Here is a 132215-nt window from a genome sequence, read left to right as displayed (position 1 = left end):
GAGAATCGCTTGAACCGGGAGGCGGAGGTTGCAGTGAGCCGAGATCATGCCACTGTACTCCAGCCTGGCGACAGAGTAAGACTCCGTCTCAAAAAAAAAAAAAAAAAAAAAAATCTTCTTGCCTCACCCTCCCAAATTGTTGGGATTACGGGCTGAGCCACCATGCCCGGCCCTCACTGTTTCCAATAGTTGATTCTAGCTGCTGCATGGTTTACCTCTCCTGGGGTGAACCCCTGGGTGGCCTCTGTGTCTCCACCCTCCCAAACAATGCTATAGTGGACATGCTGATGTTTCTTTTTCTAACCTTTTTTTATTTGTAATTTTTATTTATCTATTTATTTATTATTATTATTATTTTAAGACAGAGTCTTGCTCTGTTGCCCAGGCTGGAATGCAGTGGCACAATCTCGGCTCACTGCGACCTCCGCCTCCCAGGTTCTCCTGCTTCAGCCTCCCGAGTAGCTGGGATTACAAGCGCCTGCCATCACACCTGGCTAATTTTTGTATTTTTAGTAGGGATGAGGCTTCACCATGTTGGCCAGGCTGGTCTTGAACTCCTGACCTCAGGTGAAATGCCCACCTCAGCCTCCCAAAGTGCTGGGATTGCAGGCGTGAGCCACCACGCCCAGCTTTTTTTTTTTTGAAATGGCATCTGGCTCTGTTGCCCAGGCTGGAGTGCAGTGGTGCAATCTCGGCTCACTGCAACCTCTGCCTCCCGGGTTCAAACGATTCTCCTGCCCCAGCCTCCTGAGTAGCTGGGGCTACAGGCGCACGCCACCACACCCAGCTAAGTTTTGTATTTTTAGTAGAGATGGGGTTTCACTATGTTGGCCAGGCTGGTCTTTAACTCCTGACCTCATGATCCACGTGCCTCGGCCTCCCAAAGTGCTGGGATTACAGGCATGAGCCACTGTACCTGGCCTTATTTGTAATTTTTAAAGTGTGTCAGAGAACACATAGAAACAAGATTTCATGGTTCAGAAAATCAGCTTTGGAGAGTAAGGAGTTCACCTCTTCATGAGCTTTAGTTTATTCCTGTAGGGAGAGTGACAGCAACTTCTCAGTGGTTTTAAGGATTAAAACAGGCTGGGTGCGGTGCCTCATGCCTGTAATCTGCATTTTGGGAGGCTGAAATTGGAGGCTCACTTGAGCCCCGGAGTTTGAGACCTGCCTGGGCAACATAGTGAGATCTCATCTCTACAAAAAAATTTAAAAATCAGCCTGCGTGCTGGTGCACACCTGGTGTGGAGGCTAAGGCAGGAGGGTCACTTGAGCCCAGGAGGTCAATACCAACCTGAGTAATATAGTAAGCCCTCATCTCTACAAAAAATTTCTTTAAATTAGCTGGGTGTGGTGGCAGGCACCTGTAATCCTGGCTACTTGGGAGGCTAAGGTGGGAGGATTGTTTGAGCTGGCAAGTTTGAGAGCGAAGAAAGAAAGAAAGAGAGGGAGGGAGGGAGGGAAGAAGGAAGGAAGGAAGGAAGGAAGGAAAGAAAGAAAGAAAGAAAGAAAGAAAGAAAGAAAGAAAGAAAGAAAGAAAGAAAGAAAAAGAAAGAGGGCCAGGTGCCATAGCTCACACCTGTAATCCCAGCACTTTGGGAGGCTAAGTGGGGCTGGATCACTTGAGGTCAGGAGTTTGAGACCAGCCTGGGCAACATGGTGAAACCCCATCTCTACTAAAAATATAAAACTTATCCAGAAGTGGTGGCACGTGCCTATAGTCCCAGTTACTCAGGAGGCTGAGGCAGGGGAATCACTTGAACTTGCACCACTGCACTCTTGCCTGGGAGACAGAGTGAGATCTATCTCAAAAAAAAAAAAAAAAGAAGGAAGGAAGGAAGGGAGGGAGGAAGGGAGGGAGGGAGGGAAGGAGGGAGGGAGGGAGAAAAGAGAGAAAGACCCAGGCTCTGGAAAGGCTGAGGTTTAAACCTCAGGTCTGCCCTGAGTTCACTGTGTGACTTTTGACAAGTGACTTCCCTGCTCTGTGCCTCAGTTTCCCCATCTAGAAAATGGGGGATAATAACAGTTGGTACATTAGAGAGTGGTAAATATTAAATGAGTTAAATTTTTGGTGGGTGTCTGAAATAGCTCCCTGAGGGCCTAAGACTATGCCCCAAGTCAAGCAGGAGACAATCCTCTGACGGGGGAGGAGGAAACCAGGCTGCTGCCTCCAGCTCTTCCCTTCTCCAGGAGGCAGCATTCTCCCCACCACGTGGAAGTTTGCAGCTTCCAGCCCAACCTGCCTCCAGGTGGGATTCCATGAGCAAGCCCAGGCCTATGTCACCTGTATCGACCCTGTTGGATATAATAAAGCTTTCAGCCCCACCTGTTCCTCTTTCTTCCATTTCCCAACTTCTTTGAACCCAGCCAGACTCCCTGGAGTCACCAGCAGCTCACATTCAGCCAGATGAATCTGCATAAGACTGTGAGTTAGAAACGGTTCTTATTTCCATGTTACAAGCATGTCCACTCCCGAAGTGTTTGCTGAACATCTATCTTGTTTCAGACACTGTGCTAGGGGCCGAGGAAGCATGAAGGCAAAATCCCTGACCTCGAGGCACTTACTTGCAAGTCAGGGGCAAGAGACAATAATTAAAACCAAAGTCAGAATCCCAGCACTTTGGAAGGCTGAGGTGGGAGGATCGCTTGAGTCCAGGAGTCTGAGACCAGCCTGGGCAACATAGGAAGACCTTGACTCTACAAATAGTAAAGAATTATCCCGGCATGGTGGTGGGTGCCTGTGGTACTAGGTACTTGGAAGGCTGAAGCAGGAGGATTGCTTGAGCTGGGGAGGTGGAGGCTGCAGTGAGCCATGATCGTGCCACTGCATTCCAGCCTGGGCAACACAGCAAGACCCTGTCTCAGCAAAACAAAAGTCAGTACGTAACAAGTAAGGGAAAATAAGGCTGAGGAAGAGGAAAAGAAGTTGCCAATGTATAGCTGGGAAAACCATGTTGAGAAAGTGACATTAGAGCAAATACTTGAAGGAAACATGGGAGCAGGTAAAGGGCTGGAGGTGGGAAGGTGCCCTCGTGTTCAAAGAGTAGCAGGGAGGGCTGAGCACGGTGGCTCACACCTGTAATCCCAGCACTTTGGGAGGCCGATGTGGGCAGATCACTTGAGGTCAGGAGTTCGAGACCAGCCTGGCCAACACGGTTAAACCCTGTCTCTACTAAAAGTACAAATATTAGCTGGGCATGGTGGCGGGCGCCTGTAATCCCAGCTACTCGGGAGGCTGAAGCAGGAGAATCACTTGAACCCAGGAGGCAGAGGTTGCAGTGAGCTGAGATCATGCCACTGCACTCCAGCCTGGGCAACAGAGCAAGACTCTGTCTCAAAAAACAGACAAACAAACAAACAAAAACTGAGGCCCAGAAAGGTTACATAACTTGCCCAAGGTCACACAGTAGGTGGTGAAGCCTGGATTCAAGCCCTGATTCTAGGCTCATAATCCCCTCAATAAATAGTACCTAACTGATATTGCTCATTTTTAGATTTCTAGCAACTTCTAAGCTTTTTCCCACTTCCCCTGCTGCCCCCTAGAGCCTCCAGGTCTCCTGCCTCAATGCTGAGCAGAACCAGCACCTCCGGGCCTCCCTCACCCGCTTGCATCGGGTGGCACAGGTAACCCCTCCTGCTGGAACCAGCACCTCCGGGCCTCCCTCAGCCGCCTGCATCGGGTGGCACAGGTAACCCCTCCTGCTGGAACCAGCACCTCCGGGCCTCCCTCAGCCGCCTGCATCGGGTGGCACAGGTAACCCCTCCTGCTGGGATCTGGCTCCACGGCCCCTGCTGGACGCCCGGGGCCCTGACCCGTTGTCTCTGTCGCCATCAGTATGCCCGGGCCCAGCACGTGCGCCTCCTGGTGGATGCGGAGTACACCTCACTGAACCCTGCGCTCTCGCTGCTGGTGGCTGCCCTCGCTGTGCGCTGGAACAGCCCGGGTGAAGGCGGGCCCTGGGTGTGGAACACCTACCAGGCCTGTCTAAAGGTGTGCAGTGTGTTCCAGGAGGTGCAGGCTGGGGTCCCCACACCCTGACCTACCAGAACCTGCCTGTGTGCCCTATAGGACACATTCGAGCGGCTGGGGAGGGACGCAGAGGCTGCGCACAGGGCCGGCCTGGCCTTCGGAGTGAAGCTGGTACGAGGTGCATATCTGGACAAGGAGAGAGCGGTGGCCCAGCTCCATGGGATGGAAGACCCCACTCAGCCTGACTATGAGGCCACCAGTCAGAGGTAGGCCTGCGCCAGCCGGCCTCTGCAGGAAATAGTAACACCTAGTGGTTGCGTGCAGTGGCTCATACCTGTAATCCCAGTGCTTCTAGAGATTCACTTGAGAGCAGGAGCTGGAGACCAGCCTGGGCAGCATAGGGAGACCCCGTCTCTAAAAAAATTTTAAAAGTAGTCAGGTGTGGTAGCACTTGCCTGTAGTTCCAGCCACTTAGGAGGCTGAGGTGGGAGGATCACTTGAGGCCAGGGGTTCAAGGCTGCAGTGAGCCATGACTGCACCACTGCACTTCAGCCTGGGCAGCAGAGCGAGAATCTGTCTCAAAACAAACAAACAAACAAACAAACAAAAAGAAATCCTTACAGTGGCCTCTAAGCCCCACATGCTCCCTGTCACTTCCCTAACTTTCCCTCCCTCTCTTCCTCTCCCTCACTCCACTACAGCCACACTGGCCTCCTCCATGCTACCCAGGGGCTTGGCACATCCTGTTTCCACTGCCTGGGACATTCCCACTGCAGACAGCGGCATGGCCCCATCCCTCACCTCCTTAGATCTTTACTTCTTGGAACCTTCTCTGGGGGCCACAGGGACTCAGCCAGGCCACAGAGCAGGTGGCCTAGCCACGCTTGGAATCTAGGCTCATGTCCAAGATCTGCAGGGGCTCCAGGGCACGTCTGTGTACCATCAGCTTAACTGGCACCAAGCCAGGCACAGTGGTGTGCACCTGTCATCCCAACTACTTGGGAAGCTGAGGCAGGAAGATTGCTTGAGTCCAGGGGTTTGAGCCCAATCTGCACAACATAGCAAGACCCCATCTGTAAAAACATTAAACATAAAAAATTATGGCCAGCCATGGTGGCTCACGCTTGTAATCCCGGCACTTTGGGAGGCTGAGGCAGGCAGATCACCTGAGGTCAGGAGTTTGAGACCAGCCTGACAAACATGGTGAAACCCTGTCTCTACTAAAAATACAAAAATTAGCTGGGTGTGGTGGCTTGCACTGGTAATCCCAGCTACTTGGGAGGCTGAGGAAGGAGAATCACTTGAACCCAGGAGGCGAAGGTTGTAGTGAGCCAAGATTGCGCCACTACACTCCAGCCTGGGCGACAGAGTGAGACTCCATCTCAAAATAATAATAATAATTTGCACTATTATTTTAAATATTGAAATATAATTCACATATCATAGAATTCGCAATTTTAACATGTACAATTCAGTGGAGTTTAGTATATTCCCAAAATTGTGCAACCATCACCACTCTTTGATTCCAGAATATTTTCATCACCCCAAAAAGTAACCTCATACCAATGAGCAGTCAGTTGCCTTCTGTTCCCTCCTCCCCTCAGCCCCTGGAAACCACTAACCTACTTTTTGTCTCTGTGGATTTGCCTATTCTAGACAATCATATAAATGGAATCATACAATATGTGACCTTGTATATTTGGCTTTTTTCATTTGTTTTTTAAGTTATTTTTGAGACAGGGTCTCACTCTGTCGCCCAGGCTGGAGTGCAGTGGTGCGATCTTGGCTCACTGCAGCCTTGACTCCCCAGGCCCAAGCCATCCTCCCACCTCAGTCTCCCCAGTAGCTAAGACCACCGGCGCACACCACCATGCCCAACACATTTGTTTATTTTTGTAGACATGGGGTCTCCCTGTGTTGCCCAGGCTAGTCTTGAACTCCTAGGCTCAAGCAGCCCTCCTGCCTTGGCCTCCCCAAGTGCTGGGATTATAGGCGTAAGCCAGCATGTCCAGCCTCAACTGTGCATTTTAAAGGCAGAATAGCCTACTGATAAGGAGCCTGGGCTCTGGAGCATCAGACAGCCTGAGTTCAAATCCCAGCCTGGCCACCTCTAGCTGTGTGACCTGGGGACAAGAGATAGAACCCCTCTCAGCTTCAGTCTCCCCACTCTGTAAAAAGGGAATAAGAACATCTGCCTCCCAGAGTTGATGTGAGAATTAGATGAGTGATTAGCTTTTTCCAAAGGAAACAGAATTCTGCACAAAGGGTTTTAACTAAAGGAAATGTGGTGAAGGGGCTGTTTATAGAAGTGTCAGGGGCCAGGTGCAGGGCCTCACACCTGTAATCCCAGTGCTTTGGGAGCCCAAGGTGGGAGGATCGCTTGAGCCCAGGAGTTGGAGGATTCAGTGAGCCGAGATCACGCCACTGCACTCCAACCTGGGCCACAGAGTGAGACCCAGTCTCTAAAAAACACAAAACGAAAAGGAAGTGTGGGCAAAGTCAGGGAAGCTATTAGGAAGCTATTTCGACCCCTATGCTGTGGTTGAAGGAGAGGGGCCACCTTAGGGAGCTGTGGCCACACAGAGAACACAGTCAGGGTGAGCAGGGAGGAGCCGAGGTGAGACACCCACACTTCTTCCTGCGCATGACTCCATGGGGGATGTGGGGCAAAAGTGTCAGCCTCCTGAGGGGCAGAGAAGGGTAGAAAACAGGTCTGGGGGGCGATAGGGAAGACCCACAGAGGACGTGAAGTACATAGTGTGGCCCGTGGCCTGCAGCATGCTTGCAAGGCATTTGCCAATCTATTTCCTCTTCCGTATCAGTACCCAGACAGTGTCTTCCTTCCTTTTCACAGTTGCGCGATAGAGCACTATCTTCTCTGTGCCACAATTTCCTCAGCCAGTTCCCCATTTATGGACATTTGGGCTGTTGCTAGTGATGTTCTGTTGGCAATGCAGCAGTGATAACCTTGGGGCAATGTCATCTTGTGCACGTGATGCGACCCTCTCCTGTGAGACCGCCGCCACTGTCCCAAAGACTTCATATCCCCCTTATCTCACTCCATCCTCACAACAGTGTTGCTCGGAAACTCACAGTGACAAGAGATTAACATGGGGCCGGGTGCGGTGGCTCACGCCTGTAATCCCAGCACTCTGGGAGGCTGAGGTGGGCAGATCACCTGAGGTCAGGAGTTCGAGTCCAGCCTGGGCAACATGGCGAAACTCTGTCTCTACTAAAAATACAAAAATTAGCTGGATGTGATGGCGCACGCCTGTAATCCCAGCTGCTTGGGAGGCTGAGGCAGGGGAATCACTTGAACCTGGGAGGTGGAGGTTGCAGTGAGCTGAGATCATGCCACTGCATTCCAGCCTGGGCAACAGAGTGAGACTCCATCTCAAAAACAAACAAACAAAACCCCCAAAAAAAACCCAGAAGATGAAAGTGGCTCAGAGAAGTGATGTCCCTTACAACTGGTGCAGATGGAACAGAGTACTGGTTCCAGAGACCCCTCGCTTAGGAGCACCCCACCCACCCCAGTCGCTGGGGCCTGACCCTCGCTCACCAGGTGAGCCGAACAGAGCATCTCCCTTCAGTTACAGCCGCTGCCTGGAACTGATGCTGACGCACGTGGCCCGCCATGGCCCCATGTGCCACCTCATGGTGGCTTCCCACAATGAGGAATCTGTTCGCCAGGCAACCAAGCGGTATGAGGTGGAGGGATGGGCGGGAAATAGGTGCCCACAAAAGGGCCCTCCCTTCCTCTCCCTTGCTCAAATGCCAGAGATGGACAGAGGTGTTCTGGGGAGAATTTTAAAAATATTTATAGCCAGGCATGGTTGGCACATGCCTATAATCCCAGCACTTTGGGAGGCGAAGGTGGAGGATTGTTTGAGACCAGCCTGGGCAACACAGCAAGACCCCATTTCTACAACAAATTAAAAAAAAAACAGCTGGGTGTGGTGGCGCACACCTGTAGTCCCAGCTATTCGGGAGGTGGAAGGATCACTTGAGCCCAAGAGGTTGAGACTGCAGTGAGCAGTGCTTGAGCCACTGCACTCCAGCCTGGGTAACAAAGCAAGTCCCTACCTCTTAAAACAAACAAACAAACACATTAACCCCTGCTATACCTGTAAGTCCTTATAGGTCCCAGATGGACAAGACGTTGCCCCTTATTTGCTGGGGCATGAGGAGGTCTGAGGGCTCCAGGGAACTGGGTGGGAGTCACTGGGGGACCTTCCAGGAATGCAAAGGACTGGTTATTATGTATCATTGAGTTTGGAAATACTTCAATATTTGAATTACTGGAGCCGCCATATGGGTGCATAGTGGCTGACTTTAAGCTGTAGATGCAGCCACGGTCTGGACTGATGATGTGGCCTTTTCTGTAGCATGTGGGAGCTGGGCATTCCTCTGGATGGGACTGTCTGTTTCGGACAACTTCTGGGCATGTGTGACCACGTCTCTCTAGCACTGGGTATGTGAATGGCTCCCCCACCCCCATCAAGCCCCAGGCCTCATTCCCTCCCAGCCAGAGCCCTTCTCCTATTCCCAACCAAAGCCCAGCCTCCAGATCCTTCCAGAGAGATCTGTCATTCCAGTGTCTGCGGGCCTTCCAAGGCTGTGTCTCTGTGTCTGCCGTCTGTCATTTCTGCTGGTTCTTGATCATGGTGTATTATTTCCTGTGTGTTTTGTTATCTTTACTGTGCTGCTCCTCAGGGCCTGACACCAGATAATTAATGTTTCCTTCTGCCAGGTGCTAAGCAGAACGAAATCACTTTATCCTAAATTCATAGCTTGAGGTTTCTTGAAACACCCCACTGGCACAAATTTGAGCTGCAAATACATAAGGGGGTTAACCCATAGCCCCAACTTCGCAGAGATGGATTTTTCTGTTTTCTTCCTTGATCTGTTTATGGCCAAGACCATTTCCTGGGACTGGGGGAAGGTTGCAGGGTTGACTTTTTATTAACTCTTACTCTGAGGGTGTAGATTTTTGGGTTCCAGCTTAACCTGGGGAAGTTCTCCCTTATAACTCTCACCTCAGGCTTGAAGACTGACTCAATGTCCCCCCGCAACTCTGTGAATTCATCAGATAGCACCTCGGTTTTGCTTTTGGGGCAGAAGTGGCTTACTGTGTGTCTCTTCTCTCTCTGGGTTCTCATTTTCTCTTTTATTTTATTTTATTTATTTATTTATTTTGAGACAGAGTCTTGCTCTGTTACCCAGGCAGGAGTCCAGTGGTGCCATCTTGGCTCACTGCAACCTTTGCCTCCCAGGTTCAAGCGATTCTCCTGCCTCAGCCTCCCAAGTAGGTGGGATTACAGGCGGCTGCCACCACGCCCAGCTAATTTTTGTATTTTTAGTAGAGATGGGGTCTTACCACGTTTGCCAGGCTGGTCTCAAACTCCTGACCTCAGGTGATCTGCCTGCCTTGGCCTCCCAGAGTGCTGGGATTACAGGCTTGAGCCACCACGCCCAGCTTATTTATTTTGTTTTTGAGACAGAGTCTGGCTCTGTCACCCAGACTGGAGTGCAGTGGCACGATCTCAGCTCACTTCAACCTCCGCCTCCTGGGTTCAAGTGATTCTCCTGCCTCCGCCTCCCCAGTAGCCGGGATTATAGGCGCGCACCACCATGCCCAGCCAATTTTTGTATTTTTAGTAGAGACGGGGTTTCACCATGTTGGCCAGGTTGGTCAGTGTGCTGAGATTGTGCCACTGCCCTCCAGCCAGGGTGACAGACCAAGACTCTGTCTCAAAATTAATTAATTAATTAATTAATTAATTAATCAATTGAGATAAAATAAAAACAGTTAGCTGGGCGTGGAGGTGCATGCCTGTGGTCCCAGCTATTCAGGAGGCTGAGGTGGGAGGATTGTTTGAGCCTGGGAGGTCAAAGCAGCAGTGAGTCGTGATCACACCACTGCACTCCAGCCTGGGCCACAGGGCAAGACCCTGTTTAAGAGAGAAAAAAAAAAGTTTTCTCCAGGACTTTTAGCTTTTTCAGTTAGAAATTTTATCCAACTCACTTAATCTGCCATGTTCTCAGAAACAGAAGTCTCTGTTCCAGGTGGGGACTGGGGAGTGTCCCCCCAGCCCAAGCCCATACCCTGTCAACACTCCAGGCTGGGCATGGTGGCTCACGCCTGTAATCCCAGCACTTTGGGAGGCCAAAGCAGGAGGATAACTTGAGGTCAGGAGTTCGAGACCAGCCTGGCCAACATGGTGAAACCCCACCTCTACTAAAAATACAAAAATGAGCCGGGCGTCGTGGCAAGCGCCTGTAATCCCAGCCATTCTGGAGGCTGAGGCCTGAGAATCGCTTGAACCTGGAGGCAGAGCTTGCAGTGAGCCAAGATTGCACCACTGCACTCCAGCCTGGGCAACAGAGCGAGACTCTGTCTCAGAAAAACACCAAAAATGAAAAAACAAAACCCACTTTCCCTGCAGGGCAGGCCGGCTATGTAGTGTATAAGTCCATCCCCTATGGCTCCTTGGAGGAGGTAATCCCCTACCTGATCCGGAGGGCCCAGGAAAACCGGAGCGTGCTTCAGGGTGCCCGCAGGGAACAGGAGCTGCTCAGCCAAGAACTATGGCGGCGGCTGCTGCCAGGATGCCGAAGGATACCCCACTAGCACCCCTGAGGGGGTCATGTGGTCAATAAAAGTCCTTAGGTGCTGCCTAAGCTGCTGTCCTGCACTGACGCCGCCTCCTTGGGGAAGGGCTCATCTTGACCTCAGCCAGCCCAAGCTAGGGGTTTTGCAGTTCAAGAGAGATCGTTAGGCTGGGAGTGGTGGCTCTCGCCTATACTCCCAGCGCTTTGGGAGGCTGAGGTGGGAGGCGTGCTTCAGTCTAGGAGTTCAAGACCAGCCTGGGCAACATAGCAATATTCTTTCTTTACAAAAAATTAAATCAGTAGGGCATGGTGGTGCGTGGCTGTGGTCCCAGCTCGGGAGGCTGAGGCAGGAGGATCACTTGAGCCCAGGGGTTTGAGGCTGCAGTGACCTATGACTGCACCACTGCTCTCCAGTCTGGGTGACAGAAAGAGACTGTGTTTCAAAAAAAAAGAAAAAAGAAAAGAAAAAGAGGCCGGGCACGGTGGCTCACGCCTGTAATCCCAGCAGTTTGGGAGGCCGAGGCGTGTGGATCACGAGGTCAGGAGATCGAGACCATCCTAGCTAACATGGTGAAACCCCGTCTCTGCTAAAAATACAAAAAATAGCCGGGCATGGTGGCGGGCGCCTGTAGTCCCAGCTACTCGGGAGGCTGAGGCAAGAGAATGGCATGAATCCAGGAGACAGAGCTTGCAGTGAGCTGAGATCACGCCACTGCACTCCAGCCTGGGCAACAGAGTGAGACTCAGTCTCAAAAAAAAAAAAGAAAAGAAAAAAAAAAAGAAAAAGATCGTTAGACACCCATTGAGCATAGCCAGGGCATTGACGGAGGACTAAGGAAGCCTCCCTCACCTCTGAGGCAGACCGTCCTGGGTTGGGTCTGGCCAGTGACTAATGCAGAACTTTCTTCATCCCAGGGGATGCCTAAAGGAAGGGCACACATGGAGAGCAGACACCAAGGCACTGAAGTCAAGGGGCTTGGCCCAGGCCACGTGGTGAGGGAGGGACAGAAGAAAGAGCCAAGCCATTCTCTCAGTTAATAAGCATTGAATGAAACTAGGCGCAGTGACTCATGCCTGTAATCCCAGCACTTTGGGAGACCAAGGCAGGTGGATTACTTGAGGTCAGGAGTTTGAGACCAGCCTGGGCAACATAGTGAAACCCCATTATCTCTCAAAAAAAAAAAAAGAAAAAAAAAAGAAAGAAATTAGCTAGCCAGGCGCTGTGGCTCACACCTGTAATCCCAGCACTTTGGGAGGCTGAGGCCAGCGGATCACGAGGTCAAGAGATCGAAACCATCCTGCCCAACATGGTGAAACCCTGTCTTTACTAAAAATACAAAAATTAGCCGGGCGTGGTGGCACTCGCCTGTAATCCCAGCTACTTGGGAGGCTGAGGCAGGAGAATCACTTGAACCTGGGAGATGGAGGTTGCAGTGAGCCAAGATCGTGCCACTGCCCTCCAGCCTGGCGACAGAGCAGGACTCCATCTTTAAAAAAAAAAAAAATTAGCTAGGTGCGGTGGGTGGCCTGTGCTTGTAGTCCCAGCTACTTGGGAGGCTGAGGCAGGAGGTTGGCTTGAGCCCTGGAGGTGGAGGCTGGAGTGAGCTATATGATCTCGCCACTGCACACCAGCCCGGGCAACAGAGTGAGATCCTGTCTGAGAAAAACTCCAGGTGCAGTGGCTCATGCCTGTAATCCCAGCACTTTGGGAGGCCGAGGCGGGCAGAAGTCAGGAGATTGAGACCAGCCTGGCCAACATGGTGAAACCCCGTGTCTACTAAAAATACAAAAATGAGCCGGGCATGGTGGTGTGCGCCTGTGATCCCAGCTACTCGGAAGGCTGAGGAAGGAGAATTGCTTGAACCTGGGAGATGCAGGTTGCAGTGAGCCGAGATCGCGCCACTGCACCCCAGCCTGGGCGACAGAGTGAGAATAAAAGCACTGAATGAGGCCTCTTTTGAGCTAGGTTCTGGGGTGAAAACGCTGTGAACACAACAGTGACAAGAACGACCCAAGGCCCTGCCTTACAGGGCTTAGTCCGGTGTGGGTAGACAGCCCCATCCTCAGACAGTGACAGCCCCGACTGGTCAGGGCTGTGGGGCCCAGGCTGAGTGGCTGGGGCTGTGTTGGGGAAGGGGATGCTACTGCGCAGGCGCTGCGGGAGGCCACTGGTGCTCAAGCACCTCGGATTCCCGCTCATACAGCCGGCCGGATCATGTGGCAGTCAGGTGGCGACCACTATCTAGCCCAACGGTGAGTGCAAAGCCACCTGGACTGGGGTGTGGGCCCAGAACTTTCCCAGAGCTTTCTGGGCCCTCAGATCACCCTCAGACCCTTCCCCCAGCCCTCAGGCCCCTCCCACCCTGTCCTTCTCTTCCGCGGCCCTCAGACCACACCCCTGCCCTCCCCTTTAGCAAACCCTGTCCCCATTCCACTGACCCCTTCCCCAGCCCCAGACACTGTTCTCAGAGCCCCCTTTCCCAGCCTGTAGCCCCCACCCCCAACACACAGACACTTCCCTAGTCCTTAGTCCACGCGTCCCACCCGCGGACCCTCGCACAGTCGGCAGATCCTGCCATCAGCGCCCTCTCCTCCTTCAGAGCGCGCCCGCTGCCCTCAGACCCCATCCACCCCACGGACCCCACAGACGCTGTCCCCAGAGCCTCCCCATGACCCCTCTCACCGCCTCTCAGATCCTAAACCACAGGCGCCTCATCCTCCCACCGCAGCCTTCAGAGCCTTCTCCTGAGCCCTCCGACTCCTTTCCCAAGCTCGGATCCTATCCTCGCAGCCCTTCTGCCACCCTGGCACGCCCGACCCCAGCCCTAAGCCCCCTCCCAGACTCCCGATTGCCTTAGATCCCCCTCAGCTCTCAGCCTCCCTGCGACCCCAGACCTTCTGGTGTGTCGCCCTCCCAGAGCCACCCCCATTTCTCATTCAGCCACCTCCCTTCCCATCAGACCCCTCCTAAATCCCCTTCCCGTCTAGACTGCGCCCCCAGGACCCCCAGCCAGCTCTGTCTTCATTGTTTTGTTGTGCCCAAAGTTCCAGTCCTTCACATCCCCCTTCCCTGATGAGACCCCCCTAGCGGATCCCTGCCCAGGAGCCGACTGAGCCGCAGCCCACAGATGCCCTCGCAGCCCTTTCGCTTCCCAGTGGAGCTGGGCTCCAAGAGGGATCTAGACACCCAGGTGGGCCGTCTGCACCACTTGGCTGTGGCTGGGGGCCCAGGATGGGGCCCGGCCAGGCTCCTGCGGAGAGGTGAGAGCCAGGCTGCAGGTACATCTGTGGCGGCAGGATCAAGAAGCTGTATGGAGGGTGTGGCTTCAGTTGGCCAGTTAGCAGTGGTACCGAACACCGACTGTGTCCCGAGCTCTGTGGTCCCTGATGGGGCTTTAAGGGTGAACATGACCCTTGGACCATTGGGAATGAAATGCAGTGGGATGAGGATGAGACCCTAGACAGTATGGCCTTTCAGGTGGAGGATGCTTGAGTCTTACAGTATAAGAGTCAGCCACGCAAAAAAGGTGAAATGAAGTGGGGAGAGATGGTGGGGTGCAATGGCTCATGCCTGTAATCCCAGCAGTTTGGGAGGCCGAGGCAGGCGGATCACTTGAGGTCAGGAGTTTGAGACCAGCCTAGCCATCATGGTGAAACCTCATCTCTAGTAAAAATACAAAAATCAGCCAGGCATGGTGGCATGTGCCTGTAATCCCAACTACTTGGGAGGCTGAGGCAGGAGAATCATTTGAACCCGGAAGGCAGAGGTTGCAGTGAGCTGAGATTGTGCCATTGCACTCCAGCCTGGGCAACAGAGCAAGACCCCATCTCAAAAGAAAAAAAAAAGAAGTGGGGAGTGATGGAAGAGGCTGTGCAAACGCTCTGAAGTCAAAATGAACTGCCCATGTATGAGTAGCAGCAGGACTTGGAGAGACGTGAGGCTGAAGTGGCCACAAGTCCACACAGTTAAGGGCCTCTAAAGGAGTGTGAGTTTTGTTGGATTTTGTGTGTGTGATAGGAAGCTGTTGGCATTGTAAGCAGGAAATTAACATAATTAACATTAAATTAGGCTGGGCAACCTGTTCCACATGGCTCACACCTATAATCCCAGCACTTTGGGAGGCCGAGACAGGAGGATTGCTTGAGTCCAGGAGTTTGAGACCAGCCTGGGCAACATAGCAAGACCCTATCTCTATTTTAAAAAAATTACCTGGGAGTGGTGGCATCATATGCCTGTAGTCCCAGCTACTTGGGAGGCTGAGCAGGGAGGATTGCTTGAGCCCAAGAGGTCGAGGCTGCACTGAGCCTTGATCAGGCCACTGCACTCCAGCCTGGGCAACAGAGTGAGACCCTGTCTCAAAACAAAAACCCATTAAATTAACAATGTACAATTTCAATTTTGATTTTTGTAAAGTTGATTGTGTTTCAGGCCACTTTCTGAACTTGCTTACTAGTTTTAATTGTTTTTTTGTTTTGAGACAGAGTTTCACTCTTATTACCCAGGCTGGAGTGCAATGGTGCAATCTCTGCTCACTGCAACCTCTACCTCCCGGATTCAAGCGATTCGCCTGTCCCAGCCTCCTGAGTAGCTGGGATTACAGGCGCATACCACTACACCTGGCTAGTTTTTTGAATTTTCAGTAGAGAAGGGGTTTCGAACTCTTGACCTCAGGTGATCCACCTGCCTCAGCCTCCCAAAGTGTTGGGATTACAGGCATGAGCCACCACACCCAGCTGATAGATTTTCTTATGTTGAATCATCCTTGCTTTATGGGGATAAATCTATTCTATTTTATTTAAAATTTTTGCATATATATGCAATTGATATATAATCTTACTTTCTGTTTCTGGAAACTTTCATCTAGTTTTGGAATTAAGGTCCTGCTAGCCTCATAAAATGAGACTTGCCTTCTTTTTCTATTTTTCTTTTCTTTGGAACAACTCATATAAGATTATCTAGTCCTTAAAAGTGATTTGTGTTTTAAGAAGAGACCTCGGGCCGGGTGCTGTGTAGTGTGCTGTAGTCCTAGCTGCTCAGGAGGCTGAGGTGGGAGGATCACTTCAGCCCAGGAGGTCGAGGCTGCAGTGAGCTGTGATCGCACCACTGTACTCCAGCCTGGGTGACACAGTGAGACTCCGTCTTTATTTCATTTTATTTATTTATTTATTTATTTTTTTGAGACAGAGTTTCACTCTTGTTGCCCACGCTGGAGTGCAACGGCATGATCTCTGCTCACCACAACCTCCGCCTCCTGGGTTCAAGTGATTCTCCTGCTTCAGCCTCCCAAGTAGCTGGGATTATAGGCATGTGCCACCAGACCCGGCTAGTTTTTGTAGTTTTAGTAGAGACAAGGTTTCTCCATGTTGATCAGACTCGTCTTGAACTCCCAACCTCAGGTGATCTGCCCACCTCGGCCTCCCAAAGTGCTGGGATTACAGACATGAGCCACCATGCCTGGCAACACTCTGTCTTTAAAATAAAAAAAAAAAAGGCTGGGCACAGTGGCTCATGCCTGTAATCCCAACACTTTGGGAGGCCGAGGTGGGCAGATCACTTGAGGTCAGGAGTTCAAGACCAGCCTGGCCAACATGGCAAAACCCCTACTCTACTAAAATAAAAAAAAAAATTAGCCTGGTATAGTGGCACATGCCTGTAATCCCAGCTACTTGGGAGGCTGAGGCAGGAGAATCACTTGAACCTGGGAGGTGGAGGTTGCAGCGAGCCGAGATTGCGCCATTGCACTCCAGCCTGGGCAACAGATTGAGACTCTGTCTCAAAAAAAAAAAAAAAAAGGCCTCTGTGGGGCAGGATGAGTGCAGAAAGGCAGTTAAGATGCTGTTGTAAAAGATAGTGAGCTAATGAGTCAAATGCAATGCCGCAAATCTGGTATTCAGAGATTCCTGAAGGTCCACATTTGGAGGGGTTTTGTGGCAGAGACCACGCTGGGTTGGGCCCAGTGCATGAATAATTAGCCGTGTCTGCCAAGGACACAGGAGTGCAAGGACAAGGATACCATGCATTTGCTCTACCTGGGGTAGGGGCTGGAGGAAGAGGAACTGGGGAATGACGGGTTTGGAGACCCAGGGCTTGGGGCAGGAGTGAGTGGTTGGGAGGGGGAGCTGAGCAGGAAGATGGTTGGGGAGGGGATTGGCGGAGGCCTGGAGGTAAGGACATGGAGGGGGTTGCCAACTGGATTGAGCCCTTAGATGCAGGCTTCAAAAATAAAATTGAGACCATGCATGGTGGCTCATGCCTGTAATCTCAGTACTTTGGGAAACCAAGGCAGGAGAACTGCTTGAGCCCAGGAGTCCAAGACCAGCCTGGGCAATATAATGAGACCCCATCTCTACAAAAAATTAAAAATTAAAATAAATAAAATTTGAGAGATCTGATAAAATCCAGAGTTTGCTTTACTTGAAGAGCTGAGTGCTGGCCTCATGGGACCTGTGTGTACCACACTGAGTCACAGCTGGGTGGAGTCTGCCTGTCCCGGCCGGTGCGCAAGGCTCCTGGAAGTCAAAGTCCCCTGAAGTCCACTTCCTCCTGGCCCATGGGGACCTTTGTGTGATTTTGATCCCCCTGGGTTGGGGGATAGATGTTTGCACGGCAGGCAGATGTCACCCCTTGTTTCAACTCTGTGGACTTAATGATTTGGGGAGCACTGTGTTGAGGTGGATTGCGAGGCATGGTCCTCAGCAGCTGGAGGGCAGGGGTTCCAGGACACAGAGATGGAACCTGGGGTCCATAGTCATCCAGTCATGGAGGGGCTGTGGAAGATGGGAATTGGCAAGGGTGTTTGCCTAGCGGCCCTCAGGCCTCCAACCCAGGAGTATGGGCCTGGGGCGTCCTAAGCCTGCCCGCCCCTTAGGTGTCCAGGTGGACGGGGAGAACTCTGAGGGGCAGACAGCGCTCTTCCTCTCGGCGCTGCTGAGCCACGGCTCTGCCATGCAGCTCCTGCTGGCCTTTGGTGCCAAGCCCAACCAGTGGCTGGCCAGCCAGTGATGCCCCCCATCCCCAGGGGCCCGAGTTTGAGCCCCAGAAAGCCTGAGAGCTAGGGCTGTCTTCCCCTGAGGCATCTCTCCCTCGCGATGCCTCTTCCATTCCCTGGTGACCCTCCTGTCCTCCCAGTAACCCTCCTTATTCTCTCAATTAACCCCTTCTCATTCCCCAGTGACTGTTTCCATTCTCCCAGTGCCTCCATGCTCGTAGTGATCCTCATTCCCTAAAGACCCCATCCTGCCCTCACGTGACCCCTCCCATCCTCATATTCACCTCCCATGACATGGTGACTCCTCCCATCCCCCAGGGCCCCCATCCTGCCCCTTTTTGTCCCTGTTCAGTCCCTTCCCTAATCGACTCCCACCGCGTTGTTCTGCTCTAGCCACTGCCTGGATGGCAGCACCCTCGTGCCTGCAGGCGCCTTCTCTGGTGATGGTGCCCCTGCTGCAGGCAGGGGGTGACTTGCAACTGCATGACCAGCGGGGTCGCACACCACAAGACTGGGCTGAGCAGGGTGGGGCCAAGCAGAACTGGGAGGTGAGCAGTGGCCCTGGTGGGAGTGAGGGATCAGGGCCGGCACCCATCAGGCCTCACCCTACGTGCCCTCCTCTAGTTGCTGGAGTTGTTGCAGCTCTGCCGGGCCCACATATCAGTGTTCGTGCATGATGGTGAGTTGCCACCCATGGCATCTCTGGACCGGTTGCAGGCCAGATTTGGGAACAGCCTGCCTGGCTCCCTGTCCTCCCTGAGGCTGATGCAGGCAGACAGGTAACCGTCCACATCCTGAAGCCCACCCGCCCAACCATTCCCAGCCACCCCAGACTTACCCTCGGCCTGCCCCCACCCCAGGATGCTGAGGCTAGCACAGATCAGGAGAGCCTCCCAAGTCCCGGCCTTGGGGTTTGGTCAGGTAAGCGGGAGTGGCTGTAGGAGTGGGAACCACCCCTGTCTTCTTCGTGCCTCATGATCCTGCCTGTCCCTAGCTGAGTAGCCTGTGGCCACCAGGGCTGGTAACGGGCATCCCCCTTGTGGACCCCAAGGAGCTGCTGGCAGCCCAGGGAGAGCCTGACTGCACCTATGAGAGCAGCTCTCCACCCTCTTGGCCAAGTGAGAGCCCCGCTGTGCCCTTGCCAGCTCTCCTGCTCCCCTCCCAGGGAAAGCCCCCTCGTCTCAGGCCTGTACTGCCCCGCCCCTATTCTCCAGCCTCCTGTGGATGGGTCACAAAATGACTGTGCAGCAGCCGAAGGCCCCTGGAAGCCAGACAGATGTGCTACTGGCTGACCTTCAGCACTGCAGGTACCTGTGCCAGCCCCCAGCCCGGCCTCCTGTTGGCCCTCCCACGGAAGACAAGGGTGTGTGGCCATAGTCATGGCCAGAATCTTCACTTCTGGGCCAGCACCCAGCATAGAGCCCTTCTGCTGGGGCGATCCCCCCACTGGAAAGTGGGTGGGTACCAGTTGTGTGTGCAATGCCCTGTAGGCCTGAGAGGAGGTGGGGGTGGGGAGGGCACCAGGATGAGGTAGGCGGTGGGTGCTGGCCCTCCCACTGCTGGGCTGCGTGACCTGGGATCAGTCTTTCCTCTGTCTGATGGCAGGTGCAGATTGCCTGCCCTGGCACGTGGTGGGCAGTCTGGGCCCAGGAGCATCTCCCACCCTGTGTGGCTGGGGCCTGCTCATGAGTGGCCTGCTGTCCTCCTGCCCAGCACGCTGCACCACCCTGGCCTGTTGCTGCTGATGGCACTGAGTCCCTCTGCAGATCTGTCGGGGCTGTGCCTTCTCTTTGAGCCTGTGTGGCTGGGCTCCCTGCAGGGGGTGCTGCACCCACCGAGACCAAGTGAGGAGGCACCTGGGACTGTGCTGGGCCTGCCACCCGGCCCCCTGCTGCAGCAGGTGCTAAAGGCCCTGCTGTTCCTGCAGGCCCACTGGCGAGCTCACAGTGGCTTCAGCTCTCACACTGTGTAGCTGGTGCAGCCAGGCCTGGCTGAAGTGGGCCACCTGGAACACAGGCGCCTCCTACGCCAGCGCTGGCTGCAGCCCAGGTGAGTGCCTGCCCTGCCTGCTGCCCCTTGACTCGGGCCTGCACGCTCCCCTCCTCCCTATTCTCCAGCCTCCGTGGCCATGGGCAGTGGTGTCTTGTAGGCCCCAGGGAGGAGGTGGGGGTGGAGAGGGGCACTGTGAGTCGCATAGGAGCTGGGTGCTGGCCCTACCACTGCTGGGCTGTGTGACCTGGGGTCTCAGATTTCCTGTCTAGTGGCGGGTGCAGGTCCCTGTCCAGCAGCCGTCGGCTCACCAGGCCCCTTGGGCTCCACAGGCAGCAGAAGGGCTACCCCTGGGGAGGCCCAGGCCCAGGGCTTCCCCCGCCCCCTGAACTATACCCATGGCTGCCACTTGAGCTGATCTGCGGTGACATGCCCACCACCACCTCAGACCTCTACAGCTTCTGCATCCTGACCCAGGAGGTCTTCACTGGTGAGTGAGTGGCTGCGCCCCACCCCATGAAGGCACCCTCCCGCTTGGGTCCCTAACTGTGCTTCCTGGCAGGAGAGCTGCCCTGGGCTGGGAGAGGGGGACCTGAGGTGAAGGCCAAGCTGGAGGCAGGGGAGAGTCCGGCCCTGGACCCCCGGGTGCCAGCACCCTACCAGGCCCTGATTCGAGCTGGGCTAGGCCTAGCACCTTCTGACCGCTGGGGCAGCCTGCAGAGTACCCAATACCTACTGCAGGAGGCCACGGCCCAGGTACAGGGCAGGTCAGCAGGGGGTGGGTGGTGGCCATGGGACCCCAGGCAAGCCTGTGTCCCCACACCCAGCCTCCGGTCCACAGGACGTGGCTCCTGAGGTGAGCTCCCCAATGGAGTGGACCACGCTATCCCCTGCACCCCAGGGTTCCCCACCAAGTTAGAGGGCAAGGAAGGGATGCTGGCACGTGCTGACCAACTGGTCTGTCCCCACAGAGAAACTGTACGTGAAGTGGCTCACAGAGCCAAGACCACACCCAGGCCTGTGGCCCCTGTGATGTCCCCAGGCACCATCCCATACCAGGTAGGAGCCAGGACGGGGCTGTGGGGGACCAAGGGAGCTGTGGGACACCTGAGCAACCCGTGCCAGCTCTCTGCCATCCTTCTCTGCAGGCCTGAGACTCCTGAGGTCAGAGGCCATAGCAGGATCCCAAGGGGTGCAGCCTGGAGCTTGGGCAGCAGCTTGACTCTAGGCAGCAGCTCTGGGCCCAGCCCAGGACCCAGCCCTGGGTCTGGCCACAGCCCCACAGCCAGGGTCAGCCTGCACTGCTGCCTGGAGCCCAGCTCAACAGTACAGACACCCCAGAGCCCTGCACAACTGTCCCATTGCTAACCTGTGACCCCCTCCACCCGCCCTCCAGGAGTCACCAACCCCAAGTTCCCTGGCTGCCTCTCCTTTGACCAGGGAACTTTAGGGTCGCCCAACTGTCCCCTCACTCACCTATGACCCTTAACCAACCCTGCTTCCCCCAGGGCCCTTCCCTGCACTCCGACTTCAGCCTCTAGGACTCAGCCTCCCTGCTGGAGACCCAGAGCTCTGCGGAACAGTTTGAGGAAGCTCTCAGCCAAGATTCCAGCCCTGCAGGGGCTGCAGCGGCACACACACAGGGTTATTCTGCTGGAGCCCCAGCTCTGTGAGCCCATCCCCAGCCTGCTGACCCACAGGGAGGCTTCCCACACACTGGGAGGCTGCTGGCAGGGAAGGCCACGAGGGCAGGCTAAGCAGAGGACCCCGAGCCCAGCCTGTGCCCCATCTGCCCTCCCAGGCCCGCTGGAGCGCCATGGCTACCAGGTGGCAGCTCCAGCCTTCTCTCCTGCAGGCACCCGGTACTGAGCTGACTAGAGGAGGTCTCTTCTCCAGCCTGCAGAAGTGAGACCCAAGGCCTTGGATGGGAGGACCCCAGGTAACCCTAGGTCTTTATCCCTGAGGTAACCCTAGGTCTACCTGTGCCTCACTGCTCCCCAGGATGGACCTGCTGGAGGAGATCATAGCAGAGCTACAAAAAGGATGTCAGCTTGGAGAAAAGCCCAGCCTGAGCCCCACTCCTGACCTAGACTCCCAGGGTGCCCATGGTTCCCTCTCTGCAGATACCACCTCTCAGAGGCTCCCAGGAGTAACTCCTGCCTTGGTGCCTCCCCAAAAGGAAATAGAATGATAAAGTGCCCCCTCTGTCTGTCTTCACTCACTGAGTTTGGCCCCAGCGCGACTTCAGCAGCCACATTTTCACCATTTTATTCATTAATGTTGTCAGATGGTTTAGTGGGGCATGTGGGGAAAGAAGGGTAGGAGTTGTCCCCCCATCCCCGTGCACAGGTCAGGACATGCTGGGGGCTCCTGGAGGGAGAGGAGGATAGGGTCAGCCTAGCCCCTCCCACCCCAGATTTGTGCGAGGGCCCCCAGGATGGAGGGTGGTGGGGGGATGGGCAGACCCTTCAGTCCAGGGTAGGGAAGCTGAGATTATAGGTTAGGGACCCACATCAGAAGCAAGTTACAAAGTTAGAAACCTGGGGTAGTGGTCGGGGTTCAAGAAAATACAAAACAAGGGATTTGGTTGGGCCAAGATCCAGTGAGGGTGAAGGGAAGGAAGGACGGCCCCTCCCAGCTGGTGCTCAGCAGTAGCTTCGGGTCTGGCCCTCAGAGTGGAGGGACCAGCTGGGAGTGGGGTAAGGGGGTGGGGGACCAGCCCCCTCCCCTCTTTGCCCTCCATTTCTGTACAAGGACCCTCGGTGGAGCTCGCCCCCCCTTCCGTAGGCTGGCGGGGCTGCCCTGTAGAGCAGGAGAGGCTCAGGAGGGCCCCAGGGACCCGGCACCCTATGAGGGGTACGGGGGCCCCAGGGTGCCCGTTGTTTCTGGGGAAGGCGGGGGACTGGGGGACCGGGATCTGAACGGCTTCGGGGGTGGGCAGGAGGGGAAGAGGAGGAGGAAGAGGCAGGTGAGGGACCCCTGGGCCCTAGGGCTAGGTTGACGTAGAGGGGCTCAGGTGGTGTGGGGCGCCGAGCAGGGTGCTGGGGGGCTGAATAGCCAAGGTGGTCAGGGGGAAAGCAGGAGGGGGCTGGCGGGTAGCTGAGCAGGAAGTCGGGGGACCTGTGGAGTGGGGGTGATTGGCCAAGCATGCCGTAGGAGGCATTGAGCCTGTCGGGGGGCATGGAGCGAAAGGGACTCCAGGAGCGGGTGGGGCCAGAATAGGGGGACCCCTCACTTGCCCCGATCTCATAGTACAGGTTCTCTCCCCTGTCGAGTGGTGCAGGGGGGCCCAGGGAGCTCCTCCAGACCGGGGCTGGGGAACTGGGCTGGAAGGATGGGGGGCCCAGGGGGTACAAGCCTGGCTTGGGGACCCCGAGGAAGGGTGGCAGGCACTCCCTGGGGGCTGGGGAGAAGAAGCCGGGGGTAGGAACCTGTGAGGGGACAGAACATGGGGACTGGGCTGCTGCCTCTGGCGCATCCCTGCCCCCCCCACCTGCCCTGAGCTGGGCACTGACCTGGGCAGGGCCTCGGAGTCCCCTCCTTGAGGTCCCCATGGGCCGCTGGCTCCTCAGCAGGCTCCCATCACTTTGTTGCCTTGGTAAGTAGGGTGGGGGTCCTGGGACCCAGGCACCCGGGTGGGCTAGGGAGTTGGGAGGTGGCCCACTCCCTGAGGTCCCCAGGGGCTCCCCGCCCACCTCCAGAGACAGCGAGCGGTGGAAGGGGGATTGGGGAGCAGGTGGGGTGCCCCCACACTCCTGCTGGCTCTGTTGCTCGGCCACCTGCTGAGCCCGCTCAGCCAGGGCCAGGGCCATGAGGCGTGCTGGGTTCTTAGGGGGCGGGGGTGGGGCACCCCCAGGGCGCAGGAGAGACAGGGGAGGGGGTGGCAGTGGTGACTCCATATCAGGACCTATATAAATGAATGGAGAGGGGTTCAGCTGGGGCCAGGCCCTCAGTCAGTGACAGCTGGCGGGGACAGGGGTGGGGTAGGCCGAGGACTCACCGAGTGGGCCCTGGGCTCCCCAGAGCTTGCTGCACATCTCCTGCTGGCAGGCGTCAGTCAGCGGGGCCTCGGCTCCACGCAGCAGCAGGGGTATGAGATGGGGGCGCAGGCTCCGGCCGGGGCTGAGAGCTGGTGTTGGGGTGGCTGAGGCAGGTGCTCCCCCAGCCCCCAGCAGTTCTAGGACAGCGGGTGGCACTGATACAGCCAGGGGCTCTGAGATGTCTAGGGCAGCAGGCGAGGCGGGGCTGGTGGGCCCTCGGGGCGAGATGGCCTGGGGGGTCACCCTGGGTGGGAAGGCAGAGGCAGGGGCGGGGGGTGCTGGGCTGGCGGGAGGTGCGGGATCCCCTGGGGTGGGGCTGCTGCAGCGGAAGGTTAAGGGATCAAAGTCCAGCCCCCGGAGTCCCTCCAGGCAGCGGGGTGGGCTGAAGTCCAGCTCATCACCATCATCTAGCCAGGCTGAGGTACGGTGTGAGGGAGACCCAGAGAGTGCCCCCAGCCCAGCTGCTGAGGACTCAGAGGATGAAGAGGAGGACTCAGAGGAGGAGGACTCGGAGGAGGAGGACGAGGACAGGCTCTCGCAGGAGCCAGCAGGTGCTGGGCCCACAGGGAAAGCGTCGCTGCTGGAGTGGGGTCGCCGCAGCCTGTGCAGCCTCTGGAGGCCTGGAGGGGTGGGGTCAGTGAGACCATCCCTGAGAAAAGGGCGCACAGCCCCACAGAAAGCTGGGGAAAGGACATGAAGAGGCGCCTCCTGGAGAGGGCCACAGTAGCTGTGAAGCCAGGAAGAGCTGTTCAGATTGACAGTGGACACCATGAAGAGGACACTTCCGGCCCAAAGCACGAAGGCCCTGTGGCTGCCCCACAGGCTGTGAGCACGAGACCAACAGATTCACATACAGCTGCTGAGCCAGCAGGACAGCACCTGGGCTCCTGGGTATGTGGGAGGGCAGTACCCCAGGAGTGTGAGGATGGCACGGTGGCTCAGAAGAGCCCCCAGAGGCACGGCTGGGTGGGGTGGATAAGCAGCCCCCTGCAGAGGTCGGAGAGCAGCACCCAGCAGCGCGGCGGGCTGTGAGGTAGCGATGGGGAAAAAGCCAAGCTCCCCATACAGTGCGGCATCCCTTTCTTACAACACCCTTTAAATCAAGTTTCCAAAATGGCTAGAACTGAGCAGTATGATCCTTACACACACACCTGTGTATGATCAAACCCGGAAAGCAAGGGCAGGGTAGTCTGCAAATTGAGAGGATGCCTCCAGTGGGGAGGAACTCAAAGGGGAGAAGGAATGGCGCTGCTCTAGTTCTGGCTGCTGGGTTCATGGGTGTCCATGATATTATTTTAAAATGTTCAACAGGAATAATAAAGACTTTTAAAGGGCCCATCATGGACCAATGAGTAAGTTAAGTTCAGTGTGTGATGAACCAAAGGTGATAACTGTATCCAACTCATTGTACATAAAGGCCAGGTTAAATTTTTCAAAAGCCCCAGGGCCCCCAGACGTGAAGTATAAAATTTGGAGGCCAAACCAGGGCCCCAATTCCTCCCGGCTCCACTTGGGCACAGGTAGCGGCCCCCACTTGCCCCCCTTGCTCACCAGCCCCGCTGGCCTGCGATGACAGAGACTCCTCGCTCTTGGCAGATCTCAGTGTGACGGTGTCGGGTCTGCTGCCTGCAGGAGAGGGAGAGGTAGGAGGGCACTCCAGCGACCATGGCTGCCCACCAGCCCATGGCCCAGCCTCTCACCTGAAGGCTGCGGTGGGGCACGGGTGCCCCCCAGCCAGGGCAGGGGCTTCTTTCGAGGGACACTGGGGCCCCGGCCCAGTGCAAAGAACGTCTTCCAGCTGCTGCCCCCTGGCTTCCGCTGCTTCTCCCCTCTCTCCCCTTTCCTCCTGCGGTTTGGGGGAGAAACAGGAGGCCGTCTGAGGAACCAGGCCTCCACCTGCCCCTCGCCGCCCCCAGCATCCCACTCACCTTTCCGCAGGTGAGGCCGGGGCCTTGGGAGTTGTGGGCTCCGTGGGCGTCCCCAGCCGGCCCTGGGTGCGTGCCTGGGCTTCCTCCAGCGTCAGCAGGCGGGTGGAGGGGCAGCTGCCCGCAAGGGACTTGGGCCTGGGGAGTAGGCAGCGGCCTGGGGAGTGTGGAAAGGGGGCAGCTGTCAGCTCTGGGGCCGCCCAAGGCCACAGGCAAAGCCAAGCGCCACAGCCCAAGCCCCGGCCCCGCAGCATGCCCACCCGGGCTGGCAAGGCAGGGGGCCGGGGCGGATCAGGCGGGAGCAGGCGGGCAGCAGGCAGGTGGGAGGAGGGCGGGGCGGGACGAGCTGATGAGGAGGCAGCTCCCGGCAGCCAGCGAGGGCAGCGGCTCTGGCTTCAGTTACCTCGGGCCAGAGGGCCCTCCGACGTGCTGAGTCCTGACTGGGCTGGGGTCCGGGGCAGGGCGGGGAGTCTGGGCGGGGCCGGGGCGGGGTCAAGTCTGGGGACCTCCCACCTCCTCCCAGGTGGACCCATGGCCCCAAGCGCCCCCAGGAGCTACAAGGGGTGAAGGAAGAGCGGCGTCCGGGCCAAGAGGTGGGAATCCTGAGCGGAGGAGCTGAAATGAGAAGGAGGGGGGCGCGGGGAGGGAGAGGCCGGGGCGGGGTCCTCAAGGAGCCGGAGGGAGGCCCAGCTTCAGTGGGGTGGGGATGGGACTGGGAGCCCACCTGCCCTCCCCCTGCAGCCCTGACCGTGGTGGGCAATAGCCAGGACCTCAGCGGGTGGGAGGGCATACCTGCAGGGTCGAGGCCGGCGGAGGTGAAGGTGTCGCTGAACAGGACGTCCACATGGGTGAGCAGAAACTCCACCACCACCGACTGCACCCGAACTTCCCGGAACGCCGCCGCGCCACCCATTCCCACTGACTCCAGCTCCATGGACCTGGTTGGGAGGAGCGGGAGGGAGGCCGGGTGCCTTGAGCCCAGCCAACAGGTTCTGGCAGGGCAATGAGGGGAGCCAGGGGAGGCAGTGACTGTCTATTCAACACCTCTGACCTCAAATTGATCACGCCTCGCTGGGCTCTCAACCTTCCCCCAGACCCGCCCCTCCTGCCTTCCCCATCTCAGTGTGGTTCTTCCTGTGGCTCAGGCCAAACACCTTGGGGTTGCCCTGGGCCCCCCTCTTTAACTCCCACAATCAATCTGTCACCCCCTCCACTGCCCCCCATCTGGCCCAGCCTCCATCTCCCCCAGCCTGGACATCCCAGAGCCTCCTTCCGGTCCCCACCCCAAAGTATGCTCCCACCTGCAGCCAGAGGGAGCCTGGGACCACCTGAGTTCCATCAGAGCCCGTCTGGCTCAGAGCCCTGCCCTGGCTGCACCTCGCTCCAGGCAAGAGCAAAGTCCTCACTGTGACCCATGACCTGTGAGTCAGCCCTCTGTCTGGTCCCTGTCACCTCTCTGACCTCATCATCTCTCCCTCAGCCCCTCACTCACTCAGCTCCAGCCACACCGGCTTCCCTGCGGCTCCTCCAACACACCAGGCACCGGCCCAGGCCCAGATGTCTGCACCTGCCGTTCCCTCAGCCTGTCACTCCCCACGTGCGCACCTGGGGCCCTCCCTCATCCTCTGCAGGTCTTGACTCAAATATTGCCTTCTTAGTGCAGTCTTCCTCACCCACGTTATTCAAAACTGTACACTCCCTTCTCTGTACCCCTGGCCTTTCTCGTTTATTTTTCTCCATACGTCTTACACCCGTCCTCTGACATACCACCTGTTTTACTTGTTTATGTATCTGTGCCCCCAGAAGAGTGTGAACTCCGGCAGGGGAGAGATCATGCCTGTCTTGTTCACCATCAAATCCTCCGGGCTTATTCTGCTGCTGGCCACAGAAGACCTGCCAAAGCCTCCCTTGCCACTCTCGCTAAAAACTTCACACTGCTCTGACCCTGCACACCGCCCTTCCCTCCTCCTCTCTCCTCCTCAGCACTCATCACCATCAGACTTTACTCTGTATTTTTCCTGTTGATGTTCATGGTCCATCTCCTCCATGAGAACATGAGTCCCAGGAGGACAGGGCCATGCTCAGTGCTGGGTCCCCAGTCCTGGGGACGGGGCCAGGTCCATGGGAGGTATTTGATAGACATGTATTCGATGAATAAACAAAAGAAAAGCTGGGCGGGTTCCTGGGGTGGTTTTGGGGAAAGACCTGAGGGGCAGGCAGGCGAGCAAGCAGCTCACCGTAGCAGGTTGGGTGCCCAGACAATGGCCAGGTTGCGGGCATGCATGCTGGTGTTGGCACTGTGTCTCGCCATGCGGGCCAGGTGCCTCAGCAGGTACTCCAGGGTCCTGGGGGTGGGAGCAGAGGGGGACACCTGAGCCTCAATGCCCTTGGAATCCCACCAAGTCCCGCCCTGCCCCTCCTGGTTTACCTGTAATGTGGCGGGGGCAGCTGCTGGATGACATCGTGCACCCGCACCAGACGCTCCTCCTCCCCAGGCACTGACATGGCCTCCTGAGATGGTGGGCAGGTGTGATGAGGTCTGGGCCAGAGGCGTCCCGGCCCCCTCCGTCCCACCAGCACCCTTACTCACACTGAACTTCCCATAGAGCTGGTAGGTGAGCAGAGGGTTCGGAAGCTCTCGGAAGTAGAGCTTGCAGAGGGAGGACACGCTGTGGATGTCCTGCAGGAAGGCAGGGCCAGACAGCTCCGGGATCCTCTCACTGTCAAACTCGTGCCTGAGACCACCGTGTCAAGGAGGAGGAAGATCCAGGTCAGAGGGGCTCGCTCACGTGGCCATGCTCCTCTTGCCCCTACCCCCAAGTGCCCGCAGGTGGATGGAACCCTCTTCCCCAGGTCCTACACTGGGCTCTTCAGAGGCAGAACCTTACTGAACTCCCCAGCAAGCCTGTGTGGCAAAGGGTGCGGCAAAGGGTGCCGCATTTACAGAGGAGGATGCTGAGGCTCAGACAGAGGTGCCTCTGCCTGCAGCTACCCAAGACTGTCTGACTCCAGAGCATGAGCAGCTCCTACCATGCAGCTGCCATTCTCCTGGCTGTAAAAGGGCACTGGAAAATGTGGACAAAATCCCAGCACCCTGCTACTCCCAATTCTCTGGTGGGGCCCCACTGCCTGTGGTAAAATCTCCCACCCATTGCCACCTCCTGCCTCCCTCTTGGCCACCCCCACGCAGGCTTCAAGCACTCCCCTCTCAGCCTCCTGCAGGCCGAGATCTTGCCTGGCTCCTCCCCGCCTCTAGACCCCGCCCTGGCTCAGAGCCCTCCTGCGGTTCCCCCTTCACTTATAGTAAAAGCCAAAACCCTAACATGAAGGCTTTGCCTGCGCTGGCACGGGGACTCCTTGGCCATGGCCTCCTGTTGCTGTTCCCTTTGCCCTGCTGCTCCCTCTGCATGGCCTGCCCCTCCCCTCCTCCAGGCCCTCGCATGAGGTGGCTCTGCCCTTGCCATCCAAAACCGCAGGCCTCCCTCCTGGCTCCTCGTCGCCATCCTCCTTACCCCAATCTGTTTTCCTCCATAGTACCTGTCATCTTCTGGTGAACTCTATCCCTCCCCTGTTTGTCTCTTCCTCTATCCCGTGGGCCCTATGAGGGCAGGGGTTTCTGGCTGTCTCACTCACTGCTGCGTCCCCAGTGCCTAGAACAGTGCCTGGCACGTGGCAGGTGCTCGGTGAAGACAGTCCTCGCTTAGGCTGCTAACTCTACTCTCAAGAGAACTGTCCCTGACCCCAGCCTTGATCCTGCCACTCCTGACTCCTGGTAACCGTGTCCCCAGCACGCAGCACGGGGCTGGAGTGGAGGTGCTGGGTGAGTGCCTGTGGAAGGACAGGGTTGGCTAAGGGCCCTCACCGAAGCCTCTGGATGTTGGAAGACACGCCTGAGAGCCGGTAGATCCCATCCACCACCCCGTGGGCCTCAATGAACTCGGAGCAGCAGCGCAGCACCTGGGGCACTGGGAGAAAGCAAGGTCAGGGCTGGGTGGGCCGCAGCCCTGGTGTGACGGGTGGGGTGGGTGGGCCCCGGCCTCACCATCCTGGCCTGAGTTGCTGAGGTGCTCGCCAAGATCGCAGCCAAACACCCTCTGTCGCAGGATTCCCCGCTGCCGCAGCCGCTGCCGAGAAGGGCGGGAGCGCATGAAGGTGCGGAGCAGGCCGGCCAGCTTCCCACGAGGCCGTGGCACAGCTGTGGGGGCAAGGGGCAAAGGGCAAAGGCAGGTCTTGTGGGGTCAGCATGGCCAGGGGCCTGGCGGGGTAGGGGCTGGGACCTGACCGCCTGTTTCTATTACCTGAGGTCAGAGACGAGATACCCTGGGGAGCCGGGATGCCACATGGGGGGCCATCGGCATCTGCTAGGCCAAAAATGGGGTGGAAGGGATGAGTGGGAGGCAAAAGACGCAGGAGGCCCCACCCCTTCCCACCCCTCCCCACACCTCCCATCCATCCATGGCACTTACCCGCCTTCAGGCCCAGACCTGGCCGCTCTGTGAAGAGTTCCACACACTCACTGGGGAAGAACCCGACCTGAGGAAGGTCAGGGTCAGTAGCTGGGCCACCCCAGTTGGCAGGTACCCCAGCCCCACCTGTCCGCGCCCAGCTGGACTCACCTGGAAGCCTCGCTTGCCCCGCCACCAGCTCCGATCCTCTGTGGGTGGCATGTCGATCACCGAGACAATGTCTCCCACCTGGGAGTGGGCGGGTGGGAGGAGAAGGGTCAGAAGGAGCAGGGGGTGTGGGGAGCCCAGCTGGAATCTGCTTCCCCACAGCCTCACCTCAAAGGACAGCTCATCTGGCGCCTGGGCTGTGTACCGTTTGATCACGTGGGCGGCCGCCACTGCAGGGATATTGAGCGACGCCTCCTCACTGAGGAGCAGTCGCCGGCCGTGATTGTCCAGCTGAAATAGAGGTGGAATGTGGCAAGGACAGGTCAGAAGACGGTGTTAGTACAGGCGTACCAAGCTCCTCCGCGCTGGGTGAGGCCACTGCCCGCCCCCGTCAAGAGCCCCTGTCACTCAGAGCTATTGGTCAAACACCTAGATTCCTGTTTGTAGGGATGCAGCCCTGGCACCCTCTGCAGGTGGGGAAACCTCTAAGACAAACCCCTTTATTTCCCCTCACATGTCCCAGGACTCTCCCACCCAAAGGCTTCCCCACCTGAAGGCTTCCCCATCCACCTCTGCACCTTCATCCTCCACAGCAGATGCCACATGGTTGCCATCTAAAATCTCTCTGTGCTGGGCGTGGTGGCACACGCCTGTAATCCCAGCACTTTGGGAGGGTGAGCCTGGAGAACTGCTTGACCCCAGGAGTTTAAGACCAGCCTGGTCAACATAGCAAAACTCTGTCTCTACAAAACATTTTTTTTTAATTAGCCAGAGGCCAGGCACAGTGGCTCATGCCTATAATCCCAACACTTTAGGAGGCTGAGGTGGGCGGATCACCTGAGGTCAGGAGTTTGAGACCAGTTTGACCAACATGGAGAAACCCGGTCTCTACTAAAAATATAAAATTAGCCGGGCATGGTGGCACATGCCTGTAATCCCAGCTACTCAGGAGGCTGAGGCAAAAGAATCACTTGAACCTGGGAGGCAGGGGTTGCGGTGGGCGAGATCGTGCCACTGCACTCCAGCCTGGGCAACAAGAGTGAAACTCCATCTCAAAAAAAGAAAAAAAACCCCTCTGGTTTAAGCCACTCATAGCCAGGTGTTCTGTGAGTTACAGCCCAACCCATTTCTAACTGATATACATTTAAACCCTTGTATCCTCAAAGCCGAACACCTGCTAACACACACACGTGCACACACACACATGCTCACATACATTCTCTCACAGGCATGCGCCCACACAGACACTAAAATATCAACGCCTCCTCCACTCTGGCTCCTTTCTTTTCTATGCCCACACACACACCGAGGCTGCTTCTCGCCCCTCAGACACCCCCTCACCCACTCTGAACCTCCAAGCCCCCTGCCCAGGCCCACCTCCATCCAGGTGAGCACAGGCCCGCAGTTGAGGTTACTGTCCACCAGTCCTGACAGTGTCTCCAGGTACTGCAGCAGCAGTGGCACCAGCATCTGGGGGCAAGTTGTCAGGGTGGGCCTCTGTGAGTGGACGTGAGAGAGCCCACTGCCCTCCCACACTGCCCTAGCTCGTCTCTGGGCTGAAGTTCATCCTGAACACACGGGTGCTGCTCAGCTGTTAGGTACTGAGATATGGGCATATGAATGAATAAACAGGCTGGGCCAAGCTCTTGAGTACCCTGGTTGGTATGACCATGGTGACCCTCTCATGGGACCCCCTGGAACTCCCCGTGATCCTAAAACTTAGCGAAGCTAAATGTAGCAGAAGCCTACTACGTTTCTATGGCTTCTCCATTCATTCAGATTGGTTGGGACTTGGGCCATACCAGTATTTAAATATTTCTCTATCCCGCTGCCTTGATGATTTCACACACTGTGGATGAGGACACACTCATGAGGCAGGGGCTGAGACAACAAGCAGGTTACCTGGGCAGCCCTGGCACCCTCGGGGGGCGGGGGAAGCTCCGGAAGGCAGGAGAACCTCCGGTCAAATATGCACCGGTGGAGGTGGGCATCCAGGGAACGAAAGTCATCGTAACTCCGGAGAACCGGCCAGGAACGGCCCTGTGGGAGCAGAGGGACAGAAGGGAGCAGGGGCCCCATGACACCGAGCTGAGGACTACAGTGGCCATTCTCTCAGGCTAGATGAGAGGCGGGATGGCCTCACCTGACAGGTCACCTGCACCCCGAACACCAGCTCATTCTCTCCAGAGAGGCTGGGCCCTTCACGGTCTGGAGACAGCAGGAGCTGCAAAGGGAAAGCAAGGCCCAGGTGGACTTTTGTCCCAGTCCTGACCTCCTGGGGATGGCACTATCTAGGGACGGGTTTGTGTCTCCCTTCTGGACCTCCCCGAGGACAGGGCCTGGTGATGTGCTGGTCCCTGACACAGAGCAGATACCTAACAAAAGCTGTTGTTGAATGAATAAAAGAACAAATGGATGAATGAATGAGCAGCTCTCCCCATCTGCTGTGGCTCCTGCAACTTTTGCTACTGACTGCTCAGACACGTGCAGCAGCCAGTCACCGGGATAGGTTTCAGAAGCAAAGCACCTGATATCGTTGCAAGGTTGGGTAGGATATTGTCTTCCCTCCTGGGTGCAAATGCAAAGCCCCCATACCTGAATGTGGCCAAAGTCGACGTTCTCGTAGTGGAAATGGGCGCAGTCAGCCAGCCGCGGGAAGGGGCCTCGAGGAGCTGAGAGCCTGGGAGACAGGGGATGCGTCACCAGCAGCTCCTTGAGTCTCCCCAGCTCCTAGCTGAGCCCTTTCCTCCCTCACCCTCACCTCTTCCCAGGCTTCCCCTTCACACTGGGCCCCCCAGCAGTGGGTAGAGGCTGCACGGAGCCCTCCCCTGGGCCATCCAAGCTGTCAGTGCTGCGTGCCTGTAGAGCAGAAAGAATCAGAGGCCCCCAGAGATGGGAGCAAAGAGACAACGAGAGCATTGTTATCTGGCAGCGTGGGCCCAGAGCCCCGGGCGCTCCACACACCGCCCTGAGCATGAAGCAGGAGGGCAGGTCGGGGGAGGTGAGGGCTGGGCTGAGAACAGGACTGCTTCTTCGTGTGTGGTCTGGGGTGGGGGACTGGAGAAGCAGGGGCCAGACGTGAGGCGGGGCAACAGGATGGAGAGCATGCTGTTCCCGTCTCTCCCTGCTGAAAACCATTCCGTAGCCCCTGCAGAGTACAGTGATCTCCTACCACTGTCTGGACAATCACAGCTCCCATCTCATCAGCCTTCCTGCTTCCAGCCTCTCCCCTCCTGCCAGCTTTTCCGCAATAGCCTGGATCGTTTTCAGAAAACACACATCTGGCTCTGTTTCTCCATAGATCCTGGGCCTTCAATGACTCCCTGTTGTCTTCAAGATGAAGTCTGAATTCTCTGGTCTGATAATCGAGACTTCCCTGAGCTGATTTCTGTTTACCTCTCCAGTCCCATCTCTTCCCATTGCCCCCACTCTCAGAGCTCTTGAACTTCTAAGAGTCCAAAAAAAGCACCCTCTTCTCATTTCCTTCTAGGCCTTTGCAAAGGCTGTTCCCTCAGCCTGGAACACTCGCCCCACCTTTCCCTGGGTACATTCGTCCTCACTCCCACCCCTCAGGTCCCAACTCACATGTGCCCTCCTCCAGGAAGTTCTCCCTGACCCTTCAGGCTGCGCCTGGCATCTCCTCTGGACTCTCTCCATCCCCTGAGATTCCCCCATCCCAGGTTCCATGCCTTGACCAGAGCTTCTCCCTTCACAGCTCTGATCACTCTGAGATGGCACTGGTGGTGACAAGTTCATCTCTCTCATTGGACTATGACCGGCCTGCCAGAAGGAGGGCCCCAGACTGAGCTCCCCAGCATAGAGCTGGGCATTGAGTTGGTGTTCAGATATGATTGTTCCTGATTCTTTTCTGGGTCCCCAGTGCCAGCCCAGTCGCGCAGCAGGGACTGGGTAAAATCTGATGAATAAATTAACCAGCTGCCAGACAGATTCACCAGACTGGGCTGTAGCGTCTCCCTGCTCCATGTCCCTGCAACCCCCAGTCACCCTCAGGGTCTCACCCTCAGGGTCTGTCCCCCTCCAGCCCATAAGGTTCCCCAAGGCAGGATGGGAGCTGACTCTCTCTGTGCCTGGAGCGTGGGGCCTGCACAGAGGCGGTCTCAGTGAATGTCTGCTAAGTGAGGGAATGAATGGATGAATGAGCGGGAGCAGCATGGTGGGAGAGGGAAATGGTGGGGGAGGGGGATGAGGACAAGGAGATGGAGCAGACCCGAGGATCAAGGGAGGTACAGTGCTGGCCTGTCGGGGTGGAGTAAGGAAGGAGTGGCTGGATAGACGAGGCAAAGGCTCAGACTGATTCGGGGCGGAGGGGATTGAGAGGAACTGGGATAGGGTGAAAATGAGGGAGAAGGAGAAGAAAAGGGTCAGGCTGGGGATGGAGCGGGTGGGGGGTGGGGCTCGGGAATGAGAAAGGGGCTGTGGGGAGGAGGAGGGGGCTCCGCCAGGGAGGGCTGAGGGCTGGCAGAAGGATGCCGAGGAAGGTGCTGGGATGGGGGCTGGGGAAAGACCCAGGAGCCTCAGGAGGCCCCTGCAGGGGCCACTTGGGTGGCGCGGGTCCCTTCCTGGACCAGCCCCGCCTCCTCCCAGCCCGGGCCCTAGGTCCCTGTCACCCCATCCAGGGCGTGGAAGACGGGGATGCGTGCTGAGGGGGCGGGGTCGAGGTACGGGCTGGGACCCGGGATGGGGCCGCAGGACGGGAGGGACCACGGCTGAAGCACAGGCCGCGGGATCGGGCGGGGCCGGGGGCGGGGCGCGCGGGGCGGGGCTGCGCACGGACAGACTGACATCCGAACGGACAGGCTGACTGCCGCGTGGGACCCTCACCACCATGGTCGCGTAGCCTCCTCAGGCCCCGGCCGCGCTCGACCCCTCGCTCGCCGTTCTCGTCGCCGCTGCCGCCGCCATGGCGACACAAAGGGGAGGGCGCGAGCCGCGCGCGGGCGGCTGCAGACCCCGCCCCTAACGGCTGCCCGTGGCTCCGGCGCGCGCCCCACGGGGGCGGGGGGCAGCGGGAACGCGGCGCTGCTTCTCATTGGCTCCGCCCTTGGCCTTAGGCCGATGCCCCGCCCACCCAGAGGCTTCTCATTGGCTTAACCTTGGGCTCCGCCCCGGCTCTGTGTCCTCGGTCCCGCCCCCCGAAGTTTGACAGCGCCACGCCCATGACTGCTTTTCATTGGCTGTCATCGCCCTCCTGAGACACGCCCCCAGGTTCTTTATGCTTTGCTTCCGACACTTCCAACACCAAGCAATGGACCCTCCCTTTCGTCCACTCCCAGTGTCCATTCTTCTGACTTTTTTATTTTTATCTTTTTAAGAGACAGGGTCTCACTCTGTCGCCCAGGCTGGAGCGCAGTCCTGCAATCGTGGCTTACTGCAGCCTCAACCTCCTAGGCTCAAGCGATACCTCCCAAGTAGCTGGGACTACAGACGTGCGCCACCACGCCTGGCTAATTTTTTTTAGACATGGGGGTCTCACTATGTTACCCAGGATGGTCTTGATCTCTGGGGCTCAAGAGATACTCCCTCCTCAGCCTCCTTTCAAAGCGCTGGGATGACAGGCGTGAGCCACCACGCCAGCCCCTGATAGTCTTAATTGGATTCTCCTACGGCCTCAGAGCAGTGCCCAGTTCCTTAAGCAGCTTTTCAAAGTCCCAGTCCCAAGTCTCACCTTTTCAGTCCTGATCCCAACCCCGCTCACATAATGCCGAGGACGCTCCGCCCATGGACGTTTCTCATTGCCTCATATACCTTGCCTAGGACATAACCCGAGGCTTTCTGCGATTTGGCCTCCCCTGCCCACTGGACATTTTCTTGTTTCCCCTTGTACTGCTTATTACGGGCCAATCACCAGCCTTGATTTTTTTTTTCTAGGACAATGTTTAGGGGGAAATGCCAGATCATGCTTATGCCCCCCATAAAGCCAATCCCAATGGAGCCTGCTAATACTGAGCATGCCCAGATAACACTGTAATAACGCCCTTCACAAGAGGGTCTCTCCTTAGTCATGCCCTCAACAAATTCTCACCTCAGAGGGTCTTGGTCTGTTCATTCATTCATTCATTCATTCATTCACTCAAACTCTGATCAATTTGTACATACATCAATAACCAAACCAGGAGAAAATATACCCTGCCCACATTGAAGCTCAAAAGCTACTGGGAGAAGACAATGAACAAAATTAACATTAAACAAAATATAGAATATTAGGCCAGGCATGGTGGCTCACGCCTGTAATCCCAGCACTTTGGGAGGCCGAGGCGGGCAGATCACTTGAGGTCAGGAGTTCGACACCAGCATGGCTAGCATGGAGAAACCCCGTCTCTACTAAAAATACAAAAATTAGCCAGGTGTGGCGGCGGGCGTGCCTGTAATCCCAGCTACCTGGGAGGCTGAGGCAAGAGAATGGGTTGAACCCAGGTGGCGGAGTTTGCTGTGAGCCGAGATCGCGCCACTGCACTCCAGCTTGGGTGTTGAAGTGAGACTCTGTCTCAAAAAAAAAAAAAAAGCTGGGGGCAGTGGCTCACGCCTGTAACCCCAGCACTTTGGGAGGCCGAGGCTGGAGGATCACAAGGTCAGGAGTTCGAGACCAGCCTGGCCAATATGGTGAAACCCCGTCTCTACTAAAAATACAAAAATTAAAATTAGCCAGGCATGGTGGCGTGTGCCTGTAATCCCAGCTACTCAGGAGCCTGAGACAGGAGAATTGCTTGAACCCAGGAGGTGGAGGTTGGAGTCAGCCGAGATTTTGCCACTGCACTTCAGCCTGGGAGACAGAGCAAGACTCTGTCTGAAAAAAAAAAAAAAAATTAGAAGGTGATTCATTCTATGGAGAATAAGCAAGGGCTGGTGAAAGGGAGTGCTGAGGGAGGGGTGAATGTGCAGTTACTTATGTACTAAATTTGCTGACCTCACTCTCATCACAGGGATTTCCCACACGATATCCCTTCTGTCTAGTGTTTCCCCATCAACCCCTGCAGTGATTTTTTTTTATTTTTTAATTTTTCTGGGTACATAACAGGTATATTTAGGTATATATATTGAGGGGGCCCATGAGATGTTTTGATACAGGCATGCAATGTGTAATAATCACATCATGGAGAATGGGGTCCTGCAGTGATTTTAAAACAGCTGCAAATTATCTGACACTCTTCTTATCAAGACGCGGAGTCTATGATTGCTTTCTATGAATCTGGGTGGGACTAGGATAGCTTCAACCAATAGAAAATGGTGGAAGTGACACGGTGATTTCTAAGGCTATGTGATGAAAGGCAATGCAGCTTCTTGACCAATGTTCTTGTCCACTGGAATGAGCTGTAGAACCATGGTGCATCATATGCAAAGTGTGACTATGCTGAAGCAGACATGCTTTGAGGAAGTCCAGGCCAATGGAGCTATGTATAGGCATTAGTCAATAGTCCCAGTCAGACTGGGAGAAGACCACGGAAGAAGTTCTGGAGGATTCCACTCCACAGCCATCAAGTCTATCAAGTCACCTTTGAGTCTTTCCAGGTGAATCCCCAGACATCATGGAGGAGATAAAAATTGTCCCCAACTGAGCCCTGTCCAAACCTCTGACTCTCAGAATCCATGAGCATAATAAAATAATTGTTTTATGCCACGAAGTTTTGGGAGCGGTTATCCAACTAGAGTAATTAGGACAGCCCTTTGTTAACTAGATAATTTCTACCTGTCTCAGCTTAAGTGTAACTTCCTCAGGAATGCTTCTAGACCCCACCCGTGACCCAGCTAGATCAAGTTCTGCTACTATAGCATCTTTTATTTCTCCTTATATCTAAACAGCTATTTTTCTTGTCAATTACATTTTTTTTTGTTAGTTTGTTTGTTTTTGAGATGGAGTCTCACTCTGTTGCCCAGGCTGAAGTGCAGTGGCACCATCTCAGCTCACTGCAGCCTCCGCCTCCCATGTTCAAGCAATTCTCCTGCCTCAGCCTCCTGAGCACCTGGGACTACAGGCACCCGCCACCACGCCCGGCTAATTTTTAGTAGAGACAAGAGTTTCACTATATTGCCCTAGCTGGTCTCTAACTCGTGACCTCAAGTGATCTGCTCGCCTTGGCCTCCCAAAGTGCTGAGATTACAGGCCTGTGCCACTGTGCCCACTCTGATTTCTTTGCTTAGAAAGGTTAGAAACAGGCCGGGTGCGGTGGCTCACACCTGTAATCCCAGCACTTTGGGAGGCCGAGGCAGGTGGATCATGAGGTCAGGAGTTCGAGACCAGCCAGACCAACACGGTGAAACCCTGTCTCTACTAAAAACACACACACATACACAAATTAGCCAGGTGAGGTGGCATGCACCTGTAATCTCAACTTCTTGGGAAGCTGAGGAAGGAGAATCACTTGAACCCGGGAGGCAGAGGTTACAGTGAGCCGAGGTTGCACCACTACACTCCAGCCTGGGTGACAGAGCAAGACTCCATCTCAAAAAAAAAAAAGAAAGAAAGAAAGAAAGAAAGGTTGGAAACAAATATTTACCATGTGACATACAGAAGTTACTAGAAATCCATCTTATCCCTCCATTTTGTAAATGCAGATATGAAAACAACCCCAATCATATATTCTCCATCATTTTATTATGAAAAGTTTCTTTTCTTTTCTTTTTTGAGACGGCATCTCGCTCTGTCACCCAGGCTGGAGTGCAGTGGTGCAATCTCGGCTCACTGCAAGCTCCTCCTCCCAGGTTCACGCCATTCTCCTGCCTCAGCCTTCCGAGTAGCTGGGGCTACAGGCGCCTGCCACCACGCCCGGCTAATTTTTTGTATTTTTAGTAGAGACGGGGTTTCACCGTGTTAGCCAGGATGGTCTCGATCTCCTGACCTCGTGATCCGCCCGCCTTGGCCTCCCAAAGTGCTGGGATTACAGGCATGAGTCACCGCGCCCGGCCATGAAAAGGTTCTAAATTACAGCAAAGTTGAAAAATTTTACAGTGGACACCCGCATATCCGCCACTTAGATCCTACCATGAACACTTTGCTGTATTTGCTTTATCTCACATCTACCTATTACCCTATTTATCCATCAACCCAACTCATTTCTGGATGCATTTCAAAATAAATTGTCGACATTGGTTTATTGTTCCCTAAATATTTCAGTGTACATACTTTTTTTTTTCTTTTCTTTTTTTTAAAGACAGGGTCTAGCTCTGTAGCCCAGGCTGGAGTGCAGTGGCATGATCTTAGTTCACTACAATACAGCCTTGAACTCCTGGGCTCAAGTAAACCTCCCGCCTCAGCGCACCTCCCCGCCCCTAGTAATGGGACTGCAAATCGTGTGCCACCACATCTGGCTATTTATTTACTTATTTATTTTTGTAGAGACAGGTCTTGCTGTGTTGTCCAGGGTAGTCTCAAACTCCTGGCCTCAAGTGATCCTCCCGCCTTGGCCTCCCAAATAAGTCAGATTGCAGGCATATCTTTAACTGGCGTTCAATATTTTCTTTTGAGGTAAACTTTACATACAATGAAATTCACACACTTCACTAAGTTTTATAAGTGCATACACCTGTGTAACCCAAACCCCTCCCCAGCATGGCAACTAGTTTTTTTTTTTAATGTAGCCTCTAAAGCAAGTGTCAGAGAGAGAGAGAGAGAGAGAAATTATCTTTTTTTTTTTTTCACTGCAACCTCTGCCTTCTGAGTTCAAGCAATTCTCCTGCCTCAGCCTCCTGAGAAGCTGGGATTACAGGCACCCACCACCAATGCCTGGCCAATTTTTGTATTTTTAGTAGAGACATTTCACCATGTTGGCCAGGCTGGTCTTGAACCCCTGACCTCAAGTAATCTGCCCACCTGAGTCTCCCAAAGTGCTGGGATTACAGGCGTGAGCCACCATGCCCAGCTGAGAAATCATCTTTTCTAACTGAACTTTAGAAGTTAAGCTGCATCACTTCCTCTGCATTTTATTTGTTGAGGGGCCCAATTTCAAGATGAAGGGACATAGACTCTACCTCTTGATGGCAAGTGTATCAAAGAATATCAGGTTTATAAAAACCATAAGTTTTCCAACAGTCCAGAGAGGAGGTGATGACAGCCTAGACTGAGGTGTGAGCAGTAGAAGGGGAGAAGCAGTTGAATTCTGGATAGATTTTAAAGGTGGAGGCCAGGTGCGGTGGCTCACATCTGTAATCCTAGCACTTTGGGAGGCTGAGGTGGGTGGGACACCTGAGGTTAGGAGTTTGAGACCAGCCTGGCCAACATGGTGAAACCTCGTCTCTACTAAAAATACAAAAAATTGCCAGGCATGATGGCTCATGCCTGTAATCCCAGCGCTTTGGGAGGCTGAGGCAGGAGGATCACGAGGTCATGAGTTTGAGACCAGCCTGGCCAATATGGTGAAACCCCGTGTCTCTACTAAAAATACAAAAATTAGCCAGGCGTGGTGGCACACGCCTGTAGTCCCAGCTACTAGGGAGGCTGAGGCAGAAGAATAGCTTGAACCTGCAAGGCAGAGGTTGCAGTGAGCCGAGATCGTGCCACTGCCCTCCAGCCTGGGGGACAGAGCAAGACTCTGTCTCAAAACAAACAAACAAACAAAGAAAATTAGCTGGGCGTGGTGGCAGGTGCCTGTAATCCCAGCTACTCAGAAGGCTGAGGCAGGAGAATCGCTTGAACCTGGGAGGTGGAGGTTGCCGTGAGCCGAGATCATGCCATTGCACTACAGCCTGGGCAACAAGAGTGAAACTCCATCTCAAAAAATAAAATAAAATAAAGGCGGAGATGGCAGGATTTCCTGGTTAACTGTGGGTGGAAGGGAAAGACAGAAGTCAAAGACAACTCTAAGGTTTTTGGTCTGAGCGGCAAAGGACAGAGCTGAAGAAAGTTGGGGAGGGGGTGCCCAGCAGGGTGGCTCACGCCTGCAATCCCAGCACTTTGGGAGGCCGAGGCGGGTGGATCACGAGGTCAGGAGACCAAGACCATCCTGGCTAACACCGTGAAACCCCGTCTCTACTAAAAATACAAAAAAAATTAGCCGACCGTGGTGGCGGGCACCTGTAGTCCCAGCTACTCGGGAGGCTGAGGCAGGAGAATGGCGTGAACCCGGGAGGCGAAGCTTGCAGTGAGCCGAGATCACACTATGGCACTCCAGCCTGGGTGACAGAACTAGACTCCATCCAAAAAAAAAAAAAAAAAAGCAAGCAAGCAAGCTGGGGAGAGGCACGCTTAGGGGGAAAGATTGGAAACTCCATTTAGGACCTATGGAATTTGAGATGTCTTTTAAATCCTTGGGTAGAAATGGTGATGAGGTAGGAGCCCAAGGTTTCGTGGCCAGGTCTAGGTTACAGACAGAAATTTGAGGATTTCAGAATAGAGACGGGGTTGAGAGTCATTAAGCTAGACAAGAGCACCTACGGGTGGGTGCAGATACAGATGTCAACGCCATGGCCCTGGGTCATGCCAAAGTTGACATGCTGGGCTAGTGACTAGGCCTGACCAGAGAGGTGCAGAGAGAAGGGCTGGAAGCAGGGAGAGAAAGTGCTTCAAGGAGGGAGGGGTCAGCTGCACCAGATGCTGCTGCTGCTCAAGCATGTGTGGGCTATGGCCTGACCATCATCCAACACTCTGATGACCCTAGTAGCTTCTTCCCTGGAGGGCAGTCCTTTGGTCCATTTGAGCCAGGGCTCCTGAGTGAAGCCAGATAAGGTGGGTCCCAGTCTTGCCAGAAGTCTTGTCTGAAACTCCCTCTGCCCCAAGGAAGATATAACCAGAAAGGAGATCTTGTTTCCGTGGTCAGGAAGGGGTAGGGGGCAGGGCAGAGCCACGGGGCAGCGGAGGATGGGGGGCATTTCCTTAAATTGGCATGACCTCTTGGCCTTTCCAAACAACCCCTTTCTCACAGATAACCAGTAACTGTATTAAAAAAAAAAAAGAGCCTCACTGGGTAAAATAGAATCTGTACAATTCAAAGTCTTCTGGCCTCCAGGGAATCTCCTTCCCTTCTTAGCAGCCTCCTTGGGGACCTAGGGGGCGACCCAGCTGGAGGGGACCAAGATCCCAGCTCTTCAGCCTGGTCCAACAGGAACGATAATCGGGCGTCCGCTTCCCTGGAGAAAGGCCGGGAGAGCAGAGGCTGGGGTATGTGCTCAGGCTTAGAATCTGGGGCTGTGGACGGACTGCTGGGACAGGGGATGAGGAGGGCTGGGTGCCTAACCGGGTCTCAGAGGTCTCGGGGGCCCAGTGTCATAGACTCTGGGGATGGAGGGTCGGTCACCTTTTCTGCCGACTCAGCTCTGCCCTATGGGCTCTTAGCACCTGCAGCACGGGATCGTCCTGGAACTCGCTGCCGTCGGAGTCTGGGCCGGGGAGGAAAGAATGAGCTCCAAGGGGCCGGCCTCTTAGGGGGCTGGCCTGCCTACAACATCCAGGAGGGCGGGGCATCACCTTCTGCAGCCTGCAGCAGCAGGGCGGCCTGGGCGAGCAGGGCCTCCGAGGGGGCGTGGTCAGCAGCGGACGGGGGCGGGGCCAGGGCCTCCGGAGACCCCACCTGGAAGGCTGGCGGCAAGGCCTTGACTGTGGATGCCTGCTCAGCTGGAGAGAGTGGGACCTCGGGCTGCAGGCAGGCTCCAGGGGAAGGAGTGGCTTCGCTCTTCCGTATCACTGACCCCGCTGCGGGCGGCAAGGCCTTGACTGTGGATGCCTGCTCAGCTGGAGAGAGTGGGACCTCGGGCTGCAGGCAGGCTCCAGGGGAAGGAGTGGCTTCGCTCTTCCGTATCACTGACCCCGCTGCGGGCGGCAAGGCCTTGGCTTTCAGAGACTCGGCCTTGGCCCGACACTGGGATTCAGATGGAGGGGGAGTGACCTTGGTTTGGGGTTGTGTGGCCTGGACTTTCAGAGATCCAGCCTTGGGTGGAGGGGGGCCCTTGAAGTGAGGAGGCATGTCCTCCAGGCTGTCAGGGAACAGCCGAGCTGCCACTACCTGGCCCAGGACACCCCTGAGCTGAGGGCCAGGTCCCTGGCCAGCTGCAGGGACTTGCTCGGCAGCCTCTGGGCGAGGGGCTCTGCTCCTCTGAGACTTGGGCCCCAGGCTCTTAGGCTGGGCACAGCTGCTTGGGTCAGGGATGGGCAGGCCCTGGGGGACAGCTGGGGATGCGAGGATGGAGGCTGGAGGTGCAGGGGTACAGGCCAGGGGAGCCGGGGTGGAAGCTGGGGGTGCAAGGGTGGAGGCCAGGGGAGCTGGGGTGGAGGCCGGGGGTTCGAGGGTGGAGGCCAGGGAAGCCGGGGAAGCGAGGGTAGAGCCCAGATGTGCTAGGGTGGAGGCCTGCTGTGTGGGAGGAACAGCCCCAAGGGATACCCAAGGCCCAGACTGTGGGGCCCAGAAGAACCCGTGGGAGCTGGGGGCCCAGAAGATGTGTGGAGAGGACACTGAGGGAAAAGGAGCCCTCTCCACATAGAAGGCCTCTGGTGGACTAGGCTGGGCCACACTGCTCCACAGTGGGACATGGTTAGGCTGGGTCCCCAGAGAACTGAGGGTCTCCACTGGAGCAGGAGAGGTCTGTAGACAGATAAGAGAGATCTGAGACAGAGAGAGAGGGTGGAGGGTCCTCAGTCCCCCTCAGACCCAGCCCCTCCTCCAGCTCCCCCCAGGCTCCTCCCTCCCTCAACTCACCAGAGTGCGGAGGGCAGGGGTCAGAGGCGGCACCCAAGCTCTGTCACCCTTGCTTCCCTGAGCCTGTTCAAGCTTCCGCCGCTGCCGCCACTGGTACAGAATGTCATCCTCTGGCCGAAGGGGTGCTTGGGAGGAGGCTGGGGCTGAAGCAGGGGTGGGGGTCTGGGCCCGGGCTGGTGCCGGGGATGCTGTAGGGGGAGGTAGAGAGGAGAGGGTGAGGCAGGGGCCAGGGAGATCAGCAACCCCAGGACAGCCTGCACACACGCCCTCCAAGTGTGCAGGGGGTTACTCAGACAGGCTCTCCAGATACTGTCCCAGCTCCTCTCTGGGGTGGGAAGAGGGGAAGGGGTCAAAGTCAGGGGAGCAAGCACTCCTGGTCTTCTCCATCTGTCATCATTCAAATCTTTGTTCATTTTATATATATATAGTCTTGTTCTGTCACCCAGGCTGGAGGGCAGTGGGGCGATCACTGCAGTCTCGACCTCCTGGGCTCAGGCGATCCTCCTGCCTTAACCTCCTGAGTAGCTGGGACAAAAGGCGTGCGCCACCACACGGGGGTAATTTTTATTTTTTTGTAGAGACGGGGTCTTGCTTTGTTGCCCAAGCTGGTCTCAAACTCCTGGGCTCAAGCCATCATCATCCCACCTGGGCCTCCCAAAGTGCTGGGATTATAGGCGTGAGTCACAGTGCCTGGTTTCATTCAACAAATATTTATTGAGCTGTTCTGGACATTGGAGTTACAGCAGTGACCAGAAGACATATTCCCCAGAATCCACCCACTCCCCCACCCGCTACAGCCCTCACCCTGCTCCAGCCCCACTCACCCAATCTGGACTCTTAAATAGCCTCCCTGGTCTCTCTACTCTCCTCCAAATCTGTTCCCTACTCTCAGCCAGAGGGAGCCTGTGAATACCTGAGTCAGACCAGGCCTCTCGTACTTAAGAACCCTCCCTTGGCTGCACCTCTCTCCCGGTAAAAGGCGAAGGCTTTGCCTTTTACACCTGTGGTTCCCTCTGCCTGGAATGCTCTTCCTTCATGTATCGCACGGTGCATTCTCTCACATCCATCAGATCTTGGTCACCTTCCCTGGCTTCCCTATTCAAAACTGCAACAGCCAGCTGGGCATAATGAATGGCTCATTCTTATAACCCTAGTGCTTTGGGAAGCGAAGGTGGTGGGGGGATCGCTTGAGCCCAGGAGTTTGAGATCAGCCTGAGCAACATAGTGAGACCCTCATCTCAACAAATAAAAAAATAAAAACAATTAGCTGGGCATAGTGGTGCATGCCTGTAGTCCCAGCTACTCAGGAGGCTGAGGTTATAGGATTGCTTGAGCCCAGCAATTGGACTATGATGGCACCATTTATTTATTTATTTTTGAGATGGAATCTCTCTCTGTCGCCCAAGCTGGAGTGCAATGGTGCAGTCTCGACTCACTGCAACCTCCACCTCCCAGGTTCAAGCGATTCTCCTGCCTCAGCCTACTGAGTAGCTAAGACTACAGACATGCACCACTATGCACCATTATGTACCACGCGTGGCTAATTTTTGTATTTTTAGTAGAGACCGGGTTTCGCCACATTGGCCAGGCTGGTCTCAAACTCCTGAGCTCAGGCAATCTGCCCGCCTCGGCCTCCATGCCTGACCCACCTCATCTGGCCTTATCCCTGTTTTACAGCTGGAGAAACAAGGCCCAGAGAGGCCCAAAGTCCCATAGCTGGTCAGTGGCAGAGTTGGGATTTGCACCCAGGCTGCCCTCAGTCCTTCCCTCTCAGCCCTTACCGGGTGCCCTGGGGCCAAGGCCCTTGCTGGAGTCAGGGATGAAGGTCTCCGAGAAGGGAGAGAGGCCATCAGAGCTGGTGGGGAATGAGGAAGTGCTGGCATCGCTGGGGCTGAGGGAGGAGGAGGAGGAGATGGAGGCTTTGCTGCAGGGAGAAGGCAGGAGTGAGGCAATGGAGGTCTCGAGACCTGGGCCACGTGGAGCCGCAGTAGGAAGGGTGATGGGGGCAGGGGTGTAGGCACCTGCGTTTGAGCAGCCTGGCAGCTCTGCTCTGTAGGCTCAGCGTCTCCAGGTCCAGCAGGGATGAGTTCCATGTGTGGAGGTTCTGCAGGGTGACAGGGTCAGACGCCAGCCCCAACCCAAAGGCTGCTGGGAAAGGGGTTCTAAACAGAGGGCCTGGAATGCAGGTTGTACTGCCCTTGGTAACCTCACATGCCAGCTTAGGATCTGCTCCTCCTCCTCAGGGAGGAGAGACCCAGTTCTCCCCTTTGGATTAGCACCTTTTTTTTTCTTTTTTTTTTTTTTGAGATTGAATTTCACTTGTTGCCCAGGCTGGAGTGCAATGGCACGATCTCGGCTCACAGCAACCTCCATCTCCTGGGTTCAAGCAATTCTCCTGCCCCAGCCTCCCAAGTAGCTGAGATTACAGGCATGCGCCACCACGCTCGGCTAATTTTGTATTTTTAGTAGAGACGGGGCTTCTCCATGTTGGTCAGGCTGGTCTCAAACTTGCGACCTCAGGTGATCCGCCCACCTCAGTCTCCTAAAGTGCTGGGATTACAGGCGTGAGCCACCGCGCCCGGTGGATTAGCACCTTTCATGGACAAATCATGGTTGGAGGATGGATCCCACCTCCCAGATCGGAGCTGCTTCATCAGAGCATTCTATCCTCTGGTTCACAGTGGTTGGCTCAAGGATGAGTGAATCACAGTGAGCCCTGGGGCTTCTGATGGAGCAATTCGAAAAGCCCCCACTTCCCACTGGAGTCACTGAGCCAGGACCATGGGAGCCTAGAGACCCCGAGGACCATCCTGGCTATTGTGAGGGGAAAGCCTGCCTGGGACTGAGCCCAAAAAAGAGAAGCACAGAGGCGGGCGTGGTGGCTCACGCCTGCAATCCCAGCACTTTAGGAGGCCGAAGCAGGAAGACTGCTTGAGCCCAGGACTTCGAGACCAGCCTCGACAACAAAGTAAGATCCCATCTCTACAAAAAAACCAAAAAATTAGCTGGGCATGGTGGCGCATGCCTGTAGTCCCAGGTACTCAGGAGGCGAAGGTTGCAAAGAGTTCAAGGCTGCAGTGAGCCATGATTGTGCCACTGCACTCCAGCCTAAGAGTAAGACCCTATCTAATTAAAAAAAAAAAAAAAAGAAGAAGAAAGGCCGGGCCCGGTGGCTCATGCCTGTAATCCTAGCACTTTGGGAGGCCGAGGTGGGTGGATCACAAGGTCAGGAGATGGAGACCATCCTGGCTAACACGGTGAAACCCCGTCTCTACTAAAAATACAAAAAAATTAGCCGGGCGTGGTAGCGGGCGCCTGTAGTCCCAGCTACTCGGGAGGCTGAGGCAGGAGAATGGCGTGAACCTGGGAGGTGGAGTTTGCAGTGAGCCGAGATCGCGCCACTGCACTCCAGCCTGGATGACAGCACAAGACTCCGTCTCAAAAAAAAAAAGGCCGGGCTTGGTGGTTCATGCCTGTAATCCTAGCACTTTGGGAGGCTGAGGTGGGCGGATTGCCTGAGCTCAGGAGTTCGAGACAAGCCTGGGCAACACGGTGAAATCCCATCTCTACTAAAAAAATACAAAAAAATTAGCTGGGTGTGGTGGCATGCACCTGTAGTCCCAGCTACTCAGGAGGCTGAGGCAGAAGAATTGCTTGACCCCAAGAGGCGGAGGTTGCAGTGAGCTGAGATGGCGCCACTGTACCCCAGCCTGGGTGACAGAGCAAGACTCTGTATCAAAAAAAAAAAAAAAAAAAAAGGGAGGCATGGAGCCCAGAGAGAGTTGGGTCTCTCCCAACATTATTCAAACACCTGGATCCAGGCATATCTGGAATCATCTACTTTTGGATTTCTCAATTACATTAGCCAGCAAATCCTCCTTTTCTGTTTTAGCTTCCTTGAAATGGGGATCAGCTCTAATTCTTTTTTTTTTTTTTTTGAGATGGAGTCTTGCTGTCGCCAGGCTGGAGTGCGCTGGCGCTATCTTGGCTCACTGCAACCTCCGCCTCCCGGGTTCAAGCAATTCTCCTGCCTCAGGCTCCTGAGTAGCTGGGATTACAGGTGTGCACCACCATGCCCGGCTAATTTTTGTATTTTTAGTAGAGACGGGGTTTCACCATGTTGGTCAGGCTGGTCCTGAACTCCTGACCTCGTGATTTGCCTGCCTCAGCCTCCCAAAGTGCTGGGATTATAGGCATGAGCCACGGTGCCCAGCCTTTTTTTTTTTTTTTTTTTTTTTTAAATAGAGACAGGGTCTTGCTCTACTGCCCAGGCTGGAGTGCAGTGGCATGATCATAGCTCACAGCAGCCTTGAACTCCTAGGCTCAAGCCATCCTCCAGCCTCAGGCTCTCAAGTAGCTGGGATTACAGGTACATACCACCACACCTGGTTCTCTCTCTCTCTCTCTCTCTTTTTTTTTTTTTCAGTAGAGGCAGAATCTCACCATGTCACCCAAGCTGGTCTTGAACTCCTGGCCTCAAGCAGTCCTCTCACCTTGGCCTCCCAAAGTGCTGGGATTACAGGTGTGAACCACTGCTCCTGATCTTCTAATTCTATCCTAGGGCTGGTGTTGTCAGTTCAGGCACCCAAGGGAGGGAGTGATTGGGGATGTCACCTGCTTTATTTCCTGAAGGGGAGCCACAGCATGGGATGCACTGGTCACGTTGACCGCAGTAGGGACAGCTGTATGGGGTCTTCCTTCTGGTTTGTTGGCTCCTGCTGAGAAGCCCCAGTTGAGGTATGAGGGCCAGGAGGAGTGGCTGCTGGGGGCATTGATCAGCAAAGGTTTAGGGTGGGAGTAGTGGATGGCACTGAAAGAGGTACCTGCTGCACTTTGACTGCTGGGGTCTGGAGAGTCAGACCGCAGCCACCAAAAGTTAGCTGGGGTTGGGCCTGCAGGCTGGCGCTCCTCTCGACTGGTGGGCTGAGCCTGGCGGAACCTGTTTATATACCTGTGAACATCAGGGGATAGGAGGTGAGTGGAGTGAGGAGAGCCAAATAACAATAAGAATAATCATAGCAGCCAACGTTTACCAAGCACCATGGCAGAGCCTGGTAGCTATCCCTCAATATCTGCTTTTCTTTCTTATATAGTCACATAACTGTTTTTGAGACAGGGTCTCGCTCTGTCACCCAGGCTGGAGGGCAGTGGTGCAATCATAGCTCACTGCAGCCCCCAACTCCTGGGCTCAAGAAATCCTCTCTCCTCAGCTTCCTGGGTAGCTGGGACACAGGTGCATGCCACCACACTCGGCTACTTTTTGTATTTTTATTTATTTATTTGTAATTAATTAGTTTATTTTTTGAGATGGAGTTTTGCTCTTGTTGCCCAGGCTAGAGTGCAATGGCGTGATCTTGGCTCACTGCAACCTCCGCCTCCTGGTTCAAGTGATTCTTCTGCCTCAGCCTCCCAAGTCACTGGGATTACAGGCGTGCACCACCACGCCCGGCTAATTTAGTAGAGACGGAGTTTCACCATGTTGGTCAGGCTGGTCTCAAACTCCTGATCTCAGGTGATCCACCCACTTTGGCCTCCCAAAGTGCTGGAATTACAGGCGTGAGCCACTGCAGCCCTGCCAATTTTTGTATTTTTAGTAGAAACGGGGTCTTGCCATGTTGCCCAGGCTGGTCAGGAACTCCTGGGCTTAAGGGATCCTCCCACTTTGGCTTCCCAAAGTGCTGGGATTACAGGAATGAGTCACTGTGCCCAGCCAGGAATGTAACTTTTAGCTGGGCACACAGCCAGTCTCCTATGGACTATATTTACCAGGTACCCTTGTAGCCTTGTGACCACGTGACTAAGTTCTTGACAAACAGGGTATGAAATGTGATTTTGGAAAGCTGATGTGGTTGAAAGCCATTTTGCACCATGAAGGAAAGGGCAACGGCCTAGAGTTGGGACAGCAACAAGACAGAAGTAACCTGTGTCCCTGACACCTCAACTACGGGTTGCCACGTCATCCCTGGTGGCTTCTGCCTGGACTGCAGGTGAGGGAGGAATAAATTCTATCTTGTTTCAGCTATAATTAATTTGGGACTCTTTGTTACAGCAGCTGAACCTGTATTCTACAAATCTAAGTGGTGACTATGTGAGAAGCACTGCTAGAGATCATTATATATAGTAACTCACTGAAAGCTCAAAACAGCCCTAGGGGATGTGTACTATTAATATGCCCAATTTAGGCCTGGCAGTGGCTCACATCTGTAATCCCAGCACTTTGGGAGGCTGAGGCAGGTGGATCACCGGAGGTCAGGAGTTTGAGACCAGCCTGGCCAACATGGTGAAACCCCATCTCTACTAAAAATACACAAAATTAACCAGGTGTGGTGGTGGGCACCTGTAATCCCAGCTACTTGGGAGGCTGAGGCAGGAGAATCACTTGAACCCAGAAGGGAGAGGTTGCAGTAAGCCGAGATCATGCCACTGCATTCCAACTTGGGCAACAAGAGTGAAACTCCATCAAAAAAACAAAAACAAAAACAAAACAAAACAAAACACCCAATTTAGAGATAAATAAACTGAGGCTGGGCATGGTACGTCCGGCCTGTAATCACAGCACTTTTTGGAGGCCAAGGTGGGAGGTTTGCTGGGTGTGGTGGCATGCATCGTAATCCCAGCAACTCAGGAGGCTGAGGTGGGAGGATGGCTTGAGCCCAGGAGTTTGAGGTTATAGTGAGCTATGATTGTACCACTGACCTCCAGCCTGAGTAACAGAGCGAGACCCTGTCTCTAAACAAATAAATAAATAAATAAAAAGAGATAAAGAAACTGAGGCCAAGATCATACAGAGCGTTAAATGACAGAGCTGAGATTTGAACTCAGGCAGTCTAGCACCAGAGTTCTTAACACACATAAACGGCCTGGTCCTAAAAGAGTGCTGCAGAAACAGCTCTGGCCATGATGATTATTACTGCATGCCTTCTCCCTCCCTCTAACCCAAAGCCTCTTTTTCCCCCAGGGCTGCTGGTACTTACTTGGCCACCACGGAGTCCCCGCTGTCAATCAAGGTGGGTGCTGGGGAGGCCCCCATCTGTCCCTCAGTGGTGCTGGGCAGGGAAGGGGTCCCTGAACTGGATGGCCAGGACTCCTCAAACAGCTCAGGGGAGTTGGGACCTGTGGCTAGAGCCTTGGGAGCTTGTGGGAGCCTGGATCTCTGAGACCTGGATGGGCTCAGGGTCTAAGATCAGGGAAGAGCACAAGAAGAAAAAGTGTGAGATCTCATGGGTCATCCCTGCAGGGGAACCAAGACACACACAAAGTCTCAGTCCAGAGGGGAGGAAACACATCCTGTAATGATAACAACCTAGTGTGATGGGGGCTCAGATGGGGAATCCAGGTGGTAGAGAGGCGGACAAGGGCAGGGCCGTGGGGAGGGGAGAAGGGGCTGTCTCTTAAATCTCTCATCCCTATCTCTCATCACATGTCTTCCTACCCTCTAAAGGTCATTCTCTTGCTACTGGGCTGGCACTCAGCACTCTTTGAGGGGTGTCCTCACCTTGGGACACCAGGTCTGGCTCTGGGATGGCCAGTAGTGGCTTCGACCCAGGGGCGCATCTCCAAAGGGACTATCTTGAATGGAGAAAACTGTCAGGCTGCAAAAGGAAAGTGGGGTTCAGGCAGCACGTGGTTTCGCCGCAGCCCTGGGGAGGGGGACATTAGAGGAGGGCAGAACCAGACAATTCCCATAGATTCCTGGAGGAGAGGGACTGTCATTTCCATGAAGCACCGTTGCACATTCAGGATAGCGACAGTGGAAGGGTGAGTCCTGGGAGCCGGCCCCTGGAGCAGTCTTAACAGGGAGCAACTCAGGAACTGACAGCCGGTGGTTCTCAACCCTGGATCCAGTCTAGGAGGGGCTTTTCAACGTTACAGGCGCGCGGTTCCCATTCCAGACCAACAGAATCAGAATATCTATTAGTGGGGCTGGGCCTCCGTGTCTTTTCCGCAGCGTCCCAGGTGATTGCGAAGTGGAGTTCAGGTTAAGAACCGCGGCTCGCCGGGCGTGGTGGCTCACGCCTGTAATCCCAGCACTTTGGGATTACACTGAGGCGGGTGGATCACTTGAGGTCAGGAGTTCGAGACCAGCCTTACTAACATGGCGAAACCCCGTCTCTACTAAAAATATAAAAAATTAGCCAGGCGCGGTGGCAGGTGCCTGTAGTCCCAGCTACCCGGGAGGCTGAGGCATGAGAATTGCTTTCACCCAGGGGGCAGAGGTTGCAGTAGCCAAGATTGTGCCACTGCACTCCAGTCTGGGCCAACAGAGCGAGAGACTCTGTCTTAAAAAAAAAAAAAAAAAAAAAAGAAAGAAAGAACCGCGGCTGGATTATATCACCGAGCATTTGCCATACATTCTTGGGGGACACGAAGGCAAAGGGTAGATGGACTACAAGCCCCAGGATCCACTGGGCTCCGCCTCCGCGAGAAAGTTCAAAGACAACGCCCAGGCGTGTCTGGGGGCCATTTCAAAATGAAGAAATTCAGATCTCAAGCCTTTCTTGGACACCTTTAGAGGAAATAATTCCTTGGGGCCCACTCAGAGAGGAACATAAGACTCTTAGGGGACCCCCGGGATGCTAACGGCTACGGCTGGAGCGGCCAACGGCTGTGGAGCATGTTGGGAATTGTAGTTCCAGTGCGGTGGAGCCCTAGCGACTCCAGACCCTATCCAGCCCGTCCCTAGGCTGTGCTGCTCTCGCCGTTGGTCCTCCCCAGCCTCCTGTAGTCCCTGGAAGAGCGATCGCTCACCTGCGGTCCATCCCGCGGCTCCCTCCGCGCTTCCGGCCGCTCTGCTCCTTCACCCAACAGGCCCCGCGCACATCTCCGTCGCTTAGCAACGCTCTATCAGCCCCGCCCCTCTCTGTGCCCGCGCAGGAGGCGAGCGGCCTCCAAGGCGACCAATGAAAGAGAGGAAACAGAAGTACCCGGAGGGAGGTGTTTCAGGATTGGCTGGGACGACTGCCTGCCCGACAGGGCGTGTTTGATTGGAGAACCTGCCGCGTGTAGCAGTAACTGGCAAGACCGTGCACCAATGGGAAGGATCTGAGGCTGGGCTTGCGGTTAGGAGGTGATCTAAAGTACTCTCGCTTAAAAGTCCCGCTTTTTAAGCGCCTTCTTGCTGCAGAAGTCCTGTCCCGACCCCGGTCTAACTACTATTCTTTCTGTTGCAGGGGCAGTGGGGCGGGTTGGGGGGGCGCGCTCTGCCCCCTCTCTAACCGCTATTCCTCCATCAGTTGGGCCAATCAGTCCGTCCCAACGGTCATCTAACTTCTTTCTTGCTGCAGGAGCAGCTGGTTGCATCAGTTGCCAGGTCTGGGCTCCTGGCCGAGGTAGCGGGATCAAAATGAGCTATTTCGAGCCCCAGCGCGCGGCCCCCGGGGGGCCAGCCTGAACTGTTCATGCTCGCGCCCCCTGGCCGCTGCGCACCAGAGGCTGAGTCAGAGGCACAGAATTAGGCCCGGCCTGCTGGGGGACTGGGCCCAAGGCCTGACTGAGGATAAGGGTAGGGAGGGCCTGTTCTATGTCCTCCTGACATCCTGGCCAGGCTACCGCATTCTCCAGGAATCTGCTCCTAAAGACCTCCATCTGCGTCATCCTCAGAGCTGCCAGGGGGGAGGCAGTGGATTAAAGGGACTGGAAACTCTTCCGTGGGCCTCTTGGGTCCTGGGCCCCAATCACCACGCTGTGCTCCCCACACCCGCAAGGCTCCCCCTCCTCAGCCTTAGTTTCCTCTTCTGGAAATTGGGGAATCTTCATGTCACCTTCTTGACAGCATTTGCCAGGCATCCAGCAGGCGCTTAATAAATGGCCAAGTCATTGTTTGGGTTTCTAAATAAGGCTCTCCTAATGGCCGGGTCTGGCCACGGTCCCGGTGTCCCTGGGCAGCCCTCCGAGGGGCCGGCACAGGGCGCACTATAAATGAGCGGCTGCGCACGCAGGGGCACTGCAACGCGGAGGAGCAGGATGGAGATCCCTGTGCCTGTGCAGCCTTCTTGGCTGCGCCGCGCCTCGGCCCCGTTGCCCGGACTTTCGGCGCCCGGACGCCTCTTTGACCAGCGCTTCGGCGAGGGGCTGCTGGAGGCCGAGCTGGCTGCGCTCTGCCCCACCACGCTCGCCCCCTACTACCTGCGCGCACCCAGCGTGGCGCTGCCCGTCGCCCAGGTGCCAGGCCTGGGGAGGGGTGAACTCGACCACTTCCATTGCCAGGGGTCTGGGGCAGCCTGGGGTGGGAACATGTGAGAGAATGTTCGTTGGCCTTGGGCGGGGTGGAGAGTCCGCAGCTCCGAAGGGCTTCCGGAGTCAATGGGAATCTGAGGCCCGCACACTGCGGCGGGTGGGAGGTCCCCGTCGCTCTTAGGTGGGGGGCGGGGTGGGGGGGCTCTCAGCTCTCCAGAGAATGGAAGGCCTGGGTCACTCTAAGGGGAGTCTTGCTTACTCTGAAGGAGGCTGGTGATCCGGGAAATCTGGGGAAAAGGAGGCGGGCAGTGACTCCTGAGGGGAAGGAATGTTCTTAGTCTCGGGGAAGAGTTGAGAGACTGTGTGCGGTGGCCCGATATCTCCAGAAGAGGAGGGGAGAGGGCCCTGCGACTTGAGGAAGGGTTCCCGGCCACTCTGAAGTGGGGGAAGGCTACCAGTAGCTGCCGAGGTCCCGTGACTCGAGTGGGAGAGTAGGCAGAGGACCCTGGAGACGGGGGAAGGGGCATCTTGGCGAGTTTGGCGGGGCTGGCGGAGAAGGGACCCGGGGCTCTGAAGAGGGAGCTGGGGATTCAGTGCCCTGGGGGGCACGATGACTTCGGATTCGCTGACACCGGGGGAGGGCAGAGATTCCTGACCTTGCAGGGGAAGGGAGCCTCATCACTGCGGGGGAGAGGGCAATCCCAGATATTACAGGGGGAGGGCGTATCCCTGTTGTTTAGGGTGAAGAGGTCCTGGGTGACTCCCAGTAGGAGAGCTGACTGCTCAACTCCGGAGGCCAGAGTGAGCCGCGGCACGGAACCGACGGGGGTGGGGTCTCCCTGGGTGGGTCCTGGAGCCTGGCCCAGCCCCATGACAGTCCCGCCCGCGCCCGCTGCGCTCAGGTGCCGACGGACCCCGGCCACTTCTCGGTGCTGTTAGACGTGAAGCACTTCTCGCCGGAGGAAATTGCTGTCAAGGTGGTGGGCGAACACGTGGAGGTGCACGCGCGCCACGAGGAGCGCCCGGTGAGCCGCGGCGGGGGGCGGGGCTGGAGCGGGTACGCTCGCCGCCGGGCCGGAGGGGCGGGGCCGCTCAAGCCTCCCTCCCCTCCAGGATGAGCACGGATTCGTCGCGCGCGAGTTCCACCGTCGCTACCGCCTGCCGCCTGGCGTGGATCCGGCTGCCGTGACGTCCGCGCTGTCCCCCGAGGGCGTCCTGTCCATCCAGGCCGCACCAGCGTCGGCCCAGGCCCCACCGCCAGCCGCAGCCAAGTAGGCGGGTGGGCCGCGCCCGCACCCCGGGAGCCTCCTCAGGCTCCCTCTATTAAAGCCGATCTGACTCCGCCCAGCCAGATGTCCCAAGTGCGCCAAGGACTGTCCTCTCACCCACTCCTGGATTCTGCCCTGACCTCCATCCTGGACACTGCCTTGATAACCTAGACCCTTCCACTGACACCCTCGCTCTCACACCCCCTCCAGCTTTCCGACCCCACACCGACAACTCCCCGGCTTCCAGACCCTACCAGCACTACCCTAACCCTCAGCCGACAGTCTCAGCCCCACCGACCCACTTTCTTGGCATATAGCCCCACTTAAGACCCCTCCTCTACTTCCTTCTGAGTCCTCTACAAAGACATCCGGGTACTACATTTCCATCCCTTCCCTATTTTGACACCAAATTATGGTGTAGACAGCCCTCCCCCAACCCCAGGCCAGTCAGGCACAATCCCTCCACCCCCCAAACGTCCTGGACTGCACAGACCTCCCACTCCAGACCATCCAGGCCTGGTTCCCAAGACCCGATCCTTCCCCTGCAAGCAGACAGTCTACAACTGCCCCCTCCAGCCCATTTTCTGCCGTGAAACCCCAGCCAGCCACACCAGACTCTGGAACCCTTTTCCGACTGCCCCAACTCTTGGACACCAGGCCAACTAGAACACCCAACACCAAACTGTACAGACTCTCCCACCCCAACCTCCCCAGACTCTGCACGGATGTCCTAGGCCCCCTCCCCAACTCTAACCAGACCCCATCCCCCTAAGTCCCTTTGTCTTGACCCCCAAGTCTTCAACCAGATATCCTCGGCAACCCACCTCCCACCCTCCTCCTCTTCTCCTTCAAGACCCAACTGAGCACCCGCTCTGATTCCCCACAGCCTTTCTCCCTGCCACCACTCCCTTAGTCTTTCCCAGGCTTACTCTCCCAATAAATGTGCTAGAGCTCTGCCAACTGCTTTGTGCCTGGGCCAGGAAGGAGGGACTGGAGCAGACACCAGTGTGGAGTTGGGGGATGTTTACTGGTGTGGGGGGACCTGGGAACATCACTGTCGTTCGTACATCTCTCGTAGGATCTTCATGCTTTCTGAGTAACGAAGCTGGTTCCGATGAGAGGCCTCCTTCCACCTGGGGAGGCAGAGGGGAGACTCAGCAGTTGCAAAGGGCCCTACGAGGGGCAAGCAGGCTGGGGGACGCTCACCTCTGGCGGATGCGTTTCCAGCGCTGCATGTTGCGATAGATGAGTGTGGAGGGTGAGGGCTCGGGCTCAGAGGGCTGCATGGACAGACAGGCCAGGTTGAGTGGCCATTCCTGAGCCCCACCGCATGTGCCCCATAACTCTGGGCCAGCCTGGCATACTCACCTCATCGTCAGGGGTGCCCTGCATCTCAGGCTGCAGTGGAGATGGGATGCGGGATCTGCAGGCATCTCCGGGTGGCCCTGGGGGTGTGGGTGGCGGCAGCTTGTACACATCACGACTCTTGCTGTTGGTTACCTCTGAGCCCTGGGGACACAAGGGCCCCATGCCAGGCCCAAGAGAGTCAAAGCAGAGGGGCTGGGAATCCACATTCATCCCTCCTGCCTTTCCCAGCAACAAATGGCATGAGGGGCTTGCTAAGGGACTCAGACAGGAGGCATGTATGAAGGGCAGACACCTCAAGGGGGGTCAGATGGCTTATAGACTCCCATCCATTCCTGCCCAGCCCATCTGCTCCTCAAGGCCTGGTGGCCACTTCTGTCTGTACTAAGGACCCTTGTCTAGCCCCTCGGCTCTTGGGAACCCCTGATCTTGGAGGTCCACATCTAACTGTCCAGGGTAACCCTGTTCCCTGTCTCCCAGGCCAGGTGGTTATGTATGTCTTCCCTAGGGACTCTGATCCACACCCCAACCTAAGAGTGCACATCTGTGTGCCTAGCCTGATCCAGGATTCACGTGAGGGACCTGTGTCTGTCTATCCCACTAGCTTAGGGGCAGGATCCTTTGAGCCTATCCACCCACTGCCCTGGCACCAGGCTGCTGGGCTGGGGCCCACTACCCATCCCACCTCCTCATCCTCAGGCAGCGGGGGCAGGGGTGAGCTGGGAGAGCATTCACGCTCGCGCACAGAGGGGCTGTTGCGCATCCAGGCGCGGCAGATTGGGTACAGTGGCGTGTTCTCGCTGAACTGGGCCAAGTCCACGCTCCGGTCGAACAGCTTGATCACATATGTGTCTGGGAAGGTGGGGATGGGAGGTGTGTGAGCATCCTTGCAAAGCCCCTTGGCTCCTTACCGACCCTCTAGGGCCACTGTCTACTCACTGGATCGCTGCGGCCCTCCCTCAGCCAGCCCATCATCCATCTCCCTCCTCTTCTTCCTCCGCTGGTGGGGGAAGCGGGCAGATGGCCTGCGTAGGGAGAGGGAGTGTCAGGACTGGGGTAGGAGCTGGGAGCCTGTAGTCAGCTGGCTGGGACCCTGCCACCTTACCTTTTGCCAGTGGCTGCGATGGAGCAGTCCCTGTGGGGAAAGACAGTTGACCCTCAGACAAACGCCTGTGCAAAACCCTGCAGAGGGCACCCTGGGGATACTGGCATCAAACCTGAGATGCTCACATGAACCCCACTTGCCTCTTGGGCCTTTTGTCCCACCCATACCCATGGGGGTCTAGGTGGCAACCACGAGGGGACCTAAGCTTCTCCCGCCACAGGGTCTTTGTACAGGTGGAGTGGTCAGGGCGACGATGGAGGTAGCGCTGGGCTGAGCGGTCAGGGCTTGGATAAGGAAAGAAGTTACCAACCACGAACTCTCAGCTCCAAATCCAATCGGAAAAACTCACTTATTGTGGGTGTCTGAGGGTGTTTTCCCAGCTTCCTCATCCAGACGCTCCCTAGAGGCAGAAGAGATCTCTCAGCTCAGGGTTCCAGGGCCCCAGAGAAGGAAGGCACCGAGCAGCCTCCCCATTAAGCACCTTCCTCCCCAAGTCAGCCTGTGGGGTCCCACCCAATCCACCCAGGATCAGAGGGCCCAACCTGCCAGGGTGCCCGGCCCTGTGACCCCACGCTGGCCTACCTGTCCATGTGACTCTTCTCCAGCAGACACTGCAAGACAGCATCCAGTTGGTTCCGGGCTTTGGCCATCTCCAGCTCTGGGGCAAGAGAGGACCCAGCAGGAGTCAGCTCCCAGGCCCCAGCTAGGTGGGCAGCTGACTGGGCCAGGGAAGGGCATGCATGTCCTCTGCCCCGGCCAATCTCAGAGCCAGGCCCAGGCAGCCTGAAAGGGTGCAACAGGCAGAGATGGCTGGAGTGATGCCCAGAGCTCTGAGTTCCAGAGCTGTCCCACATGATCGCTTCTGTGACAGGAGGTAAGGCCAATCACCTTACCTTATGAGCCTTTTGGGTTTTAAAAAAATGTGTTTTAATATAATATAAATTTATTACAAAAAAATTGTATAGAGATGGAGTCTTAATGATATTGACCAAGCTGGTCTTGAACTCCTAGATTCAGGTGAGCCATCTCGGCTTCCCAAAGTGCTGGGATTACAGGTGTGAGCCACTGTGCCTGTCCCAGTGGCAAGGTTTAAATATGCTATATATTACAAATAATAACCCACTGAATTATCACAATAAGCCTTAGAGGTAGATGTGATTTTTTTTTTTTCTTGAAAAAGGATATCACGATGTTGTCCGGTTTTGAACTCCTGGGCTCAAGCGGTCCTGCTGTCTCAGCCTCCCAAGTAGCTGGGGCTATAGGCACATGCCATAGAGCCCAGCTCAGATAGATATGATTTTTATCCCTATTTTAAAGATGATGAAATTGAGGCACAGAGATGTTAGGCCACGTGCTCAAAGGCACACAGCAAAGAAATTGCAGAGCTGATGATTTGAACCCAGGCTGTCTGGTTCCAAAGCTGAAGTTATGAGACAGAGGCTCAACCTGAGTGCAGAATTTGGTTGAGGCAGTGGTATAATTTTATTTTAATTAATTAATGTATTTCTGTTTTGTGAGACGGAGTCTTGCTCTGTCACCCAGGCTGGAATGCAGTGGCATAATCTTGGCTCACTGCAACCTCCACCTCCCGGGTTCAAGTGATTCTCCTGCCTCAGCCTCCCAAATAGCTGGGATTACAGGCACCCGCCACCACGCCTGGTTAATTTTTGTATTTTTAGTAGAGATGGGGTCTTACCACATTGACCAGGCTGGTCTCAAACTCCTGACCTCAGTGATCTGCTGGCCTCAGGCTCCCAAAGTGCTTACAGGCGTGAGCCACCATGCCCGGCCAACAGTGGTATAATTTTAAATCTGAATTCAATCTGAATGAGCTGACATTTAAAAATTGGGAGATTTCTTTCTTTTCTTTTTTTGAGACGGAGTCTTGCTCTGTCTCCCAGGCTGGAGTGCAGTGGCGTGATCTCGGCTCACTGCAACCTCTGCCTCCTGAGTACAAGTGATTCTCCTGCCTCAGCCTCCCAAAGAACTGGGACTACAGGCGCGTGCCACCATGCTCAACTAATTTTTCTAGTTTTAGTACAGACAGGGTTTCACCATATTGACCAGGCTGATCTCAAACTCCTGACCTCATGATCCACCTGCCTCAGCCTCCCAAAGTGCTGGGATTACAGGCAGAAGCCACCGCACCCAGCCAAAATTGGGAGATTTCACCTAAAACATCCTGTTTGGGCTTTTTTTCCCCCTCAGGAAATGAGATCTAGGCCCACCTTCCTGCCCAGTTAGCCTGTGGCTGCCTCCTGTCATCACAGAACTTGAGGAAGTGATGATGTTACGCTGTCCTCCTACCTTTGAGAGGTGTTTGCTCTGCCTTTCTGACTGGTGGGAGCTCTGGCTCTAGTGCTCAGAGCCTGGAGGGGACACCTGGGAACTTGCCTGACCAGTCCAGGGACTTCCTGAGAAGCCCAGGAGACAGAGGGATTCAAACATAGCTCAGAGGAGAGACAGAGTGAGGGTGGGGAAGGGAGTAGCTGAGATTGCAGCAAAGCCTTGGGCAGATGCAGAGGGTACGGATCACGTCCACAACTCTCCTCAGGCCCAGCTTCTCTCCTGAACCCCCGACTTGGGCCTGAAGCCTCCCTCTCAAGGGTCGCCTCACTGTCCCCAAGTCCCTCCCTGTACCTCACCATGGATACCCCTCTCCCTCCCCTACCCAGCCCACCAACCCCATGGCCTGTCCACTAGGCCTCCTGAGTGTCTCTCCCACCCACCTCCTCCCTACTCTACCCATCCTGGTTCTGTCCTTTGCTCCCCCTGGGCTCCCTGCCTCAGTGTCCCCCTTCTGATACACCCTCCACAAGGCAGCCAGGGGAATCATCCTGAAAAATAACAAACCTGACCCTGATCTTCCCTTGCTTGGAAACTTCCATGACTCCACAGCACCCAGGTGTGGAGTCTGCACTCCTCAGCCTGGTACTCACAGGTGTACACCTTCCCTCACCATCATTTGTGGTCACACCCACTTCTCTTTTCTTTTCTTTCTTTCTTTTCTTTTCTTTTTTTTTTTTTTTTTTGAGACAGGGTCTCAATCTATCACCCAGGCTGGAGTGCAGTGGTGTGATCTCAGCTCACTGCAACCTCCACCTCCCCGGCTCCAGCGATCCTCCTGCCTCAGCCTCCTGAGTAGCTGGGACTACAGGCTTGTGCCACCACACCTGGCTAATTTTTTTTTTTTTTTTGTATTTTTTATAGAGACAGCGTTTCGCCATGTTGCCCAGGCTGGTCTCAAACTCCTGACCTCAAGTGATCTGCCAGCCTCGGCCTCCCAAAGTGTTGGGATTACAGGTGTGAGCCACCGCACCCAGCCTCCCACTTTGTTTTAATAACACTTTTGCCATGGGACATCCTACATCATTTCACTATTATCTTTCTGTCTAAATTCTGCACCCCTCCCACTGCCCTTACCATGCCAGGCCTGGGATCCGGTCAGCTCCGCCCCAACCCAAAATTATCTCCTCTTTCTAAGCTTCAGTTTCCCCATTGACCACAATTCCTATTTTCTAGGATTACTGGAATATAGTGACTGTGAGGATTAAGAGTGCCTGTACTTCAGGTTCACAGCAAGATGTGTGACTTTGATCACTGCTGGAAATGGGGAAACTGAGGGGAAGCCAAGAAAAGAGAACTTCTCGGCTGGGCGCGGGGACTCACGCCTGTAATCTCAGCACTTTGGGAGGTTAAGGCGGGAGGATTGCTTGAGACCAGGAGTTCGAGACCAGCCTGGGCAATATAGCGATACTCCGTCTCTATTTAAATATTTTAAAAATTTAAATTAAAAAAAAGAGGAAAGAAAAGGGCCCTTCTCAGAGTTACCGGCTCAGGATTCCCCATGTGTTACCACGCACGTCATTGCCTGAGCCACCCCATTCAATCTCAAAGCGACTTCAAGCGCAGACCGGGAGGGTGTGAAGGTGGCAGGCAACGCTCGCTGCCTGATACAGCGATTGTCAGGTGGGCTGCAGGGAAAAGTGCAGTCCCCTTTCCGCGATACTCCCTTCCACCGGGACTCCACACCCTGTCAACCCGATGGTGCCGACAGGCCCCCGACGTCAGGGTCCTCACCTGATTTCTCCACTTTCACCTTCACAGGGAACATGGTTTGGGTCCGGGATCTGGCTAGCTGGGTCAGAGGCGCCCCAAAGGGCCTAGGGTCACAAGTCAAGGCGGGAGGCGGGCGGGGACAGTTCAAAGATGAGCTTCGTGGGCCACTGGTCCTCCGCCTTTGGTTGTGTCCAGCCTGGACCGTGGCCACCACCCTTCTGTGGGCGGGCCCCTTCGGCAGTAGCTTGTTTCTATTAGTTATTGCAGCCGTCAATCTCGCATCCTGACCAATTGAGAGCTGCCTCCGTAGTCTCCCAGCTTTAGGTCCCACCCACCTAGGGCTTTGCTTCCGGAAACAAACCATCGACCACCTAGCTTCCTGGGAGGTGTAGTTCCAGCTTCCCAGACTCACCCTGAGTAACAGCGCCTGCGCCGCGCGGGGCACGGTGGGAAGCAAAGGATTAGGGCATCGCGAGGCTTCCCGGGACTTGTAGTGTGAGAAGGGTTGAGCAACACCAAGTTAGCTCTTTACCGGATTTAACCAACCGTTGGGGTCCCTTCATCCCTAAGAGGAAGACTAATGTAAAATAACGTTGGGTTCCCTCTCACTGAGCACTCGCTAGGTGCCAGGTACCTGTTAATCTCTTTGCAGGTACAACTTCATTCGTTTTGCAAATACTTATTAGTGTGTCGGACACTCTTCTAGGCATTGGAGACACCTCGAGGAACAGAATAGACAAAAATCCCTAGGCTAATGGAGCTTATCTTTTAAAGGATGGAAGATAAACAGTAAACAAGTAAATTTTAAGTGAAATGTAATAGGAGAAAGAATATAGTCTGGGCGGGGCATGGTGGCTCACACCTGTAAATCCCAGCTCTTTGGGAGGCCTAGGCAGGCAGATCACCTGTGACCAGGAGTTCGAGACCAGCCTGGCCAACATGGTGAAACCCCGTCTTTACTAAAAATACAAAAATTAGCCGGGCATGGTGGCATGCGCCTGTAATCCCAGCTACTCGAGAGGATGAGGCAGGAGAATCGCTTGAATCCGGGAGGCAGAGGTTGCAGTGAGCTGAGATCGGACCTCTGCACTCCAGCCTGGGTGACAGAGCAAGACTCCATCTAGAAAAACAAACAGACAACAACAACAAACCCCTCTCCCCCTCCAAAAAAAACCCACAAAAAAAGTGTAGCCTGAAAGGGACATAGGAATATCAAGGTGGTGATTGAATTTTAAATAAGATGGATGGTCAAGGAAGGATTCTCTGAGAAATCTCTTGACTATTTTTATTTTTGCAGCCAACACTTCCTTCAGAAAACGGGAAACTTCCATTTGTCACACGTCTTGGTCCAGATAAATCCCAGGAAGTAGCATCATGATCTACACTTCTGATGAGAATACTGCAGCCCACAGTAGGAAAGTTATATTTTTGAATTCACGACTACCAGTACAGGATAACAGCCCCTAGAAATGGAAGCACTAGGCCGATCCTACCACTGCACTCCAGCCTGGGTGACAGAGCAAGACTGTGTCTCAAAAAAAAAAAAAAAAAAGAAAAAAGAAAAAGAAATGGAAGCACTATTCCTTTCTTAGTTTCTCATCTAATAGTTTCCTGAGCAGGAAAGTTCCTAGTTCAGAAGATTATGAGTAGTATTCACTGTAAAAAATGTACATCATGTCTAAATACTAAGCCTCGTACCAAGCTCTCAACAGATGTTTTTAAATATTAATAATCACTTATGCCTCAACCTCTAAAAGATCCCAGGAAGTCAGTATCGAAAGTTAGGGTCCTTTATTGGGGGATGTCAGCAGAGAACGTGGGGCATGAAAACAAGTCTTAGGAGTTTGAGAAGGGGCTCCCAGAACAGGCTCCTCTGCTCTAAGGAGCCTGTCCTGGGAGAATGAGCAGGGACCCAGTAGGTGCAGAAGTTGTCAGGGGGTGCCCAGGGGTATGGTGAAGGAGAGGTAGTCCCCAAGGGCACCCCAGCGGGGCCGGTAGATCTGGAAGATGGTGATCCAGGAGGTGAGCACTATCACCCAGAAGAGGAAGCCCACAGCTGAGCGCCAGACATCTGTCATGGGAAACAGAAGCTGGAAGGGTTGGCCTCCGGCTGCTCTCCGGACTTCCCTAGACCAGCCTTCCCTTCTCACCCAGAGCCCCAACAGTTTGGATCCTCCATTGTCCCTTCCCACCAAGACTCCCCGCTTCTCCTTCTCCCCTGCCACTGGCCTCCCTCTTCTGTGCTCTAGACTCACAGCCTTTGATTTGGCTCTGTTCTGTGTAGGCTGGGACAAGGAAGGCCTCTCGGAAGAACCAGAAGATGTTGACCAACCAGAGAAAAGGCAGGAAAGCAAACCCCCCTAGGGAGAAAGAAAAACAAACAAACAAACCCCAAAACCTCATAAGGCAATGAAGATCTTCTCCAACTCCCACCCAGATCTATTTGGAAGAAACTCTCCCACACCCAAGTTCAAATGGAGATTTCTGTTGTCAGGGACTCAGGAATCTGGCTCCTCTTTGGGATCCAGGAATCTGATTCCTCAACCATCTCTTTCGCAGGACCCAAGAGTCCAGGCCCTCAATCCCCCTCCTCTCTTGGGATCCAGAAATTGAGGCCCCAGCTTCCTCATTCCTCAGGACCCAGGCCCTCCCCGCTCAAATCCAGGAGTCGGCGTTCGCAGGTCCTTCATCTCTTAGACTTAAGAATCCAGGCCCCGAGGCCCTCTTCCCTCGGGTGCTCTAGTCCAGTCCCCTCTCTTCTCCTGGGACCCTAGCGATCTGCCTTACCCAGGTAGTACTTCCGGCACAGGTTCAATTTCTCCTCATTGGACACTCGCTCCAGGTTCATAGCTGCGCTGGGGCCGGGTCGTCCCAAGGGTCTGCGGGGCAAGACCCAAGCCTTGACCCTAAGTAACAAATGCAAGGATCACGAACAACCACGCCCCTATTACAACAAATCAGAGATAAATGTAAAGGTCGGTTTGCTGAAAGCAGGGCATCCCCACCCCCACTAGTAAGCTGGCTGGATTAAAGAGCTCTTTATATTTACTAGGGTGGGCGAAACGACCCCCAACTCACCAGGAGAGCTCACTTCCTCCGGCTGGGATGCCTTAGCTACTTTCAGTTATGGACGTTTGCGCGAGATGCCCCAGGTTTCCCTGGAGATTGTAGTCTTCTTTGGGCGAGGCAACACTGCACGCATGCGCTGTTAAAAGAACTCCTACCGGGGAGTCTACGGGGAGGGCGCGCGCCTCCCACGCGCAAGCGCCCTGGGGCGTTTCCGAGCGCTTGGTAAGCGCCTGGAGAGGGCAACGAACTACACTTCCCAGTGCTCCTAAGCAACGGAAGTGACGTAAGAGCAGCCAGACCTGGAGGGCTTGGGTAAAAATGGCTGAATATTTAGCTTCGATATTCGGGACTGAGAAGGACAAGTGAGAACGGGCGCTGGGAGTGGACTCTCGGGGGGTCGGGGCCAGGGTACTGGGGTCCTGGGTGGTGGGGCGGTGTTTCTGGGGTGCCCAGCTTCCCCGGCCCTCGGTTCACCTTTGTCTTTGCACCTCTTCCAGGGTTAACTGCTCTTTTTACTTTAAGATCGGGGCCTGCCGGCACGGGGACCGGTGCTCCCGGCTTCACAACAAGTCGACATTCAGCCAGGTGAGACCCGGCACGGAGCCTCGGGGGTTAACGGCTCCCTGGCCCCTTCCCCTTCTGGGGTCGTCGTCACCATGTCCCGCCTATTCCGGGTTCCTGAGGCCCTCCCCACCGCCCGGCTTTTTTTCTCATTGGACCTTTCTGCAGGCTCCTCCCACCAGCCTTCGTGCCCGTTTCCCGGGAACTTGGTCGCGCCCCCATGCGTACACGCTACACACGGCGGCTGTTCATCTTTGCCAGTCCCTTCCATCCCGCTGTTCATCCTTGCCAGTCCCCTCCATCCCTTTTCTGGTTTCTTAGGGGCAAAGGATCGCCGATGCACTCATGATGCTTAGGCTGGGGTGTAAGGTTCCACCCCCAACCTTCATGCCTCACTCTCTGTTCATGCAGCCCTGCCCTCTGAGCTCAGGCCCCGCCCCTTTTAAATTCTGTGCAGACCATAGTGCTGCTCAGCCTGTACCGGAATCCACAGAACGCAGCCCAAACTGCAGACGGATCACACTGTGAGTAAGGGACCAGGCCTGGGGGCAAGGTGAACAGCCCCCAGTAAGCTACACTCTGATTCCACCCTGCCCGCCCCCCCAGGTCATGTGAGCGACGTGGAGGTGCAGGAGCACTATGATAGCTTCTTCGAGGTGAGGGTTGGTAGGGGCAGGTGGGGTTTCTTGTGGGAGCTCAGCTGAGTTCCTCCCCGTCTTCCACAGGAGGTGTTCACAGAACTGCAGGAGAAGTATGGGGAGATTGAAGAGATGAATGTGTGCGACAACCTTGGGGACCACCTCGTGGGCAACGTCTATGTCAAGGTGCTTGCTGTCCCCCACTTAGGGCCCAGAAGTGGAGGCGTTTCAATGCCTGATGGTGGCCACTGTAGGCTCTCAGCTTGAATTTCATCACTAAATCCAGTCCACCCCCAGAGCGGCTAATGAGTCCCCTGAAGATCTCTGAGTTCTCCTGCTGACCCTGACTGACATTTCCTGCAGTTCCGGAGGGAGGAGGATGGACAGTGGGCCGTGGCTGAACTCAATAACCGCTGGTTCAACGGGCAGGCTGTGCACGTTGAGCTGTCTCCTGTCACTGACTTCCGGGAGTCATGCTGTCGCCAGTATGAGATGGGGTATGGTAGTTCAAGGGTGGGATGGGCACTTGGAATAGCAGACTTTGAATGCGTGGTAGGGGCTGTCAGTGACAATGGCTTCCTCCATCTCTCTACCCTCTATGCACGGAATGTACCCGAGGTGGCTTCTGCAACTTCATGCATCTGCAGCCCATTTCCCAGAACCTCCAGAGGCAGCTCTATGGGCGGGGACCCAGGCGCAGGTACCTCAGGACCAGCCTGCTATGTCTCCTCATGTCCTAAGGCCCCTATATCCTCAGATAAGCCTGACCCTAAGCCCCAGTAACAACGTTCCCAAGAATCTTTTTTTTTTTTTTTTTTTTTTGAGATGGAGCCTCACTCTGTTGCCCAGGCTGGAGTGCATTGCCACCATCTTGGTTCACGGCAACTTCCGCCTCCCGGGTTCAAGCAATTCTCTGCCTCAGCCTCCCAAATAGCTGGGATTACAGGCACCTGCCACCATGCCCGGCTAATTTTTGTGTTTTTAGTAGAGATGGGGTTTCACCATCTTGGCCAGGCTGGTCTGAACTCCTAACCTCGTGATCCACCTGCCTCACCCTCCCAAAGTGCTGGGATTACAGGCGTGAGCCACCACTCCCGGCTGACTGTTTTTTTTTTTTTTTGAGACGGAGTTTTGCTCTTCTTCCGCAGGCTGGAGTGCAAAGGCGCGGTCTTGGCTCAGTGCAACCTCTGCCTCCCAGGTTCAAGCAATTCTCCTTTCTCAGCCTCCCAAGTAGCTGGGATTATAGGCACCTGCCACCATGCCTGGCTAATTTTTGTATTTTTAGTAGAGATGGGGTTTCACCACGTTGGCCAGCCTGGTCTCGAACTCCGGACCTCAGGTAATCCACCCATCTCGGCCTCCCAAAGTGTGGGGATTACAGGCGTGAACCACTGCGCCCGGTCATTCCCAAGACTCTTATACCCTAAGAGTACTTCTGAGCTCCATCTGGAGACCAGTACCTAAATCCCAATCCCCAAACCAGCCTGAACCCCTAATCCACGACCAGCCTGGATTGCCACCCCTGATACTGGCCACTGAGTTCCCCTGATACTGGCCACTGAGGTCGTGTCTTAGAACTCTAGTTATTTCAGCACCCTCCTGCCTCATCCCAGAGCAGAGAGGCAGGCCTGCAGGATCTCTGCACCACTCCTCAGGGTTCTAACATAACTCTCAACACTCCTATTCCCAGGTCGCCCCCGAGGTTCCATACTGGCCACCATCCCCGAGAGAGGAACCATCGGTGTTCCCCTGATCACCGGCATGGCCGCTTCTGAGGCACTGGCCCCCTTACCCTTCACCCCCGACAGGGACAGATGTTCCTGGCAGGACCTCTCCTCAAAGCCCCCTTCACTCTCCTGCCCCATCCTTCCCAGGCTCCCGGGCTCCATAATGTAATCTGTTCAGCATGGAGACCTTCTTCTACTGCCCCTGTCTTAATAAAGCTGCGTGTTTCACTTCGGCATCAACTTGCTTTTGCTGTGGTTTGGCATTTCCCTCCACCCACACATGTGACGAAAAGGGGAAACAAGACTGGGTCCCGGCCACAACTTCAGCTGAGGAACTTGGCACGGCCAGCTTGGGACCCAGGACCCTAACGGTAATGGTAGGGTGGGGACACCTTTGTGCTGAAAACCTTAGCACCTCCATCTGAGGCTTATTCAAGGGGGAGAGACCTGGTTGTGGCAGGTGGGAGGAGCCCTAGCCCCAAGGAGATTAGGATTCAAAGGTGAGGTGAGGTGCTGGGAGGTGGTCTCCAGCCAGTATGGGGCTGACTCCTCTGTGCCTGCCGAATTGTGATGGGAGTTAGTAATGCCTTACACTTAAACACTGAGTTTACTGTATGTGAGGTGCTGTTTTCAGCACTTTAGTTTGTTTTTGTTTTTGTTTTTTTTAAGGAGTTTCATTCTTGTTGCCCAGGCTGGAGTGCAATGGCACAATCTCAGCTCACTGCAGCCTCCACTTCCCAGGTTCAAGCAATTCTGCCTCAGCCTCCCAAGTAGCTGGGATTTACAGGCATGCGCTACCACGCCCGGCTAATTTTGTATTTTTAATAGAGACAAGGTTTCACCATGTACGCCAGGCTGGTTTTGAACTACTGACCTCAGGTGATCCACCCACCTGGGCCTCCCAAAGTGTTGGGATTACAGGCATGAGCCACTGCGCCCGGCGGCCAGTTTTTTTTGTTTTTAGAGATGAGGTCTTGCTGTGTTGCCCAGGCTGGTCTGTAATTCATGGCTCAAGCAATCCTCCTACCTCGGCCTCCCTAGTAGCAGGGACTACAGACGTGAGCCACTGCACTTGGCAAAGTGCTTTGCTGTTTTTTTTTTTTTTTTTTTTTGTAAAGATGGGGTTTCATTTTGTTGTCCAGGCTGATCTCTCGAACTCCTGGGCTCAAGTGATCCTCCTGTCTTGGCCTCCCAAAGTGTTGGGATTACAGGCATGAGCCACGACACCCAGCCCCTGCTTTACTTCTAATAACGGTTCTAATTCTCCACAATAACCCTATGAGACAGGTGCTATTATTGTCTTATTTTAGGGATGGAAAAGGGAGGGTGGGTGGGTGAGGAAATGGCAGAGGTGGGATATGCATTCTTGCAATCTAGATCCGCAGCCCTGTTAGTCCCCTAGTGGCCTTGTGGGCTTCTCTGATAACCGGCTCAGTTGGGGGATGAGGGCTTGGGGGTAGATTCCCGGCTTCCGAAGAGGCGTGAGAATTCTGTTCCCCGCGTCCTTTCTTCTGCCCGATTTCCCCGGAAAGTGTAGCAGAGGCGCTGTGTTTGGAAGTCCCGCTATCACGGCCCCCCCAGATGGGGCCTGGACGATGCCTCCTGACGGCCTTGTTGCTTCTGGCCCTGGCGCCACCGCCGGAAGCCTCCCAGTACTGCGGCCGCCTTGAATACTGGAACCCAGACAACAAGTGCTGCAGCAGCTGCCTGCAACGCTTCGGGCCGCCCCCCTGCCCGGGTGAGAATCCGAGACTGAGCCTTGCTTGGGCGGAGCTTGCAGGTGATAGGGAGCGGGGAAGGGGCGAGGTCTGTGGGCTACGGGCCAGAGAGGCTTGCTTAGGGGTCTAAGCGGTGGGCCTTATGCAGATCAGACAGGGATGGCAGGCAGATCCTGTGCAGACAGTGCGGGCTACCGTAGGGCAACAGCGAAGGGATATGGCTGGAGAGGCGGGATAGGGGCCGCGTGGAAAGGGTGGGCTTTATGTAGAGAAGCCGGGAGTGGGCGGAGCTTCGTGCAGAGCAGGCTGGAGGGGGGTGAAAAGGCGAGCCCGGAGAAAAGTGACAAGACCGGGGCGCACGCTAATAGGCTGGAAGCGTCCTGGAGGGGCGGGGCACGCTGGGATAGGGCGAAGGGAGAGGGCGTTGCCTGCGCAGGGGCGGGCTAGGCGGCCGCACTGGAGCGCAGCTTTCCCGCTAGACTACGAGTTCCGGGAAAACTGCGGACTCAATGACCAAGGCGATTTCGTAACGCCCCCGTTCCGAGAGTGTTCTTCTGGGCAGTGCAACCCCGACGGCGCGGAGCTATGTAGCCCCTGCGGCGGCGGAGCCGTGACCCCTACTCCCGCCGCGGGCGGGGGCAGAACCCCGTGGCGCTGCAGAGAGGTGCAGATGGGACTCCCGGCCGGGCAAGGGCGTGCCGGAGGTGGGGGGCCTAGATGTAGGCAGCCGGCGTAGCACCACGTAAGGGGTGGGGCCGTGGTTTCGGGAGGTGGCTGGCCTGCGGGGATCGGGAGGTCCTAGGTTAAGGTAGTTGGGCCTTCCGGGGCCCAACTACCTTATCAGATACCGTATCAGATGGGATGTGGGCCCATTAAAGGATATAAAGTTGGGAGGTTTGGGAGCGGGCAGGAGTGGAGTGTGGCCTCCAGCTTTACTCCAACCCCTTATCCCCAGAGGCCGGTCCCTGCCAAGGGGCACTGTCCCCTCACACCTGGAAACCCAGGCGCCCCCAGCTCCCAGGAGCGCAGCTCACCAGCAAGTTCCATTGCCTGGAGGACCCCTGAGCCTGTCCCTCAGCAGGCCTGGCCGAATTTCCTTCCGCTCGTGGTGCTGCTGGTCCTGCTCCTGACCTTGGCGGTGATAGCGATCCTCCTGTTTATTCTGCTCTGGCATCTCTGCTGGCCCAAGGAGAAAGCCGACCCCTATCCCTATCCTGGCTTGGTCTGCGGAGTCCCCAACACCCACACCCCTTCCTCCTCGCATCTGTCCTCCCCAGGCGCCCTGGAGACAGGGGACACATGGAAGGAGGCCTCACTACTTCCACTCCTGAGCAGGGGTTAGTCCTGGAGGAGCCCCGGGGCAGGGAAGGTGGACTGGACGCCCGCTCTTCCGCGCCTTTACCCTTCCCCTTTCTTCCAGAACTGTCCAGTCTGGCGTCACAACCCCTGTCTCGCCTCCTGGATGAGCTGGAGGTGCTGGAAGAGCTGATTGTACTGCTGGACCCTGAGCCTGGGCCAGGTGGGGGCATGGCCCATGGCACTACTCGACACCTGGCCGCAAGATATGGGCTGCCTGCTGCCTGGTCCACCTTTGCCTATTCGCTGAGGCCGAGTCGCTCGCCGCTGCGGGCTCTGATTGAGATGGTGGTGGCAAGGGAGCCCTCTGCCTCCCTGGGCCAGCTTGGCACACACCTCGCCCAGCTAGGGCGGGCAGATGCATTGCGGGTGCTGTCCAAGCTTGGCTCATCTGGGGTTTGCTGGGCTTAACACCCAATAAAGAACTTTGCTGACTACTAAGCCCAGTATACAATTAGCACTGAAGTACTTCTTGAAGTACAATCCTAATTGGGCAGAGACCCAACAGATATCCTCACTGCTCTTCGCCCTAGAAGGGTCTATTCCAACATACACACAGGGCCACATGTGGGAGGGCTGACCCTAGGTGCCTCTGGGCCACCAGAATCCCCTCTGGGAAACAACCCTGCTACAGACACTTGCTGTGTGGTGTTGTTCTGAAGCCATAACAGACCCCATGACTGACTTCTAATTCTGAATGATGGCCTCACCTACCTGTTGAGGCTGATGAACTTCCTTGGGTCATGATGGGTGGGTGTGTAGAAGTGGGGTTCCTACCTGCCCCCATAGCCTACAAATAGGAAGACCACCTCTCCAAACATTGACAGACTTTATTGTGGGGGGGTTCCCACCTGGGACCCCACCTCTTAAATAAAAAAGTGCATAGAAAAGAAGGGATTTAGAAACCTTTGTACAATATCTACATCCTGGGCCCCCAGGGCAGAAAGGGGGCGATTGCTGGGTGGGCTGGAGGGGTGGAGGCAGGGCCCTTGTCACCTGCATGCCCACATCCACCCTGAACATGAGGGTGGGGGTGAGATGCTCTGGGAGGGGCTAGGGAGCCCCCAGGCTAGGGGCAAGATGGCAGCGACGGCAGCAGGAGGTGTGAGGGGTCGTGGTGGGCAGCCACGGCCTCAGTTAAGGAACCGACGGCAGCGCTTGGCGCCACAGTTGCAGGGCAGCTTGTTGCTGGCATCCTCGATGGGGAACTTGTAGTCGTAGGTGAGCTCCTCACCACGCAGGATGCGGCGCAGGGCGAAGATAACAATGTGTTTCTGGCCCTCCACGTGGATGACCCGAGAGAAGCAGTTGGGCTCACAGGAGTGGTTGATGAAGCGGGCGGCATTGCCATGCATCGTGGCGTCCACTACATCAAAGTCATCCATGCGGAACATATAGCACCCGATGCCCTGCAGGGATGAGGTGGGGAGATCAGGTGCTCTGTCCCCGCGGACAGGCTCGCTTCACCCACTGTCTTCCCACAGCCACTGGGAGCCCACCTTCCCATCGTAGAACTTCTCCCGCTTGTCAGTCAACACCGAGCGGATGACAATGCCGGAGTACTCGATGACCATCTCCCCCGCGTCGATGTTGCGCTTGCAGAACAGGCCTCGCCCGTGGATGGCTGATCTGCGGGGCAGGATGAACAGGGAACTCAGGGGGGAGGGGGACAGAAACCAGACAGTACCCCCTACCCAGTGCACGTGTCCGTCCACCCAAGGGGCATCCTCCCCCCCCAACCCCACTCACCTGTAGACACCCACAGCTTCTTTGGACGTCTTCTTAAGGTGACGAAAACGCATGGCCATGGGCAGCTCCAGGCTGGTGGCACGTCTGGTGAGGGACAGCAGTGTCACCCAGGCTGGTGCTCAGAATGACCTCTCTCACACCTGCTCACTCTCTAAGACCCTTCCAGACCACCACCCGCCCCCCAGCTCACACTCCATACCTGGTTGACCTGAGCTGCACCTCATCCTCTTCCTCATCACAGGTGGCCCCCTCAGGGAGCACCCGGTGCTGGGAGGCCAGGAAGTTGAACATGTCAAAGGTGCACTTCCTGCAGGTGGCAGCAGGGGAAGGAGGAATATACTATTGAAGACAGAGCTAACAGGGAAATGGGTGGGGTTCATTTTTCTGATGTCAGCTCTAGAAATAACTTTTTTTAATTTTTATTTTAGAGATGGGGTTTTGCCATGTTGCCCATGCTGGTCTCGAACTCCTGGGCTCATGCGATCCTCCTGCCTCGGCCTCCCAAAGTGGCGGGATTACAGGCATGAGCCACGGAGCCTGGCTAACTCTAGAAATAACTCTTGAAGTGACCTAGTGTCTCCTCCCCAGGCCTCAGTTTCCAACCTCTACAGTTAACTCCCACCCTCAAGAGCTCTCGTAGGGGCGCCCTGACCCAGGCATCACACCCCAGACCTCTCACCGGAGATAGACCTCTGCCCGAGCAGCCCCATGGGGATTCAGAGGCGGCTCCTCCTGGCCCTCTCCCTGCTGGTGGTAACGGAACTTATAGTGCTGGCAACGCTGGGCTCCGGGGAGCTGCTCGGCCAGGAAGATGACAGCATCATGGTGGATGCCCAGGAGTCTCGCCCCACTCATTCCTGAGGGGACATGTTGAGGACACACCTGTCATGTGGAGGGCCCATGGTGCCCTCGGGGAGACATCCAGCTCCCCGCCCCCTGTGGGGCCCACTCCTTACCACTAAAGGAGAGATGTCTGAGTCGGGCATGCCCTCGGGCCTCTTGCACTTTCTCGATCAGAGTTCTCCACGCCCCTGGGGAGACAGCAGAGCCAGAGCTGAGTCAGGATGGTGTTTTATGGACACTCTCCCTCCTGCCACTGCACCCCCCCCACTCACCCTCCAAGCTCTCTGCCTCAACGCTGAACCCATCCTCACTGCTGATCTCGAAGCGCAGATGTGGGCCAGTCCGTTTTGGGGCCTGGTTCTCTTTATCATCTGGGGATGGAGGCTCTTCCTCAGAGCTCGAAGCCTCACCTGGTCCCAAGAAGCAGGTTGGAGTGAAGATCACCCTTCCCGGACTCAAAAGCCCCTGAGCCCTGCTGTGCTCCCAGCAGACACCACTCTCTCCACCTCTAGGCGCAGACACAGATACTAGGGTCTAATGGCCCTCCTTCTGCTCTGGTTACCCAGTGAGCCCTGCAGAATGGACATTTCTTCCCCTAAGGAGCCTGCGGCTCCTCTTCTGCAGGACTTCTCGGGTACAAGAGCATTCCACAGAGGCTTGGGGCCTTTTGGCTCTTCAGGACACGCCTATGGCTCACTCAAACCCAGTGTACCATACATCCCATCTACCTGTCATTATTCTGTTTCTCACACAAAATTTAAAATACTGGAGAACTGTATTTTGCACATCTATTTTTTTTAGAAACAGCAAATTTCTGTAACTGTTACAAACATAAAATTATCATTTTTTGAGACAAAGTCTCGTTCTGTCGCCCAGGCTGGAATGCAATGGCGCGATCTCGGCTCACTGCAACCTGTGCCTCTCAGATTCAGGCAATTCTCCTGCCTCAGTCTCCCGAGTAGCTGAGATTACAGGCGCCCACCACCACGCCCGGCTAATTTTTGTATTTTCAGTACAGATGGTGTTTCACCATGTTGGCCAGGCTGACCTCAGGTGATCCGCCCGCCTCGGCCTCCCAAAGTGCTGGGATTACAGGCGTGAGCCACTGTGCCCAGCTACAAATATATTATTATATAGGCTCACATGCACAGAGCCAAGTACACTGTATGTTATGAGCTATTTAGGGGATTTCTCGAGGGTTAATAGATTAAACAGGGCAGACGGGACATGCTGACGTAGTAGATGTGGATGTGAAGAAGGGGGATGGGGGTCGGGACAACGCTGGGCTTGAACACCTGGAAGGATAAAACTGCCGTGGACTGAGACAGCAAAGGCAAAAGAAGAATGGGTTTGGCGTGCGGGTGGAGGGCTCAGTTTGGGACAGGCTCACTTTGAGAGGCCTCTTAGAAACCTCCGCCTGCAACCTGCTGGTGGAGATGGTGGGCAGGCAGCAGGACAGGATGGAGGAGGCCACAGTTCAGGAACAGGGTCTAGGCTGGAAAGAGCAATGTGGAGACAATCAGAACACAGACGGGAGGACAGCCACCAAGCTGGAAGGGAGCCCCTGGGAGTGAGCATACAGAGAAGTCAAGGCCAGGGCCCCGGGACACATCTAGACTGACAGCTGTGAGCAAGGAGGCAGGAACAGAGGTGAGAGCAGGAGCAGCCTTGGAAGCCGGGAAGACAATGCTTCAAGGCGGGAGGGATCGGCTGCACCAAACGCTGCTGCTGCTCAAGCAGGTGTGGGCTGGGGACTGACCATTGGGGGTTGGGGGCACAAAAGCTTGAGTGGAACAGGCTTTAGGAGAGGCAAAACCCACATGGCCACACTCTCCCGATGTCACCTCTCCAGGCCACCCTGCCCCACCTCCCCTGCCCCAAGGGAGACTCTAAAGCAACACTCCTGCAGTGTGACTCCCGTCTTCTCCAGGCCTCAGTGCCCCAGAGTCCACCTCTGACAACTTCTTCCCTGTGTCCCCCAACCCTCACCTCCACTGTTTCCCGAACACGGCAGGACTGACCACAGGACCCTGGCAGGTGCTCTCACTGCTCGCTTTCTCAGTGCCCACTCTAACCTGCCCTTGCTAACATGTCTGTGTCCCGCACCAAAATGTGGTCTGATCCCCGAGGACAGGGACCTCCTAAGGCCACTGCCATATTCTCATGTCATCTCTGAGACATAAGCAGCCTCTGAGTTAAGCACTCTCAATCCATGTCACTCTGCTTCCCTGCTCAGCAACTGAGCTGTGTGTCATGAGAAAATCCAAACATCTGGACAGGATTGGACCACCACAAAATCCCAGCTTCAGGCTGCTCGACCACCAACTTACCTGGCCGCAGCCACTCCCCCAGCCACTGCCTTCAGGGACCAACAGAAAACTCCACCACTCCACCGCCAGCTTCAAGGAGTCCATCAGCCAAGCATCCTCCAGGGGCCTCCACCCCGTGTATTACAGTTTCTGCATAAACACCTGCTTTCCCTCCTCTCCTTTACCTCAGAGGTCACCAGTTCAAAACCAGCCACCAGGCCTCTTCCCACTGCCTTTTCCATCCCAGCCTGCCCTTCCCCGCCATCCATGGCTCCGCTGTCTTGGCCCTCACACCAAGCACCTCCACACTGCTCGCCCACCTCCCGCTCCCGATCCTTAGCTGAACTCTGGCCAAGTGCCTGGGCTGTTTTGCCTTCTTCAACCATGGTCTCAATTCTGGACTCTGACACAACGCCCCACCCTGTGCCACCTGCTCTCACTGGACACCAACCCTAGACTCCACAGGCCTGGCAGTCTCTGTGGCAGCTGAGATGTGACGACTCCCTTCCCTGGGCCTCTGGGACACCGCTCTTCTGATCTTCCCACTGTCCCTGACCCTCATCTCGGTGCTAGCTGGGCTGCATTCCCTCTGGATGATCCTAGAACTTCACCTTTGGCTACTCTAGGAAGCTCTCTCTCAGCTCCTGGCAGGCTAGGCTCTGAGGCCCTCCCCTAGGCTCTTGGGCATGCTGGACAAAGACCCTTAAAAGGATCCCACGTAGAGGCGAAATGTCATTTCCATGTCTGTTTCTCCCACAAGGCCAGAGGCTCCCCAAGGTCATCTCTAACTCTAGCACCGAGCCTCAGGCTTGGCCCCTGGGAGTAGATACTGGTTTTCAAAGAGGGCTGATTTTGCATCTGTGAGTCACCCAGCTGAGCCAGGCACAGGCAAGGAGGGAGAGGGCAAGGCCGGTCCCTACCTGAATAGTGGTGCCACTGGGACTCAAGCAGCAGGTCTGGGGGACCATCGGGGACCTGGGGAAGACCACCTTCCGGAAGTGGCAGCAAAGGGGACCGTTCCTGGAGGGGCCTGCGAGAAGAGACCTGTCAGGAAGGGGAAGGACAGAGGTCCCAGACCCTCCAGGGAGAGGGGCCTGGCCACTCACCCAGGACTTTCTTCCCCAGCGGGCTCCCCAGGCTGATCCAGGTCAAGGACCCCACGCACTGTGGGGGTTTTCATCCTCACACGGCTAAACCTGGGAGGGCGAGCCCGAGAAGGATGAGCCGCATCTCCCGCCCATCTGCCCCCTTGCCTGTTCTGCCAGCCTCAGCACCCGCACTCACCCGCCACTGCCAAGCCCTGGAACCTGAGGGGTATCCTCTGAGGCCTCTCCATCTTCATCCAGCCGGGGGGCTTTGTATGGGGGAGGTGCTGGCGGGGACCGGCCGGAGAAAGTGGACACCCTCTTGACGCGGATGGCCTGGCGGGGCGGGCTGGCTGGCCCACTGCTCAGCACCAGCGTCAGGGGAGGGGGCGGCGGGGGCGGGGCAGGGCGGACCACTCCGACCACGGGCAGCACGCCAAGGAGGGGGCCTGGGGGCAGAGTCCAGGAGGTGGGAGCCGTGGGGGAAATGGTGGGGGGCAAAGGTGGCTGCTTCACTGGGGGTGGGACAGGTTCACCCTCCCCAGCCATCTTCACAAATACTTGCCCCAGCTTGTTGACAAGTATGATTTTGGATGTGGCAGGTTTGGGGGGCTCAGGGGCAGGGCCAAGGCTTAACACCCGGACTCCCGGGGCCCCTGGGAGCCAGGCAAATGTGCGGGTGGGGTCAGCTGGGCTGGCGGTCAGGCCTTGGGAGGGCTGGCTGCCATTAGCCAGGGGAGGCGCCGCGGGGAGTGACTCCTCTCTAGGGCCAGCACCTCCATCCCCAGGACCCCCTAGGTTCTTCAACACAAAATCCACAATTTCCGATGGCAGGTCCTCAGGAGGCCGGGCCCTGTCCCCTGCAGCCCCAAGAACCCCTGCCCGGACTACTCCTGGCCCTGAAGGAGGAGTGCCCTGGCCCCGAGGCTGCTGCACTGCCTCAGCCTCACTGTCAGTGCCGTCGTCCACGCCGTCCAGCTGTTCAATGCGGGGGGCTCCAGGGGTAGTGCTGGGGGCCAGACCAGGGGCAGACACCACAGTCACAGGGAAGTGGATGTAGCGGGAGGTGGGGCTGGACTCCTCCTCGGAGCTGTCCCCCGGGCCCCCGTGGCTGCTCCCCATGGCCCCAGCGGCTACAATCTCTTCCTGGAAGGGCTCAGTCCCCAGCAGGCTGGCCGCAAAGTCCAGGTCAGCAGCACTCAGTCCTGACACCACCTCCATGTCCTCAAAGTCTGGGCCCAGGTCTTCAGGGGGTGGTGGAGATGGGGCCGGGCCAGGGGGAGCCAGCTCCCCTGAGGTAGGTGTGAGGGCTGTGACGACTGAGGTAGGAGGGGGCACCCTGAGCTGAGGGGAGGTTTTTAGAGGAGGGGAGGCCCACCGTGATGGAGGCGGCCTGGGAACCAAAGGGCTGGGGCGACGGGAACGTCTGGGGGGAGCTGGGAAGTCCGGGTCTCCCACTGTGGGGATGTGGTGGGTCAGTGAAGATGGACTTCCTGTGGGGGGAGGGTTGGTGTTACCAGCAGCTCCCACCTCCGCGGCTGCACCCCCAACCCCCACATGCCCGGTGCTCACCAGGGGAGGGCAGGGGGCCAAAGGAGACACCCCCCAAGGGCCTCCGGGATGGCGAGTAGTTGGGCACTTTGATTCGAGCCCCCGAAAAAGAACGGGGGGCTGGAGGAGGGGCGCTGCCTGAATCTGGCCGCAGTGGAGGGTCCAGGTTCTGAATGGGCGAGTGGCGCTCAGGAACTCCAGGGACAAGAACATCTGTGTCCAGTGGGGGGTCCTCACCACCTGGGGGCTCTGAAGAGGCGAAAAACGGCACTGGGGTGGTAGGGGCTCTGTGTCAAAGCCTGCCCACATGCTCTCATCCCGAGCCACTATGCCTCCCAGGTCCCCGACCCTGACCCAGTCACAACAGGCCCCAGTTTCCAGTGACCAACCAGGCCAAACCCACCGTGGAGTTGGCAAAACCTGCACACACCTGGGCCAGGGGGCCTTCAGGGCCTCTCCCCACTCGTTCCTTGCCATCTCCTCTCTGCCTCTGCTGCAGGCTTTGCACGCCATGGGGAAATGCCCTCCCTCCAGCACGGCCAGTCCTACCACTTTCTTACCTGCCTGGTGCATCCAAGCCACATCAGACGCTCCCGCCCGCCCCGGCCCGGAGGCTCTCCATTACCTGGCTCCACCCAACCTCTGCAAACTGATCTCCCTCCTCCACCCAAAACTCCCTGGTTTCCAGACGGGATGGGTGTACCCTCCTCCTCTGTCCACTTCTTATCATGCTCCAATCCGGAATAAAGCCCTTCCTACCATCCAAATCTCTTCCGCCTCCTGCTCTGCCCACAATAACCTCTCCCCCATCTCCAAGCCCATTCTTTGCCCTGTGCCATCCAGCTCTCAGCCACATCCCACCGCCAGTGTGGCTGTAAGGGGGCCGGTTTGGGAGCTGAGCAGATGCAATTCCAATTCCAGCTTCCCCAGCATGTTACTGTGTTCAGCCACTGTCCCCTTCAAGGTGTAGTATGGCGACACTGGAGAGCACTCCATGAGCACAGTGCCCCAAGTTAGGGAGCTGTAAGCACTCTGCTCCCTGCAGTCGTCCAAAAGCCAGTACCTCACCTCAAGTAGGCAGCGTGCCGCTCTCCCCACCTCACTTCCCATGAAAAGCCGGGCACAGCCCCTGGTACACAAGGCATGGCAGTAAGCGAGCTGCCGTTACATTACAGCAACTGAAGCAAAAGCAAGCCTCCTGGACTTTCCAAAAGGGAGCGGGGAACAGAGATCTGTAGGTTTGTTTAGGGAGAGCAGTATTCAGGAAGAAGACAGAGCCAAAGCCACACCTGAGGAAGGGGCGGGGCTGTGCACAATGGTCTGGTTCTCCTCTGCAGCCTCCAGGTGAGCTGGCTCTTCCCTCGGCCCCCATGGCCGATACTCCAGAATTCGGCACCGATACCAGCAGCGCCTCCGAGCATCCACTGTGCTCCAGTACAGACGGGAGCACCTGGCGTGTGGGATAAGACGGTTAGGATGCTTGGGAAATGGGATCCAGCTATGGAGTCCCCTGGCCCCATGGATCACCCCGACCGCTCACTGGTAGCCAATGGGGAAGAGCCGTCCCTCGCAGTCCGAGAGATCAGACAGAGTACCCAGGGAGTCAATGCGGATGGAGCCTGTGGTGCAAAGCGGAGGTCAGGAGAGGCAGGCAGGACAGGGCAGGAGGACAGGGCGGAGAGCAGGCAGCTTACCAATGAGCACGTTGATGGCATCGGGTTCAAGCCCCGTCAAGAACTTCCGCTTGAAGTTGATGCCCTCGAAGTCCACATAGACTCGGCGGAGAACATCAAAACCATCGGGGTTCACGATTTCCTGGAAGAGGGGGTGGCAAAGTGAGGTGGCTGCATTGGTGGGGGAGGTGGATGCCAGGGAAGTCTGAACAGTCAGGGGCTTGGCCTAAAGGCCTCTGGGAAAACAGATGAGGAAACACTGAGAGGCAGTAAGGCCAGGCCTGGGGGCCATGGGGGTCCCTAAGTGAACAGGAAGAGAGGTGGGGAAGGAGCTGTGTACCCCACAGTTCTGGCCCACCTTGCCATCCAGGAGATCAGTGTGTTTCTGGCAGAAGACTTTCTTGTCATCCTGGAAGATGCAGTAGCTGGCCCGGGCACACATGAAGTGGAAGTTGCTGAGGCAGGAGGACAGGCAGCAGCCCACCGTGGCGCCAGGCTTCAGGCAGAGCTCGCAGCGCTGCGTAGGGGAGGGCAGCTCAGGGGAGAAGCCAGGGCTGGGGCTGGGCACCAGGCACCACTGTCACTGAGTCTGCATGGGTCCCTGTCTAGCCTGGCACGGCAAAGGCTCTCCCCAGGCGCAGCCTCTCCCCAGCCGCATCCAGGCCCAGGTGCAGCCTCTCCCCAGCCGCATCCGGGCCCAGGTGCACACCAAACTCTCTCTGGTTCTTTGAAGCAAGAATGACAACTAATACTTGCTGATGGCATTAGTGTGATCATCTTTGTCACAAAGTTTTCAGGCGGAGGTTGTGTTATTTTCATCCTCACAGATACCCCCGCAGTGGGAATCTCTACCACCCCAATGCCCGAGAGTGCTTGAGGTCTCTCTGTACCTGGCCCAGGCACCACTCTGAGGAGTGGGGGAATTCTAACCTCACGGGGATGTAGTGAGAGCTCAACGCCACCCAGCATGGAAAGCGTGCAGCCCAGGTTCAATCAATGGGCACTCTTCTCACTTTTAGACTCCCACACTTCAGGCCCAGATTACAGCCAGAGGGCCCACATAGGAAAAAGCTGCCATCAGCACCAACGTCCCAGGGCAACCAAGAGACCTCGGCCTGGCAGTGAAAGGATGCCAGGTAGGGAATGTGAAGTAAGAGCTGTTTGCACTGGAGGAGGCCGCCCCAAGAGCCAGAGAGCTGTCCACCTCTCTGCACCCGCGCCCTCACCATCTGCCTCCCTCGGGCCACAGCAGCATGCACATTCTTGAGGGAGCCGTCGTTCTCCTCGAAGACTTCTGCCGACCAGATGGCACAGTTGACGTGTGTCCACTCGTTCTGCCCGATGTACAAGAGCCGCCCCGCCTCCTGGGGCAGAAGAGGAGTGGCATGATGTGGGGGGCCAGGGAACAGGCCCCACAGCCTGGTGCGTCACAGAGCAGCCCTCACCTTGGAGTCTGCATCCCCGTATTTGAGGCAGAGTGCACACTGACGGGGGTCCTCCAGGTGTGAGAAGGCAGCCGGATCCTTGCCCTGGAGTGCTGAAGAGGAAACGTGAAGGGAGGTCTAAGAATGAGGACCCGGAGCCAGGCCACCAACACAGGGCCCTGGCTTCTGGCCCCCCACTTCCCAGTACCTGCTGAGGGATCCCCTGGAGGCTGCCCTGATTCTGGGGTCTCTGGTTCCTGCTGTCTCCACTGCGCATAGACATGATCCAGGGATGGGGGCAACACCGCATTGGGAAGGACTCCGCTGTGGACAGGCAGGGTTAGCAGCTGATGTGCCCAACAAGGGCAGCTGAACGGGGGCCCACCCACAAACCAGCCTGAACTCACCATGACACCCGCTCCTCCCTCTCTATGTGGAATTTCTCTCAGTCCACCAAATAAGCCAGGCCCTCTTGTGCCAGCTTGGACATATGAAATGCTGCTTCTCATGCCTGCAATACTCTTCCTCCCCAGCTCTGCTCCAATGCCATCTCTTTCAGGCAGCCTTCCCTGACACCTCGGCTCCAGCAGGTACCCCCTCCGGGCCCCCACCGCCCCCTGGTATTCTCCATCACTGCCCTGACCATCTGGGTCTTCAGTGCCTGCCCGGCTCCACAATGAGCTCTTTAAGCAGAGCCCAATCTGATTCGCTCACTGCTTTGTCCCCAGCATTACCCTGCACAAAGCAGAAACAAAGCTTTGCTAGTCTAGAACCACCAGGGAATCTCACCCGGGTTCCACCACCCTCCTCTCCAGCTCTGCTCCAGACCCTACCTCTGCTCATCTCTTCTCAGCCCAGTGTGGCCCCTGCATGCCCTGGCCTTGCCCTCACTCCCCGGCTTCCCTTCTGCTACCCAGCCTTGCTCACTTTGGCAGCCGGGTATTCCGTCGCCAGTACTTGGGGTCGTGGGCATCGAACCAGCCGAACGCAGATTCTAGCAGCTGGGGAGTGGGTTAACAGGATGAGAAAAGCCGGCTTCCCCAGGAGAGCTGCCAGGGGCAGGGTCTGAAGGTCCCACTCCCCCACCCCACAAGCATCCCCGGAAGAGCTCACCTTCAGCAGGAGCCCCTTCATCTGGCCTCCAGCCCGGCGCTCCGGGGTCTCTCCCTCCTCCGAGTGCCGCATGAGGATGCCCACCATGTCCTCCATGAAGCTGTGCTGTAAGGGGGTTTGTCAGAGACTGAGTCCCCTCTGCACAACTCCAGCCCTCTCCTCCTGCCACCCACCTGCTCCTCCTGGTGTACCACTCACCACAGACTTGTAGTGGCCATCCTCGAAGCGCTGACTCACAGCTTGCAGGCCGCAGGGTCCTGGGTGCAGTTGCTTCCCATCTGGCCCACACTGCAAAGCGGGGAAGTTAGCAGGGCTGGGGGTGGGCCTGGCCCCGGCCCATCCTGCCTCCAGGGCCCTCCAGACCTGGGTGCAGAGCAGCAGTGGGCCCACCACCTTGGAGCTCAGCAGGCCCTGGAGCACCTGGCGCAGGCCCCCCTGGAGGGCCCCGCTCAGGGCCTCTCGCCAGCGGGGCTGTGCCGCCCCAGCACACGGTCCGCAGGTGTACAGCACCGAGTCTGGCAGTCCTGAAAGGATCTCGTAGTCTTCATCTAGGATAGCCAAGTGGGAAAGGGAAAAGTGGTTTCAGAGGATGTGAGGGCTCCCAGCAGCCCCTAGGCCAGCAAGGACCCTTAGCCCACCAGTCCTCTTGGGGCCTGTGGTGGGGGCAGGGGTCCCCACAGGGTTGAGGCTGCAGCCCAGGTGCTCCGACTCACCTGAGAGCCCTTCGCACTTGGCATGCACCCAGTGATCGCACTGTGCGCACTGCATCATCTTGCTCTCATAGTCGTTGTCTTCATAGCAGCGTGTACAGATCGGGCAGTAGTTTCCTAGAGGAAGGGAAGAGAAGGAGTCAGAGGTGCTGGAGTTCCCACTCAGCCCTGAGTGTCTCTGTTCAAGGATTAGCAGTACCTTAGCTGCCTCCGTTATGCCCCTGTTTTGGGCCCCTACCAGTCCCTAAAAGCTCCTTGAGGATGAGGCTTTTTTTTTTTTTTTTTGAGACAGAGTCTTGCTCTGTCACCCAGGCTAGAGTGCAGTGGCAAGATCTCTGCTCACTGCAACCTCCGCCTCCCGGGTTCAAGCGATTCTCCTGCCTCAGCCTCCCGAGTAGCTGAGATTACAGGTGCCCACCATCATGCCCGGCTAATTTTTGTATTTGTAGTACAGATGGGGTTTCACCATGTTGGCCAGGCTGATCTCAAACTCCTCACCTCAGGTGATCCACCTGCCTCAGCCTTCCAAAGTGTTAGGATTACAGGCGTGAGCCACTGTGCTCGGCCTTAGGATGAGGCCTCTTTTCAGACTCTGCAGAACATAGGGCCTTGCTAAGGTACTGCCTGAATAAGGCTTCCAAACTGCTCAATGGAGACGTGAGGTTCCAGGAAGTACCTCAGACACCAAGACAGTGGGGTCCCAGGCCTTCCACTCCCACCACCCTCAGAGGAGCTATGTGTCCCTGTTTTACATACTGGATGGACTCCTGTGGAAGAGTTCCCTGAGTTGAAGAGATAGTCCCATAGCTACAAGGTGGAAAGCCATGAGAAAAGAGGGTCTGTGCTAAAGCCTGTAAAAGAGCCTGGCCATTCCCCCGTGGCCCCCAGCATCCAGTTCCCCTGCCCGGTCCCCACCTTTCTCATATAGCTGGGTGCACCTGGGGCAGAGGCTGTAATCTCCAGACCACTCGACGTCCCAGTTCTTGCCTGGAGTTGCCCCACAGCTCTTACAGCGCACACAGGCTGAACAGATCTGGGGGAGCAGGGCGATGTTAGGGGAAAACCAGGCACTGGACTGGAGCAACATGAGCGGGAGACGGACGAGGAGGAATTGGGGATATGCAGGAAGCAGGCAAGGAGGGACGGGTAAGAGGAGAAAACACGCAGGACAGACACGGAGGAGGAACATGAGGAGGGCAGGAGCGGACATCAGGCTACAGCAGGGGATTCTGAGCCCACGGAACGTGAGATTCATAAGCCCCTAAAACCACTCCATGCAAATTCTGAATATAAATCTGACCTATGTGAAATTTTTGAAGAGAAAACATTACTAATGAATTCCTAAGAGGATCCCCAACCCCTGCTCCTCCTGAGAGCCCCAGCCTAGAGCAAGTTTGGGGGTGGTGGTGATATTCATTAGAGACAAAGCAAGTGGGTGGACCTCATCTCTCACCCAGTGGCGCCGTTTGCGCGTGGCCCGGGTTGGATAGCTGGGCCCCAGACAGGCCGGGTGGTATGCATGGCGGCAGCGCTCGCACTCCAGGAGGTGCTGTTGGATGTGGAGACAGAGATGGCGAAACCTGCTGGCACAGGGATGCCCTCACCTTCCGGCCTCCACCCACCCTGGCCAGCCCTTGGGCCCAAACCTTGGATCCACGACCTTTGCGTCCACAGACGTGGCAGAATTTGCAGCGACGGCAGCACCAGGTGTCGTGATGCTGGGGCAGGGGCCGCTCGGCCTCCTCCAGGCAGAATGGGTGGAATGGGTCACAGCAGACTTGACAGAACACCAGCTGGGGACAGGGTAAAGGAGTGAATGATGGGCATAGCATGAGGCCAGAGGGCCAAGGGATGAGACCCAGCTGAGAGAGCCCAAGGAATCAGGCCGTGAGGACCGACAGAGATCTGGGGGTCTGTGAAGAAAGGAGGAGATCTAACCTCGTGGAGTCCTTTGCTGGCACACAGCAAGCACACCATCGGGGGGCCCCCTGGCACAGAGGTGAGCACACTCAGGCCCCCCATCAGCCACACGTTCTCTAAATCACAATCCTCCTGGGGGAAGAGAGGATGCAGGATCAGAGGGCCGCCGGGCATACAAGGCAGACCCACCTGGCTTCTCGATGACACAGTCATCGAGGTTCTTCCAACCAGAGGCTCTGTGACTCGCCCCACTCAATGCCATACCTTAAAATCCACACGGACGCGGTGCACACCATCGGGAGACTTCTGCTTTCCAGTCCAGCCATTGGGAAAAGAAGCAAAGGGGCCAGGGGCCAAAGCATCCTGGGGAGGGAAGGTGGGGGAGTTCAGAGCTGCCAGCCTGGCCGTGATGCAGACTCCTCTCCTCACCGCCCTTCCCCCAGCCTACTGGACCCAGACCCTGATCCAGACCCCTTTGCTTTCCAGACAGGCAAGACCCGCCTCATCCCTCAGGGCCTGTCCTCTCATGTGGACACACCACGACACTCAGGTGTGTCTGTCACTCTGACTTGCCAGGTAGCTCCTGGAGGGAAGGGGCTCTCGGAGCGGGCCGTGCTGACCTTGTCCAGGCGCCTTCGGGCCTTGAGCTGCAACACAGGCTGCAGGGTGGGTTTGCGGGGCCGGCTCTGCTCCTCAGGTTCTGGCAGTGGCAGCTCTAGGCAGGACACAATGAGCAGTGAGGTCACTCCCCTTCCACGCCCCTCTTCTTCTACAACCCCAAATGTTACCTGAATTCCCAGGGCCTTCTTTAACTAACCAAGACCCGCCAGGACGATTCTTTTTCTTGTTTTTTGAGGCAGGGTCTCGCTCTGTTGCCCAGACTGGAATGCAGTGGCGTGACCCATAGCCCACCGCAGCCTTGAACTCCCAGGCTCAGACGATCCTCCTGCCTCAGCCTCCTGAGCAGCTGAGACCACAGATGCGTGCCACCATATACAACTAATTTTTGCTTTTATAGGGATGGGGTCCCACTATGTTGCCCAGGCTGGTCTTGAACTCCTGGGCTCAAGTGATCCTCCCACCTCGGCCTCCCAAAAGTGCTGGGATTACAAGTGTGAGCCACTGCACCAGGCCTAGGATGATCCTTAAGTCTCACTCATTAGGCTCACTGAGAACCTCATAGACCAGTTCTGTACATCCACCTAAAAACTGCCTTCTCCTCTGCCCTCAGCCACCTTCTCTATCAGACTGACAGAGCCCTGGGTCTGGGTGCCTTGTCCCTCCTACACAAAAGACACAAGACCAAATAAATGATCAACAAAGAAAGCATTAAGCAGTTCGCACCATTTTCTCGGGGGGTCCGACGCCGAGGAGCAGGGGGGCCCCCGGGCTCCGAGTCATCCGAATCCTCGAAGATATCATAGGAGGGTCGCTGTTTGACGCAGCGCCGAGCTGACTTGCGCTGCAGGAGGGAGTCCTGCTCCTCGGGCCCTGGGGGGGCCACCACCTCCTCCCGGGGCCCCCCAGCTCCCGCCCCCCGGCGTGGGCCTGGAGGACCAGGGGAGGCCTCAGGAGATTCATCGGAATCCCAGGGCAACAGCGTCTTCACTATCGTCCGGCCTGCGGGAACAGGGGACTTAGTAGGATTTGAGCTCAGCCAGGGACACGGGACACTGGGAGAGAAGCCAGAAAGAAGCGGGGCAGGGAATGAACGCAGGAGCTATGAAAGCACGCAACGGAGAAGACAGAGAGGGTGAGCTGCAAGGGAGGACAGCAAAGAAAAACAGCTCCCTCCACAGCACAAACTCTAACACGGTTTTGAGAAGAAATGCTCCTTAAAGCTCGTCACCTTTTTTAGCCAGTCGTTCCATCTTCCGAGCCTCTATTTTGTCACACTTCCGGTATCTGGGGAGGGGAGCAGCACGTCACCAGGGTAGGGGACTGGTGGTCTGGGGGAAGAGAGGAAGCTCTCCACAAGAATGCCAACCCCACTGCTCTGGCTAGGCAGAAGAGGAGCGAGGTAGGAAGCCTAGGGGACCAACAACCACGGGAATGAGGCCACGCCCCAGCTACTCACACACAGCACTGCTTCTTGGTGTTAGGGCCCCCAAACTTGGGCTTGTCTAGGCAGTTGACACAGGACCCACAGTCCTGCACACGTAGGCAGCCCCGACAGTGTCCACATCGAGCCATGCGCATCTTCTTGCCGTGATGGGAGGGCAGTGAGCGCCGGGGTGTGTGGGCCAGGGTCCCTCCAGAACCTGTGGGCTCTGATTCTCCCCCAGGGCCTGCTGCCTCCACCTTTCCCCGCCGGGACCGTGACGGGACACTCTCAGTCTCGGACGCCGATGATGTATCTATTGCAGCAGGCAGGGAGGAGGGGATGGAGCCACAAAGCCACCAGGCTTCTACCTCACTTCCCTGCTTTCCCACAACCTGGCTCTCGCTTTCTCACAGCGCCAGGTTCCTGGTGCCCCCAAATGAAGTTGCTCTAGGACCTAGCACTCCAGCCCACTTGCCACCTAACCCCTGAGCACCTGACTTGGCTCCCTCTCTCCTAGGCTCTTGGTGCATGTCACCCAAGTGTGGGGTCATCCCCAAACCTGACATGGCTGTCCAGTCTCCCCACCTACCCTCTGTGGCGAGGTCCTGCCGATCCCGGAGAGGGAGGGCACTGAGGCGAGGGACATCTTCAGGCACCATGGCCCGGGCCTGACCCAGGGCCACAGCAGCATGACGGCAGACGTGTTTGATGCGGGGACCTTGCACAGGGGACTCGGGACCCTGGGGGAGAAATCGGAGTGTGTGTGGGCAGCTTGCGCTCCCGCAGCCCCGCTCCTCCCGCCAGTCTTCTTCAGGGCCCTCCTCCCGATGCATACTGAGGGCCGCTCTCTCTTAGCTTCCACCGACTCATCTTCAGACCGGACAGGGCCTCTGTCGGAGATCTGCTTGACAGCCCCGGCCACCTCCTCCATCTGCCCTCCAGGGCTCAGCTGGCAGGGAATAAACAGGGTCAGGGACTGGACAGTGAGAAAAGATAGGGACAGGGAGCTGGGTGTGGTGGCTGATGCCTGTAATCCCAGCACTTTGGGAGGCCGAGATGGGCAGATCACAAGGTCAGGAGTTCAAGACCAGCCTGGCCAATGTGGTGAAACCCTGTCTCTACTAAAAATACAAAAATTAGCCAGGCGTGGTGATGGGCACCTGTAGTCCCAGCTACTCGAGAGACTGAGGCAGGAGAATCTCTTGAACCCAGGAGGCAAAGGCTGCAGTGAGCTGAGATCATGCCACTGCACTCCAGCCTGGACAAAGTGAGACTCGGTCTCAAAAAAAAAAAAAAAAAGGAAGATAGGGACAGGGAACTAGCACAGAGAAGGGCCAGGTCTGGGGAGGAACAAAGGAAGGTGGGGGATCACAGAAAGGCGGGTTCTGAGGGTTCCCCGCAATGCTGGAAAGTGTCCAAGGAGGCGGAAGGTTAGGGGGTTGCAAAGAATGGAGGCTGGATGGCTGGGTGTGCCGCTGGGCCCAGGGACCACGCTCACCGGCATGGAAGCTGCCACCTTCTGCTGCTGCTGCTGATCGATCTTGAATAGCTGCACTTTGGCTCTCTTGAGGAGGCTGAACATCTTCTCCTCTACCCCAGACAGCGGCAAGGAGCCCACGCCTGCAATCCGGGCTTTTTCCAGGGGAGGCATCTGCTGTGGTGATGGCGGTGGCTGCAGCTGTGGCTGTGGTGGCGGTAGTGCCTGGGGCAGGAGCTGGGTTTGCAAGGCCTGCAGGGGCTGCAGTAGCTGAGCCTGTGTCTGTGGCCCGTTGCTCAGAGCTGGAGCCCCGTGAGGGGACACCTCGGCCTTAACAGGAGTGGTGACCACAGGGGCGAATCGAGGCAGGCTGAGGTGGTTGGTGCGGCCCACTGCCCGAGGCTCAGGCTCAGCTGGAGAGTCATCGGCAGGAGGAGGCTCTGGCTCAGGGGCTTCAGGAGCCCCAAGAGGAGGAGGAGTAAGCACCGATTCGTAGATCTTCAGGTGGGCTTCGCTTGGGGTAAACTGAGGGGCCCGAAGGAGTAGGGGCCTCCGGGAGGAGGTGGCAGGAGCAGGGGGTGGGGAGGGGGCCGGGGGAGGTGGAGGGGCTGGGGGAGGAGGGGGCAGCTCCCGGGTCAGTGAGGTCCAGCGAAATGTGGGTTCCCTTAGGATGGACCGTCTCTTCTCAGGGAGTGGAACTGGGGTAGATGGAGGAGTTGGGGCACGTGGTGGAGAGGGGACTGGTGCTGGCTCCTGGGGAACAGGTGGGGAGGTGGTAATGGGAGGTCGCAGGACAGGTGAGACCTCCACCTTTGGGGGTTTGGGGGGGTCTTCATCCATAAATCGCCGGGGTGTCTTGATGACACGGGAGGAGCGGGCACTCACCACAGGCATAATAAACTGCCGGATATTCTTCAGGAAGGTGGTGCTTTTGGGGGCCACGGTGGGACTGTCTTCCGGAGGGCCTCCCGTGGCGGTGCTGGGGGTTGGAGTGGGAGGAGAGGTGCCCTCTGGCCCTGCCCGAGCAGCTTCCCGCTCCGCCCGCTGGCTGGGAGTCAGGGGAGGCCGGCCCCTCTTCCTGGAGCACGTAGCTGGGACCACAGGAGGAGGGGATTCTTCCTGCTCCTCTTGGGCAGGAGGCGGTGGAGGGGATGGTAGAGGTGGTGGGGACACTGGGGGTGGTGGTGGAGGGCAGAGTGGGGGTGGAGGAGATGTCGAAGGGGGTGGGAGGGGTGGAGGAGGTGAAGGGGCTGGAGGAGTCAGAGGCGGTGGTGGCAGCTTTGCCTCTTCCTTTTCCGCAGCTGGCATCATCTCCTCAGCTACAGCTCTTTCTTCCTTCTCTTCTCCCTCCTCCTTGTCTTTTTCTTCTTCTTCTTTCTTCTCTTCTTCCTCGTCATCCAGCTTCTGTTCCTGCTTTTTCCAGCAAGGGCTCCCTCCCTGTCCAGATCCAACTCTTCTTTGGGGGGCATCCTGCCAACTTTCCTCATGTTGACCTTGACCTTGACCTGATTCGAGTCCCAAGGACAATTGTCCCATCTTTACTTTTTTGGCCCTTGAAACAAACTTGATCACAAAGGGGAGGCCACCACCTCGGCCGCGGCCCCTGCTTCCACGGCCTCCACGGCTTGACTGTCCTCCACGCCTGGGGGTCCCAGGTCCTGGACCGGGCCCCTCCTTGCATTTCCAGCTGCCAGTCTGATGTTTCACTGGAACCACAGGAGGTGGGGGCTCAGGTTTGGGGATTGTCACAGCTGCTTCTGCCACCACTACTGCTTGCTGCTTCCTCCTGCAGGGGCCTGCTGGCCGTCCTGGGGGCCGTCCCCGAGACCGCCGGGGGGTGGAGGGCTCACATGCCCGGCTCCGGGGTGCTTGGGGTGCCTGGGCCCGCCGGAGAAGTTCAGTCAGTGCCTGCACCATCCGTTCTGTGCCTTCCTCACCCCGTTTCCGGGCAGGGGTCTTTGGGGGGGTAGGAGCCACATCTGCTAGGCGAGGAGGAGGAAGGGGGGTCGTCTTATGCTTGCGACCCCGACCTCGGGGCGCTCGACCTAAAAGGAGAATAGTTGTGGGGAGATGGATCAAGCCAGCCCTGCACACAGAGGAAGGCGCTCCAGGAGGGCAGGGACTAAGTCTTGCTTGTGTGTTTCCCCCGCTGCCCAGACTAGCTTGGACTCTGAACACAGAACACATTCGGCAACTGACAGAGGCTAGTTGAACAGGGAAGAGCTGACACGAAGGGCGAGGATAAATTCCTGTGACGCTAAAGAGGTGGAGTTCCCCCGTCACTCACCTCGCTGGGATCGGAGCGCAGAGCGCAGGGAACTGGGGGCCACATCTTCATCTGAATGAAAACCCTGAAACTCCTGATTTAGGGGACCGGGGTGGAGGGGAGAAACAGCAGTCAGTGCCAAAGCCCTCGTTCCATCTGAGGTATCGAGGAATATCCCCAGTTCCCACTTAGCATACCCCTGCCTATTTAAAAAGAACGAAAAAGACTCAAAGGTCGCGGGTAGTGGAAGAGAGGGTCTCTCCCTAGGGATGGAGGCGCCAGGTATTTCGAACTCCGATCCCCAGTGCCGGACCACACCAGCACAGCCAAAGCCATGGTTCACTGGCCCAAGAGAGAAGACGACAGGGTCTCCTCAGGAAAGGCAGCAGGCCCCATACTCAGATTCCTTCAGAGTCCAATTCAGACCAAAGTGGGACCTCCACTGACACCCTTTCGGGCCACAATTTATTTCTGAATTAAGTTGGGAACAGGGGCCCGCAAGTGGAGGGGCGGGGAGGGCATCAGATGGCTTTCGTACAGGCTCCACTGCGAGCCCTCAGGTTGTTATTAACCGTCCAGGGCAACGCAACCCACACCTTCCTGCCTGTTCTGAAAGGCTGGGGGAGAAATCCTGAGCTGAGCTCTGACCTGCTAGAGTGCCCAGTCCCGGCCTTCATCCCACTCCTGTTCAACCCGAGCCCCAAGAGGAAGCCCTCCACCACTCTACCTGAGATGCCAAGAGGAACTGGGGCCCTGGAGAAACCAGGAGGTTGCGAGGCCCGGCGGGGCGGCCCACAGGTAAGAGCCCAGACAGCTCCAACCTGTCTGCCAAGGCCACGCTGCCGCTGTCAACCACTACTGGCTGGACATGCAGTCCCCACTGCCTCCTCGCCCAAACCTCCACCGCCCTAGCTTTACCAGCTGCCGAAAAGGATCGGCCCAAGACACTTCAGCGGGACCGACATCGGGCGCGAGTGCCCGGCTGCAACCGGGGCTTCTCTACCCACTTCCAGAGGCCCTTTCCCCCGGAAGCTGCATGCAGCCGCCCTCCCTCCGTGCCCCGTCTCTCCGAAGGAACCCTGAGGACCCGGCCTGCCCACGCCGCCCCCGGGACAACCCAGACCCCTGGAAGCCCCGGCCTCCGCCCCACCCGGCGCCGGGGACGCCTCCGACCGCCTCACCTCCTCGTCGGATTCCCCGTCACTGCTCTCCTCCTCCGGCACGCAGCCTCGACTCGGGCCCCAGCCCCGGCCCCGACCCCGGCCCCGGCCCCGCTGGACCCGCTGGACCCGCTGGACCCGCGGGCCGGCCCACAGGCGGCGGAGCCGGCGCAGGCCCCGGCGGAGCCCCAGCAAACGGAGCAGGGCCGTGTCCTCCCCGGGCTCGGCTCCGCCCGGCCCCGTCGCGCCACCGCCGCGCCGCAGAGCTACCCGCACTCTTTCGGCCCCGTTGCCCCGTCCACCGCGGCCCCCGCCCCCGCCGGCGCCCCGCGGCCGGCCCGGGAAGCGGCCCCGCGCGGAGCCAGGCCCGGGGCAACTGCCGCCGCCCGCCGCCGCCGCCATCTTGGCACCGTGAGAGGGGCCGGGGAGGCGGGGGGAGGGGCGGCCCGTGCGCAGGGCCGGGGGGAGGGGAGAGAGCGGGGGCGGGGCGGGGCGGCCGCGGCGCACGACAACAACCAGCGCCGCCGCGGGGCCGCGGGAGGCCGGGGGCCGGGCCGGCCACGCGCAGGGCACCACGGGAGAGGGAGTCCGCGGCCGGCCGGCGCCCTCGGACCGCACCTGGGGAGCACAGACCCCGCGTCGCGGCCGCAGAGGGGCGAGCCGCGGGGGCCTCCGGGAAATGTAGTCCGGACGCCTCGCTTCTTCCGCCGGCAGCCAGGGCGCGAGGGCCGGGACGGCGGGGTTCCCGGCCAGGACCCGGAAAGCGGGTTGCCGGGTCTCCGGGAGGTGTGGTCCTAGCCCCAGGCTCCTCCCATTGTTCTTGGCTAGGCCGGCGGCCCGCGTGGACTACCACTCCCAGGGTGCCGTGGGCTCGGGCCCCGGGACCCCCCGAGGCCCTGGGAAATGCAGTTCGCGGCTGCAGGAGGCGTGGGCTGGAGAAGGAGCGGTGGAAAGCATAGTCAGTCTCCGTTCCAGGCGCGACCTGGCGGCGGCTTGGCACGGTGTGGAGGGAAGACGCCGGAGAGGCCGCGGTCTCGGGGTCCGTGTGCTCCCGGAGAGGAGGCGGGTGGCCGAAAGCAGGGTCGGAGCACGCGTTCCTCTCTCTCCCGGGCCGAGCGTTCCCAGATCAGACTCCGCGCGCCGTGGATTGCAGTGGAAGGGGCGAGTGACTTGCAGTCGCACAGCCCCCATCAGTCCAGGACCGGCATGCCGCAAGGTGTGCCCGGACACCGAGTCCTCGGGGCCGGCTGCCTCCTGGGGAGGACGGGGCGCCTCGGGGGTGGAAGAAGTGTCCATCCCGCTGGACGGCGGACGCAGGGCCACCAGGGGCCGCTACAGGACAAGGGGCGTGGGCGGGGGTGTGCACAGACTAAACTCGGCTTTCTAGTCCTGAAGGGAGGGCACAGGAAACTCTTTATTATGGTGATGAGATCGACAATCTCCCCTACTGTTAACCTTCGCTCCTGCACACTTCAGTGTCCTCACTCTGTAGGGCTCGCTGGCCTGGGCTTCTGCGACCCGCGATCGTCCAGGAGAGGGCACTCGGCGCCCTTCCTGGGGCACTTCTGGGGCGGAATTTGCTAGGCCGCCGTAGCAGCGGTGCCAGGTCAGAAGCCGAGCCGGCCCGCTTTTCGTTCTTTAATTGGACTCTTGGCTAAGACGCTACCGACACCCCGTCAGGTGGTGGAGGAAGAAGGACAACAGGGAGAGGTCGAGGGCCGAGACGGCCTCGAGGAGGAGTAGAGGAAGGTGGAGCGGATGGTCCATCCGGGCGGGAGTTGGCTGGGCGAGTGACCGCGCATGTGCGCCTGCATGGAGGCCAGGCTGGGACAGCCGGCCCCGCACAGGGAGCAGCGGTACGGAGCGGCCCCGTGTGTCCGCAGGTGCTTGGTCATGGCCGAGAAGTCCCGGGAGCGCTGAGGACAAAGGCTACAGGAGAAGGGCTTCTCTCCTAGAGCGGTCGGAAGGGGAGGCCGGTGAAGGAAGGAAGAAGGGGGCGAAAGCTGGCCAAGTTAGGGGTGGATCGGGCCACGGGGCTAGGGGATTGCGCGGGAACCGGGCACGCAGGTGGAGACTCAGGAGCGGAGTTGGGAAGAAAGCCGACAGTTCACACAGGGCAGGGCGCCCATACCTGTGTGGACTCGGTAGTGCGTCTCCATCTGATGCTTGAGTGAAAACCTCTTTCCACAGACAGAGCACGCATAGGGCCGAGACCGAGCAGGAGGGGCCGGGGGAGGGTGCGGGCGAGGTGGGCAGCCTGCCTTGTCCTCATGACCCGCACAGGTTGCAAGTGCGCCTGTGGGGACAGAGAAGGCAAAGGAGGGCAGGGCCAGGAATCCCAGCGCCAACTCACTGTACCATTCAGGCAGGAAATCAAGGGCTACAGTGGGGCTGAGGCACGAGTGCCCCCGCCCGACTCACCTGTGTGCCCCTGATCAGACTCTTCCATCTCCCCAGGGCTGAGCTGTGCGGGGCCCTGGGGGAGGGAACTTGGAGGGAACAGTGGGAGGTAGGGGCCCTGCTCAGGCTGGACTCCTCGAGCCCCACCCCAGAGAAGACACCATGTTACAGGTGTATGCAGGACAGCGAGGGGCTTACCTGGGGTGGGGCTGGAGGAGGCCAACTGGTTCTGGCTCCAGAGCCCTTTGGGGGCATTTAGGGACAGTGGGATCCTGGGATGGGGTGGGGAAGAGTTACAGCCTTGGCTAAACCTGGGAGCCTGGCCCCTTCGTGAAGAGGGATTATCCCAAGTCCTCCCCCAGGGGCTGGGCTTTGGCGTGCCCTGTGGCAGCAGCTTCTTGTCTCTTCCCCAGCTCAGGAACTGTGCAGTAGAGATGTGGTGCCCTTCCACCCAGCAGGGCTGCCCCTCCTGGGCCATGCCCTCCCAGCCTGGAGGCAGAGCACTAGACCCCTCCACTCACCTCTGTTCCCGCCAGACCTCCTGCCAGGCTCCAGTGGTGGGGGTGCTATGGTAGAAGGGAATGCCATATCTGGGCGGCATCAGCAGGATGCTCCACAGGGCAGGCTGGCCCCCCACCAACCAAGGGGCCTCAGCCCACGAGGGCCTAGGGGTGATGCTGGTTTGCAGGGAGCCTGCTGGGGGAAGGGGGCCAGGGAGCTTGCGCAGACTTTCCTCAGAGCCCCCTGGATTTTCCCTCAACCGCTTGAGCACTCCATGCTTCCCATCTGCTCCCCTTTGGCCAACAGGGGCTTGGAGGCGTTTCTCCTTTGACCTGGTCTGTTCCTGCTGAGCCTCCTGCGTTGCTCCTGCCATCTCGGGGCTGCCTCTTGGTGGCGAGTGCTTGTGCAACATCTCCTGTTCTCTCCCACCAGTTCTAGAAACCTGCTCTGGTTTCTGCTTCTCTCCAGGGTCCCCCAGTTCTCTCTCAGGATTCCTTGAGGGTTTCTCTGGCTCCTCCTGATGTTTCTTCAGGCCTGGATCTGGCTTTTTAGCCCTGTCCCCTCGAGCCCTCCAGCATGCCTCTTCTAGGGACTGCACTCCCAAGGCCCTGGCCGCCTCCTGAAGGGGCCTTAGCTCCCCAGGCTGCAGCTCTACACTCTCCCCATACACAAAGTTCAGAAGCTGGGCAAAGGTAGAAGGGCTGATGCCTTCTCCCAGAGCCCACTGGCCCCTGCGGCCCAGCTGCTGGCTGACACCTGCTAGCACCAGGCTGTGGGCGGGGAACTCCTGGCTCCCTACGGTGATCAGAGTATCACAGAGTGCTGGCCGGAGCCTGGCTGCTAGCTGTACCAGCCGATCAGAGCCATAGGGGCTGGGCAGTCTTATGGAGGGCAGAGACATTGTGCCTTGGCTTGGGTACCTAACTCAGAGGCTCTAAGAGGAAGTCCACAGTGTGAGGTCCATGGTTGAAAGGGGAGGGAGGAACATCTCATCTCATTTCAAGCCTGTGGATGTGAGGGGAGAGGGTGTGAGTTGCTGGTCCTAGATCAGAGCCCTCTGTCCTGAGTGAGCAAATAAAGTAACCCAAGAGAGGATTGGAGCTTATCCAGAATCATAGCAGGTAGGCATGGTGGCGAGAGAATGGAAATCAGACCAAATTCAGGACTTAAAGAGCAAGGGCAAGTCAGTTAACAGAAATATCTAGTAGTGGGTTTAAGACAGGCGTGCGGGAAGTCTGCCAGTTGGCAGTCTCTGACGTAAAAGATAGCAGATACTGCCACTTCTGCTTCTCCAAGCCCATCTGCAGGGAAACACCTCTGCGCAAGCCAGGCTTTCTTCATTCCAGACAAGGATCACCACAAAACCCAGTCAACGCCGGCACTAAGGGATGGAGCATGACACAGTTTCACAGGAGAGCTTAGAAAGCTAGTGGGTCCTCCCCCAAAAGCCCATCGCTCCTGAAAGGCAGAGAGGGCAGCATGATAGGGATCCTGGCTGCAGGAGCGCAGGCGCTAAGGCATCCGGCAGTCATCACTGTGAAGCTGAAGCTTCTAGAACACATCCTCAGGGAAGGAACCAGACATTCCCATCTAGAGAACGAGGAGAGCAGGTGCAGAAGCCACAGGAGAGGAGGCTCCTGACCAATGATGGAGAGACGTTTTGGAGAATGGACCCCTGAGGAGATGGGAGGAAAGGACATGGGGACTGGAGACAGGGAGGCTGTTTCCTCTCAAGATTTGGGTAAGGAGATGGTTTAATTTGTTTTTCATAAGACAAAAAGTGAAGAATAGAAAGACAGCACCCCACCAGGCAGGAGTTTCTCACACATCAAAACCACCACATTGGCTTTTAAGAAGAGAGCTGGGAACCCAGATATGAAGAGAACCAGAACCTCAGTGTCTTAGCACCCAACAGGCAGAGTCCTAGGTGCAGGTTCCCTGTGAGCAAGGGCCCTTGGGGCAGGGAGGGCTGCACTTGGACACCTCAGGGAGAGGGCTCTAGGTTGGCAGGGAGGGGACAGAAAGAGTTGTGATGGGAAGAAGGCCTCAGCTGGGGAGAGGCTATCACTCACCACTTGTAGCTTCTTCCAGGACACCGCATGCTCTGAACTACTGTTGGGGCTCCTGGGGCCCCCCCCTGGAGCTAGCCCCGCCCCTGACCTCACAGGCCTCCATTGGATGTCCCAAGTATCAGTCTGCCACAGTCCCCCCGAGGGGGTGTGGTTTTCTAACCCTGCCTCTGCCTTCTGCCTGCAGGAGAGACCACCCCCTCTACCTCCAGAATGCACACATTCTGCCCCTAGCCTCCTGTCTCCTCACTTCGTTTGTGAACTCCTAGAGTCAAAGAAGTGTATCTGTGGCAGCAAGGACCTTGGAATAATCAGCCCTGCCTTTGAGTTTCATCTCTGCCATTTACTATTTGAGTCATCTTGGGCAAGTCACTTTTCTGGGCCTCAGTAACCTCATTCATGAAATAGGGATAATATCTGCTTACCTCATTTGGAGGTGGGGGTGAAGATGAAATGACGTGATGAATATGAGTGTGGTTTGTAAGTACACAGTAGCATTCAGTGGTATGGTTGTTTCTTAGAGATGACGGCAGAGCACACAGCTGCAGAAGTAAAAAGGACTGAAACATTTTGATCCCAAGAATAGGGTGGAGGAGCCAGAAGCCGGCCTCCTCCCTCTCCCTGACTTGGTACTGGGAAGCCTCATTTGCTGCCTGGGAATGACCTGGGGGTGGGTGTGTGAGTGACTCAGATCCTCCCATCAAGCTCTGAAAGGGGCAACCCCAGGAAGGACGTGTGGTGGTCTTCGAAGAGAAAAATATCCTTTTCTTGGGCTGATGACAAATGACATTTCTCTGAAATCAGGACTTGGGTTTCTTTCACTTCCTGCCCAAGGGGTCAAGGTCCCCGGAGGTTTCCCCTCTTTTCACACTTCAGAACTCTTTAATCTGGGGAAAGGATGGGGTCTGAGAGGCTCAACTTTCTTTTTCTGTTTCTTATTATTCTCTTATCCCTGATCCTATAGCAAAATTTTCATTTATCCAACAAATTTTGATGACATGTTTATTTTGAGACGGGGTCTTGCTCTGTTGCCCAGTGGTATGATCACGGCTCACTGCAGCCTTAGCTTCCTGGGCTCACATGATCCTCCCACCTCAGCCTGTTGAGTAGCTGGGACTACATGTTCGAGCCACCATGCCTAGCTAATTTTTAATTCTTGGTAGAGACGGGGGTCTCACTATGTTACCCAGGCTGGTCTTGAACTCTTGGGCTCAAATGATCCTCCTGCCTTGGCCTCCCGAAGTGCTGGGATTATAGGCGTGAGCCACTGCGCCCAGCTGATAAAGCATTTATGATATGTGCCTGGCGTCTATTAGATACACAGTAAATGACTGGAAGATAAACAATTCAGGTACTGGTAAGCTGCTCTGGTGGCAAGGCACAGTCGGCTTCCCCATAGGCTTCTCTTTGTTTTTTTTTGAGACGGAGTCTCGCTCTGTCTCCCAGACTGGAGTGCAGTGGCGCAATCTCAGCTCACTGCGATCTCTGCCTCCCAGGTTCAAGCGATTCTCCTGCCTCAGCCTCCCGAGTAGCTGGGATTACAGGCGCCCGCCACAACGCCTGGCTAATTTTTGTATTTTTAGTAGTGACAGGGTTTCGCCATGTTGGCCAGGCTGGTCTCGAATTCCTGATGTCAAGTGATCCACCCACCTCGGCCTCCCAAAGTGCTGGGATTGCACCCAGCCTCCCATAGGCTTCTCTTAAGGGAGAAGGATCTAAGTGTCCTGGTTCCCTCCTAGATGCAAATACTGTCCCTAAGCTCCCGTTTCTCCCTTTGGCTCCAGGACCCTCAAATGTTCAGACCAGCCTCCCACTCTCTCTTTCCAGGCCTACCACGCCTTCCCTCCACATGGGTATGGGCACATGTTAACCCTTCCTAGATCAGACAGGGTGTGTCAATGGGTGAGGCTGGTGGAGGGGCAACAGGGTGGGGAGAGGGGAAGATGAGTCAGAACGAAAGGGAAAATGCAAATGTGAGAGCTGTGTTCATCTGCTACTCTGAACGTTAACTATTTTCCATTTCTGAGCTTTCTAATTCCTCACACCACCACACCCATATAAAAGACACATAAAGCATCAGTCCCTCTGATATGTATGTACGCAGAGGGAAACACCCTTCCTCCAACACAGAAATACAGAGTCCCTCAAGACAAGGAAGGAGTGCGGAAAGCCCTGAGGGACTAGCCCCAGGGATGAGGAAAGGTACAGGGGTCCGGACGATTACGTGGTCATCCCTCTGAGTGTGGCTCCCTCGCTTTCCAGCCCCATATCATGTGCTTGTGACTCAGCTCCCCCGCTGGTTTGCTCATTGATGATCGAGAGAGTTGGAGACTGCTCAAAGGGCAGCATTCTATGTAAGCCAAATATAGTTGACAGGGAGCATCAGTGGGCTTTCGGGGAACGTAAAAGGGAGGAGGGGCAAGGGAACTCCCCTTTCAGTGAACAAAAGCCCCCAAGAATGGGGAACCCCACCTAAGGATATCCCCTTAGAGACCGCCTCCTAGAATTATCTCCAGGGCCCTTTGCACTGCAACCCTTATGCTGATGACACCCTGAGCACTTCTCTAGCCTCTTCCTGCATTCTTGACAGTGCAACCCAAGCCATCCTGCACTGAGCACAGATGGCAGAAGCAGACAGCACTTTGACTTGGAAGAGTAGGGACACTGCTGGTGCTGTTTTGTTTTTATTTTGAGACAGAGTCTTGTTCTGTCACCCAAGCTGGAGTGCAGTGGTGCCATCTCGGCTCACTGCAACCTCTGCCTCTGGGTTCAAGCGACTCTTGTGCCTCAGCCTTCCAAGTATCTGGGGTTACGGGCATACACCATCACACCCGGCTAATTTTTTGTATTTTTAGTGGAGATGGGGTTTCACCGTGTTGGCCAGGCTGGTCTCGAACTCCTAACCTCAGGTGATCCACTGCTGGGATTACAGGCGTGAGCCACCATGCCTGGTCTGCTGCTGTTCTTAAAAGTACTCCCCCTCCCTAGACTTAAAAACCTTGCCCCCCCTTCCTCTTCCTGGGCTGACTCGGTAGGAATCATCTGCAGTTGTCTCTCTGGAAACAGCAAGGAAACAACAGGTTATGCAGACACAAGCCTGTGTCCTGCCAGAGGGTAGAGCAGGTAGAGAGATTAGGTAGGGCATGATTGGAAGGGGAGTATGTGATAAAAGGCAATATGACATCAGCCTCTCAGTCCTTTTTAATACTTATATTACTTTCTTTTTTTTTTTGAGACAGAGTTTCACTCTTGTTGCCCAGGCTGGAGTACAATGGCGCTATCTCGGCTCACTGCAACCTCCGCCTCCCGGTTCAAGCAATTCTCCTGCCTCAGCCTCCCAAGTAGCTGGGATTACAGGCAACTGCTACCATGCCTGACTAATTTTTTGTATTTTTATTAGAGATGGTGTTTCACCATGTTGGCCAGGCTGGTCTCAAATTCTTGATGTCAGGTGATCCACCCACCTCGGCTTCACAAAGTGCTGGGATTACAGGCGTGAGCCTACATGCCCCGCCTAATACTCGTATTACTGAATAAAATTTGAAATCTGATTTTTTTTTTTTTTTTGAGACAGAGTCTTACTCTGTTGCCCAGGCTGGAGTGCAGTGGCACAATCTCGGCTCACTGTGACCTCTGCCTCCTGGGTTCAAGTGATTCTCCTGCCTCAGCCTCCCGAGTAGCTGGGATCACAGGTGTGCATCACCACACCCAGCTAATTTTTTGTATTTTTAGTAGAGACAGGGTTTCACCATGTTGGCCAGGCTGGTCTCGAACTCCTGACCTCATGATCTGCCCGCCTTGGCATCCCAAAATACTGTGATACAGGCGTGAGGCACCACACCTGGCCTGAAATCTGATAGTTCTTATTCTTACTGATAGACTTGACCAATGGGACACTAAGGGAAAAATGTGCAAGGGGCTCGGGGCACACCCTGGCTGCAAAGTCAGAGCTTCCCAGAAATCCTTGTATCATGAACTTCTTGAGGCACAACCCAGCTTGATGTAACAATGTCAACACAGCAACACAAATACCAATTCTCCTTAAATATTATAATTAAAATCAAACCATCAGAATAGACCAATGGGAGGGATGATCATTTGTTTTGTGAAAAAGTTCTCCCTCTATTTCACTTATTTTAAATATCAAGCCCTCTTCCCAAGCCAAGTTGAACAAGATTCAATTTAGAAAAATTCTGTGAACTCGCCACTCTTCCCGTGAACCCATCTCTTTCCACAAATGAAGGTGGTTAAATTCCCCACAGCATTTTATATAGATTAAGAGCGATTATCCAAATCTTACATGAACTTTAAGTATGTTTACTCTTTTGCCAGGCGCAGTGGCTCACACCTGTAATCCCAGCACTCTGGGAGGTGGAGGCAGGCGGATCACCTGAGGTCGGGAGTTCAAGACCAGCCTGACCAACATGGAGAAACCCTGTCTCTACAAAAAATAAAAAAAATTAGCTGGGCGTGGCGGCACATGCCTGTAATTCCAGCTACTCGAGAGACTGAGGCAGGAGAATCGCTTCAACCCGGGAGGTGGAGGTTGCGGTGAGCCGAGATCGCGCCATTGCACTCTAGCCTGAGCAACAAGAGCGAAACTCTGTCTCAAAAAAAAAAAAAAAGAAAAAAGAAAAAAAAGATGTTATGTCTTTCTGGTTAAGTACATCCAAGACTTCCAGAAAAGAGTCACCACAAGGAGTGAATTAGTTCCCTTTTTCCCCTAAATTTGTGCTCTATATGATCCAAGAACCAGCTATAGTCATACCCAGGTGAGCTGAATCTAGCCCCTTCACAGCACACACTTTGTGGATTAACTGGAAAAAGAACTAGACTAGAAGTTGGAAAACAGGTTTCACTGCATCCATTCACAGTGAATGGCCCTTCTCTTCAGCACTCATATGGAGCTAAGTCTTCCAAGACCCTCAATTTCCTCACAGGGGCTGTTTCAAGACCAGTACAGAATACTAGTGTTGACTTAAACCTGGGCAAAGGGTCCCATTTGGACCTCCTCTGGCTGTATCCCTTCGCATAGGCTGAGTCAAAAGGCATCTAGAAAGTGCCTACCCGGAACTGTGAGCTCCCACCTCACTTCTGGACCATGCTCTGAGAACTCAGCACCCTGGATTTCCTGGACCAAATGACTCTGAGGCCCCCTACACAGGACTCAACCCCAGGCCTGTATTCATGAGAGTGGACTCTGACTGATGTACACACACGCTAGACCCTGATTTTGTGTAAGGGATTTGTAGACTGAGCTTGGATGTGCAGGCTAGAATGTGAGACACCTTGAAGTATGGGCCAACACCAGGCATGGGAAGAAACGAGGGAGTCTCTGTCATCTTGCCCAGGCCCCATAAATAATATAGGAACCTACTTTATTCCAATGGTTCTAAATCTCTTAGGGAGTCACCATCAGGTTCAGAATGTCACCCATGGGACCAACTCTTCTTTTTATTGAGAAAGAGTCTCCTTCTGTCACCCAGACTGGAGTGCAGTGGCACGATCTTGGCTCAGTGGAACCTCTGCCTCCCAGGTTCAAGAGATTCTCCTGCCTCAGCCTCCTGAGTAGCTGGGACTACAGGCACGCACCACGACGCCTGGCTAATTTTTGTATTTTTAGTAGAGATGAGGTTTTACCATGTTGGCCAGGCTGGTCTCAAACTTCTGACCTCAAGTGATCCACCCGCCTCAGCCTCCCAGAATGCAGGGATTACAAGTGTGAGCCACCCAGCCTGGGACCAATTGTTGACATTAGAAAATGGTAGACACAGGCCGGGTGCGGTGGCTCACGCCTGTAATCCCAGCACTTTGGGAGGCCGAGGTGGGCGGATCACAAGGTGAAGAGATCGAGACCGTCCTGGCCAACATGGTGAAATGCCGTCTCTACTAAAAATACAAAAATTAGCTGGGCGTGGTGGCACGTGCCTGTAATCCCAGCTACTTGGGAGGCTGAGGCAGGAGAATTGCTTAAACCCGGGAGGCGGAGGTTGCAGTGAGCCAAGATCACACCACTGCACTCCAGCCTGGTAACAGAGCCAAGACTCCGTCTCGAGAAAAAAAAAAGAAAAAAGAAAATGGTAGACACTTATACCACTTGGCATATGAATGCATGACAAGAGATTGACAGATTACTCTGAGCCTCATGGCTGGACAGGTTAACTATCGTCTAGCTTATTCTTTACCCTCCCCTCCTCATAATATACATGCATACCATTAATTGTTCTTTTTTTTTTAGAGACACAGTCTTGCTCTGTCACCCAGCCTGGAGTGCAGTGGCACAATCATGGCTCACTGCAGTCTTGACATCCTGGGCTCAAGTCATCCCCCCATCTCAGCCTCCTGAGTAGCTGGGATTACAGGCATGTGCCATCATGCTTGGTGGCTGTCTGCCGAGCTGAGATTAACTGCACACTTCACGTGCCAGCACCCCGGGCCGCCACCACACCATAGAGGGAATGGCCAATTGAGCTGCCCCAATATTAACTCGTTTCGGGGTTAGACTTCCTTGAAGTCCACTCATAAGCCACTCCTTGCACCCTCACCCCTGGTTAAAGAACTCTGGGTGTACTGAAGGCACTCCGAAAGCATAAATACCACTGAAGAGCTGAATGAAACTAGGTATCAACACCCTGCCCCATGAGTATAAAAAGATCATCAGTAAAGACAACCTGGGTGATTTCCTTTATGTTATTTACTTATTTATTTTTGAGACAGAGTTTTGCCCTTGTTGCCCAGGCTGGAGTGCAGTGGCGCGATCTCGGCTCACTGCAACCTCTGCCTCCTGGGTTCAAGTGATTCTCCTACCTCAGGCTCCTAAGTAGCTGGGATTACAGGCATCTACCATGCCTGGCTAATTTTTTGCATTTTTAGTAGAGATGGGGTTTCACCATGTTGGCCAGGCTGGTCTTGAACTCCTGACCTCAGGTGATCCACCTGCCTCGGCCTCCCAAAGTGCTAGGATTACAGGTGTGAGCCACCACGCCCTGCCAAAACCTGGGTGATTTCCTAAAGAGAAGAATATCTCACACACCTCTTCCTGTGCTGCACTACGATGTTCATCCTCCCCCTGCACCTGCCCCGCACCTACAGCCTGATATCTTCATCTTCTAGGAATGATCAGAACAGGCATGGGAAAGAGTGGGACAGGGAGAATGAAAAGCTCCAGACGTGACCCAATCCCAGTTTTTTTTTTGTTTTTTTTTTGTTTTTTTTTTTTTGAGATGGAGTTTCGCTCTTGTTGCCCAGGCTGGAGTGCAATGGCACGATCTCGGCTCACCGCAAACTCTGCCTCCTAGGTACAAGTGATTCTCCTGCCTCAGCCTCCCTAGTAGCTGGGATTACAGGCATGTGCCACCACGCCCAGCTAATTTTGTATTTTTAGTAGAGATGGGGTTTCTCCACGTTGGTCATGCTGGTCTCAAACTTCTGACCTCAGGTAATCCGCCCGCCTCGGCCTCTCAAAGTGCTGGGATTATAGATGTGAGCCCCCACGCCTGGCCCTGCTTTTTTTTTTAATTAATTTTTTTTTTGAGACGGAGCATTGCTCTGTTGCCCAGGCTGGAGTGCAGTGGTGCGATCTCTGCTCACTGCAACCTCCGCCTCGTGGGTTCAAGGGATTCTCCTGCCTCAGACTCCTGAGTAGCTGGGATTACAGGCACCTGCCACCACACCCAGCTAATTTTTGTATTTTTAGTAGAGACAGGGTTTCACCACGTTGGTCAGGCTGGTCTCGAGCTCCTGACCTGGTGATCCACCCACCTCAGCCTCCCAAAGTGCTGGGATTACAGGTGTGAGCCACCACGCCTGGCCACCCAATCCCAGTTCTGTACAGAGCCACCACAAGGCAATAATACTTCATCCAGCGCAAACAGCTCGGCTGGGATTCAGAACCCTTCTCCTTAGAATCTCCAGAGGATTACTGGCCTAACCTCTTGGCCACGTCATCCAACCTGGACTCCATACTGGGAAATCTGCCAAGAACATCTCAACCTGGAGTCCAGAACATTCACTCCCAGCCCAGGCTGGCTCCAAAGACCCCAGAAAACCTTCATGTGCACACTAGTTTCATCTCTTGGCCAGTGACTTCCTACATAACTTTTTTTTTTCTTTTCATTTTTTTTTCTTGAGACAGGGTCTCATTCTGTTGCCCAGGCTGGAGTGCAATGGCGTGATCTCAGCTCACTGCAACCTTCATCTCCTGAGTTCAATGAGTTCAAGCGATTCTCCTGCCTCAGCTTTCTGACTAGCTGGGATTACAGACGTGTGCCACCATGCCCAGGTAATTTTTTTTAGAAACCCCGTAGAGACAGGGTTTCTCCATGTTGGCCAGGCTGGTCTCAAACTCCTGACCTCAAATGATCCACCTGCCTCAGCCTCCCAAAGTGCTGGGATTACAGGCGTGAGCCACCGCGCCCAGCCCCTTCATAACCTTTGGAGATCCACAGGCCTCTCCTTTCAGTCACTGGATCCAGGCTCAGTCCAGAGACCCCTGATAAGCTCTCATTGTCCGGAGGCCATACCTCATGCAGAGTTAAGGACCTCCAACTTCCCCACAACACCCTTCCCACTCAGGCTGGCCTCGGGGGCCGTGGACCAACTCAGAGAGCAAGCTGGCTTAGCCTCTGCCAAACCTAGGCCTAAAGGTGGCCAGGAGGAGGCTGCATTTCCAGCCTCTCAAAGGCAGAGGAAAGCCCCAAGGGCTAAAGCCCTCAACCCGCACTTCCCAATCATCAACGAGGTCCAGTCAAGCCCCCATACCCCAGATTTGCCTGGGCTGGGCCCAAGCCCAAGAAAGTAAAGTAAGAAAAATTATGGCACTCACCGGCCCAGACCCTGTTCCTCCTTCCCTTTCAGCCTCACGTACACACAGGACGGCTTAAGGCCGAGTTACCGTTAAAAGTGGGGAATGGAGCGAGGCCAGGGACGCAAGGCTCCCGCACGTGGTCACCCCTGGATCCTGAGGCGGACGCTGATTGGCTGCAGCGCGGGCCGCATTCTCCCGCTCAGGCCAGCTGAGCACGCTGGGCAGCCTGGGAGGCACCTAGGACAGCGCCACTCCCGCGCGTCTGCCTCGGACCCGCAGCTGATTGGCTGTGAAGGGGCAGATCCTTGAGTCTCATTGGTCCATAGGCTTCAGGCCTCTTAGGCTGAGATTTCATTGATTTCCAGCCGGGCCCCAGCGTTGATCTGCTGTGGAGTCTGCCTTTTCCCACTCTAACCCTGATTCTCCTTCACCTGAACAGCCCTGGAGACTCCCTCAGCAAGTGCTCAGGAGTACTACTGTCCTTTTTTTTTTTTTTTTTTTTTTTTGAGACAGAGTCTCGCTCTGTCGCCCAGGCTGGAGTGCAGTGGCGCGATCTCTGCTCACTGCAAGCTCCGTCTCCCGGGCTCACACCATTCTCCTGCCTCAGCCTCCCAAGTAGCTGGGACTACAGGCGCCCGCCATCACGCCCGGCTAATTTTTTGTACATTTGGTAGAGATGGGGTTTCACCATGTTAGCCAGGGTGGTCTCGATCTCCTGATCTCGTGATCCACTCGCCTCGGCCTCCCAAAGTGCTGGGATTACAGGCGTGAGCCACCACGCCTGGCTTTTTAAAAAATTATTATTTCATTTTTATTTTATGAACAGGGTCTCCCTCTGTTGCCGGTGCTGGAGTGCAATGGTGCAATCATAGCTCACTGCAGCCTCGAATTCCTGGGCTCAAGCAATCCTTCCACCTGGGCCTCCCAAAATTCTGGGACTACAGCCGTGAGACAACGTGCCTGACCTGCCTTTCTTGCTTCTATTTTGCCACCCTAAGTAGCTCCCATTTGCAAATCCTGTCACCTTTCTCTCAACCCTTTACCATCTGTGAAGTGTGTAGGGGGTGTGTAGGCTGCCGCCACACCTGATTGGCTGGGAGGCCCGTAAGAGCAAGCCAAGGCCAGGCACGGTGGCTTATGCCCGTAATCCCAGGGCTTTGAGAGGTCCAGGTGGTAGGATGATCGCTTGAGCCCAGGAGGTCGAGGCTGCAGTGAGCTATGATCACACCACTGCACTGCAGCCTGGGGGACACAGTGAGGCCCTGTCTCTAATAAATAAATAAAAATAAAATAAAAGAGCCAGCCAGGCAGGGCACGGTGGCTCACGCCTGAAAACCCAGCACTTTGGGAGGCCGAGGCGGGCGGATCACCTGGGGTCAGGGGTTCGAGACCAGCATGACCAACATAGTGAAACCCCGTCTCTACTAAAAATACAAAAATTAGCTGAGCGTGGTGGCGGGCGCCTGTAATTCCAGCTACTCGGCAGGCTGAGGCAGGAGAATCGCTTGAACCCCGGGAGGCGGAGATTGCAGGGAGCCTATATCGCGCCACTGCACTCCAGCCTGGGAGACAGAGCGAGACGGCGTCTCAAAAAAAAAAAAAAAAAAAAAAAAAAAAAAGAGCCAGCCAGGCTTCGGTGCCTGTGGACAGCTCCGTTTTTCTCTCTTGTCCCACTCCACCACGATTGCTGGCACAGCTCACTCTTCCTCGCCTGGAAGCCTGGAAGTGTACAAGGACAGGAAAGACACAAGAGGGGGGCAGTGCCTTGCCCCGTGATTGGCAGCGTGACACTTGCACTTCCAATTCCCACTGCCACCTCGACTGTATGCTCAGCCAGGAGTAACTGCGCGCGGACGTGTCAGCACTCCCGCCCCCAACCATACCGCAGAGGGAACGGCCGATTGCGCTGCCCCAACATTAACTGGCCCGGGGGTTAGACTCCCTCCAGCAGGGTTTCCCCCTGGGCAGGGCTTCGGGGCTGACAAGCTGCGAGCTCGCCCCTCGCCAGTCTCCCGAGGTGCTTGTCTGCGGGGCTTCTGGCCCGGCCCCCGCGGCGGTTGCACCGCTGATTGGCTGGCTCCGCTCCTTTCTAAGTGGCTTAGCCTGGGATTCGTTCTCAAGCACAGCCAATGAGACGCCAGGGCGCCTCAAGGAGGCGGGCATGACTCCACCGCTGTCGCTTCTGATTGGCCCTAAGGCTCGTCTTCGCTTTAGATTGACCAGAGGGCAGCGGGGCGGGAGCTTAGTTGAGCAGTTTCGGGCTGCGATGCCAGTTCGGTACCTTCCCGCTGCGCGGAGTGTTGTCGTGCGCGTCCTTCGCAGCCGCTCGCTGAGGAGCTGGAGCGGGGAGGAATAGTGGTGGTCAGGTGACAGGAGAGCACCTCGCGGAAGAGCCTGGGACAACAACCGGAGCTGTAGGTCCTGACCGAGACAGCCTGAGGCGTCCCTGGCCCCGATAAGGAGCGAAACCGCTAAAATGGGGGAAGGGGCTGGGCGTGGTGGCTCACGCCTGTAATCCCAGCACTTTGGGAGGCTGAGGCGGGCAGATCACCTGAGGTCAGGAGTTCGAGACCAGCCTGACCAATATGGTGAAACCCCGTCTCTACTAAAAATACAAAAATTAGCCGGGCGTGGTGGGGGATGCCTGTAACCCCAGCTACTCGGGAGGCCCAGGCAGGTGAATTGCTTGAACCCGAGAGGCGGAAGTTACAGTGAGCGGAGATGGCGCCACTACGCTCCAGCCTGGGCGACAGAGCAAGACTCCATCTCAAAAAATAAAAATAAAAATAAAAAATAAAGTAAAAAAGGGAGAAGGACTGGCACTGTGGTGGGAGTAATAGCACCTCGTGTTTATCGAGCCCTTTCCATGTGCCACGCTTGTGCATCAACTCGTTGAAACCTAAATAACCCCGTGAGGGAGGCGATTGCTATGCCAGGTTAACCTCTGAGGGCCAAAGAGGTGAAGTCGTTTATTTCAGGTCCCGCAGCAGGTACGGGCATTGCTGGAACTTGAACCCTGCTGTGGTGAAAGCCCAACCTTCAAGCTACACTATGATTAAGTAGGATTGATTTTGTAGATGGGGATGGGGTCTGGTCACATTGGCCCTGGTTTTGGGAGAATGGACTGACATGTACAAAAAGGTATTTTATTTATTTATTTATGTATTTATGTATTTTTGAGACAGAGTCTTGCTCTGTCGCCCAGGCTGGAGTGCAGTTGTGCAATCTTGGCTCTCTGCAACCTCCACTTCCCGGGGTTCAAGCCATCCTCCTGCCTCAGCCTCCCGAGTAGCTGGGATTACAGCCACCTGCCACCATGCCCGGCTAATTTTTGTATTTTTAGTAGAGACGGGGTTTCACCATGTTGGCCAGGCTGGTCTCGAACTCCTGACTTCAAGTGGTCCTCCTGCCTCGGCCTCACATAGTGCTGGGATTACAGGCGTGAGCTACTGCACCCGGCCTAGAGAAAGGTATTTAAAAAATCAGTCTCATAATATCTTTGCTTTTTTTTTTTTTGAGATAGGGTCTTGCTTTCTTGCCCAGGCTAGAGCACAGTGGCAGGATCATGGCTCACTACAGCCTTGACCTCCTGGCGTCAAAGGATCCTCCCACATCAGCCTCCCAAGTCGCTGGGACTACAGGTGCACAACACCATGCCTCACTAATTAATTAATTAATTAATATTATTATTTTGTAGAGATGGTCTCACTATGTTGCTCAGGCTGGACTTAAACTCCTGGGCTCAAGGGATCCTCCTGCCTTGGACTCCCAAAGTACTGGGATTACAGGCACGAGCCACTGTGCCAGGCCCCAGACCAGTTTTAAGTGCTTTACCTACATCATCAGATTGACTCTTCATAGTAAACTCTATCGGATATTTACTGTTATTATTCTCATTTGACAGATACAAAAACTGAGATTTCGCCTGGCACAGTGGCTCATGCCTGTAATCCCAGCACTTTGGGAGGATGAGGCAGGTGGATCCTTTGAGGCCAGGAGTTCGAGACCAGCCTAGCCAACATGGTGAAACCCCATCTCTACTAAAAATACAAAAAAAATTAGCTGGGCATGGTGGCACATGCCTGTGATCCCAGCTACTGGGGAGGCTGAGGCAGGAGAATCACTTGAACCTGGCAGAGGTTGCAGTGAGCCAAGATCGCGCCACTGCACTCAAGCCTGGGCAACAGAGCAAGACTCCGTCTCAAACAAAACAAAACAAAAAAACAAAAACAGGTTCAGAGAAGAAACTGATTTTCCTAAGATCTCACTGGGAGTAATTGTCACAGCTGGAATTTGAACTAGGCCTCTTGCAGTCTGACTCCAGAGCCTAAGCTCCTAAACATTTTTATACACTGCCTCCATCCTGCCAACTACAGTGACCACAGTGCAGACACACATGGCCCCAGGGAATCCCCAGCCACCATAGGAAACAGAATGATGCCAACACGCATTGGAATAGGCAGCCAAGGCTCACAGAGGTGAAGCTCCTCATTTCAGCTCACACAGCTAGTCCATGGCTGAGCAAGGAGTAGAATGATACAAGACCTGAATCCAAGCCTGAGTTCATCACACCTCACACTGCGTTTTTCCTATTTGAAAGATGAAGAAACGAGGCCGGGCATGGTGGCTCACGCCTGTAATCCAATCACTTTGGGAGGCCGAAGCGGGTGGGTCATAAGGTCAGGAGTTCGAGACCAGCCTGACCAATGTGGTGAAACCCCATCTTTACTAAAAATACAAAAGTTATCTGGGCATGGTGGCGCATGCCTATAATCCCACCTACTCAGGAGGCTGAGGTAGGAGAATCGCTTGAACCCGGGAGGCAGAGGTTGCAGTGAACTGAGATTGCGCCACTGCACTCCAGCCTGGGAGACACAGCAAGACTCCATCTCAAAAAAAAAAAAAAAAAAATACCGGCTGGGTGCTTGATGGCTCACACCTGTAATCCCAGCACTTTGGGAGGCCAAGGCAGGCGGATCCAGCTTCGGTTACTCCTTGAGGAGTAACCGAAGCTGGAATTCAGACCCAGATCTGCCTGACCCAGGAGATCACCCGTGAACCACATTACCTTCAGGAAGTGCTTGTCTGGTAGATCCTGGGTTGGATTGGTTGAGAAGTCCTCTCACTCAACAAGCCTTATTTACAGTTAGTTCATCTTGTCCCAACTTTGACCCTAAAGGTGGTTGGGAATATACTTTACAGCCTCAGAACCTTTGGAGTTTCTCACTGATTCTCACTGAGAAGCCCTAGTGATAATTGCTACAATTTTTTATTATTCATATTTTTTCTTTTTTTTTTTTGAGACAGAGTCTTACTCTGTTGCCCAGGCTAGAGTGCAATGGCACGATCTCGGCTCACTGCAACCCCTGCCTCACAGGTTCAAGCGATTCTCCTGTCTCAGCCTCCCGAGTAGCTGGGATTACAGGCATGTGCCACCACACCTGGTTATTTTCTTTCTGTTTTAATAAGCTGGTCTACAACACAGGTTTCCTGTGTTTTGTTTCGTTTTTTTAGAGATGGGGTCTTGCTGTGTTGCCCAGGCTGGAGTGCAGTGGCTATTCACAGGTGCGATCGTAGCACACTGTGGCCTCAAACTCCTAGCCTCGGCGATCCTCCTGCCTCAGCCTTCTGAGGAGCTGGGACTACAGGCACATGCCAACATGCCCAGCTAATTACTACAAATTATTGAATCCTTTTTATGGGCCAGGAAGGCATGAGAAGATGGAGTGAGGGACCCTGGGCTCTGGCAAGATGGTATAGGAAGGGTTGTTGGCTTGGCTTGGGGGGTTGGACTGTAAGATTTGGAGAGTTAAATGTCTGAAAGAAGTAGAAAAATAAATAAAAAGCCCCTGCCTTAGTTGCTTATTGAGCAACTCCCCATGCCAGATCCTGCGCTAACTAAGCTTAACTGTACACTGAGAAGCAGAGAGCCTTGCAGCCTAGGTAGCTGAATGCTGGATCCAAACTGTCTGCATCGTGTCCTGGCCCTGTTATTTACTAGTTGTGAGACCTTTGGCAAATTGCTTAACCCCCCTGGGCCTTAATCTCTTCATCTGGGCATATTAAATGGTCATATCATAAATGGGTATATTAATAGTACATATCGGCCAGGCATGGTGGCTCACACCTGTAATTCCAGCACTTTGGGAAGCCGAGGTGGGCGGATCACCTGAGGTCAGGAGTTCGAGACCAGCTTGGCCGACATGGTGAATCCCTGTCTCTACTAAAAATACAAGCCTGTAATCCCAGCTACTCGGGAGGCTGAGGCATGAGAATCGCTTGGACCCAGGTGGCAGAGGTTGCAGTGAGCTGAGATCATGCCACTGCACTCCAGCCAGGGCGACAGAGTGAGACTATGTCTCAAAAAAAAAAAAAAAAAAAGGGCTGAGTGCAGTGGCTTATGCCTGTAATCCCAGCGCTTTGGGAGGCTGAGGCAGGCAGATCACCTGAGGTCAGGAGTTCAAGACCAGCATGGCCAACACGGTGAAACCCCATCTCTACTGAAAATACAAAAATTAGCTGGGCGTGGTGGCCCACGCCTGTAGTCCCAGCTACTCAGGAGGCTGAGGCAGGAGGATCGCTTGAACCCGGGAGGGGGAGGTTGCAGTGAACTGAGATCGCGCCACTGCACTCCAGCCTGGGTGAGGGAGCAAGACGCCATCTCAAAAAAAAAAAAAAAAAAAAAGGTATACACTCCCGGGCGTGGTAGCTCACATCTGTAATCCCAGCACTTTGGGAGGCTGAGGTGAGAGGATTGCTTGGACTCAGGAGTTCAAGACCAGGTTGTGCAACATGGCGAATCCCCATGGCTACAAAAAATACAAAAATTAGCCAGGTGTGGTGGCACAGACTTGTAATCCCAACTACTGGGGAGGCTGAGGTAAGAGGATCACCTGAGCCCAGGAGGTAGAAGCTACAGTGAGCTGTGATTGCGACATTGCACTCCAGCTTGGGTGACAGAGTGAGAACCTGTCTCAAAAAAAAAGAAAAAAAGTGTGTACCTCTCAAAGTCATTGAGGGGATTAAATGAACTAATAGAACAGTGGTATTTCTTCTTCTTTTTTTTTTTTTTGAGATGGAGTCTGCCCTCCAGGCTGGAGTGCAGTGGCACGATCTCAGCTCACTGCAACCTCTGCCTCCTGGGTTCAAGCGATCTTCCTGCCTCAGCCTCCTGAGTAGCTGGGACTACAGGCGTGGGCCACCACGCCCAGCTAATTTTTGTATATTTAGTAGAGACGGGTTTTCACCATGTTGGCCAGGATGGTCTCGATCTTTTGACCTCATGATCCACCTACCTTGGCCTCCTAAAGTGCTGGGATTACAGGCGTGAGCTGAATAGTGACATTTCTTCTGTTCCCCAATGCCCTGTGACAGAGTTGTTTCCTTGCAATCAGTGTCATCTGCCTCGGCTTTGGTGTAGACCCTGAAAATTAAGGGACCATGGGAAAGCCTGGGGGCAGTGTGTTCCCAGAAGCAGTAGCAAGCGCAAAAGCCCCAAGGCAGGAGTGAGCTTAGTATATCTGAGGTACAGCAGGACGTCCACCTGGAGCCAGGCAGCTGACTAAGACTCAGGAGCTCAGCTCAACGGCATGAGTGTTCATAACAGATGTGAAAATAACTCTGTACCTTTCAGAGAACAAAGGACTTTCCCCAAGCTTTGATCTCTGGAAAAACCCCAGACCATGATTACATTTGAGGCTCAGTGTCCACAGTTGCACAGGAATGAAGCTTAGAATTCAGGTCTTCTAGCTCTCTAGGGCCCATGCGTCAAGGTCAAGAAACTTACTTTCACTCAAATATTTATTAAACTCCTGGCCAGGTGCAGTGGCTCACACCTGTAATCCCAGCACTTTGGGAGGCCAAGGTTGGCTAATCACTTGAGGTCAGGAGTTGGAGGCCAGCCTGGCCAGCATGGCAAAACCCCATCTCTACTAAAAATACAAAAATTAGCTGGGCATGGTGGCGGGCGCCTGTAATCCCAGCTACTCAGGAGGCTGAGGCACAAGAATCGCTTGAACCTAGGGGGCAGAGGTTGTAGTGAGCTGAGATTGGGCCACTGCACTCCAGCCTGGGTGACAAGAGCGAAACTCCATCTCAAAAAAACAAAACAAAACAAAAAATTCTGATGGTGCATGCCATTGGTGCTGAGCCCTGGGGAAGACCCAGCCCCTGCCTTCAAACATTTCACCTTCTAGAGAGGAATTAGACCTCAAAACATATTCTTCAAGAGCCAAGTGAAAAGTGTAGGAACTGAAGCTGAGAAGAAGCACTTAAGCTAAGGGGAGAAGGAGTGGAGAAGGGTGAGGGACAGCTTCCCACAGGAGGCGATGATGTTTGTGCATCTTTTTGGGGGTACTTACTATGTGCTAGGCATGGTGCTTGGTAGAAAGGACAGAGTGGGAAGCAAAGAATAGACTGAATGTAATGGTCTGCTAGGGCTGTGTAACAAAATATCACAGACTAGGTGGCTTAAACAACAGACATTTAATTTCTCACAGTTCTGGAGACTGGAAGTCCAAAGTCAAGGTGCCAGCAGGGTTGGTTTGTCCTGAGGCATTTGTCCTTGGTTTGTAGAAGGCCACCTTTTCATTGTGACCTCATATGGCCTTCCCTCCGTGTGTGTGCGCTCCTGCTGTCTCTTTCTATAAGGACATCAGTCCGACTGGATCAGGGCCCCACCCTTATGACCTCACTTAACCTAAGTTCCCTTCTTTATTTTATTTTTCTTTATTTTATTTTATTTTTGAGACAGAGCCTTGTTTTGTCACCCAGGCTGCAGTGCAGTGGCAGGATCTCGGCTCGCTACAGCCTCCATCTCCTGGGTTCAAATGATGCTGTTTTGGCCTTCCAAGTAGCTGGATTTAGAGTTGCCTGCCACCACGCCTAAGTTTTGTATTTTTAGTAAAGGCCGGGTTTCACCATGTTGGCCAGGCTGCTCTCGAACTCCTGACCTCAAGTGATTTGCCTGCTTTGGCCTCCCAAAGTGCTGGGATTACAGGTGTGAGCCACTGTCCTGGCCAGTCTACTTTCTTAAAGTATCTGTCTTGGGCTGGGCGTGCTGGCTTACACCTATAATCCCAGCACTTTGGGAGGCTGAGGTGGGAGAATCACTTGAGGCCAGGAGCTCGAGACCAGCCTGTCCGTCATGGTGAAACCCTGTCTCTACAAAAAGTACAAAAATTAGCCAGGTGTGGTGGCTCACGCCTGTAATCCCAGCTACTTGGGAAGCTGAGGCAGAAAATCACTTGAACCCGGGAGGTGGAGGTTGTAGTAAGCTGAGATTGCACCACTGCACTCCAGACTGGGCAACAGAGCAAGACTCTGTCTCAAAAAAAAAAAAAGTCCGGGTGTGGGGGCTCACGCCTGTAATCTGAACACTTTGGGAGGCCGAGGCGGGCGGATCACGAGGTCAGGAGATCAAGACCATCCTGGCTAACACGCTGAAACCCCGTCTCTACTAAAAACACAAAAAATTAGCTGGGCGTGGTGGCGGGTGCCTGTAGTCCCACCTACTTGGGAGGCTGAGGCAGGAGAATTGCGTGAACCCAGGAGGTGGAGCTTGCAGTAAGCTCAGATCGCACCACTGCACTCCAGCCTGGGCCACAGAGCGAGACTCCATCTCAAAAAAAAAAAAAGTTAACTGATGTACCCTGAACCAGAGTTGTTTTTAGACAACAAATATCGCTTGTCTTGACTCTGGGTACAGATATATATATATATATATATATATATGTATCTTCTTTTTTTTTTTTTTTTGAGACAGGGCCTTGTTCTGTTGCCCAGGCTCCTGGCCTCAAACAATCCTCACATCTCAGCCTCCCAAAGTGTCCTCAATTTTCTGAATGGATTTTTATGAGAGGAACTTTAATACCAGGGATCCTATTTTGGTCATTTTGTCCAGCAGGGCTGGGAGCAGCTCTTGAAAAAGACCATTTTCTTGTCCCTTTACCTTCCCTGTTTTGCATGATTCTGTTTCCATTTGTAGAGAATCTGAGAAGGCAGCTGATTCTGTGAGAAACAATGATTCTACTTCATGTTTTAAATAGATCTCTTGGGTTAAGTGACAAGTCCCTAGCTAGACTCAAGAAGGCACTGGAGAGCTATGGTCCTGCCACTGTATTCCAGCCTGGGCGACACGGTGCGATTCTCATTTTCTCTCTCTCTCTCTCAGACAAGGTCTCCCCCTGTTGCCCAGGCTGGAGTCCAGTGGTGCTACCATAGCTCACTGCAGCCTTGAACTCCTGGGCTCAAGTGATCCTCCTGTCTTGGCCTCCCAAAGTGAGGGATTACAGGTGGGATTACAGGTGTGAGTCACTGTGCCTGGCTGAGACCCCGTCTTTTAAAAGAAAGGGGAAGGGGGAGGAGAAGGGGGAGGAAGAAGGAGGAGGAGGAGGAAGAAGGCGGAGGAGGAAAGAGGAGGAGGAAGAGAAAAAAGGAGGAGGGAAGAGGAGGAGGGAGAAGGAAGGAGAAGGAAGAAGGAGGAGAAAGGAAGAGGGATGAAAGAAAAGAGGAGGGAGGAAGAGGAAGAGGGAGGAGGAGGAGGAAGGAAGAGGAGGAGGGAGAAGGAGGAGAAAGGAAGAGGGATGAAAGAAAAGAGGGAGGAAGAGGAACAGGGAGGAGGAGGAGGAAGGAAGAGGAGGAGGGAGAAGGAGGAGGGAGGAGGAGGAAGGAGGAGGAGGAGGGAGGAGAGGGTGGCAGTGGAGGTCACTCCCTATAATGTGGAGCATAGCAGCCACCTGCTGGTCACAGCGCAGTAGGAAGAACACAAAGCCCTGGAGTGAGGCAGAGGGGCCCTGGCTCCTCAGTGGCTCTCCAGCGCCCTCTATTGACAAAGCCTAACCTGGCACCAGATGACAAACGGAACTGAGAGGTAATAAATTGATAACCCACAGATGAGTGATGGGGCCCCTGCTATTAATAAAAACAACAGTAATAATAACGACTACCATGGAATTCTCAGTGCTGTCTGTGTCATTTATCCTGGAATAGCTGGTGAAGGTTGATGGGGAGGGGGGATTGTGGTCCATTTGCCTCCAGGGTTGGCTCACCCTTCCCTAGGCTCAGGCTTAGGGTCTGAGCCTGCTCTGGGCAAGCACCCTCTCCCTGCTCCCAGGCCAGACCCTATAGATGAAGCTGACTCCATCCCTGCTCCAAGGGCAGGCGTGTGCCCCGGAATCTGCACTTTCCCCAGCCCCACACGTGATGGCACAGCACAGTGTCAAACCTAGACAATGAAAAACATTCCAGAGGGGGCACCAGGCCCTCTCACCGTTTTTTGCTTTGTTTTGTTTTGTTTTTGTTTTTTGAGATGGAGTCTTGCTCTGCCACCCAGGCTGGAGTGCAGTGGCACGATCTTGGCTCACTACAACATCCACCTCCCGGGTTCAAGCTATTCTTCTATCTCAGCCTCCTGAGTAGCTGGGATTACAGGCACATGCCACCACATCTAGCTAATTTTTGTATTTTTAGTGGAGACAAGGTTTCGCCATGTTAGCCAGGCTGGTCTCGAACTCCTGACCTCAGGTGATCTGCCTGCCTCAGCCTCCCAAAGTGCTGGGATTACAAGTGTGAACCACCATGCCCAGTCATCTTCTTTTTTTTTTTTTTTTTCTTGAGACTGTTATCTGGGCTGACAGAGTCAGTGGTGCCATCTTGGCTCACTTCAGCGATGACTGCCATACTCAAGTGATCCTCCTGCCTCAGCTTCCTGAGCAGCTGTGATGCAGGTGCTTGCCACCATGGCCAGCGATTTTAAAATTTTTTTTTATTGTTTTGTAGAGACAGGGTCTCACTATGTAGCCTAGGCTGGTCTCGAACTCCTCAAGCGTTCCTCCTGCCTTGGCCTCCTAAAGTGCTGGGATTACAGGCGTAAGCCACCGCGCCCCTCCCCCCCCCCCCCCCCCCGCTAGGTTTTTGTTTTGTCTTTCATTCTTTTATTTTTCTCCTTAGCACTTATTAGCCTCTGACATGTGTTTTTCTTATTGGTTTTATCTATTTTCCCTTCTAGAAGGTAAGCTTTACTTATTTATTTATTTATTTATTAAGCTCTTTTAAATCTGGGAAGAGTTCCTGTAAGCTTTATTATCTGATTCCCAGGAAGCTTGTAGCCATTTTTCTAACACCAGCCAAGGACGCCGTGACCAGAGAGGAGGAATCGGTGGGCGCGGGACACCTGAGGAAAGGGCAGGAGTGTGCGTTTTAATATTTTAGTTAAAAAAAAAAAGAACCAACTTGCCCTCATGGAAGGAGTGTAAGCAAAAATGAATGTGGTCAGAGGCATGTGCCTGGCTTGATTGCTATATAACACAGTTTCTTATTTCCATTCTGTGATCTCAGATCGTGAGAGAGAGAGCTTGGCTCAGTGGAGCAAGAGAGAGAGAGAGATACCTGGAGAGGTGGCAAGGGGCCTTGCCACACGGGCCCCTCAGTGCGAGGTGAGGAGGGCGCTGGAGAGCCGTGGAGGGTTAGAAGCCGAGGAGGGATGCAGTCACCTGGGGTGCGGGGGGAACAGCCATCAAATGGCTGCCTGTCCCTCAAGGGGTCCAGGCCCTGACATAGCCCTGACCTCTTTGCTCCCCTCTTACCCACAGGAGCCGGCCTCTGAGTTTGGGGGCTGGGGCGGACAAACCTGTCCTGCAGGCAGGCCGGCCTGGGTGAGACCACGCTGCTGCCGGTCTGACTGAGCCACACTCTGCAGGTATATGGTAGGATGGAGCCCGAAAGCCAAGTGGCAGATGTGGGTCAGAGATGGCGGCCTGCCTACCTGATTGCCCAGAGGTCAGAGGTCAGGTCAAACCCCGGCCTCCCATCTAGCAAGTCCTGGCCTACTATTATTATTATTGAGACGGGGTCTTGCTATTGCCCAGGCTGGAATGCAGTGGCACCATCACAGCTCACTACAGCCCCTACCTCCTGGGTTCAAGCGATCTTCCCACCTCAGCCTCCCGACTAGCGGGTACTACAAGTGCGCACCACTATGGCCAGCTAATTTTTAAATTTTTTGGAGAGATGAGGTCTCACTATGTTGGCCAGGCTGGTCTGGAAATCCTGGCCGCAAGCAATCCTCCTGCCTCAGCTCCCAAAATGCTGGGATTACAGGCGTGAGCCACTGTGCCCAGCCCTGACCTGTCTTAATGAGAGGTGACAGCGTGCTGGCAGTCCTCACAGCCCTCGCTCCCTCTCGGCGCCTCCTTTGCCTGGGCTCCCACTTTGGCAGCACTTGAGGAGCCCTTCAGCCCGCTGCTACACTGTGGAAGCCCCTTTCTGGGCTGGCCAAGGCCGGAGCCGGCTCCCTCAGCTTGCGGGGAGGTGTGGAGGGAGAGGCGCAGGCGGGAACCGGGGCTGTGCGCGGTGCTAGCGGGACAGCGCCGAGTTCCGGGTGGGCGTGGGCTCGGCGGACCCCACGCTCGGAGCGGCCGGCCGGCCCCGCCGACCCGGGCAGTGAGGGGCTTAGCACCTGGGCCAGCAGCTGCTGTGCTCAATTTCTCGCCGGACCTTAGCTGCCTTCCCGCAGGGCAGGGCTTGGGACCTGCAGCCCGCCATGCCTGAGCCTCCCCTCCCCACGTAGCCCGTGGGCTCCTGTGCGGCCTGAGCCTCCCCGACGAGCGCCGCCCCTGCTCCACGGCACCTAGTCCCATCGACCACCCAAGGGCTGAGGAGTGCGGGCGCAGGGCGTGGGACTGGCAGGCAGCTCCACCTGCAGCCCCAGTGCGGGATCCACTGGGTGAAGCCAGCTGGGCTCCTGAGTCTGGTGGGGACGTGGAGAACCTTTATGTCTAGCTCAGGGATTGTAAATACACCAATCGGCACTCTGTATCTAGCTCAAGGTTTGTAAACACACCAATCAGCATCCTGTGTCTAGCTCAGGGTTTGTGAATGCACCAATCGACACTCTGTATCCAGCTACTCCAGTGGGGACTTGGAGAACCTTTGTGTGGACACTCTGTATCTAGCTAATCTAGTGGGGACTTGGAGAACCTTTGTGTCTAGCTCAGGGATTGTAAACGCACCAATCAGCACCCTGTCAAAACAGACCACTCCGCTCTCTGTAAAATGGACCAATCAGCAGGATGTGGGTGGGGCCAGATAAGATAATAAAAGAAGGCTGCCCCAGTCAGCAGCAGAAACCCGCTTGGGTTCCCTTCCACGCTGTGGTAGCTTTGTTCTTTCGCTCTTTGCAATAAATCCTGCTGCTGATCACTTTTTGGGTGCACACTGCCTTTATGAGCTGTAACACTCACCGCAAAGGTGTGCAGCTTCACTCCTGCCTGAGCCGGCGAGACCAGGAACCCACCAGAAGGAAGAAACTCCGGACACATCCGAATATCGGAAGGAACAAACTCCAGACACGCCACCTTAAGGAGCTGTAACACTCACTGCGAGGGTCCACGGCTTCATTCTTGAAGTCAGTGAGACGAATAACCCACCAATTCCGGACACATTAACTGCTCAGATAAAGTTTGAAAATGTTTAGTAGGATAATTCTCTTCTCAATGTATGTTTTATGTCCAGCAGTGACATTTTAACTGAGATATATTTCTTGATTTTTTGTTAGAGGACAAAGGCAATAGTCATCATAAAGTATTTGCAAAATACCAAAATGCCCAAGGAATGAAGTAAAAATCCCCTGCAAATGTGTCCTCTTCCTCAATAACCTTTGGAAGACTTTCTTTAAAAAAAATGCAAACATGCACATATTTATATTTTTATCAGAGAAGGAATCATACTTGGCATGCTACATTGTAATCTGTTTTTCTCATGTCACAATTTCCCAAGTATTTTTTTCATGCCATTAAATTCTTTTGCAGGGTTTTTGTTTGTTTGTTTGTTTGTTTGTTTTTGAGGCAGAGTCTCGGTCTGTCGGCCAGGCTGGAGTCCAGTGGCATGATCTCAGCTCACTGCAACCTCTGCCTCCCAGGTTCAAGGGATTTTCGTGCCTCAGCTCCTGGGTAGTTGGGATTATAGGTGTGCACCACTACACCCGGCTAATTTTTTTGTACTTTTAGTATAGACGGGGTTTCACCATGTTGGCCAGGCTGGTGTCGAACTCCTGACCTCAGGTAATCCTCCTGCCTTGGCCTCCCAAAGTGCTGGGATTACAGGCGTGAGCCACTGCGCCTGGTCAGCAGTGTGGTTTTTAAAGGAAAAAACTAGCTAGGCACAATGGCTCATGTTTGTAATCCCAGCACTTTGAGAAGTCGAAGTAGGAGAATCACTTGAGCCTAGGAGTTTGAGATCAGCCTGGGCAATACAGCAAAATTCCGTCTCTACAAAAAATCTAAAAATTAGCCAGTTATAGTGTTATGCACCTGTAGTCCCAGCTACTTGGGAGGCTGAAGCAGGAGGATCGCTTGAGTCTGGGAGGTTGAGGCTGCAGTGAGCCATGATCCTGCCATTGCACTCCACCCTGAGTGACAGAATGGGACTCTGTCTTAAAAAAATATATAATAGGCTGGGTGTGGTGGCTCATGCCTTTAATCCCAGCACTTTGGGAGAACAAGGTGGGTGGATCATGAGGTCAGGAGTTTGAGACCAGCTTGACCAACATAGTGAAACCTCATCTCTACTAAAAATACAAAAAATTAGCTGGGCGTGGTGGCGGGTGCCTGTAATCCCAACTACTTGGGAGGCTAAGGCAGGAGAATCACTTGAACCCGGGAGGTGGAGGTTGCAGTGAGCCGAGATGGCACTACTGCACTCCAGTCTGGGCAACAGTGCAAGTCTCCGTCTCAAAAAATAAATAATAATAATAAAGGAAAAAAACTGATTTTATGCATATCAATTGGCATCAACTCCACAAACATTCTGTTTTGTTTTGTTTTGTTTTTGAGACGTAGTCTTGCTCTGTCGCCCAGGCTGGAGTGCAGTGGCACGATTTTGGTTCACTGCAACCTCCACCTCCTGGATTCAAGGGATTCTCCTGCCTCAGCCTCCTGCGCAGCTAGGACTACAGGCACATGCTACCACGTCCAGCTAATTTTTGTATTTTTAGTAGGGACAGGGTTTTACCATATTGGCCAGGCTGGTTTTGAACTCCTGACCTTGTGATCCACCTGCCTGGGCTGCCCAAAGTGCTGGGATTAGAGGCATGAGCCACTGCACCCGGCCTCCACAAACATTGTTTAAAGATCCTCAGCCAGAAACATCATATTCACGCTAACATATGCTGAGTTCATGGGCTCATCATCTCACAGTAAAAGCACCAAGCATTTTCTTTTCTTTTCTTTTCTTTTTTTTTTGAGATGGAGTTTTGCTCTTGTTGCCCAGGCTGGAGTGCAATGGCACAATCTCAGCTCACCACAACCTCCGCCTCCCAGGTTCAAGCCATGCTCCTGCCTCAGCCTCCCAAGTAGCTGAGATTACAGGCGCACACCACCACACCTGGCTAATTTTTGTATTTTTAGTAGAGACGGGGTTTCACCATGTTGGTTAGGCTGGTTTCGAACTCCTGACCTCGTGATCCACCCGCCTCGGCCTCCCAAAGTGCTGGGATAACAGGCATGAGCCACCATGCCCGGCCACACCAAGCATTTTCAAGTGTGACTTTTTTTTTCTTTTTTTTTTTTGAGATGGAGTCTTGATCTGCTGCCGAGGCTGGAGTGCAGTGGTGCGATCTTGGATCACTGCAACCTCCACCTCTTGGGTTCGAGCAATTCTCCTGCCTTAGCCTCCCGAGTAGCTGGGACTACAGGTGCCCGCCACCACACCTAGCTAATTTTTTTTTTTTTTTTTTTTGAGATGGAGTCTTGCCCTGTCACCCAGGCTGGAGTGCGGTGGCGTGATCTCCACTCACTGCAAGCTCCGCCTCCCGGGTTCACGCCATTCTCTTGCCTCAGCCTCCTGAGTAGCTGGGACTACGTACAGGCACTCGCCACCACACCCAGCTAATTTTTTTTTTTTTTTTTTGTATTTTTAGTAGAGATGGGGTTTCACTGTGTTAGCCAAGATGGTCTCAATCTCCTGACCTCGTGATCCGCCCGCCTCGGCCTCCCAAAGTGCTGGGATTACAGGCGTGAGCCACCGCGCCCGGCCTAATTTTTTATATTTTTGATAGACATGGGGTTTCACCATGTTGGCCAGGCTGGTCTCGAACTCCTGACCTCAAGTGATCCGCCCACCTTAGCCTCCCAAAGTGCTGGGATTACAGGCATGAGCCACCGCGCCCGGCCTTTATTTTTATAAATGCATATATGAGGGTCCCTTTGGTGAGTGTTGAGGATGGGTAGTGCCCCAAACACTTGACATTGAGGTTCACTAGAGACGATTGCAGCCTAAGCAGGAAGTTTATTTCTGCATTTGGTTCTGATTATACAGGATCAAGAATATCCCTGATTCATAATTAGAAAGTCCACCGTTTCCTGAGCTCTTAGAATAGGAGGCTGGGTGTGGTGGTGCATGCCTGCAATCCCAGTGCTTTGGGAGGCCGAGGCAGAAAGACCGTTTGAGGCCAGGCGTTTAAGACCATCTAGGGCAACATAGTGAGACCCTGTTGCTTCTACAAATAATAAAAAAATAGCCAGGTATGGTGCCACATGCCTATGGTTTCAGCTACTTGGGAGGCTGACGCAGGAGGATCACTTGAGTCTGGGAGGTTGAGGCTGCAGTAAGCTGTGATTGCACCACTGCACTCTAGCCTGGACAACAGAGTGTGACACTGTCTCAAAAAAACAAAGAAAGAAAGAAAAAAGAACAGGGCCCTATGCTATGAGATAGGGACTGTTACAACTCTCATTTTATAGAGGGGCACATCAAGGCTCAGTGTGGTGGGCCTTTTGAGAAGTCAGTGCTGTCTCTGCTTCTCTCAGAGAATCCCAATCACTATCAACTAAGTCACCATCGACTTGCTGGTGAGGATATCTGACTTTTTTTTTTTTTTTTTTTTTTTTTTGATTAAGAGTCTCGTTCTGTGGCCCGGGCTGGAGTGCAATGGCGTGATCTTGGCTCACTGCAGCCTCTGCCTCCCGGGTTCAAGTGATTCTCCTGCCTCAGCCTCCTGGGTAGCTGGGATTACAGGCACCCGCCACCATGCCTGGCTAATTTTTGTATTTTTTAGTAGAGATGGGGTTTCACCATGTTGGCCAGGCTGGTCTCAAACTCCTGACCTTAAGTGATCCGCCTACCTCAGCCTCCCAAAGTGCTGAGATTACAGGCTTGAGCCACCGTGCCTGGCTGAGGACACCTGACTTTATGAGCAGATGAGGATGGAATCCCCCATTTCCTTGACATGTTTACAAGCTGTTCCAATATGTGCCCAGGGTGGGGCGAGAAGCTTTCCAGGGCCTGCTGAAAAGCCAGTTAGGGAAGTCAACCTGGAGGGGCTCTTGTGTGGGAAAATCCAGTGTGTATATTCCATGTAAGTGGTGTTTTAAAAATTCTGGTTTGAGGCCAGGTGCAGTGGCTCACGCCTGAAATCTTAGCACTTTGGGAGGCCAAGGAGGGCAGACCACCTGTGGTCAGGAGTTCAAGACCAGTCTGGCCAACATGGTGAAACCCCGCCTCTACAAAAATACAAAAATTAGTCGGGCATGACGGCGGGTGCCTGTAATCCCAGCTACTCAGGAGGCTGAGGCGGGAGAATCACTTGAACCTGGGTGGTGGAGTTTACAGTGAGCTGAGGTCGCTCCATTGCACTCCGGCCTGGGCAACAGAACGAGGCTCCATCTCAAAATAAATAAATAAATAAATAAAATTAAAATTTAAAAATATAAGCATTCTAGTTTGAAAAGTAAAGCCATATACTGTTCAGTATTTTAGAAATCCCTTTATTAATTTTTGTTATTGAAAAGTAATAGGGCTGGGTGTCGTGGCTCACACCTGTAATCCCAGCACTTTGGGAGGCCGAGGCAGGTGGATCATTTGAGGTCAGGAGTTCAAGACCAGCCTGGCCAACATGGTGAAACCCTGTCTCTACTACAGATACAAAAATTAGCCAGGCTGCAGTGGTATGCGCCTGTAATCCCAGCTACTCAGGAGGCTGAGGCAGGAGAATCACTTGAGCCTTGTGGGACGGAGGTTGCGGTGGTGAGCTGAGATCGCACCACTGCACTCCAGTCTGGGCCACAGAGTGAGACCCTGTCTCAAAAAAAAAAAAAAAAAAAAAAGAGAAAATGAAAGAAAAGGAAAAGAAAAGAAAAGAAAAAGTAATAGATGGGGCCAGGTGCGGTGGCTCATGCCTGTAATCCCAGCACTTTGGGAGCCTGAGGTGGAAGGATCGCTTGAGCCCAGGAGTTTAAGACCAGCCTGGGCAACACAGACCTCATGTCTACAAAAAATAAAAAAAAATTTAGCTGGACGTGGTGGCAGATGCCTGTGGTCCCAGTTCCTCATGAGGGTGAGGTAGGAGGACTGCCTGAGCCCGGGAGGTCAAGGCTGCAGTGAGCTGAGATCGTGGCACTGCACCCCAGCCTGGGTGACAAAACATCCTGTCTCAAAAATCTAAACTAAACTAAAATAAAACAAAGGAGTTCTTAATGGGAAATATGTAGATATAATTTTTATAAAAATGAGACCACTTTAGCACAATGTTTTGTTCCTTGCCTTATTAACTGAACAACAAACAGATCATGATGATCTGTAACACATTTATACTCTGGAATATATTGCAATAGTTAAAAACCAAACCAAACAAAAAACTGGGCCAGAAGCGGTGGCTCATGCCTGTAATCCCAGCACTTTGGGAAGCCAAAGCGGGTGGATCACCTGAGGTCAGGAGTTCGAGACCAGCCTGGCCAACATGGTGAAACTCCGTCTCTACTAAAAATACAAAAATTAGCTGGGCATGGTGGTGTGCACCTGTAATCCCAGCTACTAGGAGGCTGAGGGAGGAGAATCGCTTGAACCTGGGAGGCAGAGGTTGCAGTGAACCAAGCTTGTGCCATTGCACTCCAGCCTGGGTGACAAGAGCGAAGCTCCATCTCAAAAAATAAAAAAGTAAAGTGAATTCATATTCACTGAGTTGGAAAGATAACCACAATCTATCATTAGGTGAAGAAACCAAGTTGTAAAGCAGGGATGTCCAATCTTTTTTTTTTTTGAGATAGAGTCTCGCTCTGTCGCCAAGGCTGGAGTGCAGTGGTGCCATCTTGGCTCACTGCAAGCTCTGCCTCCCTAGTTCACGCCATTCTCCTGCCTCAGCCTCCTGAGTAGCTGGGACTACAGGCGCCCGCCAACATGCCTGGCTAATTTTTTTGTATTTTTAGTAGAGACGGGGTTTCACCGTGTTAGCCAGGATGGTCTTGAACTCCTGACCTCGTGATCCACCCGCCTCAGCCTCCCAAAGGGGATGTCCAATCTTTTGGCTTCCCTGGGCCACATTAGAAGAAGAAGAATTGTCTTCAGCCACACATAAAATACACTAACGATAGTGGATGAGCTAAAACAAATTGCAAAAAATCTCATAGTGTTTTAAGAAAGTTTATGAATTTGGGGCCGGGCGTGGTGGCTCACGCCTGTAATCTCAGCACTTTGGTAGGCCAAGGCAGGCAGATCACGAGGTCAGGAGTTTGAGACCAGCCTGGCCAACATGGTGAAACCCGGTCTCTAACCCTGTCTCCTCACTGCCTCTGTCCTGCCGCGCAGAAGCGGGATGCTGAGCCCTGTCCGCCCCACGGGGAGCTGCAGTACCTAAGGCAGGTGGAGCACATCATCTGCTGCAGCTGCAGGAAGGACGCCCCCAGGGCACCTGTTCCCTGCCGCTGCTGTTTTCTGTTTTCGGCAGGCAGGCAGTCAGTCAGTCCCACTGCAGCCTGAGAAGTGACTTTCCTCTGCTGACAACCACAATGTTTTGGAGGAGTTGCTGTCGTTTATCAAGGGATCCACACATGCTGAAGAACTGTCTTCCAAGGGAGTGAAAATGTGAGATGAGGCAGTGGAGCCCTTTTTGGACAACTTGGGATTCTCCACTGAGAAGAAGGGGACTTGGGCCCAGTTTATGGCTTCCAGTGGAGGCATTTTGGGCAGAATACGAAGATATGGATTCAGATTATTCAGATCAAGGAGATGACCAACCGCAAAAAGTGATTGACATCATCAACAGAAGGCATAATCCCAGCACTCTGGGAGGCCGACGCGGGTGGGTCACTTGAGGTCAGGAGTTTGAGACCAGCCTGGCCAACACGGCGAAAACTCATCTCTACTAAAAATACAAAAATTAGCCAGGGGCTGGGTGCGGTGGCTAATGCCTGTAATCCCAGCACTTTGGGAGGCCAAGGCGGGTGGATCCCCTGAGGTCAGGAGTTCAAGACCAGCCTGACCAACACGGAGAAAACCTGTCTATACTAAAAATACAAAATTAGCCAGGCATGGTGGTGCATGCCTGTAATCCCAGCTACTCGGGAGGCTGAGGCAGGAGAATCACTTGAACCTGGGAGACAGAGGTTGTGGTGAGCCAAGATCTCGCCATTGCACTCCAGCCTGGGCAACAAGAGCGAAACTCTGTCTCAGAGAGAGAAAAAAAAAAAGCCAGGCATGTCGGGGGGCACCTGTAAATCCCAGCTATTTGGGAGGCTGAGGCAGGAGAATTGCTTGAACCTGGGAGGCGGAGGTTGCAGTGAGCCAAAATCACGCCACTGCACTCCAGCCTGGGTGACAGCGAGACTCTGTCTTAAAAAAAAAAAAAAAAAAAAAAAGAAAGGAAAAGAACAAAACAAACTGACCACAGACAAATCATCATCTGTGCTTGGAATCCAAAAATCTTCCTCTGATGACACTGCCTCCAGCCCTTCCCCTCTGCCAGTTCTGTTTTTTCTTTTCTTTTTTTTTTGAGACGGAGTTTCACTCTTGTTGCCCAGGCTGGAGTGTAATGGCTCAATCTCGGCTCACTGCCACCTCCTCCCAGGTTCAAGCGATTCTCCTGCCTCAGTCTCCCAAGTAGCTGGGATTACAGGTGCCCACCACCACGCCCAGCTAATGTTTGTATTTTTAGTAGAGATGGGGTTTCACCATGTTGTCCAGGCTTGTCTCGAACTCCTGACCTCAGATGATCTGCCCACCTCAGCCTCCCAAAGTGCTGGGATTACAGGCGTGAGCCACTGTGTAGGGCACTTCTAAAGGAGTTTGAAGGGTATTTTCAGTCTTTAGGGGTTGGGCTGGATGCTCAGGTGAAAGTTCCTTTTGCTCTAAAGGAAAAGGGAACTAGGTCAAAAATCTGTTGTTGACTTATTAGTTATTAACTTTTAAGGATATTAACTTTTAAGGGCGTCACCACAACTGTGCTAGCCCTTTCCGTAATAAAAGGCCTTGAGTTTGGCTAACTCACTGAGGGTGCATGAAAATACGGAGATTATGAGTAAAACTGAGGAGAATGAAATCGGTATGCTCTTAACAAAAACATGCACATACATTTCAATCCCGTGTCTTTATGAAGAACGTTGGTGAATTTCAAGAATTCTACAAGCTATTCTCTCAAATTTGAGAGAGTGGACTAACACCATCAATCATAATGTATAGTGTCGTTATGAATATTTAAAGTTATCTTAAGTTTATATATAATATAAATTTATATATATATAATATATATAATATATAATATATATATAATATATATATATAATATATAATATATATAATATATATAATATATAATATATATATAATATATAATATATATAATATATATATAATATATAATATATATATAATATATAATATATATAATATATATATAATATATAATATATATATAATATATAATATATATAATATATATATAATATATAATATATATATAATATATATATATATATATATATAATATATATATATTTGTTTTTGAGATGGAGTCTCACTTTGTCGCCCAAGCTGGAGTACAGTGGTATGATCTCAGCTCACTGCGACCTCCCCTCCCAGGTTCCAGCGATTCTTGTGCCTCAGTCTCCTGAGTAGCTGGGATTTCAGGCACCCGCCACCATGCCTGGCTAATTTTTTGTATTTTTAGTAGAGATGGGGTTTCACCATGTTGCCCAGGCTGGTCTTAAACTCCTGACCTCAGGTGATCCACCTGTTTTGGCCTCCCAAAGTGCTGAGATTACAGGTGTGAGCCACCACACCCAGCTTAAAGTTATATTTGTTTTATATATTGCTATAATAAAGAAGTGTTCTACCAGGCGCAGAACGGTTTTTGTATTTTTATAAAAAGTACAGGCCGGGCGCGGTGGCTCACGCCTGTAATCCCAGTACTTTGGGAGGCCGAGACGGGCAGATCATGAGGTCAGGAGATCGAGACCATCCTGGCTAACACAGTGAAACCCCGTCTCTACTAAAAATACAAAAAATTATCTGGGTGTGGTGGCGGGCGCCTGTAGTCCCAGCTACGTGGGAGGCTGAGGCGGAAGAATGGCGTGAACCTGGGAGGCGGAGCTTGCAGTGAGCCAAGATCGCGCCACTGCACTCCAGCCTGGGCGACAGAATGAGACTCCATCTCAAAAAAAAAAAAAAAAAAATTAGCAGGGCGTGATGGTGCGTGCCTGTAGTCCCAGCTATTCAGGAGGCTGAGAGGGGAGGATTGCTTGAGCCCAGGAGGCGGAGGTTGCAGTGAGTCGGGATTGTGCCACTGAACTTCAGCCTGGTCAACAGAGCGAGAATCCGTCAAAAAAAAAAAAAAAAAGTGTTCTGCAAAACAACAAAGTTTTTCCTCTATTGTTCTAAACATTATTATAAAAACATTAACTCATTTTTTTAAGGAAGAAAAAGACTAAAGCTCCGTTTGATCAACCCTGCAGGAATAAGAGTACTATATGGGCCAGGTGTGATGGCTCACACCTGTAAGCCTAGCATTTCGGGAGACTGAGGTGAGTGGATCACCTGAGGTCGGGAGTTCCAGACCAGCCTGGCCAACATGGCGAAGCCCTGTCTCCAGTAAAAATACCAAAATTAGCCGGGCATGGTGGCGGGTGCCTATAATCTTAGCTACTTGGAGCCTGAGGCAAGAGAATCGCTTGAACACAGGGGGCAGAGGTTGCAGTGAGCCAAGATCGCACCACTTCACTCTAGCCTGGGCAAAAGAGCGAAACTCCATCTCAAAAAAAAAAAAAAAAAAGTACTGTATATAGTTTTCAATTTTTCCTACTATGTATTTCTTATCGCGTTTTCCATGTTAAAGCAGAGTTCTTGTTCTTTTTATTTTTACCGCTTTGTGGTATTGCAGAGGATGGATATAGCATAGCTAATTTACCCAGTGCCCTGCTGATGGTCGTTTATTTCACTAATGAGCATCCTCATATGGGCTTTCCAGTTATTATGAGATCTTTTTATGATCAACTCAGATACAGCTATCTCTTTTAAAAAGTATTTATTATTATAATTATATATATATATATATATATATTTATTTGAAGCAGGTTCTTGCTCTGTTCCCCAGGCTGGAGTGTCGGGTGTGATCATGGCTCACTGCAGCCTCGACCTCCTGTGCTCAGACAATCCTTCCATCTCAGCCTCCTAAGAAGCTAGGACCACAGGCACACACTACTATACCCAGATAATTTTTTTAATTTTTTTTTTTTTTTGAGACAGAGTCTGGCTCTATCACCCAGGCTGGAGTGCAGTGGTGCGATCTTGGCTCACTGCAACCTCTTGAGCCTCCTGGGCTCAAGCCATCCTTCCATCTCAGCCTCCCCAGTGTCTGGGACCACAGGCACGCATCACCACACCTGGATAATTTTTGCATTTTTTGTAGAGACAGGGTTTTGCCATGTTGCCCAGGCTGGTCTTGAGAGCTCAAGCGGTCGTCCCACCTCAGCCTCCCAAAATGCTGGGATTACAGGCCTGAGCCACTGCGTCCTGCTTTTTAAAATTTTTTATAGAGACAAGGTCTTGCTATGTTGCCCAGGCTGATCTTAAACTCTGGGGCTCAAGCGATCCTCCCACCTGGACATCCCAAAGTGCTGGGATTACAGACATGAGCCACCATGCTCAGCCTATTATTATTTAGAGATGGAATTTTGCCGTGTCGCCCAGGCTGGAGTGCAGTGGCTACTCATAGGTGTGAACATAACTTACTGCAACCTCGAACTCCAGGGCTCAAGCGGTCTTCCCGCCTAAGCCTTCCCAGTAGCTGGGACCACAGGCACACACACAACAGCCACAGAGCATTTCAGTCCAAGGACGTAACATGATTTACACAACCCATCCCTTTGGTGATGGTTGTTGGGTAGTTTCCGATTTTTCACTCTAATAAATAATGACCTCTTTATCCATTACATATTTTTAAAAAATGAAATCTGAATTCAGCAATCGAAGATTATCTTCAGAGCACTGGAGTAAATGGGAACCCCAAGAAATTATTTCATGGGGAAGGAAGCCCCCAGGCCCTCTTGGGAAGGCCTAGTCGCGGCTTCAGGGAGAACAAAGAGTGATAATTCGGTTCTTTTTTTTTTTTTTAGAGACGGAGTCTTGTTCTGTCTCCCAGGCTGGAGTGCAGTGGTGCAATCTCGGCTCACTGCAACCTCCACCTCCCGGGTTCAAGCGATTCTTGTGCCTCAGCCTCCCGAGTAGCTGGGTCTACAGGTGCACACCACCACGCCCAGGTACTTTTTTGTATTTTAAATAGAGATAGGGTTTCGCCATTTTGCCCAGGCTGGTCTCAAGTTCCTGGCCTCAAGCGTTCTGCCCACCTCAGCAAGTGCTGGGATTACACGTGTGAGCCACCGTGCCCAGCCATAATTCAATTCTTAATGGTTTGCTGTCATGGACCCCTTAGAGAACTTGCTGGAAGCTATATCCCTAGGAGAAGGATTTTTATCGCCTATGTCTCAACAGCCCTGTATCTGGATTTTTCTTTGATAAACAACTCCCCTTCCAACACCGCCACTGCATGCATCCTTAGCAGGATTACCAAGCCAGGTGCCCTCCGTTTCCCAACCTAACAATGGGCCTAGAACCTAAGCCAAGACAGTGAGATTCAACTCTGGACCTTGGCTACAGCCCTTGGGAGAGAGGCTCTTTCCTTCTGTTGCATTGCTTAGTTATAAAGACATTAAGTCTGGAGTTGCCAGAGAAATCCTGTTAGGGAATGAAGCAGGTTTCCTGGAAACTTAGATTGAACACCTGGATCCAGACATGCCTGAAGCCAGTCCCGTTGACTCAGTTACGTGAGCTGATAAATTCCATTTTACACTTCAGTCAGTGACAGTTGGGTTTCCACCACTTCCATCAGAATAGTTTTTTTTTTTTTTTGGAGACAGGGCCTCGATTTGTTGCCGAGGCTGGAGTACAATGGTGCGATCTCGGCTCACTGCAACCTCTGCCTCCCGGGTTCAAGTGATTCTTCTGCCTCAGCCTCTGGAGTGGCTGGGATTA

At 54.9% G+C, this 132215-nt stretch overlaps 11 protein-coding genes, 2 long non-coding RNA genes and 1 pseudogene across 60 annotated transcripts in view; 8 read left to right on the top strand and 6 right to left on the bottom strand.

The window, feature by feature from the left end:
• PRODH2 (proline dehydrogenase 2) overlaps window positions 1-10654 on the top strand; it is a 12894-nt gene extending 2240 nt beyond the window's left edge. Inside the window, exons 5-10 of one of the 4 annotated variants that reach the window (XM_019014354.1) lie at window positions 3544-3624; window positions 3836-3991; window positions 4070-4236; window positions 7564-7674; window positions 8359-8444; window positions 10420-10654. In XM_019014354.1, the coding sequence (XP_018869899.1) occupies window positions 3544-3624; window positions 3836-3991; window positions 4070-4236; window positions 7564-7674; window positions 8359-8444; window positions 10420-10604 (786 nt within the window). In that variant the 3' untranslated portion in view covers window positions 10605-10654. The other 3 variants (XM_055369058.1, XM_055369060.1, XM_055369059.1) reach the window with 3 other exon arrangements.
• Window positions 10655-10736: 82 nt separating this feature from the next.
• LOC129528502 (inactive serine/threonine-protein kinase TEX14-like) lies at window positions 10737-19075 on the top strand. Its single transcript, XM_055369061.1, has 4 exons — window positions 10737-12838; window positions 17968-18122; window positions 18199-18353; window positions 18789-19075. The coding sequence occupies exons 2-4, from the start codon at window positions 17979-17981 to the stop codon at window positions 18949-18951; spliced, it is 462 nt and encodes a 153-aa protein (XP_055225036.1). The 5' UTR covers window positions 10737-12838; window positions 17968-17978; the 3' UTR covers window positions 18952-19075.
• Window positions 19076-19123: 48 nt separating this feature from the next.
• On the top strand, window positions 19124-20623 carry LOC129528503 (uncharacterized). Its single transcript, XR_008673733.1, has 3 exons — window positions 19124-19623; window positions 19896-20053; window positions 20535-20623. It is a non-coding gene; the product is annotated as an uncharacterized lncRNA (long non-coding RNA).
• Window positions 20624-20656: 33 nt separating this feature from the next.
• LOC129528504 (uncharacterized) lies at window positions 20657-22191 on the top strand. Its single transcript, XR_008673734.2, has 3 exons — window positions 20657-21232; window positions 21419-21468; window positions 21565-22191. It is a non-coding gene; the product is annotated as an uncharacterized lncRNA (long non-coding RNA).
• Window positions 21816-35162, bottom strand: ARHGAP33 (Rho GTPase activating protein 33). 12 transcript variants are annotated; one of them, XM_063701269.1, is made up of 24 exons: window positions 34984-35159; window positions 33727-33921; window positions 33314-33499; window positions 32903-33000; window positions 32737-32821; window positions 32285-32365; window positions 32044-32181; window positions 31519-31611; window positions 30310-30432; window positions 30145-30222; window positions 29995-30061; window positions 29827-29889; window positions 29571-29723; window positions 29391-29493; window positions 28119-28263; window positions 27957-28039; window positions 27766-27873; window positions 26321-26466; window positions 25532-25685; window positions 25304-25449; window positions 25155-25229; window positions 23564-24223; window positions 23079-23470; window positions 21816-21933 (listed from the first exon to the last, which is right to left on the bottom strand). In XM_063701269.1, the coding sequence occupies exons 1-24, from the start codon at window positions 34987-34989 to the stop codon at window positions 21856-21858; spliced, it is 3456 nt and encodes a 1151-aa protein (XP_063557339.1). In that variant the 5' UTR covers window positions 34990-35159; the 3' UTR covers window positions 21816-21855. The 12 variants fall into 12 exon arrangements, with proteins under 12 accessions (XP_063557339.1, XP_063557337.1, XP_063557338.1 ...); XM_063701267.1 differs by having other exon boundaries at window positions 21816-22994; window positions 34984-35153; XM_063701268.1 differs by having other exon boundaries at window positions 21816-22994; window positions 29827-29886; window positions 34984-35153.
• A 4529-nt stretch (window positions 35163-39691) lies between these two features.
• Window positions 39692-52830, bottom strand: PROSER3 (proline and serine rich 3). 12 transcript variants are annotated; one of them, XM_055369022.2, is made up of 11 exons: window positions 52530-52830; window positions 51277-51373; window positions 50756-50958; window positions 48605-48732; window positions 48396-48499; window positions 45803-45885; window positions 45563-45705; window positions 43782-43969; window positions 42557-43688; window positions 42387-42468; window positions 39692-42219 (listed from the first exon to the last, which is right to left on the bottom strand). In XM_055369022.2, exons 1-11 carry the CDS (start codon window positions 52538-52540, stop codon window positions 42078-42080), a joined length of 2313 nt encoding a protein of 770 aa, XP_055224997.1. In that variant the 5' UTR covers window positions 52541-52830; the 3' UTR covers window positions 39692-42077. The 12 variants fall into 12 exon arrangements, with proteins under 12 accessions (XP_055224997.1, XP_018871140.3, XP_055224999.1 ...); XM_019015595.4 differs by having other exon boundaries at window positions 42557-43667; XM_055369024.2 differs by having other exon boundaries at window positions 45563-45672.
• A 56-nt stretch (window positions 52831-52886) lies between these two features.
• HSPB6 (heat shock protein family B (small) member 6) lies at window positions 52887-56185 on the top strand. The gene is made up of 3 exons (XM_019015592.4): window positions 52887-53942; window positions 54860-54982; window positions 55071-56185. Exons 1-3 carry the CDS (start codon window positions 53700-53702, stop codon window positions 55230-55232), a joined length of 528 nt encoding a protein of 175 aa, XP_018871137.1. The 5' UTR covers window positions 52887-53699; the 3' UTR covers window positions 55233-56185.
• A 48-nt stretch (window positions 56186-56233) lies between these two features.
• LIN37 (lin-37 DREAM MuvB core complex component) lies at window positions 56234-62168 on the bottom strand. Its single transcript, XM_004060537.3, has 9 exons — window positions 61776-62168; window positions 58278-58353; window positions 58045-58095; window positions 57696-57725; window positions 57530-57615; window positions 57276-57442; window positions 56594-56734; window positions 56432-56505; window positions 56234-56358 (listed from the first exon to the last, which is right to left on the bottom strand). The coding sequence occupies exons 1-9, from the start codon at window positions 62116-62118 to the stop codon at window positions 56277-56279; spliced, it is 1050 nt and encodes a 349-aa protein (XP_004060585.1). The 5' UTR covers window positions 62119-62168; the 3' UTR covers window positions 56234-56276.
• Window positions 62169-63530: 1362 nt separating this feature from the next.
• PSENEN (presenilin enhancer, gamma-secretase subunit) lies at window positions 63531-64970 on the bottom strand. Of its 3 annotated transcripts, XM_063701264.1 has the most exons (5): window positions 64833-64970; window positions 64542-64660; window positions 64010-64114; window positions 63663-63825; window positions 63531-63621 (listed from the first exon to the last, which is right to left on the bottom strand). In XM_063701264.1, the coding sequence occupies exons 2-4, from the start codon at window positions 64600-64602 to the stop codon at window positions 63686-63688; spliced, it is 306 nt and encodes a 101-aa protein (XP_063557334.1). In that variant the 5' UTR covers window positions 64603-64660; window positions 64833-64970; the 3' UTR covers window positions 63531-63621; window positions 63663-63685. The 3 variants fall into 3 exon arrangements, with proteins under 3 accessions (XP_063557334.1, XP_004060588.1, XP_004060587.1); XM_004060540.4 differs by having other exon boundaries at window positions 63531-63825; XM_004060539.5 differs by having other exon boundaries at window positions 63531-63825; window positions 64542-64698; window positions 64833-64962.
• A 63-nt stretch (window positions 64971-65033) lies between these two features.
• On the top strand, window positions 65034-67989 carry U2AF1L4 (U2 small nuclear RNA auxiliary factor 1 like 4). Of its 12 annotated transcripts, none has more exons than XM_055369044.1 (10): window positions 65034-65185; window positions 65321-65408; window positions 65842-65908; window positions 65991-66040; window positions 66110-66208; window positions 66386-66519; window positions 66641-66722; window positions 67171-67220; window positions 67311-67361; window positions 67713-67989. In XM_055369044.1, exons 1-10 carry the CDS (start codon window positions 65142-65144, stop codon window positions 67795-67797), a joined length of 750 nt encoding a protein of 249 aa, XP_055225019.1. In that variant the 5' UTR covers window positions 65034-65141; the 3' UTR covers window positions 67798-67989. The 12 variants fall into 12 exon arrangements, 11 of the variants coding, with proteins under 11 accessions (XP_055225019.1, XP_055225018.1, XP_055225016.1 ...); XM_055369043.1 differs by having other exon boundaries at window positions 67308-67361; XR_008673732.2 differs by having other exon boundaries at window positions 66386-66722; window positions 67308-67361; window positions 67713-67757.
• A 73-nt stretch (window positions 67990-68062) lies between these two features.
• Window positions 68063-71264, top strand: IGFLR1 (IGF like family receptor 1). 3 transcript variants are annotated; one of them, XM_004060543.4, is made up of 5 exons: window positions 68063-68120; window positions 69287-69487; window positions 69947-70131; window positions 70423-70804; window positions 70888-71264. In XM_004060543.4, the coding sequence occupies exons 2-5, from the start codon at window positions 69331-69333 to the stop codon at window positions 71232-71234; spliced, it is 1071 nt and encodes a 356-aa protein (XP_004060591.1). In that variant the 5' UTR covers window positions 68063-68120; window positions 69287-69330; the 3' UTR covers window positions 71235-71264. The 3 variants fall into 3 exon arrangements, with proteins under 3 accessions (XP_004060591.1, XP_018871129.1, XP_055225013.1); XM_019015584.4 differs by having other exon boundaries at window positions 69282-69487; XM_055369038.2 differs by lacking the exons at window positions 68063-68120; window positions 70888-71264 and having other exon boundaries at window positions 69092-69487; window positions 70745-70798.
• A 371-nt stretch (window positions 71265-71635) lies between these two features.
• KMT2B (lysine methyltransferase 2B) lies at window positions 71636-92654 on the bottom strand. Of its 6 annotated transcripts, none has more exons than XM_055369019.2 (37): window positions 92169-92654; window positions 91009-91081; window positions 88743-90766; window positions 88080-88193; window positions 87834-87984; window positions 87278-87557; window positions 87050-87105; window positions 86545-86820; window positions 85821-85915; window positions 85465-85563; window positions 85219-85332; window positions 84927-85073; window positions 84734-84829; window positions 84196-84313; window positions 83284-83397; window positions 82934-83118; window positions 82769-82858; window positions 82571-82675; window positions 82385-82458; window positions 81666-81781; window positions 81479-81570; window positions 81260-81397; window positions 80392-80550; window positions 80055-80175; window positions 79901-79979; window positions 79650-79810; window positions 78382-78630; window positions 77009-78302; window positions 76831-76920; window positions 76645-76754; window positions 73688-73825; window positions 73529-73603; window positions 73252-73429; window positions 72772-72879; window positions 72573-72656; window positions 72323-72452; window positions 71636-72232 (listed from the first exon to the last, which is right to left on the bottom strand). In XM_055369019.2, exons 1-37 carry the CDS (start codon window positions 92547-92549, stop codon window positions 71957-71959), a joined length of 8190 nt encoding a protein of 2729 aa, XP_055224994.1. In that variant the 5' UTR covers window positions 92550-92654; the 3' UTR covers window positions 71636-71956. The 6 variants fall into 6 exon arrangements, 5 of the variants coding, with proteins under 5 accessions (XP_055224994.1, XP_030860013.2, XP_055224995.1 ...); XM_031004153.3 differs by having other exon boundaries at window positions 78382-78609; XM_055369020.2 differs by lacking the exon at window positions 76831-76920.
• Window positions 92655-93537: 883 nt separating this feature from the next.
• ZBTB32 (zinc finger and BTB domain containing 32) lies at window positions 93538-106150 on the bottom strand. 3 transcript variants are annotated; one of them, XM_055369030.2, is made up of 6 exons: window positions 105942-106150; window positions 97543-97659; window positions 95069-96053; window positions 94569-94819; window positions 94279-94443; window positions 93538-94098 (listed from the first exon to the last, which is right to left on the bottom strand). In XM_055369030.2, exons 3-6 carry the CDS (start codon window positions 95947-95949, stop codon window positions 93824-93826), a joined length of 1572 nt encoding a protein of 523 aa, XP_055225005.1. In that variant the 5' UTR covers window positions 95950-96053; window positions 97543-97659; window positions 105942-106150; the 3' UTR covers window positions 93538-93823. The 3 variants fall into 3 exon arrangements, with proteins under 3 accessions (XP_055225005.1, XP_063557332.1, XP_055225008.1); XM_063701262.1 differs by having other exon boundaries at window positions 94746-94819; window positions 105942-106144; XM_055369033.2 differs by having other exon boundaries at window positions 95069-95113; window positions 105942-106120.
• A 20338-nt stretch (window positions 106151-126488) lies between these two features.
• On the top strand, window positions 126489-128163 carry LOC101139563 (thymidylate synthase-like; annotated as a pseudogene).
• Window positions 128164-132215: the final 4052 nt, after the last annotated feature.

The sequence above is a fragment of the Gorilla gorilla genome, chromosome 20 (assembly GCF_029281585.2).
Source record: "Gorilla gorilla gorilla isolate KB3781 chromosome 20, NHGRI_mGorGor1-v2.1_pri, whole genome shotgun sequence".
NCBI classification, from domain to species: domain Eukaryota; kingdom Metazoa; phylum Chordata; class Mammalia; order Primates; family Hominidae; genus Gorilla; species Gorilla gorilla.
The sequence above is the reverse complement of the archived record's forward strand: the minus strand, read 5'-3'. Positions and strand labels throughout refer to the sequence as shown.

What these genes read in the sequence shown, in the direction of transcription:
- LOC129528502 (XM_055369061.1), top strand. Translation starts at nt 17,979, where the DNA reads ATGGCAGCACCCTCGTGCCTGCAGGCGCCTTCTCTGGTGATGGTGCCC. An exon ending in GGGCCAAGCAGAACTGGGAG is followed by an intron (nt 18,123 to 18,198) that starts GTGAGCAGTGGC and finishes GCCCTCCTCTAG; the next exon opens with TTGCTGGAGTTGTTGCAGCT. An exon ending in AGGCTGATGCAGGCAGACAG is followed by an intron (nt 18,354 to 18,788) that starts GTAACCGTCCAC and finishes CCTATTCTCCAG; the next exon opens with CCTCCTGTGGATGGGTCACA.
- ARHGAP33 (XM_063701265.1), bottom strand. An exon ending in CTTCCTGGAGGAGGGCACAT is followed by an intron (nt 33,500 to 33,726) that starts GTGAGTTGGGAC and finishes CTCGATTATCAG; the next exon opens with ACCAGAGAATTCAGACTTCA. An exon ending in AGGTCTGGGCCTGAAGGCGG is followed by an intron (nt 29,890 to 29,994) that starts GTAAGTGCCATG and finishes TTTTTGGCCTAG; the next exon opens with CAGATGCCGATGGCCCCCCA.
- PROSER3 (XM_055369022.2), bottom strand. An exon ending in CAGCAGTCAAAGTGCAGCAG is followed by an intron (nt 48,500 to 48,604) that starts GTACCTCTTTCA and finishes GGGGCTTCTCAG; the next exon opens with CAGGAGCCAACAAACCAGAA. An exon ending in CCCCTGCCCTCCGCACTCTG is followed by an intron (nt 43,689 to 43,781) that starts GTGAGTTGAGGG and finishes TCTCTGTCTCAG; the next exon opens with ATCTCTCTTATCTGTCTACA.
- HSPB6 (XM_019015592.4), top strand. Translation starts at nt 53,700, where the DNA reads ATGAGCGGCTGCGCACGCAGGGGCACTGCAACGCGGAGGAGCAGGATG. An exon ending in TGGCGCTGCCCGTCGCCCAG is followed by an intron (nt 53,943 to 54,859) that starts GTGCCAGGCCTG and finishes CGCTGCGCTCAG; the next exon opens with GTGCCGACGGACCCCGGCCA. An exon ending in CGCGCCACGAGGAGCGCCCG is followed by an intron (nt 54,983 to 55,070) that starts GTGAGCCGCGGC and finishes CCTCCCCTCCAG; the next exon opens with GATGAGCACGGATTCGTCGC.
- LIN37 (XM_004060537.3), bottom strand. Translation starts at nt 62,118, where the DNA reads ATGGTTTGTTTCCGGAAGCAAAGCCCTAGGTGGGTGGGACCTAAAGCT. An exon ending in GAGAAGAGTCACATGGACAG is followed by an intron (nt 58,096 to 58,277) that starts GTAGGCCAGCGT and finishes TTCTGCCTCTAG; the next exon opens with GGAGCGTCTGGATGAGGAAG. An exon ending in GGGAGGGCCGCAGCGATCCA is followed by an intron (nt 57,443 to 57,529) that starts GTGAGTAGACAG and finishes CCACCTTCCCAG; the next exon opens with ACACATATGTGATCAAGCTG.
- PSENEN (XM_004060540.4), bottom strand. Translation starts at nt 64,602, where the DNA reads ATGAACCTGGAGCGAGTGTCCAATGAGGAGAAATTGAACCTGTGCCGG. An exon ending in GTGCCGGAAGTACTACCTGG is followed by an intron (nt 64,115 to 64,541) that starts GTAAGGCAGATC and finishes CTTTCTCCCTAG; the next exon opens with GGGGGTTTGCTTTCCTGCCT. An exon ending in ACAGAGCCAAATCAAAGGCT is followed by an intron (nt 63,826 to 64,009) that starts GTGAGTCTAGAG and finishes TTCCCATGACAG; the next exon opens with ATGTCTGGCGCTCAGCTGTG.
- U2AF1L4 (XM_019015586.4), top strand. Translation starts at nt 65,142, where the DNA reads ATGGCTGAATATTTAGCTTCGATATTCGGGACTGAGAAGGACAA. An exon ending in ACTATGATAGCTTCTTCGAG is followed by an intron (nt 66,041 to 66,109) that starts GTGAGGGTTGGT and finishes CGTCTTCCACAG; the next exon opens with GAGGTGTTCACAGAACTGCA. An exon ending in TGGGCAACGTCTATGTCAAG is followed by an intron (nt 66,209 to 66,385) that starts GTGCTTGCTGTC and finishes CATTTCCTGCAG; the next exon opens with TTCCGGAGGGAGGAGGATGG.
- IGFLR1 (XM_004060543.4), top strand. Translation starts at nt 69,331, where the DNA reads ATGGGGCCTGGACGATGCCTCCTGACGGCCTTGTTGCTTCTGGCCCTG. An exon ending in CGGGCCGCCCCCCTGCCCGG is followed by an intron (nt 69,488 to 69,946) that starts GTGAGAATCCGA and finishes CTTTCCCGCTAG; the next exon opens with ACTACGAGTTCCGGGAAAAC. An exon ending in ACTTCCACTCCTGAGCAGGG is followed by an intron (nt 70,805 to 70,887) that starts GTTAGTCCTGGA and finishes CCTTTCTTCCAG; the next exon opens with AACTGTCCAGTCTGGCGTCA.
- KMT2B (XM_055369019.2), bottom strand. Translation starts at nt 92,549, where the DNA reads ATGGCGGCGGCGGCGGGCGGCGGCAGTTGCCCCGGGCCTGGCTCCGCG. An exon ending in TGGCCCGAGGGAGGCAGATG is followed by an intron (nt 80,551 to 81,259) that starts GTGAGGGCGCGG and finishes TCCCCTACGCAG; the next exon opens with CGCTGCGAGCTCTGCCTGAA. An exon ending in GAAGCTGTGGGTGTCTACAG is followed by an intron (nt 72,453 to 72,572) that starts GTGAGTGGGGTT and finishes CCTGCCCCGCAG; the next exon opens with ATCAGCCATCCACGGGCGAG.
- ZBTB32 (XM_055369030.2), bottom strand. Translation starts at nt 95,949, where the DNA reads ATGTCTCTGCCCTCCATAAGACTGCCCAGCCCCTATGGCTCTGATCGG. An exon ending in GTCTGATCAGGGGCACACAG is followed by an intron (nt 94,444 to 94,568) that starts GTGAGTCGGGCG and finishes CTGTCCCCACAG; the next exon opens with GCGCACTTGCAACCTGTGCG. An exon ending in GCACTACCGAGTCCACACAG is followed by an intron (nt 94,099 to 94,278) that starts GTATGGGCGCCC and finishes CGACCGCTCTAG; the next exon opens with GAGAGAAGCCCTTCTCCTGT.